This window comes from Syngnathus leptorhynchus, chromosome 8, assembly GCF_054491065.1.
Source record: "Syngnathus leptorhynchus isolate UIUO chromosome 8, UIUO_Slep, whole genome shotgun sequence".
Lineage (NCBI taxonomy): Eukaryota > Metazoa > Chordata > Actinopteri > Syngnathiformes > Syngnathidae > Syngnathus > Syngnathus leptorhynchus.
In genome coordinates, this window is record NC_141202.1 from 108408 (window position 1) to 242132 (window position 133725).

Genomic DNA, 133725 nt, shown 5'->3' on the forward strand with positions numbered 1-133725 from the left:
CTGATGAATGAAAGCCAGAGAGCGCCGTACACGCAAAGACGATCCATCCGGCTCAAGTCCGACGGCAGCTCATTGCTCATGCAAGTTACTTGACGCTTGTTCGAGGACCTTTCCAACCAGAGACGGACACAGGTTAGACTTAGCAGAATATGCGCGAGAAGCGCGCTCTACATTTTGCTTCCGAGTTCCCCGAGAGCAGTCGACGGTCCGATATCTGGGAGGAAACTTAGCGTTGCAACAGTGGGCTGATGATAAAGAAAGAAATGACTGCTTAGCGAGACACTTCATTTTAGATCACGGGAGTGAATAAAACCTCAATTGCTCCATTGGTTTGTGTTGAACAAACCGTTAAAGAGCCAGAAGGTGCCGAGTAAGACGAGGAGCTCAATCCATTTTATTTCACTAAATTGTGGACAGAAAACAAATCAATTCTCCAGATAGCAGCAGCAGCACCACCACTCTGACTCTTTTTTTGCTGCGTGCCCTCTTCTTCCCGTTGTCTTATCTAGTTGTGGCCTTGAAGAGCCTCCGCCATGAACAGCTTCCCGAGGTTCTGAGAGGTGAATTCCTTCACGTTCTGGCAGTAGTTGTTAATTTGCCCTGTTGGAGAGAAGCCCAAAATATCCTAGCTGCCCACACCAATAAAAGAAAGGGAAAACAAAAAACAGCAAAGGAGGCAAACAGCCAATCATTGCCGCGCACCCAAACAGGCCAATGGCAAATGTTTGGAAATCAATGTTTTTGCCATCAGAAACACGGTTGTCGCAATGTCACCAAAGCCCAAAATACGAGTGCCGCAGTTGTACCAAAGGCCCGGGAGAATCCGACTTTTGCATTTGGCATCAGCCACGTCTACATGGCCATAGCAAATGCTGCCATTTCAATTCATCACGTGAACCGTGCTTGGTCTGGTCCCTCGCCTTGGAGCCAGCCGTTTGCCAACTTAGCTCCAAGGATGATTGGAAGGCGCACACTAGGTACATTTTCGACTTGAATGGATAGCGTGGGTGGCTCCTGATTTGACTTTGACATTGGAAAGCATGCTCACATTCATGACGTACGTGCTAGCTTTACAAGCGACATTCAGATAACCACGGCATTGGAAATTTGAATCGCTCGCTCTATTCAATTTGAAGACTGGGAAAAGAAGCCAGAGCCAAAATGACATTTTCATTATTTGTCCAGCCCTATTCGCAAGGTCGGAGAAAAATCACTGAAATCAAATCTTCCATTTTGGAGCGTCGATACCCACAAAACGCCAAGTATAAGCAGAGGTATTGGGCTGTACCTGCAATAAGTAGCGTCTCCATGCGAGGAGGCGCCTGGGGGGGCTTGAACATTTTGCTAATGTCCTCCTCCGGCAAGGCTGCTTCTCCTCTGCTCTCGCGCTGGGTGTTCTCCTGCTGTCGCCTTTGGAGGTACTAGACACAAAGACGGACGCTATTAAAGGACGGGTAAACGTTACGTGACAGCGATGGAAGTGACGAGACGTGGGGAGAGGGCGAGAGAGAAACACCGGATGGAGAGCAAATTTCTACGCATTAGCTGGCAAGTTTCCGCAGCTCGTTTGCTGAGCGACGACAGACTGATAACATCTGCGTGACGTGTCTTTGTGGGTGTGAGGTTGAGGGCCTGTGTTGATGAGAATTTTGGTGGGGGGATGATGATGACGATGATGAATCCTACTGGATGGAGTGTGGGCGATTGGCCCGGGGACGCTCGGCTAGATGCGCATTGTTGCTTTTTTTTGGCAGGCAGAGCTCGTGCGAACAGAGACGGACGGGCTCAGAGTTCTGCGACTATGGCAAACGTCGTCGATGCGTTAAAGCTTCAGACATTTTCTCGATTACAATCGAGAGCAATGTTTAATAAGGTTTCTAGGACCGCGGCCAATGATGCTGCTATGGTTCTGACAAATGGTATTATTCTTATTGCGCTATTGCCTTCATTGGATTGAAAGTGCGCTATCCTTCTCTTCTGGCTCGTGCATTTGTTTTTGAACCCACCAAATGCTTTCTCATTACCTGGTGCTTCTGCTGCTGCTGTTTGCTCAGATTGCGGCTGTAGGTGTTATACTTGACTATGTCTTGGTTCATGTCATCCACCCTGTCCATCAAGAGCTGAAGGCTTTTCTCCAAATGGTTGCTGCAACAAAGGTTCATCACATGTATGACTTGACGCATTCATCAAAGGCACGACGGAACATCTTTCCACAAGCGACCCTAACCCTTCCCCACCCTTCCTTCCTTCCCTGTTGTTTGAAGGAAACCTTGAAAAGTAGTAACCTTTCCAACCTCAAATACCATTTGGGAATTCAAATACTTGGGCTCTTATGATAAACGCTTGTGGGTCACAAACTGCATTTGTAACCGTTCCGTCTGCCAGCGCTGGAAATAAGGGACGGACCGACGGACGGACGGACGGACGGCATTGAAGGTCAGAGGACTCAGCTAAACAACAAAGCCCAACTCCCCTAGGTACTGTAAAGCAGAGTGAGGCGAGCGCTATTAGCCGCTTCGTCGTCAAGACTGACACCTTCGAGAGGACGCGCTGACATTTGATATATTGTTGCCATTATCAAAATATCGATCATGCCTTCTTGCAATTCAAAAGATAATGGACAGAGAAAAAGTGTTGCAATCAGGTCAAAGGAGGGAGGAATGAATGCATGCAAGCTGGAATGCTGATAATAGCCCATGGCTGTGGCAATCTTTGGAATATTAGTGCATTATTACAACGCCACTTGATAAAGCGTAGTTACAGGATCAAAATAATCTCAAGTTGTACAATGAATCAGAGAAAGTTTCACCTTCCATTCGTACTCTGATCAAGCCATTGAAATCGAATGAATGATCGCGAACCAAAGCTCCCTCGGGTGCCCGCTGAGCAATAATTGTTTATGCTCCACGCCGTTAACTTCAAAATAAAGCTGACCTTCCCAAACCCAATTCTTCATGATTGTACGTACACTAAATGAACATGAAAATGAGTTTTTATTTACACTAGGTGGAAAACAACGTCCCAACTCGATTGGAATTGAGTTAGGATGGCATTTGATGCTAATAACTCCCAATGTGCTACATTGACACTTTTGGTCATCACTGTGCGAGCTTTTTCTTTTTATGAGCGAGCAGCGGAGCGGCAGTTCACAGCCCTTTGGTGACTCGCAGCAGCTTATTTCCTTGCATCAATTACAACCGACTAACACCCCGGACGGCGCACGGAAATCCATTGGGAGAACAATGGCGTTTATCCTGACCGACCTGCTGGATAGATTGAGAAGTTCGTGTTTGTCGGCGACTGTGGACTTGTCCTCCAGCTCCCACATCAGCACGTTGATCAGGTGAGAGTTTTTGATGACAATGGGCACCTCCTCGAACATGTGATCAAAGCCAATGTTAGCCTTCTTCAATCTAAAGGGGGGGAAAGACAGAAAAGGTGGAGAAAAATGTAGCAATCGTTCTGGGGCTTTACGTTCAGGTCAAATATGCCCATGTGCTCCAGTAGCATTTGCTTTCATGCTGCATCACAACACAAAAGAAGACTGGCTCGCTCGTTCGCTCGCTCGCTCGCATGCACAATGCGCCATTCTGCGAGCCGCCTCGATTCCCAAGTCAACAAATTGAGCGGGTCAGCCAAACTCTGCCCTAAGGTATGTCAGAACTATTTTGGGGGCTGCCGTTTCTCTCTCGGAAACAAATGGCGGCCCTCTGTTTATGAAATGGAAAAAAACTAAAATCTAATCAGACATTAGGTCACGAGCCTATCCCAATTGACATTGGACACCCGAAAGCGGTGGCGGTCGGCGCCAGCTCAATTAAACCACACATTTGCAAGTGAAAGTAAAGTCATGGACACAATCGCTTATTTTGTGTCCTTTTGATACATTTCCATAGCATTTGCAAATGGCCATTTGCGGTGCTCGGATTTACCTTCTGCACAGTTAATGACATCTGAGCCACGGAAAGACAGAATGTGACCGTTGCATTTTTCAAACTGAATATATTTTTGACGTATATTGCTCGGGCTCTGCAACTTCCGACTCCCTCCCGGTCTCGAAAGGAACGACATTCAAGTCGCACGGAGTGATCCCGCTCTTGGCTCACTTTTGCAAATTGACCTCGTGATTGCGTCGGTTGAAATCACAAAACGCACAGCAAAGTTGGAGAATTCAAAGTCGGAAGTGAACAAGGGTCCATTTCGTTTCAAGTGGGGAGGACAGGCAACTCTTAACCTTTCACGCATATTGGCACAATTATCCGTTACGGCTGACCTTTTCAGACGTATCGCAATAGAGCAATATAAATAGACGTAAAAGAGGAACGCCGCATTTCACTTCACAATTGCTCACAGATATTGGACTTTGTCACACTTAACGTCACAAGATTTCCGAGACTCATTTGATGCGAGTCGCTCCAGTCCTACCGAGACTCACTCGACGCTTCAGATTCGAAACTCAAGTCCGTGCCGCGCTCGGTGTACTCGGAGGGCACGTCCGAGGGACGGCTCCATCGTACTCAAACACACGATTGCTATTCTCGGAATCAAAGAGACCACGTGCAAACAAATCACCACCGGCATAAATAACTTGAGGCAGGGCAATTTCATCAATTTGACACAAACCCTTCAGGTGTGAAATCTTTCTCTTTGCAGATCTCCATGAGTTTGGGAGTGAGCCTGTAGGCCTTCAGAGACAGCGAGCCTTGGGCCGTCTTTATAGGGTCTGAAACGGGGAAAGCCAGAGACGTTAAAAACTCATCAGATACAATACTTCAAACTTTACGTACGGACCATAGATGAGCACGACCGACTCCTCGATGGCATGCTGGTAGCTGAACTGGGAGTCGAGCAAGGCTCGGCTGACAAAGGAGCCGTAGTAGGTGGACTGGTACCAGCCGACGTGCAGATGGTCGATGTTGACGTGACGCAGAGAACGCATCATCTCCATCTGGTACTGGACTGCGAGAAGAAACACAAGAGTGAGGATTTCTTCCCCACCAAACCAGTGAGGGCGGGCGGGCATTTGCCCACGATCGGTGGGTGTCTCGCTGGAAGGGAACGGACGGGCCGGACGGGGAGAAGCCCGCTCGGAAGTGTCCTTCCTGCCGGGAAGCACGCTATACGGCCACAACCTTTCACCTAGTATGTCCAATTCAATCTGCTGAAAATCTATTTGCGGTATAAGCTACCAAGTTGTTTTTACAAGATGACAACACATTTTCTTAGCGTTTGGCCACCGGGAGCGACGTCTCCATCTGGGGCTGTGAAGGAAGGGGGACAAAAAGAAACATTGGACAAAGTGAAACGGCTCCACTCGCTTATCAAGTGATTGGTGGTCCCGTTTAATGTCTGTTATAGAAACGTCCGCCACTGACATTCCCTCCGCTCGTTCATTCTCGGTGCTGATAAATGCAGCTATCCCGGCGGAGAAGAGAAAAGACACGTACAGATAGGCGCACGTTTCGGCTGGAGGGGACAGATAGGGTGGCCTTGGGAGGGAGGGAGGGAGGGAGACAGGGAGGGAGGGAGACAGGAAGGAAGAAAGGAAGAAAGAAAGAAAGAAAGAAAGAAAGAAAGAAAGAAAGAAAGAAAGAAAGAAAGAAAGAAAGAAAGAAAGAAAGAAAGAAAGAAAGAAAGAAAGAAAGAAAGAAAGAAAGAAAGAAAGAAAGAAAGAAAGAAAGAAAGAAAGGAAGAAAGAAAGAAAGGAAGGAAGGAAGGACATTATTGGGCAGCTGTGGCCTCCTCCCTCCACCTTCTTTGAACCACAGCAGAGGTGGAAAGGGGCAACGCACTAACAAGAGAGAGCTCAAGGACACAAATAATGAGCATAGCTAAATATTGCAATAAGGACATTCCTCTGCCAACATGGGCATCATTGCTTTCATTTAACTACAGACGTTTGCCATTTATGGTGAAAGTCTACAGCACTGCATTTAAAACCTTTTGCTTTCTTTACCAATACATTCTTCAAGACACTGGACATCCATCCATCCGTCCGTCCGTCCGTCCGTCCGTCCGTCCGTCCATCCATCCATCCATCCATCCATCCATCCATCCATCCATCCATCCATCCATCCATCTCAATGAATCCAATTTGAATGATAATCAGCACCACCTCAAAACGCTTTGTTAGTCACAGATCAACTGAAAGCTTAAGTCTTACTCCCCAGCGGAGCGAGCGAGCACGTATGTGCATAATTAAGTTGGCTCGGTCGCTGTTTGAGCAAGCGACGAAGCCGACAGATAGTCCCTACTCTAATAGTGGATGACGCGAGAGGTGAAGCGCTTGAGAGCTCGCATGCTGCTGCAGGCCACAACATTTCAGAGATGTCTCCAAAAGTCAAGCTCCACCTAAGTGTGTGTCACAACACGTTCATTGTCACTATTGCACGGCCCACAAATGACACACGCGCTTTGAGGAAAACATAGGCTAGATCTCTTGTGCGCATGTCTGATGTTTGTAACAAGCCCCCCCTCCCCCCCCATCAAAACGGCTCCAGAGCGGAGAGGAGAATCATGCAAGTTAGCCATCACTATTGAGCCACCTTTACTGTTGGCCGCAATGCAATGTGAGATTCGACTTCAAGTAAGCCAAAAAAGACAGCAACAACTCCATAACGGCAGCAAAGTATCAATTTTGTAGGAAATAACATCAGCCGTGGCAAACGATGAGAAGAAGAAAAAAAAAACACACGGCCTTCAGCAAAGCAGAACCAATATTAACAAGCGTCTCACAAACAGCTCTTGACTTTAGCTGTCAATCTTTTTCCATGTCTTCTCTTCTTGTGCTTGCTAACTTTCTCCTTTTATTGGCTCTTTTTTCATTTTGTCTTGCACTTTCTCTTCTTGTGTTCTACCCCCCAGCCCCTCCTCACGATGAGACAATGGAGCAGATGGCTAAAAGTGATGGAAAGGAAGACTGCACCTGGAGGATCCCATCCACACGTGATTTATATCTGATTCCAAATGTTCACAAGGTACCATCAGCGCACTCATCTAATTGGCTTCACTCGGGGAGACCAAGGAAAAATCCATTACCCATTTGGGACAGGTATTGAAGGGCAACCTCCGAGAAGGACCTCATCACAGCGTCTTGGCCGGCCGGCCGGCCGTCTCCGGTGTGTTTACAGCAAGGAGTTGAGGGGTTAGGGCATTTTGAATTCTCTGACTTCAATTCACCTAGGTCTGCTCCAAACGACCTTGCAGAGGCTGATCGGCTTCTTTATGCATTCATTTGCATTTTGACAAAAGTCGTTGTCCTGCTCCAACGTGACGTGAAAGCGGACTACGGTGGCCGTCCGATGACGTACGTAGCCCTACTTTCCTGCCAGCAAAGGTGAGGAAGGCGAGCGCAGCCTACTCTTTTCCGAGGCCTTTTTCTCCAACAAGCAGTAGCAGGACCTCCCCTGCTCCTATTTGTCACAGCAATCCGCAGCATCCGCACAAGCCGCTCACTCCTCTGGCACGCCGCGGTGATATTTGTCGACTATGCATTGTGAGCTCACAAATCGCCACGGTGAATGACCAAAACATACAGATTGACACGGCGAGCTATCAGAAGTATGCCCTCTGTGTCGACGGCTGTCGGACATGATTTGCAAGGTCACGCGAGGGGAAAGTGGAATCTCAGCTAGAAGTGTATCAAAAGCCACTCACAGAGCAATCGGGATGGAGACTTCTTGTTTCCACTGAATTAGCTGGGACAAAAAGTGCTCCTTTTTGTCGTGCAAATGACAAGTGAACGTCAAAGAGGATATCATTACATCGCTCAACACAAAGATGAACGGCGTGTCGACTCATCTCACTTTTCAGGGGCACGCCCAGTGATTAAAGGGGGCATAAGGATTTAACGAGCGGCAAATGGCTGACTTACTAGGAGTGCGGCAAAATATTGCACCGTTTGGTCCGCTCTGCGCGGGACAATAATGGACCGCGTACATGTGGATTAAAGCAAAAAAAAAAATAATAATAATAATAAAGTTTCCCCCAGCCCAAATCATATCCCCCAGTTGATTTAAGGAGCGCTAGCTACAAAAGAGCGGCTGGATCAATCAAACGCATTTACCTTCATCAAAGTCAGCATCATCCTCAGTGTGCTGCGGGAAGGGGAAACAGTTGGTGATCTCCAGCCGATCATCAACCACCAGGCCGAGCAGGACGCCCTGAACCACCTCGCTGCTCTGGCCCTCTTCGTAGTGCTTGATGATCTTCAGCACCACCTGCAGCAGCCAAACGAGACACAGATAGCTAGCTAGATTGAGAGACAGATAGATAGACAGAGCGGCTTTTTTGACACACATCTTGAGGACATGCCATGCGACTCGTTTCCTACTTCCAAATCTTATTTGTAACCCGAGCTCTGGCTCGGCCATTTGACTCGGAGCTTGTTAATACGACAGGTTACAATGAAAAGCAGATTTTCAAAACAGACAGCAATGGCAGGGCAGCTTGCGACTTGTGTGGCAGGCACCCAGACCGCTGACAGACAAACGCACTTGTACCGTTAAGACGGCAAGCGTCTGACGGAGCCCTCCAGCTACACCTCTGACAGGCAGATCCTATGATGCAAGGCTTACGCCGCATCACTGCACGCTACCTGAAAGCGACACGTTTGCTGACACTCCAATTGAGCTTACACCTTTTCATTTAAGCGCACAAAGTTTGGGCTAATGAGATTGGAAAATAAGTCAAGAAAATTTCATGAGCGCGCCATTGAATACACATTGAGGTGAAATGTTGAGATATGAAATTAAGGTCCCAAGACTCCAGGGCAAGTTTAATTAGCAAGATAAAAGGAAGGCAGCAGCTGGCAAGTTCAGCTCCTGCGTTGACGCACGCACGCACGCGCACACACACACACACACACACACACACACAAACACACACACACACGCGCTAAACTGCTTTGTGTCCATGGCGGTGTGTGTGTACCCGTGGAGTGAAGCAGTGGACTAAGGCACACAAGTACATGGAAGTGAAGCTACTTTGTCCTCTGCTGTTTAAATAGGGTTACTACAAAGTCATCTTATCCATCCATCCATCCTATGTACACTGCTTATGCTCCCAAGGCTCAGGGACCCCCAGTTGTCTTCAGGCAGTAGGTGGGGTACCCAATTGGGCTCACAGATGTAGAAATGAACTTGCCACTAAAATTCTCCTCCCTCCTTATGATCTAATGCATTTTTATGACTCCATTTAATGACAGCCCATTGTTTGCTTCTTTCACACTGGCTGTCATTAAATAAAGAGGAAATAGATCTTGCCCTCTGCTGAAATAAAAAATGGATACGCCAAATAGATTTTATTTGACGACAACACAATAACACAACATGCATAATGGATTTGCCTTAGCAGAACAATCGCAACTTAATTGCTCCTGTTCTGTTTGCGGGGTCGCTAATCCCATACATAGATTTCAAGAAAACTAGGGATGGGACGAGATGTCTGAGAATGACGGGAGATTATAGCTATATTTTATCATTCTAATACATTTGATATATTATTGATACCTTATTTTATAAATATAAATGCTCGAAACGAACACGCGTCTCTTCCGGTTTCCATTTGTAATTATTTGAGTGACGTGCTGACATGAGATGACAGCGTCTCTGCCACAAGACTGTTGGCTGCTGAAACGGTTTTTATGGCTCCATGTTAGCTTAAGACCTTAAACGGGATGGCACTCGAGTCCTAATTGATATCTTTTTTCGCGTGTTAAGCAAACGCTAAACAGGTAGTTGAGAAAGGCACTAGTGGTTGACAAAAACAAATCAGGTCTATCTATTCAAGTGAATAATGCGTCGTGTAAAGAAATGATTGATCGATGACGACGTTTACTTTTGACGCTCACAATCAAGAAGGCGCCACTCATTTGAATCTTAACGCCACGATGATGCTTGCGCGTAGGCAACTGCTAAACATCTGGTAAAGGTGCTACCTTTTTCGAACAACATTTACAATCAAGTAGTGAAACGAAAGCGTTCTGTGACACATACCAAACCATCGATCTGGATCTGCTTCACAGGGGAGTCCAAAGTGCCACCAGTTGACGCCATTACGACGGTCAAATAGTCCACAGCTCCTGCTTGGAAACTACCAACAAGCCGCTACACGCGGAAAAGGGGAACACTTTTTAGGACGGACATTTTTGATGTGGCGTGAGTTTCCTGTTCGGGCAGAAACACACGCCACAAGGTTTAGTTCCGAACACACGGACACGTAATCCCAAGAATTCTGGGAATATACACGCTTCAAATCATGTGTCAACTATGTCATCATCATTCTAAAATGACACGTGTTCCTCCCATTTACACCTTTTATGTCATTTCCTTCAATTTATTTGAATTGCATTCACATTATTATGTTCTGGAAAACCAAAATGTGTCCATTTCATTCAAATAGTCAATGTTCTGAATGCATTTAACGTCAAATAGATGTTCAAAGAAAGAGCTCAGTTTAAAATTAGGGTTACGAATAATATGCAGCAATGGTGTACGTAAAACATTTTTATTTCCAATCTTTACAGATGTATCACTAGACATTACCCAAAGACTAAAAAGGTGGGGACACTGCACGTATCTGTAACAAGTACATTTTCTAGTTACATAATGCAAAAAGGTGTACAAGCATAAATGTGAAACACACAAAAAAAGCCAAATGAAGTTTAACTGACAAACTGTCAGTTTTATAATTAAAGTATGATATATCTGGCCCCCAGGGAGAATATTTGACAGATTCACTTGTATTATGTGAGAAAGAAAAAAAAAAAACACAAGGAGGTGGAGTTACACTTTGGAGAAATAAAACGGTACCTTCCCATAATATGTACATAGCCGCTGCAGCGTTTCACATGGAACACATGAGTTCTCATGATAGAAACGGAATATTTACAGGGCTAGAGGGGTACTGTTTCAATGTAGAAAAGTTCACTTAAAAGCAAACCAATCAAAGCATACAAATTGCTGATGGAAATGTGGTTTTTCTTTTAGATATAAATATAACTGTTAACATTCTTTTGTTTGAACTAAGTGAATACAGTAAAATCATTTTCAAACATCCAAAAACCTTCCCAACTAACCAACCAACCAACCCCACCTTTCCTCTTGGTTGGGGGGTGTATGACAAAAAAAAAACATTAAAAAAAAAAAAAGAAAAGAAAGCTGCGCATTTAAAAAAAAAAAAAAGAAAAAAAAAAAGATGTCTGTGGCAATCAGTGTTTTTTCCTCTGTCAATGTTTAAATAAGGTGGAATCGTGGTCCAGCGGTGGCGACGATGTCACTGTAAGGCTCCGTCTGGGTGACTTCGATAGCTTGCTGCTTCTTGAGGACCAGGAAACTGTAGAACTTAGCGGCTGCCTGCTTCTTGTTGTTGTTCCGGCATAAGTCAAGCAGGCTGACCGAGTCTGCTCCAGTTTTTGCCATGACGCGCTGCACGGGCAAGCACAAGTTAACAAAGTCATCGACACGAGCGCCCCCCCCCGCCCCCCCAATTCCATTTGGCGACGACTGGGGGATCTAGATCCATGTTAAAACAAATCACGCCAATCCACTGCTGTTTTTTCACCAATATTGCATGTCTTTTTCAGCTTAGCATAGCACTTAGCCATGTGACCATGTCAGGGAACTTGCAGTAGTGTACATTTGTTCACAAAAATATTTTGAAGGAGTCACTGGCTAGCTTCTGGGAATATTAGAAAGGCACAAGACTGACATCAGTCAGACACATGGGCTTTAGGTAAATAAAGATAGTTGCAAAATAGGTATTTACACTTACGCCGATCGGATTATCAATGGAGCTAAACCTCCCCTTGTTGGGAATCGATTTAACTGGTTAAAAGGCTACAAAAATGATTGGAACCAGCCAAGAATGATTTGGTACCTGAAGCCCGTGTAGCATCTGTTGAGTTCTCTTGTTCCATCGCTTCTCTTCCTGGTCCTGGTCTCCAGCCTGACCTTCTTCGTCCTAATCAAGACAACACAAAATAATCAATGGAATTGGATTTGATTGAGCTCTGTGTGAAAGTTATCTGAGATGGACTGATGCCGGTTGGAACCACGAAGGGTATACAACGAACCTCTTCTTCGTCGCTCTCGTCCTTCTTGTCTTTGCTCTTCTCTCCGATGAGGTCCAGCTCAGGAACGAGCTGCGTGAGGTTGACGGTGGTCTCCTCCGGGGGGAGGTCAACCTGCGGCACGTCCAGCCTCTGAGACAAGGCCGAGCGGTCGGCCAGCTGTTGCGGCTGCTGGTGCTGCTGTTCTAAGGCGGCCATCTGAAAGGGTCAAGAAGCCACGCTCAGTCCAAATCCCTCACACTGTGTCCTAAAATATTTTTTTTTCTTTTCTTTCCCTTCTCCCCAAAACTCACAGGCCCGACGGCACTCTCCTTTTCGAGGGTCTTGCGTTTGACGCCACGAGGAGTGGAGGGAGGCGGCATGACCGTCTCATCCAGGGTTGTCCTGCTGCCTTCCATTGCAGAGGCAGCCAACAAACTGGGCTCTTCCATGATAGTCTGATCTATACGGCGAACAGCTGTATTGGCTAACTACTCATTTAGAATTGTGGATCGGCCCCCAAAAGGGCTCTTACCGATGACATCTCTGTGCTGACCCATGACGTCCTCCCTGGGCACCTCTGGGTTCTCCAGCTCTTTGAGGAATTCATCCAAACTGTCTGCTTCGCCACCCTTTCTTCTTTTCCTGAGCTCATCTGGCACCAGAGGTGTCAGACAGCGTGTGAACATCTAAATGCAGAGAGAATATTAGCAAAGCAAAGGGGTTATTTCAACAACAACAAAAACACAGACAGCATTAGTTAGATAGCGTGACCAAAACAGTTTTGATCAATTATGCACAAACACATTTTTCTCCGTATTTTCAAGATGCGTACGAGGCTGTGAAAGGAGAGGGAGGGAGGGAGGGAGGGAGGGAGGCGAGGGAAGGAAGGAAGCGAGGGAGGGAGGCGAGGGAAGGAAGGAAGCGAGGGAGGGAGGAAAGGAAGCGAGGGAGGGAGGAAAGGAAGCGAGGGACGGAAGGAAGCGAGGGAGGGAAGGAAGGAAGGGACAACACCGTTGACTTTCTCATTCTGTTCCTTCAATGTCACTACATGGGCAGCAGCAGATCAATGAAAGATGGAACTTGAAAAATGTCCATTCATGCGCTTTTACTCGTGGCAAATGACAATTTGGCTCGCTCTCACAAACACACGCTCACCCAAAGGCCATTTTGGGAAAGTGTACAACGCTGCACATTTTCACTTGAATGGGCAACATTCCTTCCTTACCTTCAGCAGCCTGGCATTCCAGAGAGGCTGAGCAGGAAGAGAGAAGAGCTTCTCTACTCCCCCAGTCTCCTTCCACATCATCAGCTTTTTAGTGGGAGGGGCAAGGTCCAGCGTGGTCACAATATCCGAGTAGTCCGAGAGTTGGGCTCTGATGGTTTTACTGTCCAATTCCTTCACGCTGTCTACAATCAGCTTCCTCTTACGCTTGGCCTTGGTCTCTTTCACTGAAAAGGAGTCGAGACAAAAATTCAAAAAAACACTTTGTATCGTCTGCAGCATTGCTATGTTGTCGAACAAAACCATTTTCAATTCAGATCAGAAAGCCGGTACAACATAAATATTTGACTGACCAGTGATGTCGATGGGCTCCAGTGCAAACGCTTCTTCCTCATTATGAACAAGAGTGGTCTGTTCCGTCTGGTCAGCCATGGCCGGCAGCGGCTCCGCCGGCCCCGAGTCCGGGCTGTCTGGACCCGCTAGACGATGTCAAAGGCGAATTCGGATGAGGCCCGGCCATGGTACACAGCTACTCGGAATTCCATTGTCATTTTTGACACAGTCTTTATCTCGACGGCGAGTACTTACGCGATTGGAGGTTGTCGAAATCATCCTCATCATCTCCGTGATCTGGAGGCATCATGACACTCCCGGTGATGGCCGGAGGGTCGTCAAAAATGCCGCCGCCATCTTCAGAGCTAAGGAGCTTATCCACTGAAAGAGAGATGTCAGAATCACCACTTCCACATCAAAATGAACAGGCTAGCTTGCCTTTGAAGAGCTCACCTAACATTCCTCCGTCACTGTTGCCCAAGGAGGCGTCTCCAAAGTCATCATACTCCATGTGGTTGGATTTATCGGGCAGATTAGCCGGACCGGGCTCGGGCTCTAACAAGAGGTTGGAGGCCGTAGCACCGTGCATGATATCCTCCTCGAACGTGCTGGCGTCGCGCATCATCTCCCGGTCGTCCATGCCAAAGTCAGCTGAGGAGAATAGCAGGTCATGTGTAAATAAGGTTCTTCTGTTCTAACAAAACTACATTCCACGAAAATACAAAGGTGGAGTCCATATTTTGGGGGGGTTGGAAGAGTACTGCATCACTGCATCACTGCATCACTGCATCACTGTTATGGCCTACCAAAGTCATTGTCTTGCAAAAGGCTGAGATTGCCAACATCCTCTCTCATGGTAATCTCCTCAACTCTGCTCTGGTTCAGAGTGAACTGCTGGGCCACGTCAATGTCACTGGGTACAGGACAACAAACAGTGAACGGAGCGGAGACAAGCGTTCTCAGAATAGCAGCATTCTTATCTCTACTTGCTTTTTGGAGATCGTGACGAAAATAAGTGCAAAGAGAAGACACGGACTTACTCCAGGTCAGGAAGTGGCTGGTCAAAGTCATGAAACTCTTCAGGTAAAGTGATGGCATTGTATGCTGCCTCTCTGTTTTCCTCAGGCAAATCCACCACACCTGCACACAAATAAAAGCAACAACGCTGAAAGTCAGCACACTGCTAAAGGAAAGGATTACCGGGCGGGGCAAGTGGATGCAACCGTACCTGGCCTGAAAGCCATTTTGATTTTGATAAAAGCTTCATTGCAATCAGCCAGCAGGTACTTGGCCTTTCTGTGGTAGATCCTCACCACCCCGAGAAGTAAGTGACCTGACGTGCGCAACGCCATCTTCACCTATGAGCACAATACCAAAGAATGCAATATTCCAGAGAGAGCAGACTGAAGTGGATTAGGTTGCCATGGTTACCTTGGGTGAGATGATGCTCTCCACACTGCTCTCCAGGTTGCATTCAAACACATGAGCCTTGGTCAGCTTCTTGTCCCAGTGGGCCGCCAGCCAAATCTTGGCCAGCGGCCCACGTTTGCTGAGGACAAAGTGGGCGTAGAACATCGCCTCGGTTCCACTGCCTCACACACTGACAATGGCGTAGGCTCACCTGTTGAGTACACCGTATTTCGTTCAACACAATAGTGCCGCTATTATTGGGACCTGCTCTGAGTTAATCATTCAAAAAACAAAACAATATCTACAAAAGGGCTATTTAAAACGTGTTCAACACGTGCCGTTGTGTGCAAAATGTGGACGTAATACTTTGAATGATAAGTCCAGGAGAGACTGTTGTGAGTTCCGACATCCCAGATGGCAAACGGTAGATTGGGCAGAAATGTACTCTTTGAAAATAATGAACATCAGGCATGCAATTGGTGCTGACGAGTGACCTGACGGTAGATGGATTCAGAGAGCAGTCAAGCAGTCGAAAATGTAGACAATCGCGCCAGCAAATACGGCGCCATGATCGAAATTGCACGCCAAATAGCATGAATTACGCATTGGTCTGTGTGTGTGTGTGTGTGTGTGTGCTAGACGTTTTCAGCGTGGCTGTTCGTTCGGACGTCTTCTTCCCGAGTCGATAGTGCATTTATTTCAAAACAACACGTTACCATCCTTACATTGTCATACTCCATCCAGCACAAGTGATGTTCTAGCTAACGGCTAACGACTCCTCCTCGTAGCACGAAGGCCTGAATTAGTACTACCGTGTTTGCGTACGAAAAAAAAATAAAAAAAAAAATGGCACAAAACAATACGCATCCAAGTGCAAAACTACTTACCGGCGGTACACCGATAGATTGTGGAGTTCCACAGATGATGTTACTTCTCCCAGCGAATTTCTCCCCGTCGTACTCATTAAAACCGAAAAGATGGCGCCAGTCGCCTTCCTCCCGCTCACCGCTGCCCTTTTAAAATCCACAGGATGTTTACAGTCAAAAATGGCGGAGGAGGAGTTTCCTGAGGGGGAGGCTAGGCGCAGTGAGCACTTGGGCCCGACAGGGGGCGACTCTGGAACGCCAACCAAATCAGATGAAAATGAAAGATTAAAACCAAATACTCGTTCATAACGAAAGTAGTTCTCTTAAAATAATCATTTTCATCTGTTTATTTATTGGATTGTATAGGGTTTCCATTTGTAGTCAATAGGCACTTTAATGCGAGTCAATCAAACAATCACCAATGATGAGGAAAATACAAGTCAAAGCAGCTTGACACCCGTTTTGGATCACATTTTTTTATTTAGACTTGCAAATGAAAAGGCTAGTGTTGAGGCACTGAGCATAATATGATCCCAAATGTTGGTTGTCATTGCTCTGCTCACCCACCCGGCCACTGTATGTGAAACGGTGGGTGCAGGCAGCACTGTATCGTTATTAACAATCATCATTATAAAAAGAAAAACTGTAAAAACGCATCCAAAATAGTGTTATCCTCTTCATTCTTAAACGTTCTTGAACGTGTGCATAGTACACTGTATACTGAGGGGAACAGTTTCAGAACGCTGCAGTAGTATGTTACCATTTGGAGCAAAAAGAGAAAGCGTCCAATTCCAAGACACTGGCTATTCCATTTCCGCTTTGTCAATTTGAGGTCTTCGGTGCCTTCGAATAGAGATGGCGCTCCATACTCTGCTACCGCCCAAACACGAGAGAGGAAAAAAAACAAAAGATGCCATACAGAGAAGACGAGGCGTGGGCCGTGTTCCGCTGCATCTTTCCGTGTCACCCCTCTCTCTCATCCGTATCTGCTTCTCCGCTGAGCCAACAGAAGAACCGGGCGGGCGGGCGGGCGGACGGACGGACGGACGGACACCCCTTTCTCAGAGAGCAGGGGGCTCTGGAGGGTTATAGTCTCTCGATGTCCCTGTACTTCTTCCTCAGTATGGACACCTGGTCTTTAAAGAGGACCGGGTCGAGTCTCATCTGAGAATGAACCAGTGGCATGGTGCCAAACCAGTGGGCAAACTTGTTCATACAAGTCTGACGCTGAGCAAAATGGTCCGGGTCGGCCCAGCGGGAAGCCCGGGAACTCTGACGAGGTTGACAAAGACAGTCACGTGTTATTGGGATCCTTCAGAACAGAATTGGCTGGGCGAGGCTGTACAAATATCAGAATTGAATTGTGAATGAGCCCTCGTTTGAATTTGCGGAATAGCCATGGAAAATTTTCCAAAATGGCTGTCTGTCCATAAATTTGGGACGGACACTTTGTTTGGCGTGAACCTGTAACGTAATTTCCATCTCTTTGTGTGAAGAAATTGACAATAAAGCAGACTTTGACTTGGAATTGCATTTGCTCAGTGATGTGATGAAATTGCAGCCAATTCAATTCCACTGCCTGCAGTTCAAATTCAAATTCATCCATTGAATTGAATTCTGAAATTTGCATAGCCCTGCCTGTTTGAGCGTGGGTCACCTGAGCCATCATGGTTTCTTTGTATTGTTTCTTCTGCGTCACTTTGATGGGGGGCAGCTTGGAGACAGAGGACACCAGGAAATTCATCAGAATATCCTCACAGTTTGACATCTGGTCCACCGTGCTCTTCAGACTAGCCGGAAGGTATGTGGTGTACAGGTAGTGGTAGTATCTGAGGACCGTACGTACGGGTTGAGGAGAATCCAACTAAAAGTGCGGTGGGAGCGGCGACGAGGTACTTGTGATAGACGGCGGCTCCGGTCAGCACCACGGAGTAGTCGTTGGTCCATTTGGAGGTGTAGCCCCAACGCTCCTTGTCGCTATCCCAGAAGTGGCTGCGAGCCGGGTACCCGACGATACGATCGGGGAAACTTCGCCACACTGTGAAGGCGAATTCCATCTTGACAGACAGGATGGAGGGAGCCGAGAAGAAAACTTGTCGACGGCAGACACATTTGTATCAAAAATCCTTCGACGCTTTGTAGTTGCCGCCTGACCTCTGCGGTGGAAAGCACAGCATCCTCGTCCAGACCGAGCACTGCGTCCGTGGGGATGATGTCATAGGGAAGGAAGCGGCTGCTGATAACCTGCTCAAATGAGTGGGGGGGATTTTTTGAATGGCTCCTTTCTCCACAAAAAAAAAAACATGACGAGTACATGTACAACATGAAAGGCAGGTAGAACTCAAATCGAAACACAAGAGGTTCAATGGAGTCAGAATGTGAAACGATGCAGAGGTCAGGTCAAGGAGTTTTGGATGGTGGACAGGCTGGCGGAGGTGTGAAGCAGCCAGACGATGTATGGATGCTCGTAAAAAGGAATGTGACAAGAATATCATTTGGATATAGCCCTTCAAGAATGTAAAGTGACAATGGTGTTAAGAAGGTTGGCGACTTTTTCAACTTCAATCGGATACTTTTACCTTGTTTTCCCTCTCAATGACAATGACAGGAAGTGAGGTGACAGGCCAGCGGTGCTTGGCGGGAAGAGATTTGCCACAATTCCACACAACTATCACCTGCACAAAGTAATGATTGGTTCAGTCAAATCAAGTCTGCTAAATCCCTTCCCCTGCTCGGCCGAGACGAAAAGCGCAATTGAAGTACGAAGACGCTAATTCCCACACAACTCCAGATAGCTTCATTTCAAGAAGAAGAAAATAGCATCAAAATCCAACCGGAGCCTGGTCATTTTTTTTAAAAAAAACAAATTGTTTGCCTCCGCTTCCCAAACAATTGGAGTTTGGAAGTCGAGATACCACACCACTGTGTACAGGGGGAAGGAAGCGCTTATGGCGACGGTTGATGTTTCTTTCAGAAAGCCCCATTCAAATTGAGGGCATACAAACATAGCGAATGATATTGCCATCACTCACCTGCGCACAGTACTGCGATTTGGCCACAGCTGTGAGCAGCTTCATGACCGGCTGGGACTGCGACACCAGCGGGCTCACTACGTGAATGACAGCTGTAAACTTGGGGGACGTCACCATACCTGAAAAACACAAGACAGCCCATTCCAAGCACAGCAGAAGAAGAGTGCACGGACCTATCTTGGTCGCGATAAATGCGAGAATCGATCAAACAAATCATCGGACCAAATTGAACAGACTCAAACGTTCCCCCCCAAACAAATGATCAAAGTAACTCTGCAGGAGCTGGAGGGAATAGATTCAACTAGATTTAGAAGTGGATTTTGCACAAGGAGTACAGCATTTCCATCAACAGCTGTCAAAGTCAAGCTATGTGATAGTGCGCATAGTACTTACCGAGCTTCGCGTAGTAGAAAGGGAAGTCTCCGAGGTAGCTGGAGTACTGGGGCAAGGCGGAAAGACCACCGGGCAGACTGTTCCACATGAGCTTACTTCGGGACTTGTGCTGAAGCACCCGGTCTTGGATGATCTGCACAAGAAGAATTTTATCGTGAAACCGCGGGACAGGATACAAAGAAATGATTTGTGCGCTCATAGCTTTTAAGGGCGCTTTTAGGCTTTCCTCTTATTTAGTAAGTCACACAAGATCTATTAATAGCAAAACCTTGAAATAAAACTCCCAAGGATCCAATCCGGTGCGTCATGAAAACGACACGTTACACATCGAACCTGTCCGTTCGTTCGAGCATCCAAAAGCACACACGTTTGATGACTAGATGCGCCCTCGTATGTCTTCTAGTAAGCTGAATGAGTGGCATACCTCCAATGTGGTCAAAACTATTTTGTCCACAGAGTTGAAGTAGGCTTCCCAAAAGAATTGGGTATACTGCCTCAGGGAGAGAATCTTCTCCTGGTGAATGGAGCGAACCGTTGAGGGAACCTGCCATACAAGCAACGAGAAATGGGCTCCCAAACCAGGAAGAACGAAAGATTCGCCAGACGGATGGCTGCCACGGCTGTCACCCGTTCCGGCAAACAAGGGTTTGGGTGGGTGTGAGAGTGAGAGTGAGAGTGAGTGAGAGTGAGAGAGTGAGAGAGTGAGAGAGTGAGTGAGTGAGTGAGTGAGTGAGTGAGTGAGTGAGTGAGTGAGTGAGTGAGTGAGTGAGTGAGTGAGTGAGTGAGTGAGTGAGTGAGTGAGTGAGCATTTTCATTCTAGTTGAAGATGTTCCCTCCTAAATAAGTACAGGTACAGTGAGTCTGACCTGAAGAAGTAGCCTTTCATCACCAATCACAGCGGCCGTCTTCCAGTCAATGATCTCGGAGAAAGGCAATTCCCAGCCGTTACTTAGCGTCACTGGGACACAGGCTGCCTAGGAATGGAAAGAAACAAGAGCAAATGGAATTGAAGAAATTGGGTTTGGCAATGAGTCGCTCCACTGCACGCGGCCCATACACAAATTGCAATTGGTGACATTGTGCTGCCTCCCTCCAGGAAATGACATTTGTGAGCATTGGCTCTATTGAATTCAGGGTCTCGTTGTTTGACAGACGAGTTTGGATGTCTGTCAGAAGAAAAAGGCTGAAATAGCAACGTGTGGCTGACCTGCAACGCCTCTAAGAAGCGAAAAGAACCCAGCCGACGTCCTCGTGGAACAAGACAGAAAGTGGAGTTGTAGAGCATCTCTCTGTAGTCGTACCTGCAATATCAAGGTTGAATCTGGGGTCAATATATATAAATTTAAAAAAGATAGTCACGTCACCGCACACCAAAGACATACAACTCAACTTTTGTTAAATACTAAAGACAAGGAAAGATTCAACGATTCAAACTCGCACTCACTTGTCATACTCTGCGTTGTCTTTGTCACAGCGGGCATCTTTATGCTTGTGCCAATCCTTCCCATGCTTGCAAGTGGTGAGAAGGATCACGTCCTCTGCGTTATGCACGTGATACAAGGCGTTCCTGGTGTCAGAGCCTATTCCGGTTAAATATCGCTTTCCCTTGAACACCAGCAAGTACTTCCTGAATGGGGGGATGGCGTTGTATTTGAGGTATCCTCGTTCCCCTCCTGTCCTGGGGTGGTCTTTTGAGAAAAGGGGGATGGATATATCGAATTTGGGCCGAAAGTTCTCTGTGCCGATGCTGGCCTTTGCCAACATGGCCAGGCCAATGTCGAAGCCCAGGTCCTCTGTGTAGTCGGGCCAGGTGCCAGAGTACAAGTTGAAGATGATGTGGTTTTTACCGTGGTTCCATTGAGGAAGACTCTGGACTTTTGTTTTCAGGTTGTGCACGTATTGCGCTGACAGCTGGTCCCTGTCCAGCGTGTCCAAACCTAGGACAAACACACACGCCTGGCTCGGGTCTGGCGTAAAAAACCTGGAGCCTTCGATCGATGACAAAATGTTCTGGTAGCTCTCGGACATTTTCTCGCCCTTCTGCTGGGGATGGATGTAAACTTTGAAGCCATTTCTCTCGCAAAGAGAGAAGTCAAAACAGGACTCCATTCTGCATGGCTTCTCAGAGAAAAGCTCAGGGACCGAGTCTCTTTTTGGGCGAGGAAATATGAGCTCATTCGCATCGTCCTTGGGCTCTTGTTCTCCGGCGCTGTAGGCTTCAACGACCCCCGCGGAGCGACGCCAACGTGCTCCGGGCAAAAAAGGACCCGCATCACGCCGGCTCAGACTTCGTCTGGAAAGTGGGACTTGAATACCCCCGAAACAAAACAGCAGAAGAAGACAGGCGCCGGTCAAGACCAAAATTAAGTAACGTTTTTTGGCCTGCATGTGTTCTACAATGTGAGCCAAGATGTTCGGGGATAGATCAATCCAAAGAGTCCCGGACGCTTTACCAACGCTTGGGGTAGAGTTCTGCCGCCATCGGGTCGCAAGTTTGCCACTTTCTGCTTCAGATGCCTTTCACGAGTCCGGGAACTGATCCAAAGCATGTGGGCGATTCCTAATACTCAACAACGTATGGAGCGTTACCTTCGGTTTTCAGCCAGTATCCATTTCGAGCCACCAAGCCTTTACCACTTCAACTCCCAAAACGCAATCGAACTCCCAAAACCTACGCGAAAACCAATGGTCGCTCGGTCGTGCATGCAGTTCTTGGAAAGCGAAACTATTTGCTACTTTCCAAGCTAACGTTGGAGCCCCCAAAGTTGAGCATTTCAAAGGTAAGATTGAAGACAATTGCTAAGGCACATATGTCTCGTTTGGAATTTGCAAACGCCACATGTCACGGTCAAACGACTCTGGCTGGCTGGCCGGCCGCGAGTAAAGAGCTCAGAACATTCCCGGCCGGCCGGGGTTAGCCTGCTAGCTTTGTAAACATCGAAGGAGCTCTTCGTCCGTTTGAAAGTGAAGGCAGACTCTCTGACAGCCAAAAAAAACATGCCAACTTCTCCTCGGCTGCCCTCGTTGGCACCAAAAATACATTTATCTCCCACGTCCTCGGCAGATTTAAATCAGCGTCTCATATTCATGAAACAAAAGTTGTACACTAACACAAGCAGAGGCAAAGGACCGCCGCTGAACTTGAGGATGTGACGTTGCTCTGCCCTATAAGGTGCGTTACCTTTCTGCAGGAGCGCGTCTGAAACGGGTGAGGTTTCGGTCGGAGCGGAGCGGAGCGGAGCAGAGCAGAGCGGAGCGGAGCGCTCCACAAAACATCAGAAAAGTCACTCGGACCGTTCTTGCCATTCGTTGGTTCGTTTGATTGAAGCAATAAATGACTGTTACAAATGATCATGCAAATGGTTTTCACTGAGCAAGAGCAAGTGATGTATCGCAACACTAAATATCGGGAAACAGTGGATCTCTGTCGCCACCTGACGAATCATGGTGGAATTTCTCAAGTAAGTGCAATTTCAACACTGCCGGCTCTGCCTTTATTATTAAAGAGTGATGAAAACAACAACAACTTTGGTAGATGTATGACTGACTTTCTAGGAATGGATTTTTAACGCGGCAATGTTTGTCATTGCTAAATGCAGCACGTGACCGCTCGCTTGTGCTTCTTTAATTTCCGCATCGGCGCGTTACTTGCTATGAATCAAACGCACCCAACGCGGTAGGATCACATGTTTGGTCATGAGGAAGTAAACAGTGAATGGGATAAAAAAAAAAAATATATATATTTTTTTAAATCCACGGGGACAATTGATCCAAAACTACGACGGTTTCCAACGGTGTATTCGTATAAAGAAAGGTACGTAATGTAAGCCATGTGATTATACTTGTATGCGCTGCATAGCATCAAAGCTAAGTTGACATTTTTTGATGGACGGAGACATAAACTAGCCTACGTCTAACATTGACATGATATCACTTTTTGTTTCTTCATTCCCTATCTGTTTCCGTCGTTGAATGAACCTAGTATACGTGGAGAGGTACACACTAATTCACGACTACGAATGGAAGCAGGAAAGTGTGTAGACGCGGATAATAAGTTGACAAGAGTGCATTCTTGCTGTTAATAGGATGCGTTGTTTGTGTAAATACTGTGTTCAATCATTGCCTGTACCCTGTTGTACAGGTGTGGCTCCTCTTGTCTGATGGACTTCTTGGCTGAGAACAACCTGTGTGGCCAGGCCATCCTCAGGATAGTTTCCAGGGGAAATGCTATCATTGCTGAGCTTCTACGCCTCTCTGACTTCATCCCTGCAGTTTTCAGACTCAAGGACAAGAGCGATCAGCAGAAATATGGCGACATTATCTGTGACTTCAGCTACTTTAAGGTCTCTCTTTCTCTCTGTCTCTGTCTCTCTCTCTGTATAGGTTGTAAGTTAAGTACATACAGCATGTTACTCCTCGCGACGTTTATGTTGTTCTCACTATCCACCGGTGGTTCTCTAGGGCCCCGAGTATTACGAGGGAAAGTTGGAGGCCAAACCTGACCTTCAGGACCTGGATGAAGAGTTTCGAGAAAACAACATTGAGATTCTTTCCAGATTCTATCTGGCTTTTGAGAGCGTCCACAAATACATCGTGGATCTCAATAGGTACGACGTGTTCTGTTCACATTGACTTGTGCTCATGACTGAATGTAGTAGGATTAGAAATGGACTTTGATGCCACATCTTCTCTCCAGATACTTGGATGACCTACACGAGGGGGTTTATATCCAGCAAACACTTGAGACTGTGCTTCTAAATGAGGATGGAAAGCAACTACTGGTAAGTGACATCATGTCAAATGATGGAAAGACAACTGTTGAGTTTTCTTTTCGGGGCTGCAGTCGTCGAATCGTTTGCTACCTTACTGAAAATGCTTTTCTTTCCCGCTCGTAGTGCGAGGCACTCTACCTGTACGGTGTAACGTTGCTCGTTATCGACCATAAAATCGAAGGGGACGTTCGCGAAAGGATGCTGGTCTCCTACTACAGATACAGGTAGTACGCACTCGCGTGCAAATCCGTACAATGACGATTCTTCGACGGACTCGGGTTACAGAGCGACGTCAGACCTTACCGACGGCGGAATATCCAATTCTCCGATGTGCTCGACGCCGCTTCTTTCAATACGTAGCCGCGTTCGACACCCGGCCAGCGGCTTCGGTGGATTAGGATTCTCCGCTTTGTTTTGCTGGTGCGTTGAGCGTGCGCATTATTGGTTCAGCGCGGCGAGGTCTTCGGCTGACTCCAACATGGACGACATCTGCAAGCTCCTGCGCAGCACCGGCTTCTCCAGCCAGCCTGGAGCCCGACGGCCCGCCAACTATCCAGAGAGCTACTTTCACAGGGTTCCCATCAGTGCCACATTCATCAGCATGGTCATTGGAAGACTGCGCTCTGACGACATCTACAACCAAGTAAGCCATCATCGGATCCCTTCGGATTGGACTCCATTGGATGGTGAAGTCAAAGAAAGCGTTGTTCCCGCTTTCAAGGTGTCTGCCTACCCTCTACCTGAACATCGTAGTACGGCGCTGGCTAATCAGGCCGCCATGCTGTACGTCTGCCTTTACTTCAGCCCGTCCATACTGCAAAGCCAGCAAGCCAAGATGAGAGAGATCGTGGACAAGTACTTCCCCGACAACTGGGTATGTGTGGCTGGCTGGTGAAGCCGGAGCCCTTTTTTCTTTGGATTGTATTGCTTTACCATTTGGAATCATTTTCATGTGGTCTGAGCACAGGTGATCAGTATCTACATGGGGATCACGGTCAACCTGGTGGAGGCTTGGGACCCGTACAAAGCTGCTAAAACGGCTCTCAACTACACGCTGGATACTGCCAACATCAAAGAGCAGGTCCGATCCAATTGCGCTGACAAGTAGAATCGGAGCTTAGGCCAGCTGTGAGAAACCGGAATCTCCTGTGTCCGGATAGGCCGGCCGTTACGGCGCTAGCATGGAGACCCTTCGGCCTCAGGTGCAACAGCTGCTGAAGGAAGGCTTCCTCAGAGACGAGATCATTCTGGATAACATTCCCAAATTGCTTAACTGCCTGAGGGACTGCAACGTCGCCATTCGCTGGCTGATGCTGCATTCCGCCGAGTCGGGTGAGACCAATCCCGCCAAATGCCTTGTCCGTTTCAAAGTCCACGGCTTCGAGATGAAAAGTACAATCGCGAACAGCTGACCTGACTGTGTCACAGCGTATGACCCAAACAATAAGAAACTACGGCAGATCAAAGAGCAAGTGCTGGCTGACTCCAAATACAATTCCAAGAGCCTCTTTCAGCTCCTCCTCGATGCGGCCCAGCTGGAGTTTACCCTCAAGGAGGTGAGCATCTCCACTATCATCTCTTTCTGCGCATCTGACTCGTCAACTCCGCATCTCGTGCAGATGTTCAAGCGGATGCTGTCAGAGAAACAGATCAAATGGGAGAGCTACAAGAAGGAGGGCTCCGAGAGAATGACTGAACTGGCCGAAGTCTTCTCTGGCGTTAAACCGCTCACGAGGGTGGAAAAGAACGGTCAGGCAAAGGCGTACACCTTGTTACACAACTTCCCGTAGTTGACAGACTACTACCTGGCAATGAATCGTTAGTTGGACCTTTGTGTTGTGTCGTGTCACCGTGGCAGAAAACCTCCAAGCTTGGTTCCGAGAAATCTCGAAACAGATCCGATCGTTGAACTACGAGGACTCGACAGCTGCCGGTAGGAAGACGGTCCAACTCATACAGGCTCTTGTCGAGGTGAGGAAGATCAGAAGCTTCAGTGGTTTTGCGATCCAGGCAGGCTTCTATTCTAAATGGCGTACCTTTGACCTGGTTCCCAGGTTCAGGAGTTCCACCAGTTAGAGTCCAACCTGCAGGTGTGTCAGTTTCTGGCAGACACCAGAAAGTTCCTGCACCAAATGATTCGCACCATCAATATCAAGGAAGAGGTCCTCATCACGATGCAGATCGTGGGAGACTTGTCGTACGCTTGGCAGATCATCGACAGGTACGTACGTAGGCGCCTCCTGCCCTAGGCTGCCTTTGCATTCTTCCAATGCAGATCTGAGTCATCCATCAGCAGGTGCTGCGCTGTGCTGCGCCGCGTGTGTGTTGTTAAGGTTTTGCTTTGGCACACAAAGCGCATCTGATGACTTTGTTTTTCTCTTCCTTCCCCTGCCCCGTCCCGCAGCTTCACAAGCATCATGCAGGAGAGCATCCGAGTCAGTTCCTCCATGGTCACGAAACTTCGAGCGACCTTTCTGAAGGTGAAGCCGTCCGTCTCCCTCCCAATGTTGACATCTTCCAAGCAATTTGCGTGTGTTTGTTTGTGAGAGCAGCTGGCTTCCGCTTTGGATCTTCCATTGCTGCGGATCAACCAAGTCAACAGCGCTGACCTGCTGAGTGTTTCCCAGTTCTACTCTGGAGAATTGGTCGCCTACGTCAGAAAGGTGAGTAAAACGTGCTTACACGCACACCCGCCATCAACCGGTGAGCTCGGAACTAGGATCGGCCGCGTTGTATGACAAAGCGTCATGACAAGGTCATTTTTGTCTTTTATTGGGTGGTGGTTTGTTCAATAACGTAATGGACGTAATGGCCGGACGTTCACCTTCAGGTATTGACGTTTGTAGGTACTGCAGATCATCCCAGAGAGCATGTTCACCTCTCTGGCCAAGATCATTAAGCTTCAGATCCACGACATCATGGAGGTGCCCACGCGACTGGACAAGGACAAATTGAAGGACTACTCCCAGCTGGGCGCGCGCTATGAAGTATACAAGCTGATGACTTTGTTGCTCTCACATGCGCATACGTACTGATGATTCAAAAGGAATGGCATCACTCTTCGAACATTTTGCCATTACGCTTTCTGCGTCCGTCCCTTCAGGTGGCTAAACTCACCCACGACATCTCCATTTTCACCGAGGGGATCTTGATGATGAAGACCACGTTAGTTGGAATTATCAAGGTTGCTCCTTCTTACCCGGTTGTCATCCAATCAAATTGAACTACACAGACTTCAACTCGCGTGTGGTGTCATGTTTTAGGTGGATCCTAAGCAGCTTCTGGAAGATGGCATCAGGAAGGAGCTGGTGAAGAGGGTGGCTTATGCGCTGCACAAAGGCTTGATTTTCAATCCCAGGGCTAAGGTTAATAAGCATCACATTGGGTTTGAGAAGCACACTTCCAGAATGTAACTACGAATACGCTTTGTGCACGGCATTATCCATCGTCGCAGCCGAGCGAGTTGATGCCCAAGTTAAAAGACATGGCAGCCACCATGGACGGATTCTACAGGTCCTTTGAGTACATCCAGGACTACGTCAGCATATACGGTCTGAAAATCTGGCAGGAAGAAGTGTCTCGAATCATCAATTACAACGTAGAGCAAGAGTGCAACAGTTTCCTCAGGGCTAAGGTTGGATTCAGCCACGGCAGCGACGCGACGCGACGCAGCCTTCCATATTTATTCACTCCCTCCATTGATCTCCATCAGATCCAGGACTGGCAGAGTGTGTACCAGTCCACTCATATCCCCATCCCCAAGTTTCCATCCGTGGACGAGTCCGCCACCTTCATTGGACGTCTCTGTCGAGAGATTCTCCGCATCACAGATCCCAGGTGCGGATTAGGCATCGGGCATACCCGTCATGATTTTAGTCGTTGATCTCTGCTGGCGGTTTTTCCACACACAGGCTAACCTGCTACATTGAGCAAATGAACACCTGGTACGACCTGAAGAGCCACCAGGAAGTGACTAACAACAGGCTCTTCTCGGGGATCCAGAGCTCCTTGGGTACATTTGGCCTCAATGGCCTGGACCGCTTGCTGTGCTTCATGATTGTCAAGGAGCTGCAGGTGACCCGTCGGCTTCCTAGACCGTAGAAACGTTGCGTTCGTCCCGGTCAACTCGGACCTCCAAATCTTCTTTTAGAATTTCCTGACAATGATCCAGAAGACCATTTTGAAGGATAAAGCTGCGGTAGAGGTCTTGAAAGCCGTGCTGATTGCTGTCAATCCGGTTCAGGGCGTCGTGGGTAGGTCATCGATCTGTCGGATATTCCCCTCAAATACGGGAGACGTTTTCTTTACTGATAGGTAACGCCAGCAAAGTCTATGCCGGCGCTGTCGCCAAAATCCCCAAAATCTGGGGGCCGTATTTGGAGGTCATCATGAAGGTAGGACGTGATGGATCATTTTGATACGAGGCTTTTTGAAACGCAAAGCTAATTTGGAACGTTTGCCGTAGGTTGGTCAAATGCAAATTCTTCGGCAGCAAATTGCCAATGAGTTGAACTACTCCTGCAAGTTTGACTCCAAACACCTGGCGGCTGCCCTCCAAAACATGAACAAGTCAGTCCGCTACTCCTTTTTCTCCTGCCCGCCCGCCCGCCCGCCGCTGCATGGAACAAAATCTCATCTTCAATGTCGCACGGAACATTTCCGTACCGACGTTCCGCTAAGAGAAGGTTCCAATCGACTGTGAAAAGGTCATGACGAGCGTGGTGGTTTTGTGTTTTTGGATCCTTGCAGGTCGCTGCTAGCAGACATTGAAGCCCACTACCAGGACCCGTCGCTGCCGTACCCGAAAGAGGACAACACTCTCTTGTACGAGATCACAGCGTATTTAGAGGCTGCCGGTATTCACAACCCACTTAATAAGGTTGGTGGAGATGAATGGTATGAATGATTTTGATCATCACGCACTTGACCTCAAATCAACTTTTCATCAGATCTACATCACCACAAAGCGCCTCCCTTTCTTTCCCATCCTCAACTTCCTGTTTGTGATAGCACAGCTGCCTAAACTTCAGTACAGCAGAAACCAAGGTGGGTTGACAAAATTCAAGTCCCTCGAGTGGCGTGGAGGTCAATTACACGAAGGCAAAAATGCATGCCTCTTTTCTTTTCCCCTTGTATTTCCAACAGGAATGACGTGCAGGAAATCCACCGACCCAGTGGACTGGCCTCCTTTAGTCCTGGGCCTTCTCACGCTCTTGAAGCAGTTTCACTCCAGATACACAGACCAGTTCTTGGCTCTCATTGGGCAGTTCATCCGCTCTATCATGGAACAATGTACAAGGTAACCAGACAGGCTCAGTTACTTGAATGAATACATAGTTCTTTCAATCATCTTGTTTTTGTTTTGAATACAAACTCAGCCAATGTCTCATCTTTGTTCATGTTTTCCCCAACTAAAGTCAGAAGATCCCTGACATGCCCTCTGATGTGGTGGGAGCGCTCATGTTCCTGGAAGACTATGTCAAATATACTAAATTGTCGCGCAAGGTGGGTTCTTCTCAATCTTGAAACCTTTGTCGTCAAGTTGCTGTAACTGTATCCCTACTTTTGTTTGTCTGTTTAAGGTGGCTGAAGCCCATGTCCCCAGTTTCATTTTTGATGAATTCCGAACTATACTGTGAAGATCCAGCCCAAAATACTTTTATTGCCTTTTGTATGCACTTCATTTTTTATCGTATTTTGTCTTGAAGCACATGTAAGATTGTATTTTGTACATACATAGATAAAATTGCTTTGGAGTTCCTAACATTACAGCTTAACATTTTCTGACGTCACATGTAGTAAATTGGAGTGTAAAGAGGCAAGAGTGTGGGGAAAAAAAAATGTTCCAAGAGTTTGTATACAAAGTTGGCTCATCTGAAAGTTTGAAATTAAACATCCATCCATCCATCCATTTTCAGAACTGCTTTTCCTCACAAGAGTCGCGGGTGACTTCGGGCAGTCGGCACTTTTCTAAAAAAACAAAAAAAAACTTTTTAATGACAAAAATCGACCTTAAAGTCTGTTATTTTTGAATGTTTAACCAGTTTCCATGTTTATCTTCTGAAGCTACAAATTGAATGTACATCTCGCAATCATTGGTTGTTGTTTTTTTTCGCAAACATGTTACTTTGAAAATACAAAACGGAACCCGGAAGTACAACATCCTGCCCTGACCGAACGCTTTGCCGCCCGCCATCCAGGGTTGATCCAGGAACTGGGACAAGGATGAAGTTATTTCACTTGTTCATACTTTGGAAACGAATCCTAATTGCACTACCGGCTTGACGTGTTCAGGTAGTGTCAGCGAGCTAGCTCCACGAACGCGCCGCTAGCATTTTGTGTCTGATCGGAGCGTCGCTCGCTAGCATCATGTATCAGAGTCTGAGCGCCGTGCACAGCACTGTGTCCAGTCTGAAGGAGTGTCAGGCCGACCTCGCCACGGGAATGGACATAGTCACCTCCGTGGCCTTAGACTTGATAGAGGACCAGGGTGAGAACCAGGGTCTTCTCTCCTTTCAAGTAGCTTCTCTAATGTCATGAGTCGTTCAATATTCTATTGCTTCCGTAAGCAGTTAAAAAAAAAATATATATATATACTGGTATGTATTGAAAGCCACTTCCGTCCTTGTTTCGACCGTCCTTCATCAAAAAAAAAAAAGAAAAAAATAAGGCCGTTCGTCCTGGACGTATAGACGGAGGTTTCCGGAATGGCAGTCTTGTTTTTTTTCTCTCCACACACTTCGAGCCCCTAACAATGAAACATGTATGCGCCAACCGGCCTGCTAAAGGTAACCAAGCATCCAAAAACAAGTGTTTGAAATCATTGAATGATTATGTCTGTCCACTTCGTGTGTCTTGTGCGCAGATGGACGGGGAAACGTCGGCGAGATGGAGGATCTAATCGTGTGTCCTGTGCGCAGATGGACGGGGAAACGTCGGCGAGATGGAGGATCTAATCGTGTGTCCTGTGCGCAGATGGACGGGGAAACTCCGGCGTCGGCGAGATGGAGGATCTCATGTTGGAATGTGCCAAGCTGGACCGAGAAATCGACTGCTTTGTTGACACCGTGCAACGAGTCGCAGCGGAGGTGTTAATGCTCGTTGGGTTGATTTGAACGAGCGACAAAGTTTGGAAAATCAACTTTTGCCCCATTCGAACCGGACTCTCGAGGTGGACTAAATGTATTCTTTCTGCAGGTGACTGCCCAGCGACAAGATGCCTTGTCTAACATCTCGTCCAGAGTGAAGGAGAACTTCACGGAAACAATTTCCCGCCTATCTGACGCAGACCTGCAGACTCACCAGAAAATAATTGCCTTTAAGGAAAGCATGGCGAGCTCGAGCTCTCACACCCGAGGTACGCAAATGCTTGCTAAGAATCAAGTAATCAATGTCTATGTTGAAATTGTTTTTCAATGAATTGAATCATCTGATGGTTTACAAAAGGGTCGGTGTGATTATCGTCATTTAAAAAAAAAAGAACGTTATTTCTACGTACGAGTCAAGTGAACTTGACGTGTTGTCTGTCATCTCATACGTTCGAGAGCGTCTAGTGCGACGATCTGAAATCAGTGATCCCGCTTTGCGCTCATTTGCCCATCGTGAGACAGTATGAGACATTGTCACGTAGCGGGTGAGGTGGAACTTCATTCTTTGGCTGATAAAGTTGCCTTTCTCCTGTTTCTCCTGCTTTTTAGTCAGCCAAGAGTCGAGGAACACGGAGGAGCTGGACGAGGACCTGGCTATAACGCAGACCCAAGTCAACTTCACCTGCCCTCTCACCCAGGTACCCTACCCTACCCTACCCGACGAGACGACGACCGTCTTCAACGAACTGAGAAGAAAAAAATCAAATCAAAAATGTTCAAACCGCGGCCGGCCGGCCGGCCGGGCGTGCCCATGTTAAACGTGCTGTTTGGGCATCTCATCCAGGAGGACATGATCAACCCTGTGAAGAATAAGAAGTGTAACCATCACTATGAGGAGAAACCTATCAAAATCCTCATTGGAACGAGACGGAATCAAAAGAAAACGTGCCGGTGAGATGATCGATTTGATGATGTCACTGCTGTTGTGTTGAAATGGAAGCGTGATGTCATGAGCACTCCACGTAGTCACTCGCACGTATGCTCCGGTATCATTCATTTTGGTATCTGCCCTTCAGTTGTCCTGTGGTGGGTTGTGGAAACAAAGACGTCAAAGAGTCAGACTTGGTTCCTGACCACACGCTGAAGAGACAGATCATAAACCAGAAGAGGAAGAACATCAGCAAATAAAACCAAAAACAAAAAAGGCCACACTTTAATTGGCAGCATTGACCACATAGCATAGCGATTTAGGTTTGTTGTTGTTTTTTTTCTTCTTTGACAAGTTGCTCGTATATTTGACATTGTTCTGACCAGAAATGTTTGTGTTTGGGATCATTTGTTTTGTTCAAGTGACTTTTTATTCCTGCAATAGCTTTTATTTCTGTTCTTGAATTGTAATAAAAGTGAACACTTTTTGCATTCAGAAGAGATTGTTGTTGTTCTTTGATGGCCAAAGTAGCCACTAGAGGGAGACATCTACGTGATGATAGATCCAAGACGGCACGGGACGGCACGGCACGTTTCTCCGGATGAACCTCACTCTCTGCTTCTGATGGGAACTTCTCAAACAGTGGATTGTGCCTTCTGCTAACTTTTGTAGGTTAGCGATCACGGAAATGAGGCTAATAGGACACACGGAACAGAGTGATGATGCTTCGTTGGACTCGTTCGGGCACTGCACTGGCCCAAATTGGGAAGGAATTTCTCATCTTCTTACTGGAGTGGATGTGGCCTGGTAGTAAATGTATTCTCGGGCTTGCATACTCAAATATGCATTTCAAACGCCCAGCCAGAAGCTCGTATGTGCAAACGAGGTGAAACCTTGGCCGGGTCCAAACCAAAGCAAAGCCGTGTTGAGAAACAAGGTGAAGCTAATCTTTTAATAACGTTGCATTCGGCATTTCTAAGGGTCTTAAGTCGGTTGCCCGGCCAACTTAAGTTGACATGCTGTGAATGGAGCTGATGTACCTCAATTGAATGTACATTCAAGGAACCAACCATGTTCTTTGTGGGGCGCACACGAGCTGAGCCACCTGTTGGCGAGCTTTTAGATAAGACTCAACAAAGTTGCTCGCTTTTCGCAATCTTCAAAGAATCACATTTGAGTGTCTTGATATCAGAGGAGAGCACACAATATTGAAGATGAGATGCCTTGCACGTACTCGAGCGAGACTATTTTGCCAAAAGTCAAACCTGACCGCGGTTTTCACTTGGGCTTTTCAAGACCAACTCCGAGTGCATAATGTCACGACCCGCCCCGCCCCTCCCCAGAAAGTGCTCTGTGCCTTTAAATGACGAGAACCTCCCTCCCTCCCCCTTCCGTCCTTCCCTCCAGGCCAGTAGTCGCTAAACGCTGCCAGAGTTTGCTCTAATTGTGAGCGTCCCGCGACGCACTGAACAATCGTACCGTGCCGTGCCGTGCCGTGGAGTGGAGTGGAGTCAGTCCCCAACTGCAGTTCGAAAGGCCGTTCGAAGCTGCTGGACAGGTGAGTGAGTGAGTGAGTGAGTGAGTGCGACCGGATGAGATTAAAGTGGCTCGAGTGACGTGCGTGGCAAGTGTCTCCTGGAAAGGTTTCAAAGTGAGCCAACAGGTGGCTCAGGTCGCACCTGTTGGAAGCTTTGTTTATCGAGACACCACGCAGTCCGGTGTGTGTGTGTGTGTGAGAGAGAGAGAGACTAGCCGGGCTTAACTTTGCGTGCTCCTGTCCACGCAGGCAGGTGCAGTGAAACGGGATTTCCAAGGCAGGCGGGCGGGCGGGTGACCGACCGCCCCGGATCGGACCGGACCGGACATGGATTATTGGTGCTACTTTGGATCGCGTTGAAGAGCAGGTGGATCCATCCCGTTTGCACGCCCCGTCCAGCCAGCCATCCATCCAGCCATCCAGGGAGCCATCCATCCCATCCATCCATCCATCCAGCCAGCCAGCCAGCCACTCTCCTTTCACCTATATGGGGAACCAGATGGAGAAACTGACTCATTTAAATTACGTCGGGGTGCCCACATCGGACCCGAATGGTTTCGAGCCCGACGTGGACGACGGACCGCGCATCGGCGTCTCTTACATTTTCTCCAACGACGGCGGCGGGGACGACGACGACGACGACGGTTCGGAGCCGTTCCCGCCGGAGGAGCGCCCGGCCGAGGACCAAAAGAAGGCTTTCCAACCCGAAGACGAGCCGGAGTGTTCGCTTTACTTCCGAGACGAGTGCATTTTCCAGAGGAACGCCGGAACGGCGACCCACTCCGCCGAGAGTCTGCTCAACAAGTGCAGCCCCGGAGACGTGCTGGAGTTCGTGGCCACGGGACAGTACCCGCACTGGGCCGTCTACGTGGGCGACTTCCAGGTGGTTCACTTGCACCGAGCCGAGATCAAGAACGGCTTCCTCGCCGACGTGAGTCGGGGCAAGAGAGGCCGCGTGGTCAACGGCCTTTACCGCTACCGTGCGCTCCAGCCGCAGGTGATTGTGCGCAACGCCGTGGACCACGTGGGCTCCAAGGACCGAGAACTGTACTGGAGGAACTCGGAGTGCTTTGCGGCCTGGTGTCGCTTCGGGCGGAGAGAGTTTAAAATCGGAGGGGAGATCAGGATCGGAAAACAGCCTTATCGCTTCCAAATGCACTTTTCCGACAAGAAGAGCCACGTCCTGGAGTTCCAGTGCCTGGAAGACGTGATTATGGAGCGGAGGAGGAATGAGCAAATTGGCAAGAATGCTGTGATGCAAGAACTGGCCACTCACCTGAACACAGCAGCAGCAGCAGAAGAAGCGAAAGACTTTCAAGAGGAGCCTTTAGGCGACTGAAGCCAGGGCTTTCCTCGCCATTTCTAGTGGTTGCACGCACGCACGCACGCACGCACGCACACACGCACACACACACACACACACACACACACACACACACACACACACACACACACACACACACACACACACACACACACACACACACGCAACAGGCAGAGTCACAATTGTTTGCCTTCACCTCCTCGGACAGAAAGGTACACAAGAAGATTCCATTCGACTTTTGTAAGCCACAGAAGCACCAGCATCAATAGCACGTCCTCTCTTTGTAGCTTCATGACGGATCACTCAAAAAGCCAGCAGCGTCAATATCATATACACACACACACACACACAGTCTATTTTTCTCTCTTTGTCGCTTCATGATGGATCACTCCAACGTAAAACGTATCCTATTTGATCAAGTTGTGCCATCCATGTCTTTATTGTTTGTAACTTTTCAATACAAACTAGTGTTTCTGTCCAGTCATGGCTTGGACTGCTTTTTGGCGACGAGTATGTCAACGCCGTTTGCAGCCATTACTTAGCGCTTTTACTTTTCTTTCAAATCATGTTTGCATGGAGAAAGCTGGAAATAAAGATATAGATTTGATCAACACTGTTTGCAGCCATCACTCGGCCCTTTTACTTTTGTTTCAAATCATGTTTGTATGAAGAAAGCTGGAAATAAATAAATAAAGATATATATTTGATCAACATACGCATGTGCCTCTTGTAATACGCCAAGGATATTTGTTTCATTTTGATATTTGGTGAGGCTTCATTTCTTTGGGAGCTGCCACAAGGATTTCCTTTTCGTTCCCTCCGCTAAAACATTCATGCGGGTTTTATTTGACAATATTTTTCAAAGTGAGTCATCACATCTTGAGTAGAAATGGTATGTGGCTTGAATTGCAGTGTGGATGGATCCTTAAGAAGTTTCCAAAGGAGTCTCTTGTCTTGTTTGAACTTTCTGTCCTCCTTGTCCCGTGTTTCCCCAAACAGTCAGCGGTCATCCTCGCCTGGCCTAGAAGAGCGGAGCTGCTGACTCTTCAATTCTCCGCGGCCCGCCACTGTGAGCAAATGGAAATGGTGTGCGAGATGCATATTTATGATCATCAGTTCTTTTGTAACGCCAACTGCGCGAGTAGCGCCTCGGGTGAAGCGCGCGCAATATTCAAACAAGAATATGAAGTAACCTTTTGACGTGGCTGGCGCTTCACACGATGGCAATGGCATTATGCTGCCCAAACAAACGAGAGTGGCGTCATTTGTGTCGTTCCCAATTTGTCCTTCCATTTTTGAAAAGACGCTTTCAGGCTTAACGGAGCTGGCCGGCCAGCCACCTGAAACAGGCCGGAGAAGTGCTCTCCAAATTTGAAACTAGCAACATCCCTCACTTCATTTTGTGTCACTTTCTACTCGTATCGTTTGCTACATTTAGGAAGAAAATTAATCAAGCCGCGTGACTCGTGAGAGGGATGTGAAGCAGGCCTTCCTTCCTTCCTTCCTTCCTTTAATTGTTCCACCAGGGGAAGCTTTTAGTTTGACACGTTCTCGTCAGGCTTTTGGCCACTAAGTCTCGTTGGCTTCCTGTGGACGATTGGAACAAAGCCCACCTCCTCCGGGCAAAAGTGTCCATTTTGGAGTGGCCACCCCGCCCGAGGTGGTCTTTATCTACCAAACCATTTTGCCATGCGTAAACATGTCCCAATACATACGTATCTGACAGGATAGCAAGCAGGAAGTTTGAAAGGCGCCACTGAAGAGAAGAAGAGTGCTCATTATACCTTCTGGACCATTTGACAATTTAACACTAATAGCTTCGCCATTACCTGGATGAAATTGGAACTTCAGGCATTTGATTGAATTGATTGATGCCAGCTGATTGCTTTTCAACCTTGAGAAAATTGGACAGATGTATACTGTAAATCATACCAAATCGGATAAGTGTGTGAAGTAGAAGTCACGGAAGAGGGATTCCAAAGTGAACGCTCCGTTTGCCCGCAGGAACACAGAGAAAACCGAGCGGGACAGAAAATACCACACGAAAACAACAAGAAGTTCTCCATCAGAGGAGATATGCATTGCTGATGAAATCCTTTTGGTGTTTCCAGATTCAAATCAAGCTCATTCCAATTGATGTCGTGTCTTAACCTTGCCATCCTCCCAGCTCCTCTTTTCCTCTCCTTTCCAAAATTTCAAAAGCAGAGCTATCGATTGAAACGTGAACGTTGTCCAGACGGTGGGTGACTTGTGAAAATGAAAAAAAAAAAAGGCTCTGCTTGTCACCGAGAAAAGGTTTGAAGGCAGCCGCAAATGGCATTCTTTATGTGCACGCACATTTGCATGGCACCCGCTCTCTTCTACAGGTGATCGACTTCCTGTGGACAGCGGTGCGGCAGAGGAATGCCTTGCGCACATTGAGCCGCAGAACAGCCAGCCGGAAGAAAAGCACAAAATGTCATCCATCGTTTTAAAGAAGTGGGCAGCCGAGCCGAGCCGAGCCGAGCCGAGCTATTCTATTTACCTAAATTCAACTAGGAGTTCATCAAAGAGCAGCGAGCTCCCGCGGGCGGCAATTGCAAAGATAACGACGCCATTAGAGCGGAGGAGGGGGAGGAGGATGGGAACTGCGTGTTCCTAAACCTTATCTCAATGTGCCTTCCTGTCCACGTTGTCCCACTTGCTTGCCTTGGAGGCGCCACTTTTTGAACGCTGCGTGGGGGTGCTTTTCAAAGAACAAAGCATGCCCATGTGCAGCCAGCTTCAAGTGCTTGGTCGCGGCAGCTTATCTTTGCCTTCAATAAAGAAAAGAAAAGAAAAGAAAAGGCTGAGTGGGTGGCACGGATGCTGACCTTGTGCCGTTGCACGCTGCATGTCAGACACTTTGTGCCTCTCCTTAAGATGCTATTGATGATGTCGTCGACTTGAAAAAGCTTTTCTCTCCGTTCCCTGCCGCTCGCTTTCTCGGCCCATTCGGTGTCACCTTCTCGACTCCAGAGAGGAAGGGCTGGATACTTTGCATTCCCAGAGCCAGATAAGCGCTGCACAGCTCCAGATCACTTTGCGTATCTTTCCTTATCATCGAACAGGATGTACGTACGTGTTAAGGGGCCAAATGGTGGAGGACTTTGAGGAACTAAAGTCATCTCGCTTCCAGGCGCCATCTGTTGAAAATTCTCTTTCTTCTTTCTGCCACTTTCATATGGTGACTATTTTGCAGCTGTTTTGAAAGACATTTTTCTCGGCCCGGTATATAGATCCGGGGCCCGCCGGTGTCCCCGAAATCTTAACGGCGCTCCGTTTGCAGTGTGTGCTTTGCTCAGAAGCCCACCAAGCAGAATGAAGCAGAGTTCTTACTTCTGTAACGTGACAATGAGCTCGCAGCTTTACTTAAATACCATGGCCGCAGTTTAGTCCTTCATCCAGTCCGTAACAAAAGGGAATGATGAAATGTTTCTAGGCCAAGAAGAAAAAAAAAAAAAAAAAAGGCGACATTGACACATCTTCGTGTGAAGCGTCAGTGAGGCTGTTCCGGGAAAAAGAGCGGCTGACGGGACACCGAGCCGACCTTGATCCCGACACGGCTTCATCGATGTGACGCGGATTACTCGTGCGCGCTCTTGTCTTGTGCCTCCCCGTTATTCTCTGTGGCGTCGGGCCTGCCAGTCACCGTCGCCGGGCCGGGCCGGGCCAGGGCCGGGCCGGGGCGCTCGCTACGCTGCTCCCCCTTGGAGTGTCATCCCATTCTCCTGCTTTGCTGTCATGGAGATAGAGAAGTCAGGAAGGATTTTCCAACAGTCACTCACCCCGAGCCCATTTTCCAGGAGACTTGAAGTTTGTACATCGTATCACGTGAGTCACACTTGAAATATTGGAAGCAATTTCCACATCAAAAAGTGTCCGTATGCCTTCGCACTAACATTTGGGAAAGTGCATAGAAACACTGTGGGGGGGGAAAGCACACGGCGTCTCACTCATGGAGAGAAAACACATTGAAAGCAGACGCTTCCAACAAAACAGCAGCAGCGGGACAAATATCATTTACAAAGAGGAAAATGATGCTGAGTTCTACTTTTTTCCTCAGTATTTCTTGTCTTTTTTTCAGACAATGCGGTTCTCTCTGCGGTTTTCTGACCTGTACTAGTTTCAATGTCAATCTGCTTGATTTTCCAATCATCACTTCCAGGTGGCGTGCACCTTTTTCCACCTGCTCCGATCAGCCCCGGCCCCGCCCGGCCGGCCCGGCCTTGAAAGTCGAGAGAGCTAGCAAGCAGTCATATAGTGAGCGCTCGGGTCAACGCTCTTCACTTGATCTGCTTTTCGCGGTTTGACTGGAGGCGAGCGCAATCCAAAATCTCCAGCGCTCTCCGACGTTCCCGAAGCATGCTGTCAAGTCACCGAGACTGTAACGTGTGATTATGGCAAACGCGTCGCTCTGTGTCTCTTTGGTAGGTTTCCTCGGGCAAGTGGGATGAGCCGTTCTCAGACGAGACGCCGAAACGAAAGGTACGAGACGACAAGTGTTTGGCCGGCTTATGTTCTGGGCCAGCTTTGCTCCGTGATGCGTGTCCAATCCATTCTCAAGACTGACCGACGTGTGCTGTTTTGTCTTCACGACCTGGCTCTTTTCATGCCCTTTGTGTATTTTCCTCTTCTCTCCCTGCTCAGGCAGGCCTGACACTTTAAACACACCTGCTTCAGCTTCAGCCTGTGCCGCAAGCGGAATACCAATGAATTGACATCGGCGCGCACCCACAGCGCTAGCAAAATGTCCACATTCACCACGCACCTTTGTGTTTTTCAGACAAGACATCCTGTAGTCACAGAGAGAAGGAGGCCAAGAAACGGAAAATGACGCCGCTCTGTGCGACAAAAAGCGCTGTTTTTTGTTTTCGCCCATCCGAAATAACACTACGTGCACGTGCTGCTGACGCCAAAAGAATTTTAAGCGGCTAACTATAAGCCCTTGAAGACCTCTCGTGTGTTTGAATACGTGCGCACGTTCACACTGGTGCACACTGGTGCACACTGGTGCACACTTCCTTTCCTTTCCGTGCTCAGTTGTTGTCCAATCTCTTGGCTTGCCTCTTGTCCTCATCACTTGTTGACTCACGCTCCATCAATGTTGGCTCCCTCCCTCCCTCCAGGGGCGATCACGTGATTGTCTTTGTCTGCACCTGCCATCCCCATCATTTGTCATTGTTCACCAATGGTGCCGTGTTTTCTTCCTTTTTCCAAATGTGTCTGTCGCTCGGCCGCACACTCCCTCCAGGCCAACTTGTTGTCTGGGCCCCGCTCTGGTTACGGACCTTAATTCCATTTCAATCGTGTGGAGCGTACACAGCTAGTACTTGATCTACTTTCCGTTGCGAGCTTCTGACCGAGCTGAATTTGTCTGACCTTTTCCTGACATCTAGTGGATAAGAAGAAAACTGAAAAGCAAGCTCTCGGCAGAATGAAAGAAGAAAGAAACCCAGCTTGGTCTAGTCTGCCTTGAACGGCCCCGTCAACATCTTCCCGGGACGCCGGATGGCGGGATTGACGGCTCCGCTCAAATGTGACACTTCATCGTCACGCTGAGGAACAATACAGATTGACAAGGTCCGGAGAGAGTGTCGGAGCCACTTGGGCCTTGTGCGAGCATTGAACAGGGATGACGGAGTGACAACCCCCCTGCATTTCACATTCCCCCGAGTGCAGCGGGCAAACTTAGCGAGCAATGCCAAAGTCATGTTTCCTTCATGAGCGTCGAGCCGGACAGCTCTGGAATCGGAACAGGACATTTCAACTCCTGAAGAAGGACAGTGATAAATGAAAGAAATAAAGAGCGTTGCTTATGGTGTCTCAACACTAGATGGTACTGTCTTACAACTTGCCCGGCAATCTTGCACCACCTCGCCATGCAATGCAAACCTTCAGTTCGTCTTGAGCAACATTTCTTTCCATTTGTATCGTTGAAGTACTCCGTGCTTCATTTTCCACACAACCGCTACGGATGACTCAAATTGGGAAATGTGTGGCTTTACGTGAAAATGAAATCATTTCAAGCTCCTCTGGTGAGATAACATAACAGCCCAATATGAAGGTCGAAATCAACACAAGAGTTATGAAAGTGGCTACCTCTTGTGAATTCCAGACCATTACGCCAACACGACCCAGTTTCTTGCCAACGGAAATGTTCCGAGGGGCCGACGACGCGAGCGGTCGCAGCCGGGCGGGACTGCTCGTTGCTTTTCATTCCTCCGGGTTTGTGTTTCAGCGACACGAGACGTCAATAAAGTCGGCGTCCTGGATGATCGTATGCTGAAAAGCAAGCGCGCAGCGATGGCGCCGTCTGCTCTCCCTCAGGTCACATGGGAGTTTTCCACCATGTTGCCAAACAGGCCCTATATTTAGTACAGGAATGTACACAGAGGCCGGCTGGCCTGCGTGGCTGCCTGTCTGCCTGCCTGCGTGGCTGCCTGTCTGCCTGCCTGCCTGCGTGGCTGCCTGCGTGGCTGCCTGCCTGCGTGGCTGCCTGCGTGGCTGCCTGCGTGGCTGCCTGCCTGCGTGGCTGCCTGCGTGGCTGCCTGCCTGCGTGGCTGCCTGCGTGGCTACGCCGCTCCACAACAAAGTGTATGTCACGGGCGGACGCTACATCAACCGCCGGGATGTGATGGAGGATTGGGACAATTTGGAGTGCTACCACCCAAAGACGGAGGCTTGGTATCAACTCTTTGACCACGGCTCTCTCACGCTGGCGAGCGACTCATAGCTGAGAGAGCCATTGACAACGCAATGGCATTTTTCCAAAATGCGATGACAATTTGTTTTGGAGTAGCTCCATTTTCTCGTTCATAGATGCAAACGTGATGTACAATGCAGGTTGCTTACTTTGGCTAGCGACTAGTGCGTTGAAAGTCATTGGGTGAGGTGAGGTGAGGCAGTTGAAGCCTGCCTGCACATGAACTTCAGGGGACAGTGGCTGGGCTGGGCTGGGCTGGGATGGCTGACTGGCTGGCTGTGTGTTGGGGTCATGAGTGTTGGAAAAGTATAGGTGAGCCAGTGTTATTTTGAGGCACAAACAAGAGGGCAACAGTGACACCACGTGAGTGAGTGACTGAGTCAGTCAGTCATGTGAGCTGGCAGTGTGTACGTGTGCGTGCGTGCGTGCGTGCGAGTGGGCCAGCAATTGAGGTTTCGCAAAATGTGAACCCCGGGAGCAGCAGCGACAGGTGTTGTGCATGATCAGGATGGAGCAGCTGTCTCATCTGCTCACAACATCACATCAAAAACAGAGAGATGAAATGAGATGAGATCCACCCGTCACGGTTTGCAAACAGCTAAGAACATTCACAAACCTCCAGCAACATTAGGTGTGTGTGTGTGTGTGTGTTGCACGTGGTTGTTTGTGTCAGTGAAGTCGTGCCCTGCGACTAGTTGCGGGTGTCGTCTGAGTGCACGTAAACAAGAAAGCACTCATATAGTTGCCCTGGAAAAGCCGAGCTGATCTTCTTCCGAGAAGACACTGTTGCACACAGTGTGCGGCTGCTGCTGCTGCTGCTGCTGCTGTTTTGACAGATTGAATTATGAAGACACTGGAAAGGTCAGAGGTTGCGGACTGAAGATAATGAGGGCTGGGCTGTCTCAGTGCTGTAAACATCTTGACTTCTCCATCACAATCCAAGTGTTAACAAGCTTTCGGCCGCATTGGTCGCACTGGGACGGCAGCCCCTAACTTTTCAGAAGATAAACAAGCCCACATAATTAATACACAATGTAACTCAATAGTCGCGATACTTGATCTATTTATATTAGCACGAGGGACTACGCTGCCTTGTTACATTTCGGAACGTTTTGTTCTCATATTTAGAGGCAGCCATAAAAAAAAAAGAAAGACACCGCTCTGCTCTGCTCTGTCGGAACCACATGACCGAAGCACGCTAGCCCGGCCGCCAGCAACACCTCCAAACACCTGGCCCAAGGGGTGTACTTTCAAATCAAACGTTGAATGGGATTCTAAAGTAGGAGATAGCAGACAGTTCCTTGTTCATGCCCTCTTTGTTCACGTGACGTCATTCATCCTGTCTCAAAGCACAGCAGGCAGGCAGAAAAACATTCGTTCCACCGAGGCGACTTAGATTTAGGATCACGCGCACGTCGTGTCATCAAGGCGTTGGTGCGAGCGTGTTTCTCTTCTTCAGCGACGTTTCGCAACGCTCGGGTAGATAAACAAATCCACGTGCTCCAGGCCAGCCATCCAGGAAGGCAGGCAGGCAGGCTGGCAGGCAGGCGGGCAGGCGGGCGGGCAGGCAGGGAAGTTTCCGAGGTGGGCGGGGCCACCATGCTTCCGCCCAGCCGGGGACGGGACATTATAAGAAGCTGCGCAATGACACCACTGCTTGAACGAACGAACGACAAGGCGTGGAAGACCAAGTGGGCAACGATATACGGGCATCTATCTCTCTGTTTGTTTTGGCAAAGAAGCGAAGGATGCCTTTCCTCGGACAGGACTGGAGGTCGCCGGGACAATGTTGGGTTAAAACCGACGAGCGATGGAAAAAGACAACGGTGGACAACAAAAACAACAACAACAACAACATCTGCCTTGAGAGGTTTGTCATCCATCTGCGTCACCAAGCTGTCATTAGGTTGGCAAAAAGAAAAACCTCGCCACATGTCTTGTGTTTGTTTCCACGCCTGCCTCCCCTTTCTTTGTTTTCCTTCTTCTGCTAATGAAGAACTCGACAAGTGAGCAGATGAACGCCGACTTGACTTGTGTCACCAACAATTGCACAGTGCAATCCTCAGTTCGGAACAGGGGCCAAAAGTCTTGTGTTTTCTATGGCGTTCACAAGCCCCTGAGGCACATCTTTTACTCACTAAAGTCAGGCACAACAACAAAAAAAGGATGACACCGATTGACTGATTGATGATTTTGCCTCGATTGGAAGACCATGTGATGGTTCTGCTCGTGGCTGGAGGACAAAAGCAGTGTTTGTCAATATTGAATCATTTCCTGCACCGTCTCACTCGCTATCGTGTTGTTTGCGTAGCTTCCGCAAAGCCGAGCAGGAGTGTTTCAACGAGGAGAACTTGCTGCTTTCTCTGGGCTACGACGTGGCTGCCAAGAAGAGGAAGAAAGACCTGATGAACAACAACACCAAGGCCCCATGTGAGTCACTCAGCAGCCAGCAGCATATCTTGTGTGTTTGTTTTTCTCCAGTCTGGCTTGATTAAAGATGTCATTCAAAACGGAAAGCCAGATGGCTTCCGGTTGGCCCTTCCTTCCGTGTCACCGAGCTCAGGCGGCCCATTATTTCAGGCCATTTGTGCAAACCTTGTGTTTGCTTACAGATTTCCACAGGGAAAAGTGGATCTATGTTCACAAAGGAAGCACCAAGGAGGTAATGCACAAACACATTTGCTCATTGCTTACGTCAACTTGTCATCAAGTAAGATCTTGTCGGTGAAATGATTCCAGCGCCACGGATATTGTACCCTGGGGGAAGCCTTCAACCGCTTGGATTTTTGCAGCGCCATCAAGGACACCAGGAGGTTCAACTATGTCGTCAGAGTGAGTCCTCCCACCCTTCTTTCTGATGCCTTTGGATGTGTGTGTGTCGCTTATCAATGCTCTTCAGCAGACAGTGCTGATGATTTTAACCGAGCCACTGCGTGTTTGCGCAGATGAGTCCTAATGGGGCACGATAATGGCGGGGGGGGGTGAAATATCTCCTCAATGCAGCCTGTCAAAAACTCGCTCAGCAACAATACTTGTCAATGTCATTCGGTATTAGCAAATATATTGTCATGATTTAACAACTTCATATCAATAGCCAATTTACGACAAGAACCGTTCGAAAACTTCAAACCCTTATTGTAAAAGTGCAGCCAACCTAAAACGTCCTCCTCCCCCCACTGATGTGAAACATTTCCACATGTGAAGCCACGTGAGCGGCACGAGGGAGGGAGGGAGGGAGGACTTAAGTGTGCAGTGAAGCTCTGACGCATGGTGCTGCTTGGGACTCTCCTCCAGAGCCAGCCAGCCAGCCAGCCAACTGTATCACTTGCAATCATGAAATGGTGCTTTCCGCTGATGTGTTTTTGGTGCAAACGCTGCGAGTCCAGTGCCGTAAGCCGCTACAACAATACGTCTGTCCGACACCATCGAGTGCACTTTTGTGAGCGGCCGGCGGGTGCTAAAAGTAGATACGGGAAGGCACGAAGAACGTGACTTTGGTTCGATTGTGTCGTTCGGATCACGAAATAGCTAAGCGCTTTCTTCCTCCGCACCTTCTGTTTTGTCGTGCCCGAGGTCAAACGTCTTCTTCCGTGATGTCACGGCATTTGTTCCGTGGGTGCGTGCCTGCTTGTCTGCTGCCAGCTAATAATCATTAGCTGATGACGATTAGCTGGTGACAGCAGCCTAAATCGTTCACTTGACAGGATCAGCAGACGAGTGAATAAAGATTGTTTTGCAAAGCTTACTGCTGAGACAAATGCTTGCCGCTAGCTTCTTGACTTTCTGCACGGGTGGATTGGACCCATGCAGACGTGTGTGTGTGTGTGTGTGTGTGTGTGTGTGTGTGTGTGTGTGTGTGTGTGTGTGTGTGTGTGTGTAAAAGCGCAGAGACACACCAAGTACCAAATGGGCACAAGTTCATCTCTTTTTGTCCCTCTCTTGAAGCTGCTGGAGCTTATCGCCAAGTCCCAGCTCCCGTCACTTAGTGGTGTGGCTCAGAAGAATTACATGAATATTCTGGAGAGAGTGGTACACAAAGGTGAGTGAGCCAGCCTTCTTCTACTCGTCATCAAAGTCCCGGTTTGTCGTCAGCAAACGGTCTTATCCTTCCCGGCCTCGGCCGCAGTGCTGGACGAGCAGCAGAACGTGCGTCCCATCAAGGAGCTGCTCCAAACGCTGTACCTGTCGCTTTGCGCTCTGGTTCAGGACATGGGCAAGTCTGTGCTGGTCGGCAACATCAACATGTGGGTGCAGCGCATGGACAACATCCTGCAGTGGCAGAAGCAGCTAAACAACATCCAGATCAATCGGGTGAGTGCTGCTGAGAAGGTTGACCCCCCCCCCATTTATTGATGTGGTATTTGTTTTCCGGCAGGCAAAATCAACGGGCATGACGCTAACGCAGCTGCCGGCCAGCCTGCAGCTGAATATCATGCAGCGTCTGTCGGACGGCAGGGACTTGGTGTGCCTCGGCCAAGTGTGTCCGCAACTCGGGAGCCTCGCTGAGGATCGCGTGCTCTGGAAGAGACTCTGCCAGTACCACTTCACAGAAAGACAGGCACGTGAATAGAGGGCTTTGAATTCACCGCCAAAAGGGCAAGGACAAAACTCCCAAACTCTCAAAGTGTTTTCTCCAAATTCCCCCGCATAAATTCTTCCCCACATAAACAATGTTGTCAATGTCACTGGGCGACAGACACACAGAGCGTGAGCTCCGCTAATGCATTTGATAAGACAGACACCGAGCTACTGAAATGGCTTCCGCTACTTGGGGTTGGAGGTGTAAGTCAGGTCTTAGTAAGTGTTCCCTCCCTGGCTCTCTTAGATCCGAAAGCGTCTGATGGTGTCAGACAAAGGTCACCTGGAGTGGAAGAAGATGTACTTCAAGCTGAGCCGCTGCTACCCCCGCAGAGAGCAGTACGCCGATACCCTGCGCTTCTGCTCGCACTGTCACATCCTTTTCTGGAAGGTAGTAACGCGCATTTATCTTTCACGCACGTCCGTATTTCAAGCCTTTGCCACCCCACCCCATGCAGGACACCAATCATCCGTGCACTGCCAACAACCCAGAAAGCTGCACGCTGGCCCTGTCCCCTCAAGACTTCATCGACCTTTTCAAATTCTGATCCCCCCAAATACGAAGCGTGTACATACTGTACATAAACACGTGGGATTTCTTCCGCCAGATGACGTCACTCCATGACAGTGGGACAAATACGCCGTTGAGATTTCCCTCTGTTGACTTTTTCGAGGTAAGATGCTGTCTCCAATGTGGAATCAGTGGGGCAATGCTTCGGATTTCTGGCTGTAAAGCCAACCGCAATTGAAAGCACAGAAGGAATTGTTGGCTTTGCCATGCCACTTGTGCTCCAAGAAATCCAACGTAAGCGACCGGGTGGGTGTCGGTGCAGCGCGGTCTTTTGTTTTTCTTCACTTTTTCACTTTTATAAAGATTTGATACATTTTTGAAATGTCTTGTTCATTTTCTGCCAATTATTTATGTCTGAGATTTGTGCAACTTGCTGTGGCTTTTTGCAAAAAGCGCTGGCGAGAATGATCAACACAATCATGGCTATCGAATGGTAGGTCAACAACCATGCTGGCTGGCTGGCTGGCTGACTGGCTGGCTGGCTGTTACAGTTGGCTCAGCTTGGTTTTTTTTCTTCAATGGGATTTGAAAGAACTTTTGTCCAGATATTGTCATTGAGCTACATGCTTTGCAATACATTGTACTCTGCTGTGTAAATAAATGTTTACCTTTCAGAGGCAATTGCCAGCCAACTTGTGTGTTTGGGTTACTTCCGTTTCTAGCCGATGGGCAAGGGTGAGGAGTAGAGCGCGCTCTTCTGGATGAATTGAGAACTACAGGAGTGCAGCATTTTGACCATGTGCGAGAGAGAGCGTTTGACACATCCGCCCGCCCGCCCGCATCAAGCGCAGATGTCGACAAATACGTCGTGAAATAAATACCGCGAGTGCCTTTTGTAGTCTTTTATTGTGTTGCGTGCACAGTCAGTCCTCTATTGGAGCAGAGGTTGCTCAACTCCAGCATATTTGTAAATGTACATACAGTACTCACTCCACTGGTAAGCCAAGTCCACAAAGATGCATTTGCCCAAAGCACGGGCTCAAGATATCCTGCAAATGTCAAGTGGTAACAAACGAGTCATATTGAATGACATTTTTGGGGGGGGGGGAATCAAAGGAGAAAAAAAAGGTTGGTCAGGTTTACCAGAGGTAGTAAATGTCAAAGAGTAATATTGTCCCTTTCAGAGTTCTGAATAATCCACTCAATTGCATCCCAACCCTAGAGAGGCACACAGCGGAAAGCAAAATCAAAGGACGGACGGACGGAGGGACGGAGGGACGGAGGGACGGATCAACACCGCACACGGCTGTAAAGCGACGAGGGAATGGCATGCAATGGTGCGTTACCTTCCTGGCATTAGCAGACATCCTCCTGGCCATCATACCCTCCAGGTAGCTACTCAAGCTCACTCCCTTCACTGTAATGATGGCCTCCTGCGTCAGAATGGTGCTGTGGAGCACACCAAAGGTTGAAGCAGTTCTTTTTTTTTTTTAAGGCCTACATGGAAAGAAATGGACTTACACCTCAGGGTTGTCTGGGTGAGGTGTGTAGAGGAGCCTCTCATCCACTGAGATCAGATTGGTAAGCGTAATCTGCGGGACAAGGCAACGCTGGCTGTCATTCGGAGGAATCGCTATTTGCCTCCAGGGTAGTCAAGTCAAGTCAAGTCAAGTGGCGGCGTCAACCGCTTTCAAATCTACTTGCAATTTGCTGATATGACAAGTGACCGCCAATGATAAGAGAGGGTGTATACTGCAGGTTGGGAAAGATTGAGGCAATGCTTCCGCAAAAGGCTTGGAATCATTTCAAGTCCCAGTGATCATCGTTGTCCTCTGCATTGATGTGATTTTCATCCATCATTTCTTACATTTGTCGAGCACAGCTCCATCTTCTTCTCCTCGGGGTCCACGATAGAGTGCTCTTTGACGTACGTTTGCAAGCGGTTGGTTCCCAGTATCTAGTAAAAAAAAAAAAAAAAAAAGTCACACGTCTGAGCGGGCGGCCCCGAGAGAGCACCCACCGCTCGTACGATGGCCGGCAGGCCCCACTCTGTGCTGAGGAGTCGGTGGCTGTGCAGGCGTCCTTCCGCGTCCAGGCGGCGCTCCAGCACGTCCACGCCCACCACGTGCGGATTCATGGGGTTGGGGTACTTCCTCATGGCGGCCTTGATCACCGTCTCCCACGGGTAACTACAAAACAGTACCACGTGTAAACCACTTTTTAGGTCAGACAATGAAACGACTCGTTCTTGTCAAATGAGTCGCTTGTATTTTAGTATTTGGGTTACATGACAGGGGCAGAATACGAGAAGCATGTTGGAGTGCACTTGCTCAGAGAACTCTCCTCCGTCCCTTGCTCCCTCCCTCCACCTATCTGTCTGTCTGTCCGCCCGCCCTCAACCGATTGGCTAGGGCTTACTCTGGAGAAGTGGGCTTCATCCTGAACTTCATGGCAGCCAATCAAAGGGCACATGCCACAGTTGAAGGCCCGCCCGTGAGACTTGACTGTAAAGTGTACTCAAACAGCACACACAAGTCCCAAGTGTTGTATTTTATCATCCGTCTTATCAACTCTCTCTCGCAGAGCTCATGTGAGGCCTTAGTCACAAGTCCGTCTCTGTTTTGAGCAATTCTTCGTTCATTGGAAAGAAAGACTGGGTGTACCTGAAAGCATGCTCTGTGCTCCAAATCTTCATGTTTTTGCGTCGCCTCTTGGCCTGCCTGAATTTGCCGTCCGTTTTGCGTGTGGTCAGTAAGTCAGCTGGGCCCTGGGACCAGCCGCATCAGTTCCGTCCGTCCGTCCGTCCAGATGCTCGTTTGCCTCCGAGCATCAAAGGTGAAGAAAGAACACTTGCAAACGGATCATCGTGTTTCCGAGAGATGGGCAAGAGGCAGGCGGCCAAGGTGTTCCAAACAAAATGGAAAACGAGGAGCAAAACCTGCCCGGCGTTCTCGCCATCAAACGTAAAGTTAGCCTGAACTCGATGCTCTAGTCACGCCAGGATTTTCAAAACAAAACGCTCTTCCTGCCCCTATGGCTACATTTGAGAAAGAGAGCGATTTGATCGCGATGGAGCAGCAAAAGGGAGATTGAAATGACGTATCTAACTGCGCTCAAGCGTTTCTGCACCTTTTCCGGTTTTTCAAGACAAACGTTATAGTCTTGCGCTCCGGCCTGAAACTTTATTTTGATGGCACACCTGCTGTGTTTTTTTCTTGCACCTCGGGGTGCTTGACGACGTCACGGGGGCACTTGTGCTGACTGCATGCGGCAGGCAGGCAGCCACGCACCCTTTTGTGCTCATGCTAAGACAAGAGCAGAGCAGAGCCGAGCCCAGCCGAGCCCAGCCCAGCCGAGCCGAGCAGAGCCCAGCCGAGCCCAGCCGAGCCCAGCCGAGCAGAGCCGAGCAGAGCCGAGCAGAGCCGAGCAGAGCCGAGCAGAGCAGAGCAGAGCAGAGCAGAGCAGAGCAGAGCAGAGCAGAGCAGAGCAGAGCAGAGCAGAGCAGAGCAGAGCAGAGCAGAGCATCCTTCCACCACCATCCTGACGCATCCAGCCTCGACACGCAGGAACCGGAAAACAGGTGAGAGCTTCCAAAATAAAAACAGTAGGCTTCTCAATGCGTTTGCCTTTCAGTAGTCCACTTTATTTTGGACATGAACGCAGCGCAGCACACTTCAATAGCGTCCCTTTGTAACCTGACAGAACTGCGGCTGCCGCTCGCTGCCGCAAAGGCTCGGGAGATTTTTCTTCGTTACCGCCCGGCCGGCCGGCCCAGGGAGCCGAGAGAGAGCCACATTCATGCCTTCGCCATCGAGGTCGCCGTGGATGCCGAGCAATTGATGCGCACACCCAAAATAGATAGAAATAAGAAAGAAAAAAAACGCACAACGGCCGATTGGTAGGAGGGAGGCAACACTTATGCGCGCGCTTCTTGACCTTGCATTGAATGTCATCATAGAAGGATAAAAACATCACGCAAAGGTAATAGGCATCCTAACCGGCGGAGAGTGCGGGATAGAATTACTTTTTTTTTTTTTTGAATTGGAAATCATTCGTGTTGTCCCCAACCGTCGTAACGACACTTCATTTGATTTTGAAGCCGGAAATAGCTTAACGGATGCTGTGAAGAGAAGCCTCCATCCTTGCTAGGTGAGGGCCCGACGGAATGAGAGAGAGAGAGAGAGAGAGAGAGAGAGAGAGAGAGAGAGAGAGAGAGAGAGAGAGTGCATGCTGCAGAATGCAACTGCGCCCAAGCAAATGAGCTCAGCGCTCACCTCTTAGAAATGCAACGTGCTTGATCATTTTTGCTCATTTTGGGGTGTAACCTTTGAATCAATAAGAAGCCCATGATGGACGGACAGACGCACGGATGAATGCTGCAGCAGGCTTGGACAAATGGGCTGTTGGTGATTGGGGATGGGTGTCACCTCCGTTTTCTTTTTTTTGGTAATCTATCAAGGCAAGGGCTGGCTGACTGACTATCGTTCTTCTCATCCTCCTCGCGTCTGCTGCCCGTGGTCAAAAAAATGTGCTGACACGTGCCGCTATCCCAGCACATGCTGCCTGCGTGGCTGCCTGCCTGCGTGGCTGGCTGCCTGCGTGGCTGGCTGCCTGCGTGGCTGCCTGCCTGCGTGGCTGCCTGCGTGGCTGGCTGCCTGCGTGGCTGCCTGCCTGCGTGGCTGCCTGCGTGGCTGCCTGCGTGGCTGCCGGCTGCCGGCTGCCTGGCCGCCAGCCTTTGAGCTCGGGCTGAAGGCTATGGGCTTTGGAACATTTCTTTTCTTTCCCTAAGAATCATTTGAAATCTACACTTGTTTCAATTACGCATAGACGGTGTTTGTGAACAACAGGCCTGGTTTATATTTTGAATGGCTTCATACAGCTGCAGAACACACAGTTGGCAATATTTAACAAATGATGTCCAGACTACTTATGGATCCTTTTGCGAACGTTTACGAATATGTGGCTTACGCGTCTCCTATTGGTTCCAGGTATTGAAGCATTTTGCGCTGCCGTCTGATCTACCACTGCCAGCGCTGTAGCGATCAAAAGGAGAAGAGGTTTTCCTCCAACGGTCGTACTCCCAAAAGTCAGACTCATAAAAATCATTTGCCACTATTATTTGTCATTATTTGCCACCAGTTGCGCCACACGTGTCATTCTGGAATCTGTTTTCTTCATTTCAGATCAGCAGACATGGAGATTGTCACGCATCTAATAAACGAGACGGTAGAATTCTACAAATGGACCTTAACGATTGCAGGTAATCCAAACTAAGAACCTCGGCAGGCAGGCAGGCAGGCGGCCTCAAGCGGCGGTTCATGCAATCTTGTCCTACAGACAAGCGCGTGGAGAAATGGCCCCTGATGGACAACCCGCTGCCCACTCTAGCCATCAGTGCATCCTACCTGCTCTTTCTCTGGCTGGGGCCCAAGTACATGAAGAACAGGGAGCCCTTCCAGCTTCGCAAAACACTCATCGTCTACAACTTCAGTATGGTCTTCCTCAACTTCTTCATCTTCAAAGAGGTGAAGGAAGGAAGGAAGGAAAGATTTGGCATGAAAGGCTGCCCTGCCATCTTGACGATAGACTGCTTTCAATGAGCGCGTCGTGTCTTTCGTGGGACTCAAATGAGATGTCATTTTGCTCCCGCTAGCTGTTTATGGCAGCCAGGGCAGCCGGCTACAGCTACATCTGTCAACGGGTGGACTACTCCCATGACCCCAATGAAGTCAGGGTGAGTGCAATGTGCACCTTTTCAGATGTCAAGCAGAAGAAGCCAAAGCTGTGTGCTGGATGGAGCTAAGGTCTCTTGAAAGGTTCTAATCAGGCTTTTGGCTGTCCCCCGCTCAGGTGGCAGGGGCCTTGTGGTGGTATTTCGTCTCCAAAGGGGTCGAGTACCTGGACACGGTCTTTTTCATCCTGAGGAAAAAGTTCCGGCAGGTCACCTTTCTGCACGTCTACCACCACTGCACCATGTTCACGCTCTGGTGGATCGGCATCAAATGGGTGGCCGGAGGACAGTGTGAGTGGCGCCGGCCGGGGGCACTGGCGGGCCGGCCGGCTGGCCGGCCGGGGGCACTGGCGGCCCGGCCATTCTTAAGCTGGACCTGAGCCTTTGGCAATCAAAACAATCCAATCGGCCACGCCGCCGTAGCACATGGCGAGGATTTGTGTTTACAAAATGAGGAATATCCGTACTTAAAGACCGGACTAATGGCTTGTTGCCTTTTCAGCATTTTTCGGCGCACACATGAACGCGGCAATCCATGTGTTGATGTACCTCTACTATGGGCTGGCTTCCTGTGGTCCGAAGATTCAAAAGTACCTGTGGTGGAAAAAGTACCTGACCATCGTCCAGATGGTAACAACACATCAGATCATTTTTTTGTGTGTGACCCAAATGGCCTACATTTCTCAGTGTTTGATTTTTTCATTCTTAGCAAAGGCCCGTGATGGCTTGAGGTTTGATTTTTCACCAAGGGGTTGTTGTGCTCGCCTCTCAGATTCAGTTCCACGTCACCATCGGCCACACGGCTTTGTCGCTCTACGTCAATTGCGACTTCCCCCACTGGATGCACTACTCCCTCATCTGCTACGCCATCACCTTCATCGTCCTCTTCGGCAACTTCTACTACCAGACCTACCGCCGCCAGCAGCCCAGGCGCGCCGACGCCTCCTCCAAGGCAGGCAGGGCCGTCTCAAACGGGGCCCTCAACGGACTCAGCAATGGTGCGGCGGCGGCGGCGGCGAGCAAAGATGACAAGCCGCAGGAAAACACCAGCAGGAGAAAGAGGAAAGGTAGAGCAAAAAGAGATTAGAGGAGGCTGAGGCTTATAAGCTCCATCTGAAGAAGACCTTCTTTGATGGATGAGCTCAATGTATTCATATCGAGGTGATGAAACTAGCTGGCGGTGAGCAAATGTTGTTTAGCCAGGAACAGAAGCAAAGGTCAAATGGGCCAAAACACACTCGCGTCAGATCCAAGTGTTTCTGCCACATCGGTGGGATGGGGAAGCGGTTGTTTTTTTTTTATTTTTTCTTGAACCGTAATTGTTTTCCCCCTCACATGTATAAAGCAACCGTCACGCTAACGTGGCACAGCTCTTCATATCGTCCATCATTTGAAAAGATGTCTTCATCAAATCAAAGGACAGACAGCATGTCAAGACCAAGTGGTGCGTTTTGGATCTTTTTCATTCTTTTGAGCTTGGATGTGATTCTTCCCTCACTTGGGGGGGGGGGGGGGTCATGCACCGCAGAGCTCAACGTGATATCAAAGTGTATAATATGATACTATTTCTATGTCCCTACTTGTGTGTAATGTGATGACGTGGACCCGATTCTATTTCTGGCATTCTTTGATCGCTCGTCTGGTAGACCGGTCCAAAACGTCGGTCCCGTTCTTGTTTCAAGAATCAATATCTTCCTTTGTTTTGATCAAATACTTTGATACTCTTAGTTCATGCTGGCTCGAATGTAAACAACCATAAAGCGAAAAGAAATCGTTCATTTCTAGTATAAAAAGCAGGATGGGTCAACTTCTATACTGATGGATCACTCACCAAGAATGACCGCTCTGCCCCGATGGTTGATTTATTTTCCAATGTTGGTGTTATTTTCTCTGTCGTTTTGAATTGTCATGTACAAAGACATACCGATATTCTTTTTTATGATTATATCATTGAGAATGTTTGTGTTGTATATATGACACTGCGACTTTTTGTACTTTGCGCCCTGCTTGTTTGTTGGCACCTTGCTTTTGTGTTGTTGTTCTGTTTTTTTCAAGTACAATATTGAATTAAACAGAAAGCCGATACACGTATCTAAAAGACAACCTTGGATTCCGATTGCATTGCGTACTACTTGATTGAGATAGCAAACATTTTTTTGGATACTCTAATCAAAACAAGAGGTTCAGCTTTCAAAAGGATGCAGGTCACCCCACGGAATTGTTACTCCGCCTACTTTGCCATCATTTAACAAAGGTTTCTATGGTAACCAGTAAGCCCAGATGTCAGATGCGGGGCCCCCGCCCCCTCCTCAATTCCCCTTGGACATGCTGAGGTGTGTCTGCTTTTGTGAAATGGATTGGTCAACATGTACCTTTTACACAATGGGATCATTTTGATGCATCATTTCCAACTCCGTGCTGTATAAGCTTGAACGCCGGCGGTCCGTGTCTACATTTAGAGCGGCCCGGAGGAGCATCGGGTCATAGAATCAATACTATGTATCACCAACGAGAACGCGCACATGAGCGAGCGAGCGAGCGAGCGAGCGCGCGCCTTCCCCCCTTCCGAGTTCACGCGCACACAGGTGTCCGTTTGCAAGATAATGAGCGACACATGCAGACGCTTGCACCAAAAATGCTACGTTTCTCGTGCAGGCAGGCAGGCAGGCAGGCAGGCAGGCAGCCACGCACGCAGTCACGCAGCCACGCTGGCAGGCAGCCAGGCAGGCAGGCAGCCACGCAGGCAGGCAGCTAGGCAGGCCACCAATGAGAGCGGGCCGCCCAACCAGCGATGATGTAATGTCATGAATATGCAAATTGCCGGCTGGCGGTTGGGAGGCTCTGGAGTCGGCCAGCCGGCCGCCGGCAAACCATCCCATCTGCCTGCCAGCCTGCCTTCATCAGCATCCGCCTAAAAGGTAAGAAGAGAACATGAGTCGTCGAGCATTTTTGACATGTTTAGACCTTCTGGCTTCCGACGTTGACTTACTGTCGGCTCATTGGAAACCCCAAACTACTAGAAAGAAGCGAGCTACTTTTGTTTGTTCGGAGCACAATTTCATCAAGTGCGACTTGCAAATCCAATTGGAGAATAGACGAATGTTTGGAGCGGAACAGATGATGCTTGGGCAAATGAAGGAAAGTACAAGCGGCTCTGATTTCCAAGTACCTGCGTAACAGTGAGTCATCGTCGTGCATGTTGGAAAAGAGACCGTGGCTGCCGGGAAACACCGATTCGTAAAAAGCACCTCGTCTGAGTCAGGACGAAAGACGTCGTTGCCATCCCTTTGACTTGATTTGGAAGTCAGGATGAAAGAAAGACCTAGTTGCCATCCGTTTGACTTGATTTGTTCTCTAACACAAAGAGCCTTTGACTTTGCCTGTTCTGGGTGTGTTCGAGAACACACCCAAAACGGAGCTAACCTATGCGATCGGTGTGGTGTTCTGTTACAGCTGCACGCTTAGGGGGGCTATGGATGAGCTCAGCCTCTGACACCACCATGCAGCAGCAGCAGCAGCAGCAGCCGCCGCCGCCATCGTCGTCCGCCGACATGCCCAGGCAGACGGCGGACAATAGCAGCAGCCGGAAGCAGCCGCGCTCCTCCTCGCCCGCCGGCCCCAAAGCGACCACGGCAAAAGGGAGCAACCCCTCCAAGCATCTGGCTTCAAAGCAAGCCGTGGTGGGCGCAGGGGGGGGAGGGCGAAGCAGCCGAGGTCATTCTCCCGTCTCATCGGGCAGGGAGCGGCAGCAAGCCACCGGGGGCGCGGCCGCCGCTGAAAGCCCCACCATGAGCCAGGCCGCCCAAACATCCGACGACTGCCCCCCGAACCCCCGAGTGGTGTCGGACCAGCCCTGCGCCAGCAAATCCCCCAAATTGAGAAATAAAAGCCAGAAAGGAGGGGACGCCTCTGCAACCACCAAGAAAAGCTCCAAAAGCACAGTCGGCTGCGGAGCGGGCTTCTGGAAGGAGGGCTGCTTGCAGTCCGAGCTCATTCAGTTTCACTTGAATAAAAGCTTAGGGAAGAAAGGAACAAAGATGCAGGCCAAAGCGGCCTTGTCCCCTGAGCCTCAGCAGCCCCCGCAAGTGGCCCCCCAGCAGGACCAGACGCTGCTAGAGGAGGTGGAACGGCTTGAGGATGAAAATGATGATCTTAAGGTAAATTCTCAGCCCATTTTACAACTCGTGCATGCAGTGTCACTGCCCCGCCCCGCCCCGCCTGCGTGTTGTGTTCCATTTGCTGCATTGTAGCCGGGCCATGGGCCGGGCCATGGGCCGGGGCCGGGCTGGGCCATGCCCCGCCCGGGTTTGCTGCGTCAGAAGGCCTAATGCACCCTCTTTACTATTGTATGTCTGTGATATTGCATTGCAAGTGTCGGGGATGGAGAAAAAAACAAAAAACAAAATCCAAACGACACAAAACATATACTACATCCTATCATAAATGCTTTGAAGGGACAGCGTGTTTTGATTTTTCGTGATTCAAAGATTTTCTATCACTTTCAATAATATGGAAGAATGAATATTCTATCGCATCAATGAACTTTTCAAAGGTCCAGTCATGTCCTCCTACCTCCATGCCTCGCCAACACCTTTCAGATAGCAAATGCGCAACAAAGGTGGCAAAGTGTTTGTGATATTTTACTGGCACCCTTACTGAAGACATTGGAGTGAGTAGACTTGCTGCAGTGCTCCAAGCGCTTTGATTGTAGGTCACTGCATCCTGTCAACCGCTAGATGGCGCCAGACACGTTACCAAGGAGTTTGCCGTTTCCACCCCAAATATGCCACGTCCAGTCTTCGTTTGCTGGACATTTGAAATCGAGTTTTGAAAGCCTACTCAATCCTATGGTTTCTTTCCAAGACCGAAATTGAGGAGATGCGAGCAGAGATGGACGAGATGCGGGACACTTTCTACGAGGAAGACGCCTGCCAGCTGCACGACATGCGCAGGGAGTTGGAGAGAGCCAACAAGAATTGCCGAATACTCCAGTATCGCCTGAAGAAGGCCGAGAGAAAAAGGATCCGCTTCACAGAGAGCGGCCAAGTGGATGGAGAGATGCTCCGAAGTCTGGAGCAAGACCTCAAGGTGAGGTGACCTTCGCTGGACTCAAGCTGGCATTTGCATGCTCTTCCTCCACTCGACAGGTGGCAAAGGACGTGTCTGTGCGCTTGCACCACGAGCTGGAGAACGTGGAGGAGAAGAGGACGAGGACGGAAGAAGAGAACGAGAAGCTAAGGCAGCGACTGATCGAGGTGGAAGTCACAAAACAAGCTCTTCACAATGAGCTGGAGAAAGCTAAAGAGGTGAGGATCCCAGCCAAAACAAAATGGATGGGACGTATTATATTACCTAAGACGTGCGTCCTCCGAGCGATAGAAATGAAGTGGCAGATGATGACGATGCTGATAGAACTTTATTCGTCCCGCGGCGGGCAAATGTACAAGAGTGCAAGAATAGAGACGAGTGGCACATTTCAAAGAGGTTAAATGACAAACAAAGACAGAGTGCCACTAGTAGCGGTAGAGACAAAAGACAATTTGATCAGGCGTGTCGCGATGACGATCCACGGTGACGTCGGCGCTCTCTCCCTTCAGCTGTCCCTGAAAAGAAAAGGAAGCAAGGATCCGCACAAAGAGAGGAAGGCTCAGCGGACCCCGACCGAGGTGAGTCACCTTTGACCTCGGATCAACCTCTCAAAGTCAACCGCGTCCCTCGCCGCTAATCGCAGGAAGAAAATGAGGATCTGAAGTGCCAAGTGGCCTTCATCAAAGAGGAGGCGCTCCTGATGAGGAAAAAGATGGCAAAGATAGACAAGGAGAAGGATCGGCTGGAGCAGGAGCTGCACAAGTATCGCTCCTTCTACGGGGACGTGGACAGCCCGCTGCCCAAAGGCGAAGCCGGCGGCCCGCCCAGCACGCGCGAATCCGAGCTCAAGCTCCGCTTGCGCCTGGTGGAGGAGGAAGCCAACATCCTGGGGAGGAAGATTGTCGAGTTGGAGGTGGAAAACAGGGGGCTCAAGGCCGAGTTGGACGACATGAGGGAAGACAGGTAGGAAGGATGTGCTCAAGCACCAAATTGCCATGAACGCTCCTTTGCTTTGCTGGCTAGTTTGGCGGCCGCCGCCGGAGCGGAAGGCGACGGCCGCGGAGGCCAGCGGTGCAGAGAGCAGAGCGAGGCGCTGTCCGAGCTCAGGCAGCAGCTGAGACTGGTGGAGGACGAGGCAGAACTCCTGCGCAGGAATTTAGCAGACGTGGAGGAGGAAAACAAAAAGGTCCGCCAGCGCCACACCACACCACACCACACCACAGTGGGCTTTTCGCACGCCGCCACAATGGCCGCCCTTCTCTTTTGCTTTCAGATTACAAAGGAGCTGAACAAGCTCAAGTACAAAGCTGGATCCCACGAAGCTGGCGCCAGACACGGGGGAGGAGGTCTGTTTTGCCTTTCTCGGACAAAGCCAAACGGCAACCTGTGAGTCTCATTTGCACCGTCGGCCTGTTTCCACATCTCAGGAGGAAGCGAGCCGGCTAAAATGGACGCCCTCCAGGAGGAACTCAAGGCAGCCCGGCTGCAGATCAATGAATTGAGCGGCAAAGTCATGCAGCTCCAGTATGAGAACCGAGTGCTGCTATCTAACATGCAGCGCTATGACCTGGCTTCGCACCTGGGCGTACGAAGCAGCCCACGGGACAGTGATGTTGAGAGCGACGGGGGGCGGGACGATGACGCCCCCTCGGGCTCGGCCTTGGGTCCGGGCCCGAGCTCGGCCTCTGCCTCTGCCTCGGCCTCTGGCTCTGGCTCCGGCTCCGGCTCCGGCTCCGGCTCTGGCTCCTCACCTCGCCTCCTGCCACCTCACCGTAAACGGGAGGGCCCCGTTGGAGGCGAGAGTGACTCGGACGAGGTGAGGAACATCCGCTGCCTCACCCCAACGCGCTCCCTCTACTCACCTGTGGAGAGCCGTTTTTTATCCAGAAGCCCGAAGGAACGCCAGCAAATGATAGACATCCGAACGGAAGCCGAAAGGCTGGGCCGAACCGTGGACCGGCTCATTGCCGACACCGGCGCCATCATTGCTGAGGCTCGGGTGTACGTCACCGACGGCGAGCTCTTTGCTAGCTTGGACGACCGAGACGAAGGCGCTAGGTACGTACGTGAGCCAGACTACAGCTCTACGTGCGGCCTTCCGCTGAGAAACGCTGGCTTTGCAGGATCCGAGAGCACGAACTGCTTTATCGGATCAACGCGCAGATGAAAGGCTTCAGGAAGGAGCTGCAGGGCTTCGTTGACCGCTTGGATGTTCCTAGACAAGATGACAAAGAACCGGAGGAACCTCTCTCCGTAAGCTGTGCAACTTTCAGAATCATTGCAGTGAAAAAAATGGTCGCTGGCTTTTGTGCTAACCCTTGTTCTCCTTTCCCCCCTTTTTGTTTTGGTTGCACTCGTGAAGATGTTTCAGCCCATTATTCTGCTGATCCTCATTCTTGTTCTCTTTTCCTCACTCTCTTATGCCACCATTTTTAAACTCGTATTTCTTTTGACTCTTTTCTTTGTTCTGTAGGCCTCACAACTGAATGTCGTATGTACGTCTTTATGTTTGTTTTAGTTTGCGTTTCATGTAGCGCTTCATTCGATTTCTGTTGCGCTGAACACAAGGTCGCTCAAGGTCGAGGACATGATCCATTTGCAAGCACAGCTCCATCCGTCCGTCCGTCCATCTATCCATCCATCCGTCCGTCCGTCCATCTGTCCGTCCGTCCGTCCGTCACTCGGGATGACTTCTTTGTGGGACCAAACACCATGGGGACCGACCGGGTGAGTATGCAAAAGTGCAAAATGATTGAAATGCAGATGTTTTGTGGGTGGTGTCGGTCTGGGTCGGCTTTTTGCAATAACACGAGCTCATGACGGTAACAATTCTCTCATTTTCTTCACGGAAAAAAGCGCCGATATCACATCGTGGACGGAGGCTCTCCTGAGGACACAGATGAACTGCCACGAAAAGTTGTGCACAGTATTTACTGGGCTCTAACGGGCATCAACAATGACAGCTATAGTATAGTATGCACTTGCTACTTGATTTCAAATCAGAACTCAGACGCGCAGCAGCGGCTTAACACATTGGTCACGGCGGCCGAGAAAGAGAGAGAGAGAGAGCACGGATCCAGCTGTGTTCCGTCCCTGTGCAGTTGTTTTCAACTAAGCTTGGCCAGCCATTCTTTGAACTCCTCTCTGCCTGAAACGTAGACGAGATTTCTGGCTCATTTACAACGGACAGAGGAATGAAAGAAATAGCTGTTTGCTGAAAAAGCTTGGTTGCTGCTTGAAGCTTGCATTTGTGGCGCGTCGCCTTTTGACAACTTACTCTTGCAAACTTGCGTAACCATCAATAGGGCACGTACGTTGCCGTGGAGATAGCCTCAGGTCAGGTCAGGTCAGGTCAGGTCGAATGGCGCTTTGAAGACGACATGGGCTCCAGGTCTCCTTCAGACTCGATCCCGTCCTGTCTGGCGTTTGGAAAGTCAAGTCATGGTTACAGGGGGTAAAAATACTCCCGCTGGAGTGGGCTCGATGATATGTATTTTTGGCGCCTTCTCTTAGCGGAGAGCTAGCTGGAGCGCTTACCGCCTGCAAGAGTGAATCTTGTGTTTGTCGAGACTCCAAGAGGACCGTGACGTCCTGCGCGAGGACCGCTCGCTGGAGGAAGCGCTGCCTGGCCCTCTGAGCCTTTCTTTATATTATATTATAGGGGGGGGGAAAAGTTGATGTTTTTTGGCACCATCACGTACTTTGGATTGGCTTCTTTGTTTTTGGATTTGAGAAGGGGCAGCGGCATGTGGAATGCGCTTCGAAACGCTTCAGGGCCGCACAGCGTCCCGTCTCAAGGATGGGAGTTTGTACCGTGCGGCAGAATGGAGAGGAGCCAGAGGGGCAAAGAGCGCAACCCACTCAGGAGGATTTCCTCTCCGCCCGCCTACGAGAGCCGCTGCGACCCTGCCTCGCCGAAACTAGAATTCCTCAAAGAACAAATGGCGTCCGGCCCCGAAGCCCAAGTGAGGCCACGTACGCGGCCGAAAGAACAAATGGCGTCCGAAGGCCGAGCCGACATCCAGCGGCCGAAAGAACAAATGTCGTCCCGGCCCCAAACGCGGCGGCTGAAAAAGAAAATTGAGGAACTGAAAAAGCGCCACGTTCGGGATAAAGCCCAGTGGATGCGGGAGAAGGAGTCGCTGCTCAGAGAAGTGGCTGACATACAAGTAACGAGGCGACCGACCGACACCGATGTGTGATAAAACCCTCGTCATCTATTTTACAGTCGGTCCGAAGGGGGGAGGATAAGTTTGCGTAGTTTACCAAATGAATCGAGTGTACACTACACCGCCTCAAACCGCGCCCGCCGTGCTAAATTTGTGAAGCAAAAGACCTAGCTCCAATTTGTTTGTGCGCAGACAGGGGAGAACCGGAGAATTTTGCTGGACCTAAAGACCCTGTTGGAAGAAGTGCAGGTGGAGCTGAAGCGAGAGGAAGAGAAGAGGAGCCATTTGCAGCTGCAGTACACTCGAGACAGATGCGCCTGGGAACTGGAGAGGGCCGAGCTCAAGTGCCGCCTCGCGCAGGTAGCTAACCTAGCCGTCCGTGGTGAAGAAACGACCACGTCGCTCCTCAAATGCTGAAGGTCGCCGTCGTCCGCATGTGTTCTGAGAAAACCAAGAAGCTAAACCTTGACTATTCTCTTTCCGCACTCTTGCCTGTGTGCAAACGTGCAAAATGCAGCGCAGCAGCAGAGGGAGGAGCATGTGCTTGTCCGATCTATGCCGAGCTCACGTGATCTATCCTATCTGTTTGTCTGCATGATGAAAACAAATGGGGAAGGAAATTCATTTGGGTCAGGGAGCTGCTCTTTTCATTGCACAATTGAGGCCTGTGCACCCCTCCCTCCCGAAGCAAAATTCAGGCCAGATATTTCCGGGCACATTTTACCTTGTGCTGTTCATTTATGAAGACTGCTGGCAGCTAGGCGACATCTCTCTGTGTCTTAGCGGCCGACCCCCGGCCCCCGCCCCCCGGCCCCCGACCCCCGACCCCTCCTCCTCTACCTAGTCTCTTCACCAACCCCGGGAATGTGACACGAGTGTCCCCTATTTATAGTGGGTGACCGTAGCGACACGCTTACTGTTCGCATGTATTCTCTGCCACCCACACAGGCATGATGGTACAGTGGTAACTTGGTTTTCTTTCAACTCCCGAAATGTAGCTGTACCACGTTTGTGTTTCCTTGCACAGCTCTTTGTTCACCTGCGATTGAAGGTAACTTTACAAAGTCCCAGAGAAAAAGGACCACTTGTCTACCATTTGCCGGCAGGCAGGCAGGCCACAGGCAGAAATAGCAGCGTGACTACCGAGGCTCGTAAGACTTTTGTCACTGACACACACTGACACACCGATTCTCCCTCTCTCGCTCTCTCTCCCCTGCTTAGCATTTTTCTGGATCTATTCTAGCCTTAGCACAAGATTCTTTGGAGATTGACCACAGAATGTACTGCAGCAGAGTCACATTTCTTCACTCAATTTCATTTGAGCCTCAATTTTGAGGCTAGTTTTCATGCTATCCCATTTTGCACATCAAACTTGGAATATACTGTCAAATTTCCGTGAAGTCTCTTGTAGCTATCAAATCAATTATGTTGAATCAAAAAGACTTTTTCTTCAATCAAAACCTTACCCTTGAACTTTACTGTTAAGTGAGTGGTACATCCTTTAATGAGCACAATACATTTTGCTAAGGAAAAGCTCAACGATCACATTTTGCAGATGAGCAACAGTACCAAGTTCAACTTGTCACTGTGATCATGTGAGCTGCATCCTGTGTTGCTGGAGGGCGCCACGGCACGGCACGGCACGGCACGGCAGGGCACGGCACGGCACGGGGTCCCACACTGCATTATTTTCCCCACTTCCATAACCTTCCTTCTTTCCTTCCTTCCTGCCGCTGCTTCATTCTCATCATTCCTTTTATTTTTGTCATCTCCCATCTGGCTCTCATCCCTCTTTCCCTCTCTTTCCTTTGTGTGTTTGCTTCTCTTCAGCTGGAATCCAAAGGCAGCGCGAGCTGTGAAAAGCGCAGCCAGACGCCGAGGCTCCGTCGGGACGAAGAGCGTCGACTTCCGGCGGACACGGAGCTGCGCCTGGAGCGCGACCAGAAGAATTGCTTGAAGGAAAAAGCCCAATTACTGGAGAGATTTGACACGGAGAGGTGTGAACGGGAGAGCCAACTGAAAGATATGCAACGCAAAATAGAAGAGGTACTGTGGTTCAATACGTGCTGCAAATGACTATCGAGTGAAATCATGAATGATCAGTGCAGCTGCAAAATGGGAGGAAGGAAGGAAGGAAAGAAAGAAATTCAGTTCTGCTCAGTCAGTCTTTTTGCAAGCGCTACTTGCATTTCACTTGAAATTGTAACATCAAGCTACGACTGACCTTTTTGCCCTCACGACCTGACATTGCAAGGTCAACTAATTTTTGGGGGGATTCTTATGGCGCAAGCCAAAGCAACAACATTGGCTATTTTGGATGATTCTTCTTCTGATTTTTTTCTCTTGTAGTTGCACTGCGAGGTGAGGGCCAAGCGAGAGGGGCCTCGCGGCCGTCGGAATGAGGAAGAAACGCCGAGTGGGCTAAGCGTGCGCTCGCTCAGCTCTGGCTCCAGCGTTCTCAGTGACTTGTCCCAGACACAGAGCAGCGGCAGTCAGCTCCTCGAGCCCTTAGCCGCCGCCTTCCGCATCGGAAGTGAGACTGGGCCGGCGTCAGACCGACTCCGTCCGGGAGATCCGTCAACTGGCGATGTGTGGAGGTGGAAAGAGGCTGTGAACACTCAATCCGATGGAAATGGACAGGCAACCGAGGCGCCGAATGAAGAAGATCGATGCATCGGAGAAAGTCGTGCCAGTGAGAAGAAGCAAAGCACGACCGCTCTCAACGCTGTGAGTGCTCACCGCTTACTTTTCTCCCATCGACGTCAAATGATCAAAAGTATCGAGCTGAAAGATGCGCACATCTCCATCCGTCTCGTCCAGGCTCTGAAGGAGATCGCTCGTGTCAGTGAGGAACTTTGTAGCTACCGGGATGAGATCAAAAAGAAGAGTGAGGAGAAAAGGTAGGTAGGAAAGTTTTAGCGCTGAACATTCAGACATGAGTAAATCATGCATAGCATTTGAATCAGAATCAAATGTACAAATGATACATCCTCGCTGACTTGCTTTCAGATTCAGTGAGCGGCGCCTCTCGCCGGAGAAGGACGCCGATAAAAGTGCGCTCCAGTCAACATGTCATCTCAGCCAAATCTACAATCAACTTCAAGAGTTGGAGAAGGAGAACTGGATCACCCTGTCACCCCGCCACGACGTACGGAAAAGCCCCGTAGCCCCCCCGCTTCCACCTCGCAGCTTCTCCCCCTCTCAAACACACGCGGAACTCCACATCCCCGAGTCCCCCCCCGCGACGACAAAGCGCCACGGACCGCGTCTTCTCGGCCTAGACCCGACGTACGGCAGTCCCTCCGTTGTTAGAAAGTTCCAAGCCATGTTGCGAGAAAATGAAGGAAAGGTTTTTCCAGACGGCGCGGCGGTCGCACGGTGCTCCGTTCCGAATTGCCACGGCGGCCACAACCGCTGGTCTTGCGATCCGTTGGCCGCCACCAACTCCTCAGTCCGCAAGAGTCGCTCCGAAGCCGACGTATCGACTCGGGCCCGCTCGGCCTCCGACCCCGCTGTGCTTCCAGTTGTCAAGGAATTATCTGGAGATTGGCTCGTCTCCTCACTGGATATCTCACCGACCGGTCCCGATTTGCTGAGCTCCGGGAGAAACGTCGTGTTGGAAAAAAAAACGGCAGAGTTCAACAGAACTTTGTTTCAAGCCGAGGTGGGCCGACACCTTCCGCAAGCCGACGGTCGCCGACCGGAACCCGAACCGGACCGGTGTTTACTTCCCTTGCGTTGCCCCGAAGATATTGAAGATGCATTAACCGCTCCCGCTTCACATCTTCCCGTTCCAAACACAGAGGTCAAAGGGAACCCAAATAGTTGCGAAGCGGCCACAATGACAAATTGCCCATCTCGCAGCGTCAACGGAAGGAAAGAGTCAAATGCTGGCGACGCGTTAAGCCCTCGCAGCCTCTCTGAGCTCCAGAAAAAGGTCCAAAGAGCGAGCGGAGCGGCCGCGGACGAGCCTGCGACTGGCTTTTGGGGTCCCGGTGCAATAAAGAGGGAGCCTCCTCCGGGAGCCAACTCGGGGCCGCTCGACACCTCACTCCAGGAGCCTGCGACTGGCTTTTGGGGTCCCGGTGCAATAAAGAGGGAGCCTCCTCCGGGAGCCAACTCGGGGCCGCTCGACACCTCACTCCAGGAGCCTGCGACTGGCTTTTGGGGTCCCGGTGCAATAAAGAGGGAGCCTCCTCCGGGAGCCAACTCGGGGCCGCTCGACACCTCACTCCAGGAGCCTTGGACCCGGAGCCAAAGGACACTTGGCAAAATGGCCGGCGTTTCTCCGACGGAGCGCTGTGGACCTGTCAAGCTGAAAGAGCGTCCCTGGAAGCCCCTCACTCTGGCCGCGTACCCGCAACGCCCCGAGGGTTCGCGCTCCAACTACGGAGCGTTAGAAAGAATTCTCAAGCACGATGAGACGGATGGGAAGGGAGCAAAGGTGCCAGAGCAGCGTCCTTATCCGCCGCCAGCTCCTCCTCTGCGACTCGTTGGGCAAAGTGACGTACGGCGGCCGCTGCAGGTTTGGAAGGCATGCCTTTGTACACTTTCCCATTGCCTTCATCAACATTGGCTGCTTTGTCCAAAATGACTTTGTTGGCATTTCCCTGAAATAGGCAGCTTTTTGTTGGTTTGTTCTATCCCCATCACTTTTTCTTGTCCCTCCCCAGGTCCAAGAAGATAACAGATGGAAAAACATGACACAATGTAAAGTATTTAAAGAGTTCCATTGAATAGCGTTATCATCTTGGATGTCAATTCATGTGTCTGGCCACAGGATGGAGCGGAGGCCCACAGCTCCCCCACCCGGAAGGTCTTCTCCGAGCCAACCGCCGTGCGCCTTCCCGGTGGGCCGGCCGCTCACTTCCTCGTCTCCCAGCGCTCTTTGACTGCCATCCTCAAATGTCAATCTTCTTTTGATCTTCACCTCTGAGATGAACTCCAAAGCTGAGCTTTTCTATTCAGCACGCGCCGCCGTTGGACTCGGTAACTCTGATCCCCTCTGTCACACATTTGAGTCTGCTTCCAAATGAATCCACAAATGAGCCAAGATAATGAGAATGAGAAGACGGCAGCTTGAGTTGTGCTGTCACATGTCCACCACGCTCAGGTCTCTATTGAAGCTATTTGCTATCTTCATCCTCCGAACTGAAGGTGATGCAATCTCATCATCAAAGAGATCCGACGGTCATGTCGAAGTCAGACAAAGTGTACATCGTGATCATAAACTTTCCGGTCGGTCACCTTTCCGCTTTGACTGTAATGGCTGTTGTTATGTTCGCTAGCTACCTTACCAGCATTTTCGTTTGTGATTTCCTTTTTATAACTTTGCACCAAAGGCTGCTTTTTATTTTTTTTATTTTTGATGTTTCTCATGGCATTATTACAATCATCTCACTGTCCTGTATTGTTGCTGACGTTACCTGGATTGCACTTCCTGACGCGTGGATAGCCAGCCATACTTACTGAACAAGGACAAGGCCTTTTTTTTTTGCCTATTTCTACTCGTCAGGACTTGTAACGTGTCAGAATTGGACCCCATCACTCTTAAAGCGACGCCTTTGTTGTCTTCAAGTAAGAGGAATGTTCAACGCATATTAGGAGTGGAACAAAGGGAATAAAGGAAGGAACCCGTGCACATGGTGGGTACATCCGAGATGGACTGAAATAACAAGGTGCCACAATGCTATGGTGCCAGAAAGCCTAGTGACGTCATATGGAGCTAAATATTGTCATAGCTTCGTGACGAAGGGACCTCCCTTCTCTGTGTTGTTTGCAACCATTACTTTTCTCTCAAAGCGGGCTCATCCAGCAACATTAACGTCGAGAAACTTCCAAGGGAACCCGCGACCTGACGATAAGCGGAAGAAGATGGATGGACGGATGGACGGATGGACGGATGGACGGACGGACGGACGGACGGACGGACGGACGGATGGATGGATGGACTTCCAAGGGACACACACGCACCCACCCCCCAGTCTCATAAAAACCATGATCGCTCACCTCCATTTTCGGAAGGTAAAAAAATGATCTTTTGAACAAATGTTCCTTTTCTCTTGGGACGAACCTTTTTTTTTTCTTTTGTCTCATTGCAATCTTCTATTTTCGCTTTAGAAATAAAAAAATAAAAATCATACCGTTATTATTTATTGACTTCCTCTTTTCAGACAACCAAGGAGAAAATCAAGCTGTATTTCAAAGTTGATATGAGAAAATAAGCAGTTACGAAGTCCCGGGATAACGTTCTTGACAAACGGTTCGAAATATGGAAATTCGAATCAATTGTGGATAGATAGCGTCCTCCGCCGGGTAATTTACAGGAGGTCCACCCCTCCCAACCCCGTTCGCTAGGTGGCGCTAATGCGCCGGAATGTTGGTTTCAAAACGCCATTCAAAGAAGACAAGGAGCAAACTTCCGGCTTTTGGACTTTCAAGGTTGCTTTTCCACGTTTACGCTGCACAAGTGAGAAGAAGAAAAAAAGCGGAAGTGTTTTGTGAGGTTCGCAGCAAAGAACCTGTTTTACCCAGGTGCTGTGTGTAGAATTCAGCTTTATGGTTGCACGCGACAGTGCATTGTCGTGAAACGAATCTAAATCCGCCACATCCTTTTCTCTTCCAAGAAGTGGTTTTGCTGCCCAATCTCCTGCTTTTGTTTCCATGCTAAAGGATGATGGTTATCCGTGCAGTGAGGAGCCTTCATTTCCCGAGACAGAGCCATGTGTGTGGCAGATGGGCCAGGTATCCATCCGTCCATCCATCCATCCATCCATCCATCCATCCTAGTTTTCACTGCAGTCAGTCAAATTTGGAAGACTTGTCACTTTGTCTGTCTGTCTGTCTGTCTGTCCTCTATTCTCGAGGGTGTGGCAGAGACAGATGAATGACAGCGTTTACACCAAGATGGACTTTGACCAGGAGGAAACAAAGGCCAAGCTGCTGGGCTTCCCTGGAGGTTCTGTGGATCTTTGCAAACAGGAGTCTGGCATTGCCATCCTCACAATCAACAACCCGAGCCACATGAATGCCTTCAGCGGTAAGAATTGTCAAGAAGCACCTACCTGGACAATGCAATGCTCTTTCACGTATGCTTTGTGTTTCTGTTCTGAAAGGTTTGTTTGTAGTCATATCAAAGATGGAAACGGTTGAGTAAAGAAGCGCTGCTCTTCTATCCCAGGTACTATGATGGTGCAGCTGGAGGACCGAGTCAGCCAACTGGAGCAGTGGGCCGATGGAAAAGGCCTCATCGTCCAGGGTGCTGCGGGAACTTTCTGTTCCGGATCAGACCTTAATGCTGTCAAAGCATTATCCCAAGGCCAAGTATGACCACAGCTGAACATTTTGGGCAGCTCCTAAGCAAAGCCGACCGACCACATTTCACTCCAACGCTCACAAGTGATGTGGCTTTTGTGTTGTAGGATGGCATGAAGATGTGTATGTTTATGCAGAATGTTCTAACAAGACTTCTCAGGTAAGGGGCTTTTTTTTATTTTTTTATTATAAAATGCTTGTTGCACTGGTTTGATATCATCAAAGCACAACAAACAGTACAGCCAGCGTGTGTGTGTGTGTGTGTGTGTGTGTGTGTGTGTGTGTGTGTGTGTGTGTGTGTGTGTGTGTGTGTGTGTGTGTGTGTGTGACGTACCCAGCGCAGGCTGCCGCTGATCTCTCTTGCTCTTGTGGAGGGGAGAGCTCTGGGCGGAGGTGCAGAACTTACTACTGCCTGTGATTTCAGGTGCACACATCATTGCTCGCCCCAATGAGCTTCACTTTGCAGGATACTGCTCGTTCAAGTCGGATCCATCTTTTTTAGATTGATGGCACCTGGCAGCGTGATCCAGTTTGTCCACAAACACATGGGTTTGGTCCCAGGCTGGGGCGGAGCCGCTCGACTCGTCCGTCTCGTCGGAACCCAAACGTCCCTCAAGTTGCTGTGCGGTGCCACAAAAGTGGATCCTCAATTTGGCGTCCAGATCGGGCTGGCGGACGGAGTGCTTGAAGAGACTCGGGTTGAGGCAGGTGTGGGGGCTGTCCATCGGCAGGCTGAAAAGTGGCTCAGTGGCTACACCGCGGGGCCTCCCGCAGTCGTCCGGGCTATTAAAAAAGTAGCCTCGTCAGGGAGAGAGCTCCATCTAGCGGACGCTCTGAGGACCGAGAAGGAGGTCTTTGCCTCTGTTTGGGGAGGACCGGCCAACCTGAGGGCACTGGCCAAAAAGTCCAAACACAAGTGAGCCAGCGCATGATATTCACTCATCCCTTTCCCCTCTCCCTAGAAAAAGACAAGACCACGTTGCAACGATGAAATGAGCATTTATTAATTTAAAAACATAAAAAATGCCAAGCCCAAACTGTTACAAAAAGATGCATTCAGAACGGAGATGTATGCATGGAGAATTAAAGTTGAAACTTTGTCATTTGGAATGGCATTGTCATCTTGCTGCCTAGCTCAGCCTAGCACGTTGCACAAAGCCAACTTTACGAGAGCCTTTTGCCTCGTGAAACAAAATCTCTCTCTCTTCAAACATGCACCGGTTTGGTTTCATTTTAGCACCACGCCACAATTTGCGGATGACTTTTTGCAGCATTTGACAGATGGAATGCTGATATCAAAAGTCCAAATTAATTCAGTAGCTTCTACCAGCTACTTGTAAGCCTGAAGATGAGTTCACATCTAAAAAGTGCACAGAGAATTTGCTAAATCTGAAGCAAACTAATTTGGGAGTGAGTGAATGAGTGAGTGAGTGAGTGAGTGAGGAGCCACATGTTTCATACGCGTGCGTTTCCACCCATCAGGCAGCCGGCCCGTCGCTGCTCGAAAACACGCCAGCAAATAATGAGCGAGAGCCCAAAGGAGAGAATAAATTAACAGAAGAGTAATTGGACGATGCAAAAAGCTCACACCTCAGTTACTGTACACTGACCATCGGGCATTCGGGACCTTCCGCCCGTCGATGACAAAAGGGGCGAAACTGAGTCTGCGCCGGGGAGGAGGGCCCCGTCCTCCGGATTCAGTCTTTGCCGCCGCCTCTGTGGCCGATCCTCCCACGGCTCCACGTGCTCGCCGTTACCTCCTCCCTCGCCTCGGCGGTGATCATCTTCCCCGTCGTCGCTCCAGTCTAAGGAGGGCGATTCGTCCACAGAGGTGTGAGAGGATCCGGAGGGTAAAGCCTCGTCCTCTTCGTCTTCTTCCCCGGATTGCTCGTGTAATGGAGTGGGCCTGTGGCTGATTTGCAGTTGTGAGAGGGCGTCCTCCAGAGAGGCGCCGCTAGTGGCGCCGCTAGTGGCGCCGCTAGTGGCGCCGCTAGTGCTGCCGCTAGTGCTTCCGCTAGTGCTTCCGCTGGTGCCAGGTTGAGCGCCCAAGGAAGCAGGGGGTCTGGCAGGAGGCGGAGGGGCAGGCGTAGTAGAAGGGCCGCCAGCCGCCAAGGTGTCGGCTCCGTCGGCAGAGTTTTCCCTCCCCGCCGCCGCCGCCGTCAGAGCCTCGGTGTCCAAACGCAGTCCCGCCACACCCTTCTTGGGAATATCCAAAACATCCCGCTTCATCTTGCGCCTGCGTCCGTGCTCATTGCGCCTGTACTGCACCATGTTCTCCAAGTCGGCGACATACAAAAAGCCGGCGATGAGCATCTCGGCCGTTTTCTTGCCCTTGGAGAAAGCGTCTTCCAGCTCGCGGCTGGTTCGCACGTCATACTGCCACCAACCGTTGCGGCCCTCATAATACCAGGCGTGATCGCTGACTTCGCCGCCCCGACCGCCCGCAGAGGCTTTTAACTCCTCCGGGGAGAGAAGCGTGGGCCTTTCCAGGAAGTCATCTGGCACTTCCTGTCTGCAGAGAGCGCAGCGCTTGCTCTGCCAGGATGCTCCCTTCACGCAGAGGAAACAGAAGATGTGATGGCACGGGAGTTGCACTGGGTGGACGCAGCTCTGCAGGCAGATGGCGCACTCTGGTACAGAGAGGGCAGGCGACGTGTCGCTGGAGCCGGGACACGACGATTCGGCGCTGCTTCCGCTACCGCCGCCGTTGCTGCCGCCGCCGCCGCCGTTGCCTTTCTTACTTGGGGGAAGTGGGCTCACAGAGTGGTCTATTTCCCCAGTACTAGCCATCCTTAGCACGTACTGGGTGGGGGTTGGGACAAGGAAGAGAGGGTGAAAAAAGGTTACAGTAGGCGTATCAAAAATATCATGGACATAAAACTAGCAGTCCAAAAAAAACAATGGGTCCCAATGACTACAACAACATCGTAGCATCCTTCACCAAACATCAAAAGAGAGGTTTGAATATGCGTACTCACATCAAGTTCCCTTAATGTTCATGTGCGGATGGACTTTCCAAATGACACCTATAAAGAAGTCAACCAAAAGATGGTATCATATTGTTAAAGTCAATAAAGTGTCAACGTTTACAAGCCACTCAAGAAGGACTTTATGCTTGATATTACAACGCATTTCGACAGCTGTTAGGGAGTGTTCTGAACAAAGGGTCACTCTGTTCATTGTCTGCCTTGCATGGAGCCAACTGAGTCGGCTAATCGATGCTGGTGGCCTCTTAGCACTGAAGGAAGGAAAAAATAAAGCAGCCACTGAAAAAAGCAGCTTACGTTACCAACTGCAGGACAACAAAGGGCTAGCAACAGTAATATTGACATGAAGCTCACTGTGTTGTTGAATGACGTTTGAGAAACGACACAAAGAGAATAATGTCTTTTCACGGACGAGTATCAGTGGCTATATATATATCTTTAAAAAAAACAACAACGCGAACAGGTTGCTAGTAACTCTGTGAACGCCACTGCTAGTTGCTACAGCTAGCTCAGCTGAGGGCAGTAATTTGACTCCAGCAAATAGACGGGGTTCATGTGATGGCTGGCGCTAGCTTATTTTAGCAGCTCGACCGACCGATATTAACAACAAGGAGCACCTTTCCTCTCGGGTCTCAGTACATACCGTACTGATATATGTCGTTGTCCGATTCTTCTGCGGCTCCGCCAATTGCAAAGGTCAATGCAACAAATGCTCCTGTTTTCTGGGTTTGTTTTTCACCGTATAAAAAGAAAGCTGTCGGTGAGGCGTTCAGGCTCCCTGGAAATTCTCCCCTTCAAATGACGTCATATCCGAGTGGTTGACGTCGCACGCAACAAGACGCCTTCCAACACGTTTATTGGTGAGGAGGTTAGGGAAGGATACCTTCTTGTTGTGTATTACATGGAAAACGACGCTATGGTTGTTCAATGGAAAATACGTCGAATCAAAGGGAGCAAATGCTACGCGTGACGTGTAGACTTTTACAAACGTCATTATAAGCTGCGCATTGACCTAAGAAAAAAAAAAAAAAAAAGGTGTGAAGCCTGAGGCGGAGAATCTCCTTTCCGCAATGCGTTGCTAGTTTCGGGTTGAGTTGGGCTTCATTTGAGAAGTTCAGCATCGCACGGACGCACGCACGCACGCACGCGCGGAGCGAGCGAGCGAGCCAGCCAGCCAGCGCTTACGCAAGCTTAGTGACGTAGGATAACGCGAGAGTTGTCGGAGCGGAGTCGGGTTCCCTCGCTTCCTGTTTCGCGAGCAGCTAGTAGAGGACGTTGGTGTCACAGACGCGAGCGAGGCGATATTTGGCTTCTCTCTTTTGCTCCCAGCTCAGCAAAGCCGCCGAAATCCGAGCGAAATGTTTTCTCGCGTGGTCACAGCTACGAGCAGCCTCGCCGCCGCCAGGAGCTTGTCCAGCTCGGCGCAGAATCACGCCAAAGTGGCGGTGCTGGGGGCGTCCGGCGGCATAGGCCAACCGCTGTCTTTGCTGCTCAAGAACAGCCCCTTGGTGAGTCAGCTGTCCCTCTACGATATCGCTCACACCCCCGGCGTGGCCGCAGACCTGAGCCACATCGAGACCAGAGCCCAGGTCAAAGGCTACATGGGTCCCGAGCAGCTCGGTGCCGCACTCCAAGGTTGCGAAGTGGTGGTCATTCCCGCCGGTGTGCCCAGGAAGCCCGGCATGACTCGCGATGACCTCTTCAACACCAACGCCACCATCGTGGCCACTTTGGTGGACGCCTGCGCTCGCAACTGCCCCGGCGCCATGATTTGCATTATTGCCAACCCCGTCAACTCCACCATTCCCATTACGGCGGAGGTCATGAAGAAGCACGGCGTGTTCAACCCCAACCGAGTGTTTGGCGTCACCACCTTGGACATCGTCAGAGCCAATACCTTTGTGGCCGAGCTCAAAGGTCTCGACCCGGCCCGCGTCAACGTGCCCGTCGTCGGGGGCCACGCCGGCAAGACCATTATTCCCCTGGTCTCGCAGTGCACGCCCAAAGTGGAGTTCCCCGCCGAGCAGTTGTCCGCCCTGACCGCCAGGATCCAGGACGCCGGCACGGAGGTGGTGAAGGCCAAGGCCGGAGCCGGCTCCGCTACCCTCTCCATGGCGTACGCCGGCGCCCGCTTCACCTTTTCCGTCTTGGATGCCATGAATGGGAAGGAGGGGGTGGTGGAATGCGCCTTTGTCAGGTCCGAGGAGACGGAGTGCAAGTACTTCTCCACGCCGCTCCTCCTGGGCAAGAACGGCATCGAGAAGAACCTCGGGCTGGGCAAGCTGTCCGCCTTTGAGGAGAAGCTGGTGGGCGACGCCGTCGATGAGCTGAAGGGCTCCATCAAGAAGGGCGAGGAATTTGTGGCCAAGATGAAATGACGGGGAAGCGACGCTCAGGTCGTCGCCGCAACTTTGCCGCTGTGGTTGACGTGAAAGGAAGGCTCTTCTCGGGCAAAAATCCTTTAGCCAAAGGATGCTCTCAAATGTTCCTGTGCGGACGACATTTCTGCACTGCTCTCTCTCATGTCCTATTTTGCAAATTTCACAAGCTGTACAATTGAGGAAATCGTTTTCATGCTCGTAAATGTAAAACACCGGTGAGGTGATGCCCATCAATAAACAATCGGTACCATGTACTTCGTGCTTATGGGTTGTTGTTTTTTTTAGAACATAATTACATTGGCGCAGTCGAAAGCGATTGGTGACATTCTCAGGACTTTGTGCAAGTCGACCTATTATTACATTCTCAACCAATGTCCTGAAGTCATTCACGTCATCTTTTGAATTGATCGTCCTTGCCGTTCCCCAAAAATGGACATCAAAGTATGCGAGAACAGACGAGCTTATTATGAAACTCACGATAGTTTTATTCGACATACAGGTTCTTTTGATGAGCAGCTCGAGTTTGATTTCGACAGAAAAACCTTGCCGTGAATTTGATTGATTTTCTTCCACGTATCCAATTTGTTTTGCGTCCACGGCCGCTTGCGCGCTTGTTGAGCGTTTGGCTTTCTTGAACTTGGAAAAAGAAGGTTCCGCTACGTGAATTTCTACGGTGACCCTCTTTTGTTTTTTTGTCTTCTTCAGGAAATAAAGGAGATAGATAGATAGATAGATAGATAGATAGATAGATAGATAGATAGATAGATAGATCGATAGATAGATCGATAGATAGATCGATAGATCGATAGATCGATAGATCGATAGATAGATCGATAGATAGATCGATCGATCTAAAAACGAGGAACAAAAGACAAGGTGTTCTACATAATGTCTACATTCAAAATCCAAGCGCGGGGCCCCGTTAAATAAGCATTTCTGACGGCGTTTTCTTTCTTCTCCAGTACCAGCAGCAGAGTCTTTCAAATGAGACAGTGGTGGAAGAGTAGCTAGCTCCGTAGAAATAGAACATTGGAAAATCCCGCTTGTGCATCAACAGTTTATTCAAATCGTACAGGTAGCAGCGACACCAGCACACACTTGACAGGGAGGAGAGGGTTCAGGGGCCCGCTAGCCTTAAACAGGTCCACAGAGCGAGCGAGCGAGCTAGCTACTGTACAAGGCCCTCCTCGGGCGAGAAAGGTTCCGGGTCGCGACCTCGCCGATGCCTATGCTCGGTTTTGTTCCTGTCGTCTCGACGCTCCCCCGTGTCCCCGGCCCTCTCGCGCTCTCGTTTCTTCTCCCTTCTCACCTCCTTGTTCTTATTCCGATTCCTCCGTTGCGTTCGCTCATTTGACCTCCGTCCTATAGTGGGAAAAGACATTTGATTCATGAGCTCAGAAAAGCACATCCGGTCAATACGACAAAGGTCAGAATGGACGCTAATGCTCTTTGCTTTGGCTCCAGCTAAGACTATTACGAGTGTAAGAGGCTTGCATGCCGGTGCTCTCCCCTTCACGTTAGGTACACGTCTGCGCAAGCCAGATGAACGAGGATAAAAGCTAGCTCATTCTTTTTAAAGACAACGTTGCTCACTCGCAGTGTATTTCAAGCTCTAAAACTTGAGGGCTGTCCAACTCGTTTTTTGGGCCTGCCGCATTGTAGTCATGGCTTCTTTCGGAGGGCCGTTAGGACTGTCAACCCAAATAAATGGATGAGCACCTCATGTTGTATACAGTAGAAGCTACAAAACAGACTGACAACGAACTCAGTGGTTTTCAAATCAGACGAATAAAAACGGGTCAAAACAAAAAAAGATGTGAAGAAGACAGTTTGCAATTCTAGTAATGGCCCGAATTGGATGCACAATTTGTCTTCGCGGCCCGCCCACATACAATGATGTGGCGGGCCGTATCTGACCCCCGGGCCTTGAGTTTGTCACCTGTGCTCTAAAAGGTCGTTCAAAACCTTTGCGTTTGGTTACCATGCGTAAGGCAACGAGAAGGGCAACCTTCGAAACGTCACTTCCTTCGATCCTTCTCAATGACGACCAGTAGGGGTCAGTGTTTAACAGCGATTCCACATGAGGCCGTTACTACCCTAACCCTCGGTGTGGTGATGATCGCGCCATTGTCCAAAATAGAAAGCCTTTCACTAAAGCCCTCCCAGTATCCCGGCCGTCTTGCAACATCTCGTAAACAAAAGCGAGAGTTTTGGTATGCTGAAGATTTATCTCTGCTTGAGCTACAGTATACAGCAATAATGATAACAACAAGATCTCGGGGAGCTTGGAGACAGGACCCGCGAGTGAATGCAGAGGCCCTTTCCTCTTGTTGTGCTACTTACTACTTGTGCGAGTGAGTGACTGAGGGAGTGCAAGTGCAAGTGCTAGTGCTAGTGCAAGTGCTAGTGCTAGTGCTTCTGCTACTGCTACTGCTAGTGCAAGTGCTAGTGCTAGCGCTAGTGCTAGTGCAAGTGCTAGTGCTAGTGCAAGTGCAAGTGCTAGTGCTAGTGCTAGTGCAAGTGCAAGTGCTAGTGCTAGTGCAAGTGCTAGTGCAAGTGCTAGTGCAAGTGCGCAGCACCACCTGCACGTTGGGCCGCTTGCTTGGCTGCCCGCCTTGCATGGGGGAATTGTGAAACTGCTGAAGTCGGCAGTGGGCACAGACAGACGCAGGGGGGAGAGGGAAAAAGAGATAAAGGGAAAGAGAGAATGAGATTTCTCTGACCAAAGCTCCTGGCTCCCACCCCACCTCTTGCTGGAGCAGGAAAGTCCAACTTCTTCACCCTCCTTTTAGCAGCCATCACACACTTGAATTAAGCACACGGTCAATGTCTTTTAAGACATTCAACCCAAGTACGTATTTTGGGTTATCCATATGTAACATCGCAATCCAAATGCCTTTGTGAGAAAAACAAAACAAAACAAGAAGCAAACCCTGACCGCAGTATTGTACATATTTCAGTATTGCACTCCAAACTCCAGACGTAGCTAAACCAACCTAGCCCTTGCTCTAAGCCTTGCCCTAAGCCTAGCCCTAAACCTAGCCCTAAGCCTAGCCCTAGCCCTAGCCCTAGGCCTAGCCCTAGCCCTAGCCCTAGGCCTAGGCCTAGCCCTTGCCCTTGCCCTAGCCCTAGCCCTAGCCCTTGCCCTTGCCCTAAATTGTTGAAAATGGCTTGTTCTCTTTGACAATGCAATGTTGACCAAACGTGCTCTTTGTTTTTTGGTCTCGTGAAATGCGCAGATTTTTGAGGCTCCCTCCGATGTTGCCTTAAACTCTAACAATAAAGATACGTTGAGGCACATGATTTTTGATCATCTTCTGCAAGTGTATGGAAGGGGCTTAACCGGTGCACTGACTCATTGAGGGTCTGCCCCCGGCACTCTATAAACACAGGAAGTCCCCTTTGCTCTCATTGTTTTTCCTCTCCTGACACCACAACTATTTACAACAATTTGGCCCGATTAGTCATAGCGTAGAGCCCGAGGAGAGGAGAAAGCTAATCCGTGGCGGGTTGAGATGATTAGTGGAGTGTTTATCAAAAGCAACATGCATTTAGTTTGTCGGCTCTGTTTTTGATGGCTTTTTCTAAACTGTGTTTTGACAAGTGTGCAACGAGCGAGCAACGAGACACCTCTCCGGGGTTCTGTCAACACGCGGCGCATTCCCCAACGCCGGGCGGCCCAGTCCCACAAATGACTTTATTCTAGCCCTTTGAATTGAAGAGTTGAACCATTTTCAGAAATGCATGGTTTTGACCTGCATTTATTCAAGTATTTTGGTCTACTCTTCTTTTCGAAATAAAAAGCACCCTCAAGCGCTGAAGTGTATTCGTCATATCCAAAAATGTCTGCTGTGTCACTCAAGTTTCCTAGCCAATGACTTGAATGTCCAGGAAAGAGTCACGCTTTAATATAGCACAGGGATACTTGTATGTGTGTACTGGCACATAGGTGCGGTATATTCTCAGAGGGACACGGGGGGGGGGGGGATTAAAGGCTATGTGCTGGCCAACAAATGGAATGCGGCCTGCCGTAAGAGCTGCCACAATGTCACACTAAAAGGATGCGTGTGAGCGTCCGCGCCGCTTTCTATGCACTGTATAGCCTTCTGTCGTGGACGTGTTGATGCATATTCAAATAGTATGGCTCATACTTTTGGAAGTTATCGCATTTATCTCACGGTAGCTACACAAAGGTCTTTGTACGATTGAGTTCACCTTATTTAGATGCTTGCAGGGCGTGCGGAAGTGGGAATTCAAGTGGGCAGGGCAGGCAGGCACGAGATGAACAGCAGGTCGATCGATGCAAGGACAAATTAGTTGAGAGACACGCCGGCGCCGTGTGCAAACATGACGGCAACGGAGCCGAGCTCCTCCCTTTTTCCTCATCTGCGTCGTCATCATTTAGGCAATTCAAAAGCATATTTGCTTCTTTCACGTTAAACTGGAGCTTCTCAAGCACGTCATATTCATGAGAAATAAGAAGTTGTGTGGTGAAGGTGTGTGTGTCGGGGGGGGAGAGGAGGAGGATGTATCAGTGTCAGTGGGCTGCTCTCCCATTGAATTGCTAATAACCTCATCGTTTTGTCTATCATAGCATGCTCTTGTTTTGTCTCACCATGAAAGGTCAAAAAAGCATGAAGAGCATCATGTTCACATGTTATTCAATATTGCTGCTATATGCTCAAAACGGTGCAATTAAGAGAGAGAGAGAGAGAGAGAGAGAGAGAAACACAAAGAGTGTGTGTGCGTGTGTGTGTGTGTGTGTTGGCAGCTGTGGGGATAAACCAATAGTGATCCGCTGGTCGCCGCGTGCCTCCCTCGGGGAGGATGTTGATGTTGGGCTGGCTGTTCCTGCTCCAGAGTCAACTGCCTTTCTGCTGCATCGCACACACACGCACGCACGCACGCACACACACGTGTTTGTTCTGCAAATGTGAGGCCCCAGGGGGCTGGATCGGAGCTTGTCTGTGATGTGTCATTTAACACTACAGAGTCCGGCCGGCCGGCCGGGCGGGCGTCCGTCCGTCCGGCCGGCCGGCTACACCTACAAGCAGGCAGGCAGGCAGGCAGGCAGGCAGGCAGGCAGCTGTAGCCACCAAGCACCTCGGCAAGCACACGCATGCTTGTCACACAAAACAAGGCATACAGAGGCAAGAGGCTGGGTTACTTTTCTCTGGCTAGCGGTCGCAGTGTTTTCAAATCCTGTGCTGCAAATATCCCCATTGCGACATCATGCTCTCTCCAACCCAACTGTCCTCCCCCGCTCCCTCCCTCCCTCTCAGCACAAAGACAATCCTCTGAGTAAACAGCCATAGTCCTGAGCGGAAGGACTCGCTGCCATTGTAAAAGCAGAGAGGTCTGGACTTCACAATCTTGTCCACGCTCCAAAATGCCAACTCGGTTGGTCTGTTTTCCAACGAGGCAACTCCAGATTGAGGTTCAGACGCATCAATGAATCGGAAGGCCTTGCTGTTAACCACAAGGCAAGGGCGCTCTTCCTCACAATTGCACTCACCCGGACACGTTCTCCTGATGACAACGCAGTCTCTGATCTCCGAGATCTCCGGACACGGTCTGCCGAAAGGCGACGGGTAGCGCAGGACCTGGCGAGCGCGCGTCTCCTGTCCCCGCTTGAAGCCGCAGGTTCTCCCCGAGCGAGAGCAGGGACTCCACTCGCTCCACGCCGACACTTGGCAGTGCACTAAAGGCAAAATGACAATAAAGGGCTTCTCGGAAAAGTAGGGAGCCTCGACGTCCGCTCGGCTCGGCTCGGCTGGGCTCGGCTGGGCCGGGCTGGGATCACGGACCTCGCGGCGCACACTCGGTGACTTTGTCGTCGGCTTGGTAGTCCTCCGGACACACACGGTGGCACCTTCCGTTGAGCTGGTACAGGCCCGGCCGGCACCTGGTGCACGTCTCGCCGTCGTTTGCGCATAACTCGCACTCGGCGGGGCACTCTGCAACTATCCGAGAAGAAGGAGACATTTTCCACAGCGTTGGTGGGATGAAATGCCAGCCACATTTGTCCTACTCACTGGGAACGCACTCCCTCTTTGTATCGCTGCGGAGCATGTCGTCGGGGCAGCTCTCTCGGCAATCGCCCCGGTGAAGGTAGAAGCCTATCCGGCAGCGCATGCAGAATTTCTTGTTGAAGCAGGACTCGCACTCGGGACTGCACTCTTGACAGACATACAGGCAGACAGACAGAGGGACAGAGGGACAGACGGACAGACAGACAGACAGACAGACGCACGCACGCACGCACCCACACCGCTCCGGGTTAGGAGTCATGAGAGGACAGAATCTGTATACTTGAAGTCTTCCACGTGACCAATGATTTTGCCACTAGCATTCAGTCAATTTCTTACTTGTGCACGTATTTCTTTCTCGTGAGCGAGTGCCGTAAAAGCCCGGAGGACAGGAAGTCATGCACACCCCGATCTGCTTCATCCCAATCCTCTCCAAATGCATAAAGAAGCGCGGCTTGCAGGACAGGCAGCCATTGTAGTCAGAGCAGGTGAGACAGCCACCCTGCTGGCAACCTGAACTCACTCCAGGGATCTCTGTTGACGACATTTCACAACCGTGAGACAGAAAGCTTGATTGATACATTTGCAAAATCAACCTCACAAAGACACACCGTCTTCAGTGGCCCTTTCACCTGGCCTCTGAGATGAAGCAGGAACGAACGCACGCACGCACGCACGGACGGACGGAAGGAAGGAAGCCGCTATCTTTGGCAGGCTTCCTCCACGTTAGTGTGTGGAACGGAAGAGTTTGGTGGGCGCTTGCTTACGCCCTCGCGTCCATCCTTTATTTGACTTTCTGGAGCGGGACGAACGAACGGACCGTTCCGTCCCTGGGACGCAATGCTTACGGCTTGCTGTTTTACGATTTCCTGTATCCACCGCTTCCCCAAATGTGTGACTGACAATGATGATCTATTCACGGGGAAGCCCACAGTTGATGGGCTCTGATGCAATGGAAGTGTGGAGTGAGTGCTACTTGACATTCTTGCACTCTTGTACATTTGCCCGCTGTGGGAGAAATCATCATCGCGTTCAACGGCTATGACATCAATATTAAAGGAGAAAACCCCATGATCAGCTTTCTTTGCTGGAAAAAAACCCCAACCCATCACTGTTCTCTAATTCAGTATGACTGGCTATGTGTCAGACATTTCAGTAGAAAATAGAGCTTTTCAAGCAGCAAGGCAGGAACAGGTACGTCTCCTTGGGCATCATCCATCGATGAGAGATGAAGTCATGAGCAGGCTTCAGATTCACGGCGTAGTGCGAAGACACTTTCCGCTTACAATCGCTCAACTCGAATGACACTCAGGAGCCAGCCAGCAAAACCAATGCAACCTTCTCAGAACTCAAGCCTTTCTTCCCAAAAAGCCCCCATGGGAGCTCCATCGTCAAGAAGAGGTGGCAGGGATACAAACATCACTCCAAATGTCCATTATTGCGCTGGAGAGCAGAGCAGAGCAGAGCCTTTGGTGCCACATTGATACATGGAATATTCCACTTATCAGCTTGTCTTGGTCTCATGACACATCTGGAGACCCTGGCTAATAAAGTGGGTGACTTGAAAAAATAGACTGGAATTGTTCTTTTATAGTCTGATAGAGGAGACATTGTTGGACCCCTGGGAGATGGCGCATTCCATCTTCTCATGCTGCTATTCTTTTCATAGGCGGACTACTTTCATGAAGAGGCCAGCAACTTTCTGTTTTGAGCAGCTATGAAAAGTAACTTGTATTTTCAACACATTGACTGTGTGGAGATAGAAAATGAGGATGGAAGCATCACATCACAGCATTTCTTACAACTTGGAGCATTTGATGTCAGGGGCATCTCACTGGGCTCGAGGCTGGGCTGGGCTGGGCTGGGCTGGGCCGGGGCGGCCTGGCCTGGCCTGGCCTGGCCCAGTGTGGCCACTAGAGAGCGACTGCAACCATCTCACTTGTGCTGCCTGCACCACACGCAGCGCAGCAAACCAGACCATTAAAAGGCGGCCAATTAAGACACCCTCTTGAGGCATTACAGTTAGACGACCAGAAAGAAAGAAAGAAAGAAAGAAAGAAAGAAAGAAAGAAACCGTGCTAAGATATACGGCTTGACTCCAATGTGTGTGTTCCTTTTGTTGCAAACCGTTCATAGCTGTTTGAGTACTTTAAATGCAGCATAAAAATAACACGTATGGCTTGGGATAGTTGTATGCAAGAATCATCATAATACTCATTTGGATTTGTATTGAAACCAGTTTCAGATGTCGGTGCTACTCACGTTTATGTTGCCAGTGCCTGGAGGTGCTGTACTGCTGGCATCCAGTGTAATCCACGCAGTGCAAGATGATCACGACAAAGGAGATCACTTTTAATTGCATAGTCGCCCAGATATCAGAGCGCTCAAAGCCAATGTCAATGTTCACCCAAAAATACCAGGTGCTCAAAGAATCCCGAGTGGGTGGATGAGCCCTCTTAGACACAACGACAGTGCGGCGATATTTGGCGATTAAAGTGCGCAGTGGCCCAATCATGCCTGGGCCGCTTGGACTCTAACATCCTGCACAGGAGTTTCATAGGTGCAAAGACAAAAAGTCAGACATCACATCAACAGCGTTCTCCCCAAACAAAAAGCACCAATGTCATCTGGCCAAAATAACGAGGGGGACAAAAAAAGACTTAACAAGCCTTTCAGGTATTATATCCACAATTGGCTTCTTCTTGCACCTCTTCTGCGTCCCGGTGAAGGCACGCCGCGCGTCCTAGCGCGTCCTGGCGCGTCCTGGTGCGTCCTGGCGCGTCCTGGTGCGTCCCGGCGCGTCCTGGTGCGTCCTGCTATACTGCTGCTTCCGTCACGAAATTCAGCAAGACCAACCACTTGTATGAACGCAATACTAAAGCTCAAAGTCGCACGTCCTCTCAGTGGCACACGCATCTCAAAAGTACATCTCCGCCGCACGTTCAGCGCATTTTTGCCATTCGAGCAGCACTCATTCACTCCCCTCCTGCCGCGTCTCTCTCTCTCTCTCTCTCTCTCTCTCTCTCTCTCTCTCTCTCTCTCTCTCTCTCTCTCTCTCTCTCTCTCTCTCTCTCTCTCTCTCTCTCTCTCTCTCGCTCTCTCTCTCGCCCTCTCTCTCGCTCTCTCCCCACACGATCTCTAAAGTTTATTTAGAGGGCAAGCCCCCATGTCAGAAAAGAGAAAGAGAGTGAGTGAGAAAGGGGGGCGGGGGAGAGAGAGAGAGAGAGTTGCAGGTTCTGTAGGCCTCTTGCCTCCCTCCCACCGTGCATCGGTGCCTCAATGCTTGAAGCGTTGCTGTTATTAGAGAGTGAAAGTGAAAAAAAATAAAAACTCCTCACGACACTTAGTGACTACATACATTTGCTCAAGCTGTAAAAGCCAAGTCTAACAAAATAGTTTTTGGTCATCCATCTGGTCAGTGCGCCCTGAATAGTGATGATGAACAACAATTTCTCTGACAATGTTGAATGTGAAAATGTCCCACGCCACACCCATTTGACAACCATATACCCCAGGCCCTTAAAAGAACTTCCATTCTTATTTAGTGTGGCTAATTTCATGAAAGTAAGCCAGACAGCAAAATCATGACTGAATTTGAACACTGATACAATTTCTTTGGTGTAAAGACGGGAGGGAGGAATGGATGGATGGATGGATTGGAGCTATTCTGCAAATGCTTTGTGAGATGAAAGACATGGCCTCTAGAGGGAGTCACCTCCATGAAAGCGAGCGCGCGCGCGCGCACGCACGAACACAGAGTGCACGCACACAGTGAGTGCAGGCAGCCAGGCAGCCAGGCAGCCAGGCACTCAGGCAGGCAGGCAGTGAGTGCAGGCAGTGAGTGCAGGCAGTGAGTGCAGGCAGGCAGGCAGGCAGGCAGGCAGGCAGGCAGGCAGGCAGGCAGGCAGGCAGGCAGGCAGGCAGGCAGGCAGGCAGGCAGGCAGGCAGGCAGCCAGGCAGCCAGGCAGCCAGGCAGGCAGGCTGGCGCGCAGGTTGGCGCGAGTGAGCATCACTTCAGTGCGTTGTGGACACACTCGCACTTGACCTCCCTCCCCTTGCAGAGTTACTACTCTGTTTGTGTTGTTGAACTGTAGAAGCAGGAAAAGGAAAAAAAAATAATCAGCATTCTTTCCCCTTGAATAATGACAGCGAGCACCTATAAATACATCATCGCTCATTACTGCCACCAGAGCTTCAGTCAACAATCACATTGAGATATGCTTAAATGCAGAGACGTTGACATTCCTGCTTGTTTGATGAAATCCAATCAGAGCAGAGCAGAGCAGAGGCCCGCCATCCAGCCAGCCATCCAGCCATCCATCTCCATTTGTCTATAGCGGCTGGACGTGGATGTGGATGCAGAAAAGTAGCCGTGTCTGTGGCTTCTGGTTTTCCATCATCAGCTCTTTTTCCTTATGGCACCGCTTCCATGTTTGCCAGAAACAGTCCACTTAAGCATAGCCCAGACAGATTCATTGTTTTGAACCCTTTCACCTCCTGGCGGCCTGCTTCTCCAAATCCACATTGTGGATGGATGGATAGATGGATGGATGGATGGATGGATGGATGGATGGATGGATGGATGGATGGATGGATGGATGGATGGATGAGAGAGAGAGAGAGAGAGAGAGTGGTACAACAAGTTGGATTTTTCATTTAAAGTCATACAGTGAGACTCGCTCTGCTAGAAATGGAATGAAATGGTGACATTGAAGGTTATTGTGTCGCAATGAAATCAAGGACAAAAAAAAGGCCCAACCAACCCCAATGCAGCAAAGCCAATAACCTCACCTCAGCTCTTCTACAAATGATGTTGTTGAAGAAGAAGAAGAAGAATGCTTCTCTTTGTGTGGATGTGGCTGGCACTTGGGTGCAGAAGGTTAAGGTCGCTTGGTCAGTCCATGTCCAGTTTGGTGAGAGAATCACTCCACACCTGGAAATGAAGTTGGCCAGGTGTTTGAGGGAGGCCCCCCTGCACAAGGGTGGATGGATGGATGGATGGATGGATGGATGCTCTCCTCTCCTATCTCCCAATTGAGTACTTTTGGGTAACACACATGATCATTGTCACATGATCAAACATTATGATTGGACTTCAAAGTAAAGGAACCCTTAAGTGACAAATAAAGATCATGCACTTATTAATCAAACATGACATTTGTTGGGATTCAGGTTGTGTTCAAATGTTGAGAGAGTGTTACTGCTCTGCTCTGCTCTGCTCTGCCTTTCTTTCATTTTGATGAAGTTGTGATTTGCCCCCTCCCAGATGCCATTCAAAAGTCAGTTTTTGTTGTTGAAACAATTCCACCCTAACCCCCCTAGATTTGGAATGTGCATTCAAACGTCTGTTCCTTCAGTGATCGCTTAGGGTAAAGTACAACGGGAAAGTCATCTTCGAGGACGTCTGGATCAAATGTTGAAAGCTTCTTCAAGGGCAAGTCTGGGGCAGATTGGATGGATTGAAATCCATCTGAAACTAATTACACTGGCCGTTGCTGGACTCAGGCTAAATGTCCATTTGATTCCATATCACAAATCCACGTATGTCGACCTTCTCAAGGATCCCATGCTCTTAATCCTCGGCTACATCGCAATGAAGCTCCCGCAGCTCAACTATGACTCATAGCATTCACAGATGACACGGCCTGCCCTGATCCAACTGTGCCGTTGCCAGTTTACGAGTTAGCCCGGGCTCGGCGCGCACCGCCAGAGGTAACGTGCACCTCACTGGGCTTGGCCTCACAAGAAGGTCTTTGTGATGCTGCAAATATCCCTCTGGCAATCCTGCACTGCATTCCCCCAGCGTGAAGCAAACTTTGAGGCCAATAAACAGGTCAGCAGAGGGTGCATGAAAATAGACACGCACATAAAGAAAGGATCTGGAAGTTCCTCTACAATCATGTTCAAATGTTATGATTAATATAGACCAGGACAAGACAGACAGGTGGGGGGGGGGGGTCAAACAATGAGTGAGTATGAGAAGATGGGATTGGCATGAGAGATGGGATTATTTCACAGTGAGAGGGATGGAGATGGCGGCCGACGACAGATGAGCGAGAGACGTCAGCTGTACGTACAAGGCAAAAAGAAGACTTGTCAATTGTTTGTCTACGTTTGGCCTAAAACGGCACGAGCGAGCTGCTGCTTTCATGACATCCGTAAAACGGAAAATCTGCCGTGAGTACACGGGAGGAACAAGGATTCGTTTCCTTCAAATGTCAACGTTCTGCATTTGTTCTCGCAACGGAATGAGGCTTGTTTTGGTCTGACTGACACCCCGACAAACTCAACGGTATTGTCTACGTTCCCCGGCGCGCTTGGAAGTGGCACCAGACATCTGCTCGGAGCCTTGAAGTCCTTTCATTGCCAGCCATCCAAAAATGGACCAGAGGTGATGAACGGATATAAAGAATGATGATTTTTGCTGCTCTCCAAAGCAGCCCAAAACATCTGGCAAACGCTGGGTGCACTTTGCACGTCACCCACCGTTCAAATGAACCGGCAGTACACGGAGTAACTGGTCTGACATCTGGCTGCCATCTCAAGAGCCATTAAGTGGACCGTTCATCGCCTATTTAGCGTACAAGCGGCGTTTTGCCATCTGAGAACGAAAGAAGCGTTCAAATTCACCCGAGCCGCAGATCGGCGATAGGAAGAATCTCCTCTCCCCACAAAGGAACCCAGTGTTGATTATTCCGACGCTCATTTCATGTTTGAAAAACAGTCATATAAAAAATAAATCAATGTCGGGCGGCTGGCTGCTTTTATAATCAAAGCCAAAGCTTGAACGTTGAGCGCGGACAAGTCCGCTGCGCTGGCCTAAAAGGGAAAAGAAAAAGGAAAAGAAAAGACTTGTAGCTCGAGCTCCTATTTCTAATTGATTTGTATTGACAGAGAAAGTCAATACAATAGAAAGAAAGAAAAACAAACAGCGAGTGAATCCATGAAGTATTTGTGAGAGAGAGAGAGACGTCATCTTGATTCATTCTGGATGCCATCCCCGAGTAAACAGTGGCCCTCAGAGTTTTGAGCGCACACGTGTTTCACGTATGTCGAGCACATGGGGCCAGTAAAAGATGAAGCATCCCTCAATGGACCAAAAGAAAAAGGCAACACTGGCTGTTTCCAAGCGCCGCCATATAAACGCAGCTAATTGAGCATGTGACGACAATGTTCCATGACAAGACAAAAACAACAACAACAACAAAAAAAGCACGGAGCATCTTTCCTCAAGTGACAGCCAAACCTTCTTGGCTGGCTGGCTGGCTGGCTGGCTCACTCCTGGTCCACCGGCCCGCCCGGAAGCTTGAAATGCCAGGCCGCTCAAATGCTATCTGTGTTGGAGTAAATGAACTTTTTTTTCTTTTCTTTTGACTCCGTGCAATCTCCGTTATGAAACAGCCGGTCATCAGGAATGTTTCAACTATTTGAAACGTGCGTCATAAAAGGCTGCTTTATGGCATTGCTCTGCCAAGCTGTTTACATTATTTCAAATCAGTCATTTGGGATTCTGCGAGTCTTGAGCAATCTTAAGGCATAGGGAGTGAAGCCCAAGAGAAAAGCGATAAAGTCAAGAGGAATGCAAAAAGAAGACAAACCATTGCATTTGAGAGCATTGATAGCATTGCCATTTTAGTCAGCCGTAGGAAGTGTGGCTCCCTCCTGGCGTATGTACCTTGGATGTTTGACTTTGCACTGGGAGTTCAAAAGTGGAGATGTTTGCCTATCACCATCTCGTTTTCTCCGTCAAGCTGTTTTAACTTTGGAACCGCTCATTTTCATCACTGAGCTTTGCGAGAAGAAAGAGTGTGGTAAACAAGGCTATCTAACCTGTGGGATGATTTGATTGGAGATATTTTTTCATCCCATACATACCTGGCTTCCTGCCTTGGGCCCAGCCCCCGCTGCCCCCGCTGCCCCCGCTGCCCCCGCTGCCCCCGCTGCCCCCGCTGCCACTGCTGCCACTGCTTCCCCTGCTGCCACTGCTGCCGCTGCTGCCACTGGACCCCGCCTGCCCGCCCACCTGCCCGCCCGCCCGCCCGATTCCTCCTCTGCCACTGCCCGGCCTGAACTCTCCTCCCTCCCCCATTTCCCAATAAACGTAGCTTTGTGTGGCATTTAGTAGTCCTGCCTGGTATCTGACAGCGTTTTGAGTGCCAACTTCCGATGACTGATCTGTGTTGCCCCAATCATCGTTTACCTTTCCTTGTTTAGTCAATCAAGATGCTCTGACTCTCAGCTCATTCACCTTTCCTAATCCTCCCACTCTCCCCTCTTCTTTTTCTCAGAGTCACGGCTCATTGGAAGACAAACATCCTGACCCTAAACACACACACACACACACACGCACCAGCGGCGGCACCCCCCAAGAGGCACGTCTTCAAAAACAATCCTCCATTCCATTCCATTCCATTCCATTCCATTGCATCCCTCCCTCCCTCTCAGCTAAGCTTGTAACCGTATCCTACCTGCAGCGTATCCTTTACATGCATTCATCAACGTCAGCCATTTGGACAAGGTCTTAGAGGGCAAGAAAAAACAAGACAACATTAAATTAGATGGAGACGTGCGCCTGGTGGTGAGCGGGCACGCTCGGAATGGGGAGCCAACGCTTGCCCGGCGTCACAGTTTTGGGATGGGACCGTCCGTCCGTCCGGGTCACTCGGGATCTTCAACAACATCATTTCATCACTGATCAAATTTATCCAACGAATGATTTCTTTGAGTTGATATTGTAGGTGAACCGCCGTCCACTTCATTGAGTCAGAAAAGTCAACTGAAGGATGTTACGGAGTGAAATGCTGAGTGGGGGGGGGGATTAGTTTGGCTTCCCCTCCTCGTGTGAGTGGACTGCGACGGCTTGAAGTCATTGCGCTTTCATCCGGTAGCGTGCCGGGCGGGGTGTCCGAGTCACTCGCTCAATGAAGTCAGTCGGCGCATAGAATGTTTCGGGTCACGGCAGGGGGGAAAAGTGATGAGCATTATTTTGCAAATATGCTCCCGTCGGCTGCGCTTTGCACGGCTCCTTGTGCACCGGAGGACTCCCCTAGGAACGACGTCTGGAAGACGGCACAGCACGACACGGCACGTACCACGCATGCCTCTTGAGCCTGTTTGTTTCCGTTGGCTCTCGAAAGAACTGTACTGCTTGCTGTCACATGAAAGCAAGCAAGCGGAACGTGAGTCTGCAGAGATTTACCGACTTGAGACTTGCTGTTCCCGTGCCCAACTGTTGAAGTGGCCTGGCTGCCTGGTGGCCTGGTGGCCTGGCTGCCTGGCTGGCTGGCTGCCTGGCTGCCTGGCTGGCTGGCTGGCTGCCTGGCTGGCTGGCTGGCTGGCTGCCTGGCTGGCTGGCTGGCTGGCTGGCTGGCTGCCTGCCTGCCTGCCTGCCTGCTGCCTGCCTGCCTGCCTGCCTGCCTGCCTGCCTGCCTGCCTGCCTGCCTGCCTGCCTGCCTGGCCGGCCGGCCGCCCGCCCGCCCGCCCGCCTGCCCGATGCCTGCCCGATGCCTGCCTGACTGACTGCCCGATCTCCCTCTGAGATCTTTGTCTCCAGCAGATGTGTGTTTGCACAGCAACACGTGAGAGGTGGCAAGAAAGTTCCACTTGTTGCGGCTCCGATTTCAGATAATCCCGTGCATTCTGGTGATTTCTTCAAGCTGTTACTGTTGACAGGCCTTTTAAGAGAAGTGACTAAGGCTGATTTGTCATCTTCCAGAAGAAATGATACCAATGCTCACAGGCTCTTGAATTCCCCTAAAGTCTTTTCTTTTGACGTGGCTCATTTTCAAATGTTGTGAATTGCGTAGAATGAAGATGGTGTGACGTCCTACATTTTGCAAGTAGGGTTTATGGATGGTAGTCACCGTTTGTTGAGATAGTCACTCTCAGCTCAGGATGTAGTTTACTGCATCTTGTTTTATCAGACGTCGGTCGGTTGTTGGGTTGGTTGATTGGCACTGTCCAGGGTGCTGAAAAGTAATGAACTCGTAATCCAAGAATACACAAAGCAAACGGGTGAGGCATCTTCATTGTTTCTGGAGTACGCCATCCCTCTTTCATACAATTGGCCGCATTGTTCAGGAAGAGTCGTCTCTTATCAGCCAGTTCTGGTCCAGTTTCAAAGAAATGTACACTATATGCAGTCACCGTGAACACTTGCTGCACGGGGCATCTGGAAGATCAGTGTAGGCGGGTGCCTGTAGGTGGGTGGGTGCTAGGTCATATGGATCGGATCAACAGGTTCCAAAGTCAAGAGTTGCACTGTTGTATCATATTTCTTAACACGCAGAGGTGTTGGGGAATGAAGAGTTGACATTTTGGCCACGCCAAAGAGGAAGCGTAAAAGCGTAACCTTTCGACGATCGGCTCGCCATTCCATGCGTTCTTTTCTTCTTTGCGTGACTTTGATACTTCAAGTAGTTCTAAAAGCGTTTCTTGCGTAAAAAGCTGGAGTTTTCAACAGCCATCGTGAAGATGAATACGTTTAGCAATACGGGAAGCAACTTTTGTCCTTCTTCAAAACCAGAGAGCACCTTGCATCCTGTCCAATTTTCGGCATTGTGAAGGAAGGAGTGAAAAGCCATATGCAAAGTCAGAATCAGAGCGCACGACACGACACGACACGACACGGCACGGCACGGCACGGCACGGCACGGCACGACACAACACAACACAACACACAAGAAGGGATGGCAGCACACGGGCTGAATGCTGTTGCCACTGTTGCCAGCGCACAGCAGACGGCCGCTCCAGGCCTCGTTGCGCTTTGCGTTGAGTCACATCATTCAATGTTTGAAATAGCATCAACAGATGTGTCAATGCGCCAATAGAAGCCCTGATAAAGCTGGCACGGCAGAGACAAGAAGCTGCACCCGGCTTGCATTCAAGCAAATCTGTTTTTCACATTTGATGTCATGAGATATTTTGTGCGGTTGGGTACACTGTGTTTTGCCGCTTTTATTTGATCTTGAAAGCTTAACCCCATGGCAGCAAATTCTCGCCTCATACAGAAGGAAAGTGTCACGTGCCCAGCCCAGTCTGTGTCTGTTGTCGTGGTTTCTGTCAGTTTGCTCGCCCCTCCCCACCTGTGCCCATGATTGGTTTGATTCCTCTCACCTGCCGCTCGTTACCTGTCGTGTCTATAAGTCCCGTCATTGTCGTCTTTTTGGTACCCGATTGGCGTCGTCAGGCTTGGTGTCATTTACGAGTCTCTTTGGGTTAGTCGGTCACGTTATCGTTTGGTCAAGTCACGTCAGTTTAGTTTGGCGAGTCTGTCGTCTTCCAATAAACGCCCTGCTCCGTGAGTCTGCTCAATTCCGTGACAGGTAATTGAATGACTTTTATTGTAGCGCTTCAATACAAAGCTCTTTTTAGATCCAAATTCTCTCACCGCAAATCAGTCATCTTCACTGCTTGTCCTCTTGTATTTGCTCCAACATATGTCTACGAGTGTGAAAAACGAGAGAGAGAGAGAGAGAGGGAAAAGAAAAAAAAAAATCCCCAACCGTTTATCACATTTCCTTCCCTAAGAATTTCTCCCAAGAACTTAACCGGCAGCGTGTCAAAAATGTCAACACTTGGCCGGTTCACTATCAGACTGATCTGAAAAGTGATGCCGGCTGGAAATGTCGTCTATCATTTCTGAATGAAATATGCATCTTATTTGTATTTGCTCAGCAGGAGACAGCACAACGGACTGACTGCTAAATCTTCTCGCCGTCTGTACTTCATCTCAAAGTCCTGCTGGCAGCAGCATCGATCGGCTGCGGTTGGAGAGCGAGCCCTATCCAAACTTTCAACAGGAGTGTTTAGTTTCAAGGGTTTGTCGTATGCGGCACACTTGTCTCTTCTGTACGACCGATCGATCGATCGCGAGCCCGTCGCCGAGGTGACGACCGCGTCGGACTCGTGACGAATGGCTGCGGAGCCGCATTTGCACGTTTGGGTTCCAAACTGTTCCCGCATGAGGGAAAGAAGTGTGTCGACAGTCACTTCAACAGATTTGGATGGTCATCCATATGTACGACTCGCAACGGTCTAAATTGGAGCCAAACTTTGACGGCCACAAGAAAAGCATCCAGAAAATGCACTAACCATTCATTAGATAGTTGGCTGTCATAATATATGGCACTATGTCATTGTACAAAAATCCTCGTCTGTGATTTTTGATGTTTATTTGTCTTTTGATTTTTGTTTTTGTTAGTCATTAGCTCCTCATGCTATTGGTTTTCATATTTTTTGTACTTTGCGTGACCATACGGGAGGGAGGGAGGGAGGGCGGGCGTCATTAGCAACTTTTGTTTGAACCTTCTGGTAATAAAGCCTTTGAATGACTGCATCCATGCTTTTCTGTCTACTTTTGGCTCTATCCGGTCGCAAATCATTCCAAAGTGTCTGGTTCCAGAACATATTCCACAGTGGGATGAAATCATACAGGGGTTTTCCCCTGATTCATAATTACATTTGTAGTCTTCCTACTGCCTCTCATCTATTGTTTCTATCACGTAATGTGTCTTTGACATGCTCTGTCTGCTCTTTTCACGTGACACAAGAATGCCTCATATGGATGGATGGATGGATGGATGGATGAGCCAATAGTCAACGATGATCACCGTACGGTCGCTCGTGTTTTGCTAAATAGGACAGATGAGCTTAAAGGAGGTGGAGTCAAGTCAAACGTTTTCTTCAGTCTTACGTTCCAAGCGTCCAAATGAACTGGAGCGAACCGACCTGTCATGGCACCATTTGTTAGCAAAGAGCGGCGAGGAGACCAGAACGCTGAGCTGAGGAAAGTTCAGCAGATGAGCATTATCAATCTGAGGGATAAACACAAAGTCAAGTTGAAATCCACTCCATCTATCAGTGAGCTGATAAGAGATGGCAGGGAGGGAGGGAGGGAGGTGATCATCAGCTCCTCTCAAATTAACTCCCTATTCAAGCAAACAAATCAGGATGGGAATTTGGATCGTCCGGCTTTGATAATGAGGCAAGGCGCGCTGTGCAAACGTTTTGCAAAAAATCATTTGAAAAATATTGGTCATGCACGCCAGTCATTATTAGGAGACAAATACAGGCGATGGCAACTTCACAGCCAGATTTGCTGCAAGATTTGTGTGGAGAAGACATCAAGTGCTATTTTCTTTTGCGCTCCCAGAGCTGTCCAAAAAAAAAAAAAAAAAGGGATCATTTCCTAAGCGTCTAAATCCAAAGTAATGAGCAATTTGTGTTTCCAGGAGCAGAATGAATCGTTTGCCAAGTGCGCTCTTCCGGATGCTCCCTAATTCGGAGCTGGACAGAGAGAGGAAGTTGGCATCTGGATTCAATGAGCTGTCCGGGAAAGTGTTTCTCTCTCTCTCTCTCTCTCCAAATTCACTCTTCAGCCCTTCTCTTTTTTTGTCTGCCGCTTTTCCTTTCAGTCCATTGTCTACATAATAGGGACAAGATGGTTTGAATCAAACACCGAGCCAGTCTTTCTCGGCTTGAAAAAGACTTCATGAAGAACACCGTCTTAAGTCATTAGTGTTAACGTGACGCTGGCTGGCCGGCCTGAAAGTTATCTGAAAGGAAAAGCTCAAAGGGGGGGTCGACTCAAATGGACTGACCTGTTTGTAACTTCCAAACCACACATACACGAGGACCCAGGAAAGAAAATACACAATACGTTTTGCGGCCGGCCGGCCGCCGCTGTGAGGACAACTCGTTGCCGGCCGGGGACACTAAGTTTGCCTTCGTGTTTGGCTGGAGAGATCCATTTGACGTAACAAAGGCTTTTCTGTTCCGAGGCTCCACGTCGAAATGCATCCGCAAGTTGGGAAATAAATCCGCCGCGGTTAGTCAATGAACAAGAAAAGAGAAATCATCTGAAATGCCTCATTGGACTTTGTCAATTTGTTTTTCTCTTTGCTTCCATTTATCCAGCGCGTGGTGTTTGTGATGACGGCTGGAGAAAGGGATGTGAAGCATTTTGTCTTCTATGATTCTGATGTTCTCTCCTTCATTCTTTCAATCCTGTGCTGTCCTGTCCTGTCCTGTCCTGTCACCAGCACCATCTAGAGGATGTTTTTCCACCTCCTCTTGACTGCTCCTTCATCTTACCTGCGTCTGTGTGTCTGTCTGTGCAAGCCCCGGCAGCCTCGTTAAGACCTCATCTGTCTGTCTGTCTGTCAGTGTCTGGTAATTGGAGCTGTCGGGGAGGGGGGGGGGCATCCAACCAGGTGGGCGGGCGGGCATGCGACGTGTGTGTGTTTGTGCCGTTGCCTTTGCGCTGGACAGGAATGCAGGAATCAGTGGTTGGTTCCCACGACACTGCCACCCATGAGAAAGACACGAGCACTTTGAGACAATTCACAGGTGCAGTAAAACCATTTCTAAATCAAAGTGCAACATATTGGAAGACATATCAATTTATTTATCGGCAGTTGTTCAGTGTAAGTGACTTTGAAGCGAGAGACGGGGGGAGGGAGGCGGGCGGCTGGGAGGGCGCATGGGTCAAATTTGCCGCTCCGTCATTGTCAAGCGTCATTATTTCCTGTTCTTCGTTGGGCCTGATCTTATGTCTTCTCTCTTCTTTCCCAAGCACAAAATGGACTTCCAAACCTGATTGAATCTTTGGCAATAGATGTGGGATTAGCACAATGGTCAAATGTTGAAGCCAAACTTTGACCAACGTGTTAAAGCCTGCCTGATACAGATTGCCATTGTTAGCCCCGGGGGGGGGAAGCTTTTTTATTTTTATTTTTTATTTTGTTACTGTTGCTTCTCATTCCTATCCATCTTTTTGTCCGAGATCCTCCTAAAGGTTGTTGACAAAAAGGTCTGGTTACTTTGCAGTAAGCCGTTCTGTGATTTACCATCAAGCGTATTGTTTTTTCATTTGAAAGACGACTCCATATGCTTGAGTTATGCAGACTGTTTCATTCAAACAACATTTGCCCATACCCGACCACAATCTCTTATTTTTTCATTTTACTCTCTCTCTCTCTCTCTCTCTCTCTCGCCCTCTGGTTGGGATCTCCGCTAATTTATTGTGACTCATGCGACGCGGTTGCGGCGGCTTGCTAGATATGTGAGTGTTTATCTCATATGGACGCCACAAATGGGAGTGTTAAAAAAATGCAATCAGATGATAATAATTGATACCAGCAAATGTCAGCAGGGATCAACATCAGTTCAGTTTTTTGCAGCGAATCCAAATGTCAAAGAATAATGGCCTATTGCTGCTCAAAATATCTTTGGACTTTACGACAGCTACGTAACGTTCTGATTGAAGCGCTACGGCTCGTGGTTGGAGGAAGCTGCGACTTTCGTTGACCCGGAAGGCTTATTCCCATTTGCTCTCATCTGAGGTGCTTTTATTTTGGAGTTGCGGACTTCCCTTTTCTGTAAGCGTTTAGCCTCCCGACTAAGTTTCCAGCCTTCGGACTGCGGATCTGTTTATCTGACTTTGCACTTCTGCTTGTTTGGAGCCTTTTTTGTGGAAAATGCCAGCCGGTGAAAAGGACCACCTTGTGCGTGCTGTGCTGTGCCTGTGCTGTGCTGTGCTGTGCTGTGCTATGCCTGTGCTGTGCCTGTGCTGTGCTGTGCTGTGCTGTGCCTGTGCTGTGCCTGTGCTGTGCTGTGCCTGTGCCTGTGCCTGTGCCTGTGCCTGTGCCGTGCTGTGCCTGTGCTTGTGCCGTGCTGGAACAGTCCACGCACATTCTGGCTGCGTCACGTGTGATTTGATGGATAGATAAATCAAGGAGTCCACAGTAAATAAAGTGGAGATGGAATAATAAACAGTTGGCAGCGCTGAGACAGATGGAGGAGAAGGCCATCTCCTTTGAATTCACATTGAACAAACTGTTGTGTGTCAGCACCACGTACATGCCAGTTGATAGCCGGAGCTACTGTAATGCAAATGGGATGACGCGCGTGCTCACAATCGTCCGTGGCTTCATCAACATGTGCAAAAATCCCATTCCACCACAGGTCAAAAACCCACCTTCTTGGCTAACTGAGAGCGAGCAGCCATCTTTACCTGATCACGAGCCCGAGGTGTGTTGTGTGACCAAAGTCTGTGTCAAAAGAAAAGTCCATGGCCCAAAGGCCAGCTTCAAAATGAAGCTTCATTCATGCATTTGTATGTGTCTGATGTGTGTACTTGTATCGATGGATAATTGCCATCACTTCCTGCCTGGCCGGTATGCGGGAAAGCTGTGAGATTCATTCATTAGACAAGCTCATGCGCTACATCGTTGCTGTCAACAGCTGCTGAGCAGGCCGTTGGAGCACCCAAATAACATCATTATCGCAAGTATTCTTCAACAATGTGAACACACACACACACTTTCAGTCGTCTCCCCTGGACAAGTTCTTGCCCTGGTCCCAACACCCGCACCACAGGCCCACCACCTTTCTTCACACTAGCGAGGTGGCCTTTGACCTTCGGGGACGTGTCAGGGAGAAGTCAGGGGGAGCGCCTGTCAGTCGACGCTGGCTCGGGGGGGGGGGGGGAGAGAGAGCCGGGTAATGAGTGAGAAGCGTGCGTCCACCTCTGTTTACGTGGGGAGGGCTTTTTTTCTTCTCATTGTTTGGTGTTTACAGTACGCCATGTAAAGCGCTGCAGATGTATGCCTTTGGAGGCCAGGCCAGGCCAGGCCAGGCGAGATACAGCTCATTTAGGGCTGAAAGTGTGTGACCCTCTCGTTAATCACCGCTGTCAAGTCGGTTGCTCTCAGCTCATAAATCAGAAGCTGAAGGCGCGCACGCACGCACGCACGACACATTGCCGTCGCTTGCTTGCCACTGCCATGCAATATTCCTTCCCGGTGTTTGGATGCTGGAGGGAGAGCCCTCGTTTGAGGATCACATCCAAAAAGTGGATGGCGGTTGTGTTGTCAGCCAAATGCCATGTCGGTCGCCACGCGCGTCAACAACTCCAACAATCCACTTCCGAGATGGTCGTCTCAAAGGCTACGTGCGTCAATATTGGGCTCCAGTTTGGCTTTGTCAGACAATAACGTCGGAACAACGGAAAGTGGCTGTTTGCCAATTGAATTGCAATTCGTCGAATTGCTTTTCGTCCAGCTGGGGATGTTACTGAGGTCCGGGGGTCATAGCCGATCAGGTTGTTAACTTGCTCGTTTCCCCAGAGAGAGCATGGGAGAAAGTTAGCAGATCGGATTCTGCCCTTCGAAACATCAACAATACAATCCCCTTTTTCTTTGGAAGAAGTTCAAATGTTGCCTTTGAAACTGACAAGAGCATCATCATCAATTATTCTCACCGTTGCAAGGCTTCCAAAATCTTTTTCTCAGCCAATTCAAGTGTCCCCAATGTTTGTTTTATTTCCAAGGAGTCATAAAAAAGGGAAATGCAAAGCACTCAGCCATAACAGTCGAGCGAGCATCCATCCCCCTGAAATCCAAGCTGGCCGTTAAACTAACGGCTGCAGCCGGCTGGCGGTATCGCTCGGCTTCACGGATCATTCAATTCATCGGAACATTGTCGTTGATAAACTTCTTGACGCCGACGCTGTCAAAACAGACGGAACGATATTTGCCGCTTGTGTTGAATGCAGCCCCGATGTTTTGGTGTCCACTTCAGCGCTGGATACTTTCTCGTCGTGAGAAAGGGCAGGTTAACTGCAGCTTTTTACAGTCAAAACCATTTACTGTGTTTATTCATGGTTAGCAGGCCAGACACACGCACACGCACACACACACAGTGACTTCAGGTGCTAGGAGATGGTTTACTCCCACTCTCTCATTCCGTGTGTGTGTTTGTTTGAACAGGAGGAGGCAGGGAGGGTGGTCATGGGCTTTTGGGGGGGGGGGAGGCGGCGATCCCATCCTCAATTACTGGGGAAGAGCTTTTTTACGAGCCTCTCTGGCTGTGCAATGCGAGTGTGAACTAATGAATTTGGAAAAGTCTTTACTGACTCATTTACAACAGACTCCCCATGTTGGCTGGAGCTGATACGTTGATACGCGTTTGGCCCCTCCATCATTTTCCCCTGTCTTATGGAGCATGGCAACTTTCTCAAGTGTGACATCTACTATGTAGTTTGTGCGTGCCAAACGCAAATCTAACCTTTTTTTCTTTTGTTGGCAATCAGGCGCAGTGACAACGAGGCATTTAAAGACGGCCGACGCGGCTCCTGTGGTTCCCTTTCAAATTGCCTTGCAAGAGACACAGCAGCAGCAGCAGCAGCAAGGGACTGTCACGGTACACCGCAACTTTGACGTGCTCTGTGCTGGTCTCAAGTCTACTCTACTTTCAGCCAACAAGAAAAAAAAAAATGTCTTTGGTTGGCCAGAGCCCCCAGCATTGCACGGCGCAGTCTGCCAAAGTATCAAAAATGGTCAACTAAACTTGCCCTGGCATGAAAATGATGATGCGCCAGCCAGTTTTCGGGCCAAGCTCACAGCACGCAAACTAGAGCCCTGAAAGGGAAAAAAAGCCTTGTAAAATGCTGATGTTTCTTTTTTGGCCTCATGGTGATGTAGGATCGCGACTCGTTGTTCTCGTGTATTTAGCCCTCGAAATTGATCATAGATAAGAAATAGCTCAATAGCATAGGCACTTTCCAAAAACAATCCATTTGAATGAGTTTGTAGTGGTAACTTTCTCATTGGAAAGATAGAACATCCCATTCAAGGCACTTAAGATGATGTTTCACACACTGCATCCATAAAAAGGCATTAGGAGTAATATTGGGCTAACATGCTGGGCTGGTTGGTCTCCAAGGGTGGGCAGTGTCAGGTGGGCAGCACTAAGTGGATTCAATGACTGCAGCGCAGGTTTACAAGCCTAGTCCACCGCTCCAGACATCCTCCCAAAACATACACAGGGTGCTTGTCAAACAGACCTCATGCTGGATATGTGCTGCCGGGCCCACAGAGCCGGCCGCAAAACAGCAAGACATCCTTAACGCCTATCTGATGAGGCTGGCTGGCTGCCTGCGTGGCTGCCTGCGTGGCTGCCTGCCTGCCTGCCTGGCTGCCTGGCTGCCTGCCTGCCTGCCTGGCTGCCTGGCTGCCTGGCTGCCTGGCTGCCTGCCTGCCTGCCTGCCTTGCCTGCCCGGGGACACCCACACATGTTGGAAACCTCGCACTTTCTACCCTGCAGCTATTTCAAATGGGTCGGTTTGACGCTCGGAAATATAGTAGGTATTGGTTGAGACTAGAGACTAGCCTCTGGGAGCAGAACAAAAAATGATCTCGGTGAACCCTTGTACATACTTGTAATAAAATGCTGCGCATCAGGATGATACTAAATTCCTGTACACTTTCTATGTCATCAGGATGAAAAATGGTGTGTTGTGTGTACCACGGGGGAGAGTCTTACTGCAAATTCATTCCTGGCTCACTTTAGAGCGAACACCGTGCAAGGAAAGAAAAAAATCAGCAGGTTTGAGTTGAGCTTTTCTCAGGCATCAACATTGCACTCCATCTGTGCACCATTGACTTCAATGAGGTGAAAGGAGTCATCCTCGGTCACATTGGGCAACGTCAACAGGATGACGGGAAAGTGACACACGCACACGCGCGCACACACGGAAGTTGTGAATGTGCCTTCGTGACCACACTTTTGGCCCAGGCAGTTTGCAGGTCTTGGCAAGGCTTTGGTGTTTTCATGCACAAACTGGCCATGTTATGAAATCCAATCTCCTGTTTCTAAACACCTTTGATCATAATTGAGATGCTTTTCAGACTACCGAACCACAAGCGCTGTGCTCCGAGGTGAAGGTGCTCTTGCCTTTGTGTCCATTTTTGAACAATACATTTTCTGGACCAAGTCATGAAAATCTGCCTGTAGTTGAAGCCCATTCATTGAACTACATCGATGGGGCATTCTATAGATTTGATATGAATCACCCAATAGATTGGTCATCGATTTCTTTCCGCCCATCGGCCTCCAAAAAAATCCATCACGGTGTGGCCCTCATTGGATGAGCACATTCGCTGACAATCACCTTAGAATGTGCATGCATGCATGCTTTCAGCCTTGTCTTTGGGGTGATCATCTAGTTCTCTATCGGCTTGAACTTTTTCAGCGTGTCGCAATGGTAATACTATGTGCCGTGCTATGTTGAAATGCAAAGTTATGAAGATCAACAAAGATTTCTATCAATGGCTTAGCCAAGAGTCCGTCCAATATGAAAGTGCAAGAATTTCCATCTTTCATGGCCATTTAAGGTGTTCCTTGGGCAAAAGTTTCCTTTGTTTTTGTGTGGTTTCTCAGTGTCTTGGAAATATCACCGGTACAGTGCCAAATTCATATTTTGGCTAAATCCAGGCAGGATCTGCAATCGGGTCGAAAATAGCCTTAGATATCGGGGATGCTTGAGAAAAAAAACAAAAGGACATTTCTTCTTCTGCTTTTTCTTCTTGATGCCAACAAAGTTGAGAGGGACGCACAGTACGTCTTTTCATATTATATGTGAATGAATGGATTTTGAAAATGTGAATGGATATCAGCCTTGCTCACTGTATTCAATGTGTTTGAATGGGAAGGACTAATGACGGGTAGGTCTAGCAATGGCTGTCAATGAGCCCACGGGCACTAACATTTGACCAGCCAGCCAGCCAGGCAGCCACGTAGGCAGGCAGCCACGTAGGCAGGCAGCCAGCCAGCCAGCCACGCAGTCAGGCAGCCACGCAGGCAGCCAGCCGGCCATACACTGGCCGGCCCACCCGGAGGCACATCTACCGCTCCTCCAGCATGGCGGTGATGGGTTTGGGTCCTCTGGTGCCCGTGTGTACTTGCTCTGAGCCAGAATATGTGGACAATTGAGAAAAAAGATATGATTTTGCCATAAGTTTCAAGCTATCAACAATCAGCAGGAAAAGGTTCTCTTTTTTTTGCATTTTTCGAACCAAACGCTAGTTTGACTTGGAATTCCCCCCAAATGTGGAGGGCATAGGAATGGCAGCCAGCGGAGGCCGCAGCTGGCAAAAAAGCTTTGAAAGTCCAAGCCGTCCGTCCGTCCGTCCGTCTGTGACCATACAAGGCGCTGGCTGATGACAAGGCGGAGATGGCGTTTGCTGATCAGCACCTTGATTTCAAGGTGCACAGCTGGGGGAGAGAGAGAGAAATAGGCAGAGCCATTGTAAGGTGACTGCAATTTGGATGCAGCCAAATGCAATTCCTATATGCGTGTGTGTCTTTTGAAATCCACAAATGCGCCAGCAGCGTCCGTCTGTCTTTGTGTCCTGCCTGCTCCACTTTCTCTTGCTCTTTCCCCCTAAAAAGAGTTTTCTAAACAAGCGGTTCTCTCAACATCAACATCTAATAAAGCTCAAAGATAAACACGTCCCGACCTGTGTCTGCGGCAGAGTTGATTTCATCCCTGACAGCAGCACTGGCCAACTCCTGTCTGTCTGTCTGTCTGTCTGTCTGTCTGTCTGTCCGTCTGCCTGAAAACAACATCAGAGCTACACGGGCGAATCGCTTTTCCTCTAGCGCCTCAGGAAGAGGACGAGGTCTGTTGTTATCAATGATCACCACTGCGTGGCCCGCCGACTACACTATCTAGTGAGGCCCAAAATCAAGAATCCCAAAGAAAAAAGGAGGCAATGAAAGCAATATAACTGTCACCGTCTCGACTTCAATGTCCTTGATGTCGGAATAGTGAGGAATTTCTTTTTTTCTTGGTTGGAATGGATTTTAGCACAGTGCATAAAGTGCAGGTGTTCCATGTCTTCCCAAGCAGTTTAAAAGCCTTCAGTTGAAGTAAAAGTTCATCATTGGAAGCAAAACATGAGGTGGTGCGCTTCATAACGTCTGACAGTTAACTACCGCAGACATCTGGCTCCTTCTTCATTGAAAGACACACACACACACACACAAATCAGTCTATGGCATATGACATTATTGGGGCTTTGTGAATGAATGCATGTCGGAGGCTATTTTGGCAACCTTGACTCCAAAATGAAGGACTGTTCAACACTTGAAGCCTGTACTGTACTTTATAGTTGTGGCGCTGCCGCTGATCAATCTGCCACTAAGTTGTGGAAACGCAAATCCACGGAGAGCCTTGGCGATGTCCGGGGTCGAGCCAAGTATGTCACGGCGGTGGCATTCTCACTCCCTTCCCGTCCTTTCCACTTTCTCATCGGCCCTCTCAGCGTGAAACACATAGTTGTTGCGGAGCCACGCGGTGCCGCCGGACCAACCGCCTTTTGTTGTCAAAGCCCCACGTCCAATTTTAATCATCCGGCTCCTTCCACTATCTGCGTAATTAAATCTGCACTCGGCATCGTGGGACGAGCCAAACAAATGGAGAGCCCAGCGTGTAGAGATTAGAAGCAGACCTTCCGTGCGGCTTTATTGTGCGCGGGGGAAGAAAAAAACGCAGCCAGAAAATGTGCGGCCGACGACCCACGGGCCCAAAGCAGGTGGGGTGGGGGTGTAGAATGCGGAGCATGAGCCAACAGATGAGAGAGCATAAAGACAACACGTGATCAGTCCGATGATAAAATAATGCGACGTGCCCACTTTATATCCAGCTGTGTAAACATGCAGATGTGTTCAATGAAGCACAAGTGGATGAGGGCAGGCCGGGCAGCCGGGCAGCCGGGCAGCCGGGCAGCCGGGCAGCCGGGCAGCCGGGCAGCCGGGCAGCCGGGCAGCCAGCCGGGCAGCCAGGCCAGCCGGCTTTGGGCATCTTCAAGGCAAACAAATAAAGCCGCACGCTAACCTCCTAACCTGCTCTTATGTTACGCTGAGCGAACACATGCACGCAGACTGCGGCAACAACTACTAGCAGCTACACGCGCAGCGTGTTGTGCACGTGTAACTAGATCAGGCGTGACAGCGATTTCTGAATAAGATGCGTTGAACAATGAAGGGATTTGCATTTGTGACCGATACCTAATCATCTTATTCTTCATTGTCAAAAAGAATCCTGTCTAAAAATAGAGCAATCCCTGTCAGAATGGCCTTTTTGTGCCACATTTGGCTGATCCCAAAGTTCTCGCCCGCCCCTTCCAACTAAGTCGCTTCACTAACAAATAGCCAAATGCAACTTTAGAAAAAGATGGAAATGCAGTCAGATAGAGAGAAAGCATTTTGGTGCTGAGAAACGCCATCATGCGGGCGGGCGGGAGTGGAGCCGGCTGGCCGCTCAAATGCACAGACAAATGAATATCGTGGCAGCCTCTGATAGAAATTCCTAGATGCACTGCAAACCATCTCTTCAATCACGAGATATTCCGAGAGCATCTGCCCGCCGCGCCTGTGTAAACAATAGAAGCCCAAATATGCAAGCGCGGCCCTCGCTCGCTCGCTCGCTCGCCCGCCCGCCCGCCCGCTCGCTCGCTCTGTGGCAAACGTGCACTGCATTACGCTCTGTTATGATTACATGTTGTCAAAATCAGGCTACCACAGTGCCTCACATCTTCCATTCATTTGCTTTTGAAAGAAATATCTAAATCTTGACTTGAAGAAGAGACCATGTGAGTGCCTTGCATCAGCTTTGGATTGATATGTTGACTTCCTTCCATTGGGTCATATTCATTCAAAATGATCCTTTGAGCTCACAGTAATTGCGCCAGCCAATGTGGAACGCTCCCTTCAGAGAGTAAGTCGTCAACAAAGTAAGGCTAAAGGATCGGGTTTTAGCGCCAAGCTCGCTCGGGGTTCATCCAGTAGACCGCGTTGTGACTGACTGACTGACTGACTGACTGACTGACTGACTGACTGGCCAAAGGCATATGCGCTGGAGTTGTTGTTTTGCTGAATTTCTTTGGTGAGCAGCCGCGGTGCCGACCGAGTCTGGTTAGTTTCACCCGGCTTCTCAGGCTTGTGCCAATTCATTTCATCTATTTTTCAGTGAGTTCCCTCACGCAGATGAATGGTAATGCTCTCAAGCACACTGATGAATTCCATTGACCAGCGGCTCATGATTTAGTGCCACCTCCCCTGCAGTCTCTCGGAGCACTTACAAGACGCATCAAATACGTGCTGTGTGGAGAGAGAGAGAGAGAGAGAGAGAGAGAGAGAGAGAGAGAGAGAGAGAGAGAGAGAGAGAGAGAGAGAGATTTGTGCCTTTCAAGGGGAGCTGTCACTCTAGTCTAGGCTCAACGATACTGCCCTCTACTGGTCAAGTCGACTAGACTCCAGGTAACAGAAGCCGAGAGAGACAGTTTTGGGGCAGAAGAAATGACATCATCAATAGCATCCCCATATACAATTGCATCTCATTAGAGTGGAAAGATGGAGAGCACCGGACACGAGGAGGCCCACACCTCTGCGCACCTCGTCCCAGAGGGCTTTCTCCAAAGTTCTCTGGACAGACACCTGCGCACACAGAAAATCAGCCAGCCTGCATGTGCCAGATGTCAAATTGAGCTTCAAAAAAGATGTGGAGATTGACTTGCACTTGCACACTTTCCACATTTCAACACTTTGCCAGTGAAAATGTCTGAAGCGCGTCCAAGGACTGCTAATGATTTGGACGGAAAGGAAGGCAAAAAAACAAACAGCTTTTCTGATGTGCCATTTGGGTGCAATTTCAAGCTATTCATAGTTCCTTTTTGTAATTTGGGATATTTCACCAGCAGCTGCTCCAAAGCCCAGCTCAATGAGCGAGAACAATCTGCTTGAAGAAAGTAAAGCTCATTCCTTTGGCGCTTGTACACGGTGAAGAGCGATGGCTACGATGGAGCTGACTTGAAGCCATTTGGCATTTTGGGATACCGAGCCCAATGGGAGGAAGCAAGTGTTGCATTCTTCTCGGGGTTGGTTGGAGGTGAGAAATGCTTTCCAAACGGTCGCTAGACCTTCGTCAGCCCGTACTTTTCTTGTCTCGATGGAATTTTGAGGAAAACGATGCTTTGAATGGCTCCGAGCAGTCCGATTGCCAACTGTGCGCTTCTTTCTAGCCAAGGCGTGCTGATGACATTGAATTGAAAAAATGCCAGAAGGTTGAAGTTCTTGTGAGGGTCAGATTCCTCAGCGCCCCACAATCAATTCAAAAGTATATTTCTTTAGGGGCCGCAGAGCTTCTTCTGGTGATTATGCTTGGAGAAATTCTTTGCTGGCAGCAATTGGACGCCACGCCAGCCAGCCAGCCAGCCAGCCAGCCAGCCAGCCAGCCAGCCAGCCAGCCAGCCAGCCAGCCAGCCAGCCAGCCAGCCAGCCAGCCAGCCAGCCAGCCAGCCAGCCAGCCAGCCAGCCAGCCAGCCAGCCAGCCAGCCAGCCAGCCAGTGAGCCAGCCAGTGAGCCAGCCAGCCAGCCAGCCAGCCAGCCAGCCAGCCAGCCAGCCAGCCAGCCAGCCAGCCAGCCAGCCAGCCAGCCAGCCAGTGAGCCATCCATCCATCCATCCATCCATCCATCCATCCATCCATCCATCCATCCATCCATCCATCCATCCATCCATCCATCCATCCATCCATCCATCCATCCATCCATCCATCCATCCATATCCTTGCGGTTAGTTGCAGTTGGGAACATTTCACCACTCAATGGTTGCAATTTGATTTGACAATCAACGTGACGACGATTCTCGCCCTGAACTCGGTGAACAATGTTGACTGACTGAATGATGCCACGCTGGCTGCGTCCCCAGCCCTGACCGGAGAACGGCCGTACATACGTACGTCTATGTTTATCCCTCCCTATATTTCTTTCCGCTGATTCACCAGCCACACATGTTCTCACATCGATCGGATGGATGAAAGCTTCTGGAAATGGCGTTTGGGAGCAACTTGCTTGGCGGCAGCCGCTCTCACTCTTTCATATGTACGCTGGTAATGGAAGTGAACAAAAAGCTCGGGTGGGAAAATGAACATTTACAGACTGGCTCCAAAAGAACTTGATTTTTGGCCCTGTTGGCCCATGTTCCTTCACGTTGTTAGCCATTGACTGCATTTTAAAAGCATTGAGTCCATAACTGCTCTTTCAGATAGTTGTCCAGTCATTTACGGCTGGGCCTTAACACATTTTTCCACTTTCTGCTCTGCCACAGCCTCTGAAAGGCGATCAAAGACTATTCATAGACCATTAAGCAGGAAAGGTGGCCATCATGCCCCCTTTGCCAGTTTGAAGACCCTTCCTAAAATTTGCCTTCAGGCTGAATAAACGGACGGACACAACCTTTTGGAGTGTGAACGTGCAGCATTTTGCTGTGCTGAAGTTCCAGGATTGCAAGATTCATTTGGAAAAAGTTATTATTTATTTATCTGCCCGTCGGTGGAAAGAAAAACAAAAACAGAAAGCACCACGGATACGTACACAAAAATGGAGCCATTTTTTTTTTTTATCCCTCAATTTGAGCTTTGTTTTTTTTGTCTTCTGTGTGGCGAATAAACACACATTCATACTCCACGCCTTGAACGTTTCCGCAAGTGTCGTGGGATTTTGTGCCATCAAGTTGACAGTTTGGGAGCTCTGCTTTCTTTTTATCCTCCCCAAAGTAGTTTTGCGATGGGAGGGAGGGAGGGAGGGAGGGAGCAGATACGTTTCATGAAGAGAAACAAAGTGAAAGCAAAAGTGGAGAAAAAAATAAGCAAGCATTTGCGGTGGCACGAAAAGCAGTACCATGTTGCGCACCATCCAAACTAAACTAAGCATCGCAAAAAGAAATGGCAGGCAACTGTTCTTTTTTCCTCAAGTGAACCGTGGCTGAACAAGAATAAATCTCCCTTAACTACACGTCTGGAACAACACAGCTGCAATAGCAAAAGGCAGCCGCTCCATTCCTGGTGTGTCCAGCTCCGTTCCAGGTCCAGGCCCAGGCCCAGGCCCAGGCCCAGGCCCAGGCCCAGGCCCAGGCCCAGGCCCAGGCCCAGGCCCAGGCCCAGGCCCAGGCCCAGGCACGGGTGTCAAGAGAGCTGACCCTCACACACAGCAAATAAAAGTGATTTAGCACCGCTTGCACCACACTTTATAAAAGTGTCCCGGCCAGAGTTATGACAGCAGCTAACGCATCCGTAGACACGCATTCATTCGCACGCACGCACGCACGCACGCAAAGAGTCCTGATACAAAGATCCATTGATAAATGAAGCGGCTCATTTGATTGCCTGCTAAGATATTTTCACATGACAATGTGTCCTTTTAAGGCAAAGAAAGGGATGCTCATGAAATGCTCGTTCAACAGCCGACTATGATTTTGACTTTTCTCTCATCTGTTGTACAACAAGTAGGTGACTAAAATGATCATGGATCCAGGATTGGAGTCAAAACTGGGCCTTTTCATGATGATGATCCATTTGTTCAAAAGTGAGCTTAATAATCTCCGTGCGGAACAACCGAGTGTTAAGGATCGTCCGAAATGAATGCCGGAGCTCTCTGAAGGCGACGTTGTTACGGCCGGAACGCGGTGTTCCGGAAATTCCGTCGAAAAAAATCACGGTGACCGGCAAAGACAAACATTGCGTCAGCGGTCATTCTCTGGGAAGTTGAGCCGTAAGCTCCAAAACGTTTCCGAGCACATTTCATGGCGGATGGCTTCGTTAACTTGGTCAACCAAAGCAGAGCAGCTAGCTTTAAAGCTAAACACATACAAATTGCTCAGTCCGCCGAGGTGGTGTAGCAATATTCCTTCTGAAAAAAAACAACAACATTTCAATAGAATTTGAAGCAAAGATAGATTGGCTATCAACTGTTGAATTTGGCTTGATCAATTTCATTCAACAACTTGTTGTTCTTTAAGATGGCTATTTCCGTACATCTCCTGTCAGCCTCCAGGTTACGATGGAGCAATAAAGGCAGCGGCGGCGGCAGCAGCAGCGGCGGCAGCAGCAGCAGCAGCAGCAGCAGCAGCAGCGTTTGCTGCCGGCGTGGCCCGTAAAAGGCTGCAATGGGCCGGCGCACATCCGCTTCCCAAGCTCTCTTCACGTGTTAGCAGTTGAGCGTAGCCAGAGCGTTATACGACATTTTAGCCGGCAATGGCGAGATCAAGCAAATGTGCTGTGTGTTATCTTGACATGCAACGGCGATAGCAAAGTCAAGCCAGCCATCCAGCCAGCCATCCATCCAGGCAGCCATCCATCCATCCATCCAGCCAGCCAGCCAGCCAGCCAGCCAGCCAGCCAGCCAGCCAGCCAGCCAGCCAGCCATCCATCCATCCATCCAGGCAGCCAGCCAGCCAGCCAGCCAGCCAGCCAGCCAGCCCCTGGTTGCCTGCTACCAGCCAGACTGAAAAAATGCCAATCTGGAATCAACTTTACAAGAAATCCTTCTTGTGTTGCATCAAAAAAAAAGAAAGACAGAGGAAACAAATTGGTATTTATGCAGGATATCAAAATGGCATCTTATATGCATGTTCCCTCCTCCCGAAATGGCTGCTTTGTACACGGCAGATACTTTAGCAGTGACTTCATGATGACTGTGGAGCTGGAGGAAATACAAAACAGACTTTGGAATGGAAACCGTTTCTGGCACAACTTCACCCACTTCCAAAGAGGATGGCCTCGGAATGCGAGATTGACAAAGACTTTAGCATAAAGAATCAAAATGACCAGTCATTACGTATACTAGCTCCAAAAGCAAATATGCATCAAGTGGAGTTTGAAATTCGAGATCACCATTATAGCGGACAGACATGGCTTAGCAGGTCTTTTGCTCAATATTGCAAACCTTTTTTTCTGCCTGTGTGCGTGGATTTGTTGGACAAAAATAGGATTCCCTCTCTCCTCAGGTGCGGCGGCTACATCTTCTGTTTCACTTGGTGCTTTGTCACCAAAGCATTGGTGGAAGCCACCAGTGAACAGGAGCTGTCAGCGACTCTTTGCTTCCACGACGGGATGAGTTGGCCCGCTTAAAGCGCGCCGGGGCGAGCACTCGACAAAAACACACACGCACGCACGCGCCGGAATGGATGACACCCACTGACGGCAGTACTTTGATCCCATCAGCGGTCAATGGATAAATGAGCCGGCCCACCTGGCCACTGGCGAGAAACAGCCCTTTCGCTCCCTCCAGTGGGCAAAGCCATTCGACCTGCACAAAGTGACCATTCGTGAGCGAGATGATCCATAAATGCATTGAATAGTGACCGATGAGGTTAAGGATGAATGGCCAGCACCAGGAAGTCATCCATGAAGGTGATATTTGAGAGCACAAAAGCATTTTTTTTTTCTTTCTCCCCCTTCCATGTCTCCTTTGGTGGTAGTTGTCTAATGACTGATGATGAGTGTAAAATATGTCCTTCACCTTTACATGACCCCCCCCACCCATCCATCCATCCATCCACCATTGTGCGTGGGTGAGTGGATGCCAATGTGTATGACAGAGATGGCCACAATTTGGACTACTTAGTCTGTCCTATCATCAAAGCTCAGAGGTGAGAGCACCATTGTGGATACTGACTTCTCACATTTCCCTTTCAACTGGAGAGGGACGGGAGGGAGGGAGGGAGGGAGGAGGCAGATCAAAGCCAAAACACACACACACATTTCCTACCCTTACAAAGTCAGGTGGAGACCATCGTGGATCTTCTCAATGAAGCAATACCAAGTTGGTCAGGATTGCAATCGGACTTCCCGTGAATCCACTCGACCTTTTGTGCTCGACTTCTCAGAATGTCTCGAAACGACTTGTTCCCTCTGACCTTCCCCTGACATCCAGCGTCCATCTCCGGCGATACATCTGCACGTCATAAACGTCCGAGGAATATCGCATGGACATCTCCTTCCTGACTCAAATGTGAATGCAGAATGAAGGCTTAGCTATTCCTGCTTAGCTTTGGCCATTACTCATCTGTGGGCATCCTGTGGAGATCTCAGTAATGACCTGCCAAGTCATCTTTGAGCGATTTCCCTCTTCTGGACTTGCATGAAGCAAAGCTGTCAAAGCTTGTTAGCAAGACACTAGGGGTTGGCCAGGTGCTTCATGGTAGAAGCCAGAGCAGGCTTTCAGGCGCTCCAGAGGTGCTAGGCTAGGCCAGCCTCACCCAACCTCAGGCGGGCTGTGGAGCTTTCTCCAATGCAACTGGATCCTTAAATCGCCCTTTGTTTCATTGCCTTTGCATTTGAGAGCCTTTCCAACTTCATGAATGTTTGCGGTCAATTCCAATTTCTCCTTGATGCGCTGTGATAGAGCAAAGTACCAGTGGTAATGTTTTCCAGTTGTAGAAAGTTGCTCATGTCAGCTTCAGGCCGGGCCTGGCCGGGCCGGGCGTGCTACTCTGATACTTGGTCTGACCGATCCGGCGTCTACTTTGAGCCGCTTCCGAGCAAGAGAAAGCAAACGATGGTATTTTGATCGCTGAACTGCAGTCTTGAGAAAAGCCGGCAGAATACGCCGAGCTTTGGAAGGCGTTCTCGACATGGGCTGGACACCTTTATTGTTTCAGTTATTGGGTCATCAAGTTAGCAGCTGCTACCGTTTCATTGAAGCGCTTTTAATTCAGCAATAGCTTCAAGCGGAAAACTACATGCAGATGGGAGTCGTCTTGACTCTGCTGTGCTTGCTTTTGTGGGCTTCCCCCCACATTCCCAAAACACCCATGTTAGCTTTATTGAATGCGTTGCTGCTCTTGAAGTGGTTGGCCATCAGTCCAGAGTGGACTTTATGTGACGGGGTAGGCTTCCTTCTGTCCCCGAGGTATTCATGACATTTGACTAAAGCGGCCATATTTCTTTGCGGGAAGGGATATGAAGTGCAGAGGCTTTGGCTGAAGTCAAGAGCATACGTGCACGCATACATACCATACATTCAGTTTACATTGCGCACATGTGGCCAGTATATTTGAGTCTAATAGGCAGAACCTCGACCTGTGCACATTCAGTGCCCTCTGCAAAGACAACAAATGAAGGTGTGGGTGGATTGCAATAAATTACAAGGAGCCACCCATCTTTCATTTCTGGAACCTTCCCAAAATGATTGACGGCAGATGACACTTTTTTGCATCGGTCAGCGCCGTCGGTGTCTGTGCCGCACCATCTGGCTCTTTCTCAAGCAAAAGCATTGCAACAGAGCAAGATAGGCGAGGCAGCTGCACGCTGGATCCACGCTGGCTGCGCGCTGGCTGGCTGCGCACTGGCTGGCTGGCTGGATGGATGGCTGGCTGACTGGGTAGCTGGCTGGATGGCTGGCTCACTGGCTGGCTGGCTGGCTGATAGCTGGCCGCACACATTTCCCTTTCGTAGAAGCGTTTTGATTTGCTTGAACTTGTGCGGCCTCTTCCGGAATTTTTCAGGGTCCTGGAGGGATCGTAGATTTGGGCTTCTCGGCAGAGCGACTGACGGAAGACCTATTTGACGCATGGTGCCACGCAAATCATTTGCGGCTTAGTCACAGCTACGCCGTACCACTGAGCCTTTAGGGATTAAAAGACGAGGCAGCATGTTGGCAAGAAACACAAACGCGCCGGGGCTTCCTGCGGAGAAGACAGGTGCGCCATAGGAGCCACTTGAACCCCGGAGCGATACATACGGGAGGAGAAAACATACACGGCGCGTCTACCCCGATACACAAACCCTCACGGATGACACCTTCCTGTCAGCTAAACAGCCGCGAGAGTGCGCTAGACGCGCCGTCAATTTTTCTCATTTGTGGTTTAAATGCGGCCAAACTACAGACGGCGGTGGCTTCCCGTTCCGTTGCCACCATTTGGTCATCGCGGTTTCAAGCCGGTGGATGGAAAATGGACGGGCTTATTGAAAGAAAAGCACGGCCGCTGGACGTAGTAGCTTCCTGCCATAACGTGCACGCTGACATAAGAGTCCCAATTGGCCATTGAGGGAAAGCACTGACGGACGAGATGAAAGAAGGAAAGAACGAAAAGGAAGTTGACCGACAGGACGTTCAGTAACCCTAAGCCTTCTCTTCTCTTCCGGGCTAACAACCTTCTTTGCGAGAGAGGATGTTGCTTGCTCTGCTGTGCTGTGCTGTGCAGTGGCTCAAGTGCAGCTCTATGGCCTCTCAACTGTTTGTTTACAAGCTGCACAGCACTGATTACAAATGCTCTGATGTCGCCTGGACCACGGACAGACAGCACGCATATACAAGCCGCCAAGTCGCTTGAACTCTCCAAATGGCTTGAAGGCTTCCTTTTGCTCCACTCTGACATCTAGCGCCACTTGCATTCACGTCCCCGTCGTTTCCCTTCCACGGAATCAAGAGTCGCTTCTCGGCCTACCTTGATCAAAAGCAAAGCAGAGCAGAGCTGATCAAAGCCTACCTCAACGGAACGAGCGTTGGTCGGCCATCATCTTGACGCCGGTGCGGGTTCAGATTTCCTCTGCGGCTGGCTCCGATCTTCGGCAACCCCCAAACCTTTGCCCTCCTCGCATGTGGAATTTACAAACAAACGCCGTGAACAACAATCCAAAATGAAGAAAGTTTTTGACCTAAGCAAGTGACTATCTAGTCGCTTGCTGGCTGGCCTGAGGCAGACAGATAAACACGGTGCCTTGCCAAAGAAAAACACACTTCTCTTGGGGAAGATGCCAAGAATACTTGCAGCTACTGTGGGGAAAAGAACTCCAGTGTCACCTGTGGTGCCGGCACTCAGGCAGGCAGCCAGGCAGGCAGCCAGGCAGGCAGGCAGGCAGACAGACAGACCGACAGACAGACCACTGCATGTGTCCTATTCATTTAACAACAGGTTTATTTGTGTGGCGCACTGCTAAAACACCTCTCTGTGTCACGTTCATATCCGATATGTCTGGAATGGTGTCAATAAGAAGTACAGGTCAACTGAATGGCTCGGCTGATGTTTGTTTTCAATTGGATCCCGCCCGCCAACAGTCAATGTCAGCCTTACTGTGTTTGAACAATGAAATTCGATTTGTTCTCTTTGTTAAGCCTCTTGTTGAGTCCACTGAAGTACTTCTCTCGGAAGGCGTTGTGTCCCTGGTAGGCGCTGAAGCAAGAGTCCGACACATGAGCCAGGCTCTCCAGCTCCTTTGGAAAGACACACAGAGCTAGATAGATAGAGATACACGTACGTACGTACGTCCGTCCGTACGTCCGTACGTAGGCTGCCTGAAGCCAGGAACAAAACAAAACACCTTTGATATCGTACCTCCGGTTCTCGGACTTTCTCCATGGTGATTAGGCGACGAGACGTGTGGCTTGAAAGGATCTGTTCACAGTTGCTAATGAGACGCAGACACGGATGGAGGGGGACCATCTCCTCACAATATCTGCAAACATAGTCGTTGGTCTCCATGAGTCATCAAAAGAAGGATTAAGGTCATTTCCGTTCATCAAATAATCCTTCCCATTCAAATTCAATCAACAGCTTCTGGTTTAGGCCAACTTTCACCCTGGCAAGGCGTGCGTGTGCACACGTGTGTGCGTGTGCGTGTGCGTGTGCGAGAGCAGCCGCAACGTAGACAGACGCAAACCATTGTTCTGATCAGCCAGTCGGGGGTGGGCTCGGCTCGGCTCGGGAGTTGAACGGAAACCCGATCGCTGCCGTCCGTGTCCAGCGGCCGGCAGATTAGGCCCAAGAGACGGACGGACAGACGGAGCGCGTTTGGAGCGCGTTTGGGCTTCCACACTGTGGCCTGCCTGCGCTGCCGCCTGCGGTTGACATACAATGCTGCTTTTTGGTCAAAAGATGCCCCCTCGTGGTAGGTAGGTAATTGCACGAGCTCACAGTGAATAGTAGTAAATGACGGGGAAAGTTGAGCGCTCCGCTGAGTGAAATGCAAGAGTTCCTTGGGGAGAATGCATTTCACACGTCATTGCTCGCGGCGGGCCCGGCCTGACATTGCCGCTGCGTGACTGCGGCCGTTAACAACGGTTCAACGCTCGCTCTACAAAATAGTTCATGGATTGAGTCTTAATAATCATGTTTACTCACTCCGGCCTATAAACAGGCAGCCAGTAGACCAGCCTCCCTCCCGCGACCAGGCGACGTGCGGAGAAGTTGAGCATGTCAGCTAATATTTGACTCATGTGGTAGGACTGGGAAACAGGCACGTGCGACTCAGCGTAGCTAGAAAGAAGACAATATTAGGCCTGTATCATTTCCTCCACCTTTCGCTGCTACACTACTCAATAGACTTACACGCCATCCACAGCTTTTGCACTTTCCTTCTGGGAGCCTGTTCGCCTTGTGGACTCGCGTATGCCGTACGGAGCTGACCGCACCGCACCCCCAAAAGTGAAAATGATTGACATACTTGAAAAGGTCGAATGCGGCGCAACCTACGGTCTGTGACGATGGCATCGAAGAGGGCCTTTTCCCTCCACACGGGCTTGGAGGCATCAGACACCATCACATCCACATACAATTTCTCGCTTCCGTATTGTCGTAGGTTGGCTCGGATGTTCTCGTCCGGTCCTCGCCACTTCTGGTCTTTGCGACTCGACCTTCCTGGGGCAAAAAGAAAACCAAAAACCAAACATCAAATCACGCTGGGCGATGCAGTCGCATGAGATCCTAAACTCCCTCGGCTACATTTCCACGTGGAGAAAATAATCAAAGCGCCATCACCTTTGCCGTGGATAGTGTTGTAATCGATATCGGATCCACACACATAGGCTCCAAAATGGGAACAAGCAACCAAAAGGCTTCCTTGAACAAAGCAGAAGAGCGGAATTTCATGTTTGCGTGAGAGAAATACAGTAGCTAGCTCACAAACTCACCGGTGCCGACAAATGGGTCAAAGACCAGATCGTGCTCTTTGACCTTGGCGTGGTTGGCCATGATGAAGGAGAGACCTGCATCCATGCTGGTGTTCCCAATGAAGTGTCGCTTTTTCACACTGTGAGAACGAATCAATTCACGCTGACCATCCGCAATCTGTGGGACGGGAGCTCGGTCAGGAATACGTGCCAGGGATGAACGTTATTTGGGCTCCAGATTCTCACCCAACGGCCAAAGTAAATGGAATATGGATGCTGAGGGATGTTGTTTGGGTCAGTGCCGTAATCTTCCAGCAAGCAGAAGACATGCTGAGGGTTCTTTAGACTAACCAGACCCTCAAATGGAAGGTAATCCATTGCCTGCAGAGAGAAGACGCAAGACGTGGACTTTGATCGGTGTCATAAAACGGCAAAGCCAAAATAAAACGTGAGGGGCGGCGGATAAAAATGATCTTTAACGCCACTGCGCCTAATTCTAAGCGACTGTCTATTATTTTTTTTTGTTGTATCTCCTAGCGGGTGAACGGCTGCACAAGTTGATTGAAATGCAAACGTTTTGATTTCTTATTCACACTCACGTCGATTCGTTTCGCTCGCTCGGTGAAATCCAGGGTTTTGTTGAAGGTGTAAACGTTTATCCTGTATGTCGAGTCTTTACGCAAGAATGGCAACTGCAAAGGGCGAGCGCAAAAGGAACGTTTTAGTAAACGAGTTGATTCAACACACAGCAAAACTAAGTGTCACGAACCATCTGTTCTACTGGGTAGTTCAGTAAGGATGTTCTGAGCTCATTGTGATTTCTTCCATGGCCCCACAGCTCAAACGCAGACCTCCGCGTATGCACAAGACATTAGAAACATTGTAAGCAGTGGGAGCACACAGCAATGCAAGAATAAAAAGTCCTACTTGGCACAAACAGATCGAGCCATGACGCAGCAGACGTCCTCTTCGGTCAAATCCTCCAGACACCAGAAAGGACACTTGGAAATAATGTGCACTTCAAATGGAATCATTCGCACTGTCACCCATCCTTATTCGAAAATCGGTTGTTACGGATACCTTTTCCTGAAAGTCTTTCCAAGGACTGAAACGTTTTCCTCTGAGAGCCAGTAGAGCCTCGATTTCCTGGAGACGACAAGAAGTCACGCATCTATCTTTTTACACGCCTTTTAGTAGTACTGTATTATTGCATCAGTAGTGATAGACGAATGACGCTCAAGTAAATTGCGAGGAAGAACAAAAAAAACATACATTGTTGTCTCACTTAGAAACACATTGCGAACTGCGAAGTCTGCCCTTAAATCCTGCTTCATGGGGATAACCTGGGTTATTGTTGTGAAGGCTGTACTGTCCGTAACAGTCGGCAAAAGTTGACCCACTTCAATAACAACAACAACAACAACAACGACGACAACAACAACGACGACAACGACAACGAGGGCTTCGCACCGATTGCAGAAGACGGCAAACACACGACAGACAGACTGATCTCGTCTGTAGCTCCGCTAAAAGAAAACATATTGCATTCTTATCAAAACAGCAGGACGGAGTTCGTGTCAGTTTATACCAATTTACCGGTAACCTGAAGTCCAAGTTGTCTTGAGCAAGATGAAATAAATATTGAAGGCATGCACGTCGACCGGGGGCTGCCATGTTTGTTGTGACTCAAAATACGCCCGACTAGAAACAAAGCTGGGGAGAGGAGAGGACCCACTTAGTGGTAGAACCAAGGTTTTTTTTTTTTTTTTTCTTCACTGTGCCTGCCACGCGTGAAGAGCATATTTGTGGTGTATTGTATTCAAACGAGTGTATCGGGATTTCATTTTATGGAGTCAGTAAAAACAATAACAGCGACGAGTTTGTTCCAATTTGTAATCCGCTTGACCTCATCAGGGCAGGCAGCCAGGCACAGGCAGGCAGGCTCTTTCTCGTCTGTCCCGCCTTCTCTCCGCTGTGATTGGCTAGTTGGCTCATATCAAAGAAGTCATTGGTTGAAAGGAACGCCTATCGCCCGGGTTTTGCTTTGGCTGGCCTAGTAATCCTGTCGTACACTTCCTTGTTGACTGATGTTAATACTCTGGCTCCAGAGAAGAGGACATTTACAGTCTGAGATGTCAGTTTCATGGCGGCTACCATTCTTCACACGTTTAGTATTGCAAGGGGTCTGTCAACTGGTTCATTGTTCAAATCATGAGGAAGAGTGAGTGCAAAGGCTCTCTTTGAATAAAATTGCCTTTAATCGTCCTTTCTTTTCCAATAAAGCCGTCATGGACGGAAAGCATTCTCCCGGTCACCTTACGGACGACAGAGCCGCCGAGCGCGCGGCCTCCTCTGTCAAAGGCCTGAAGGACAATTGGCAGAAGTGGTGCGATGGACACCGGGAACAGCAGAAGCGCAACCCCTTCAGTCATGACACCAGGCCCGTGGCAGTGGTCTCCCACAGGGCTCACGATGACTACGGCAGACCCCCGCGAGGCTCGCTGACGGCACAACGTGGGGAGGACGCCCGCACACACATCAGCAGAGAGCTTCGGGAGTTGTGTGAGGTGATAAGAGACATTGGGGTGCAGGGCCACAACCGTGGCGTCTCAGTGGAATTTGGAAAGCTCTTTGAGCATTATGTGACCATCTCCAACAAACTGGTAGGGATTCTTCTGAGAGGCCGCAAGCAGAAGCTGCTGGACTTTGAGGGGGAGATGCTGTGGCAAGGGAAGGATGACCACGTTGTGATTACTTTGTTGCAATGACCAAAACCAGGGTCAAGGAGCGTGCTTTGCTTTGGACGCTTGCTTTCATCGCTCGGCTGAAATGAATGGTGTGAGATCATGATACCAAACTGTCATTTTGGTAACGGTCGATGGCAAACGGAAGCATACCGACATCGGCGCAATACGTATACAGAAGAAACAAATGACGTTTGATAAAGCGCAGTCTGTTTGGTGATTGTAGGAGCCGATTGTAAAATAATGACCAGTAAAATACACTTTTAATACAGTGTTTATTCATAATATACCAATGCCTCTTCAAGTGCATCCATTTGACAATTCCTCGCATTTTCATTCCATCAACATGCAGTGTTCAACATAAACGGGTAGGCTACACCGCTGAAGTTGAAATTTCTTTTGGGAATTAGTCTTTGCGATGGCATGCTACAAACACGGTCCATTCTCATGCTATATAAATGAGGTTTTCCAATGCAAGTGCAAGAGTCATTTTCTAATTTCAGGACTCCACCGCAGATAAAAGAAACAAAACAACAACAATATTTTGAAAAGAGTTTAGTGTTCTCTGGAAAATTGTTCAGTTTACTCATTTATGGTGGGCAATGGATGAGCACAGCACTAAATTACAGACAGAAAATGTAATAAGTAAGTTTCCCACGTGAAGACATTTTGACAATTTGCTTGTAAGCGTTACTATCGCATACTTAACCTGAAGTGACTTCCTTGTTTCCACACAAAAGGCAAGGGCCTTCTAAATAGTTGATGCCCCAGCTCTTGTTTCCAAAATACCCAGCATGTCAAACAGCTGAGGTAGTCGTGGTCATTTGTTTGATCCTCTACGTCATGCTCAAGTGATGATGGAAGTTTCTTTTCTTTTTTGGAATCACTTCATCTTAGCATCAGTTGTCTCCATTTAAACACAGAGTAGGCACATCACATGGACACAAAGTGGGTGGGACGGTACGTTTTTCAGCCGCTTTCTTCTTTAGAGTTGAGAAGCTCGATCAGTTGCTCGACCTGAAAACCATTCCGATATTTGCAAAGGTGCGACTTTATCATTCCGAATGGAACGGAAGGGAAATTTGGCGCTGAAACAAGCACACATCCTTGATTGCTTACCGTAATGAACCAGTAAGAATTGAGTCTGTAGAACAAGCGCGACATGAAGCTCATCTGGCTGGCGGGTGCTAGAACGTGAAGGTGGAGATGTGCCACTGAACAGAACGGGGGCCAATGGAAGCCCAATCTACAGGCAAAGAGACATTTCCTTTGAGAACCGCAAAGCAACGACCGACCATTCATTCTACAATGTACTGAATTGTATTGGATGCATTCATGTTGCTTACCGGACGTCACTAAGATCAGTCACGTTGTTTTTCCGCAAGATTTCCTTCCCAATCGCCACCATCTGTTTTACTGTCAACAAACACAAGGATTTAGTCATCAGGTCATTCCGACTTCTTTTGGAACATAGATGTGGCTTTACCCAGGGCCACGTGTTCTTTGCGGAGTGATTTGCAGTTTCCGACATGCTTGGTCGGGACAACCAGGTAATGGTGCGGGGCTCCGGGCTTGATGTCTCTGAAACACGAGATGTCCTCGTCCTGAAGTTTGGAAAAGGTTGCAGCAGAAACAATTGACTGGATGGAAACAAGACGGCCAGAATGCCGGCCTTCTTCTCGGAAATGAAAGATAAAGGGGGAATAGGAATGACTGCGAGTAGGCGAGGCGAGGCGAGGCGAGGCTAAGGTAGGGTAGGCAAGGGTGGTGACTCGACCAGATCGACATGTTTAGCTAGCGAATATATATATATATATGAAAAGAGTCTCACACAATGGAGAAGTTCCGTGCCCATTTCATGATGAACAATCTTGCAAAAAATACATTTTTTGTCATATCCTTCAATCTTGGAAACGTCCTGCACAGGTTGGGTCAAGTCAACGTTGCCCCCCTCCATCTTTAAGCGTCAAATAAGACCAAAAGAGAAGATCCCAGAAATCGGCCGACTGCTAAACTCAGGGGAAGCATATCGATAGTCGAAATCGGATCGGATTTCAATGCACCACCGCCAGAGGGTGCCAAACTACAAGTCTTTTGAAGGAAGGAAGGAAGCAAGGAAGCAAGGAAGCAAGAAAGCAAGAAAGCAAGAAAGAAAGAAAGAAAGAAAGCAAGAAAGAAAGCAAGAAAGCAAGAAAGCAAGCAAGAAAGAAAGAAAGCAAGAAAGCAAGAAAGCAAGAAAGAAAGAAAGCAAGAAAGCAAGAAAGAAAGAATGAAAGCCTTGTTCATTTAAGCCGGAAGAAAGTGTGTTCTCTTCTATGTAAGAGAATCCAAATACGTGGGACGGGTGGGATGGCGCCAGCGTGACTGACTGCAGTTGTTTGTATCTAGATGTGCCGTGCCAGCGCTTGCTTCAGGGTATAGCTAGTCTGCACAGTGATGGCCACATTTATGGCCATCAGTGGGAAATGACATCCAGGAGTTGGGTGGGGGCAGCCAAACGTCGCAATCCTACCTGTCCTTACGAGGCCTCAAAGACCTTGACCCTGTTCATGGCAAAATACGGATGTTCAAAAGCGAGGGGGAGTGCCAGCCGCCAATGCGGTCCAGACCTCCGGAATGAAAAGCTCGGAGACACAGTACGTCTTGATGTGATTTGTATCTTTAATAACAATCCTGCAATGTATTTAGTGTCAGCGTGTGATACAAAAATGCCTCGTTGATTGAGTGTCAGCAGTAAAGACATCGCTTTGACAGTAGTTCCAAATGAAACACCCACCGGCAGCGCCGGCACCGCCAGGCACTTCAAAAAAGAACGTGAACAAAAGTAAGTACAAGACGTTGCCTCCTGACGCGAGATCATCCATCCACACACCTTTTGACCCAATGAAAAGTCAAACGTGACAGTTGAGATGGCACGCATCCCAGATATCATAGGAAGAAAATGGACAACTTGTTTTATTTGTTCTGACCTTCATATTCAAATGACGCTCAGTGTGTCGTAAAAACAAACCACTTTGTCACATGGTCAAAGCGATTGTACCGTTTCCTTTGAACGGGTGTCTGGGTTCATGTACAGTAAACACAGTCTTAAGTTACACGCAAACATGCCTGTTCATCATAAAGTACAGTATGGCTCATTTCATCCCAAAGGCGCTTTGATTCCACAAAGTTTCTTACCCGACACGGACCGACGGGACGGGACGGGGCGGGGCGGGGCGGGGTGGGGTGTTCTCGACCAAGGAAGGGAAGGCTTAAGGCTGGCTTGGCTTGGCTTGGCTTGGCTTGTCTTGTCTTGGCTTGGCTTGGCTTGGCTTGGCTTGGCTTGGCTTAGCTTAGCTTAGTTTAGCTTAACTTAGTTTAGCTTAGCTTAGCTTAGCTTAGCTTAGCTTAGCTTAGCTTAGCTTAGCTTAGCTTGGCTTGGCTTGGCTTGGTTTGGTTTAGCTTGGCTTAGCTTAGCTTAGCTTAGCTTAGCTTAGCTTAGCTTAGTTTAGTTTAGTTTACGTAGGCTTCTGACGGACGGCAGGCAGTAGTTTAAGGCAACAGTGCTCCCAATCTTTTCATCATCACAGTAACCAGCCTGACCCACCTTGCACGCTTGGCTAACGGCACCCGCAAACAAACGTCGGCCGGTGAAAGCGTACGTGCGTGCATGCGTGCGTGCGCGCTCATCTTTCAAATTGCTTTGGGCTATTTTTCAAAGGTTCAGTTCCGTACTGTCCAGACCTCCAGGTCTTGGATGATGAAGTCCGTCTGCGCGGAGAGCGGAGCGTTGTGGAATGTGGGACAGGAAAAACTGGAGCCTCGGTACAGATCCGCGTCTATCCAGAGCCCAAATTCTCCCCTATACGTCCAAGGAAATAAAGGTCATCTGCTTAAGCCTTGTCAAAAAGATTTCCAACATCTGGTTTCTTTTGATCGCTCACGCCAACGTACCCTCCACCTCCGAGATGAAGAGACTCCATGTTGCCACTTACAAAGTAGGAGTTCTCGCCGCTCCACTTATAAGCCTGAAGGAAGGGCAAAACGATGGTCGGCAATTCGTCGGTCTAAAATGAACCAAAGACTTTGTACCTGGAAGTCAGGGTTGAAGGTGAATAGAAAGGTTTCTCCAGTTCCATAGCAGTATTTGCTTACTCGAAAGGGATCGGACGAAAAGGCTCCAAAAACCTGAAGATCGGATATCAGGTTGGGACGTGTAGACGCTAGAGGCTGCCCGCGCCCCAACAATCAAAGCGAGCCAGCGAGCCAGCGACCGACCTTTTTCTGCATATCTTTGACAACCAGCAGCACGGGACTGTCCAAGCCTGCCATGTTTCTGTAGAGCGTCTTGAGGCTGCTCCCGTGGACAGGGGTGCTGTAGACCAGTTGCCACCCGTAGCCTTGAGTCCGATCCGGCATGTGCGACGCCAGCTGTGAGCGAACCATTAGCCAGCAGTCAAAAAGAACGGGAGCCCATACTCTTTGAGCGACGCTTACACTTAGCAGGTGTCTGTCATCCAGAAGCTCGCTATAATCGCTCAGGACGGGTAGAACGTTAGCGACTTTGCCCTGGTACTCGGGTTCTTCTGTTTCAGAGTCCCAACTGCACAGACTCAAACGGCGCTTTGTGTCTTTTCCCGTGATAATCTGCAAAAGGCACAAATGGAGTAGCACCGGTTCAAATATACAACACAGCAGTCATTGGAACACACGAAGACTTGTGCTCCTAATCCCAAAAACAAGCAATGATAGTCTTGTACTTGAACATAGGGCTGGTCGCCGGCAAAGTAAAAGACCTTGACGCCACCGTCTGCCAACGGCTCCATAGCTCCTGATTTCTTTGTCTTTGCTAAGCTCATCACGCGTGTGCTACTGACTGCCATGGTGAGGAAAAAGCATGTGCCCTCCCTCATTTGTTTCGCACTTGTCTAGCTAGCCACCACAGTTTCTTTTTCCTGTAAACCGGAAAGGGGGGTGTGCTCTTTGTCTATGATGCTCGCTAAGTAGTCAGCGAAAGGATGTCCTAATAAAGAGAGGCTGGGTGGGGGAGAGGGAGGAAGCTGCCACTACGGCAGTGCCCACCTATGCAAAAAGTCTTATTGAATCCTAATAATAATCATAAGAATATCTGTTGTAAGACTTACCCCCCAATTTGTTGCTGCAGGATTGCTGAGCTGTTGACTTGATGGCCCCTTCTTTCCCACATGACACTTGTTCTGAAAGTGGGGCTTCTTCTTATTGCTGTTGTTGGTGCACATATCTGGTGACCATTGTACAAAGAAGGTGTAGAGGTGGTCAACCCTACACACACACACGCATCAAAGGACTTATTAGCATAAAAACAACAAGTACTCAATTGTACCTAATGTTGTGACCGGTCAATAGAGTTAGCCATGTGCATCTTAAAATGCACATTTCTTTTTTTGGTCCAATTGCAAGACAGTATTTATTAGCTCTGGCATCTTTTTGTAATGACGGCAGTTACGATGACTCGGAACCGCTAGGTATCGCCTCAACCTGTTGAGTGAAAACTGCCACGGTATCTGTTCAGGCACGCACGGTTCAGAAAGAAGACCAAAAAAAAAAGACAGAGCGTGCCCCTTCAACGTCTCGAGTATTAGTCATTGCAAACTAGGCGTGCAGAGTAAAAATCAAGAGCTCCTTGCGTGATGCTCCTCGATTGGCCAAAATAGCTCCCTCTTGTGCCAGCATCCCATGCAGCTAAGTATTGAGAATCCCGTCTCCTCTTCACTTACTCTCCAACACTGTAGGCAACTCCCATGGTTGAGTGGAAAAATGGAGAAGGTGGTGGTGGTGGTGGTGGTGGAGAGGAGAAGGCAAGAGATGGTGGTGCTTGGAGGCTCAATGCTGTAACAGCATGTCCACGCTGAGCCTGCGTGGGCGCTCCCCTTTTATAGCCTTGCGCTGCAGAGTGAAGCCCCTTTGGCCATATAGCCGCCCCTTTCCCTCCCACTTGGGCCCCTTTTGCACAAGGATTTCACAATCTAACATGTTAGTCATTAACTCAACACGCATCCCGGTTGGCCGGCCGGTCCTTAGTGTGGAGTTCACTCAGTTAATGTGGTGTCAAGGCTGTGCCTCTGCCCTGCTCGGCTCGGCTCTGCTCTGCATAGATAGTGGCATTGCAAATTCAATAAAGAACAAGCCCTGATAGTTTCTTTCCACTATACGTATGTTCTACATTGCGCCAGAGCCGAACGGACACGGACCTGTGCATGTTGGTCAGTCCGTCCCTGGGGGAACCTACGTCGAGGCAACCCGACACCTCTCCCGGCCGGAAACACTCCCACTTTGAAACATTTTTGGGTTCCGAGTGGGTCTCTCTGGAAATTTCCACTCTCCTGAGATGAGCTCACGATCGCTTTCGTGCCTCACCATCAAATGAAAGTACGGGTAACCACTGTTGCGGAAGAAATGGAAGGACAGAAGCTCCCCAAAAACACATTTCAGGACAGATTGTGTCATCCCCACCATACTGCTGTTAAAAAGAGTGAACACATCTGTTTCTCGTTGGTGGTTTTTTCACATGTAGGCTCCCACTTCTTTCTGTCCTCCTTTTAGGGGGAACAAGAACGAAAAAAAAAAATGAGAAGACGGCCAGAGTGGGATGTGGCTGCTGTGATCTGCAGTTAGGCAGAGCTCAGAGTGCCGCCCCCCCCGGCCAAAGGCTTTTTTTATTTTTCTTCGTAAAATCTTATATAAGGTTCGGTCGGGATTTGGGGGGATGGGAAGTCAGCAAAAAAAAGGGGATGGGACCATAAGAGATACGTGTATTTGTTCACCTTCTATCGACTGCTAAAGTCAATACTACTGTACAAAAGTTCAAGCAATCCTCTCTCCCCACACAAACCATGGCAAAATGAAATTGTTCAATGAATAGTGCAAGGAGATACAAAACACTAAGGTTGAAAAAGATGGCTGGCTGGCTGGCTGGCTGGCTGGCTGGCTGGCTGGCTGGATGGATGGATAGATGGATGGATGGATGGATGGATGGATGGATGGATGGATGGATGGATGGATGGATGGATGGATGGATGGGAGCTACTCTTTCTCCGTAGCTACCATCACCTAATTAACCCTGCATTTCGAGTTGACCTGCAACTGACCACACAAATGAAACAAAGAAAATCCTTAGGATGATGGTTCTCCGATTCTGCACGTCTGATCACTCAAGAAAAGTACCCCTCCAGACCTGCAGGAGGCAGAGGGAAAAAAAGAGCCACATCAAAGTTCCTGTCAGATGCCAGGAACGGACGGACGGACGGACAGACGGGTGGCCATATTGCCTACAGAGCGGCAGAAAAGCAAAGAAGGGAAGGAGAGCGAGAAAGCAAAGCCAAAGAGACTCCTGGCCGGTCACACGCAAGCGGTAGGAAGGTTGCTTTTGCTTTGCTTCATGCTCAGCTTGTCTGAAATGTCAGCTGTGTTTGTCTCAATCAATTTGGACTCTTCATATTTTCCTCCGATTGTGTATGTATGCAATGACTGAACTTACTCAACCTAACTTCAAAGAATGCAATGAAGAAAAGAAAAGAGCAAGGACCAAGGTCGGCCAAACAACTGCTTTAAAAGAGGACAGACAACTTGGTCTTCTGCAGGTCACTTTTGCAATTGGCTGCGAGGCTTGCAAGGCCATCTCCAAATCATCCCTAACCCACATGCATGCACGCAGTCCCACCGACACAAACAAAACCTCCCACAACAAGAATAGGAGTACGCGTACGCCTCTCTGGCCGCAAGAAACATTGGCGAATGTAGTCAGGCAGGCAGGCAGGCAGGCAGGCAGACACCCTGTGGTGAAAGGACGCCATTGATTTGGACATTGCAGCCACACTGCTTGCTACGCAGTCAAACTACTGGCTGCCGCGACGTATAGCGGCCACGATCCGATGGGACAACTTCACAAAGGCGTTCTTTCAAGACAGCCTCGACTTGACAGCCAAGTGCAAGCAATCGGCGAGGAAGGGACTTTTGAATGCTTTGAAAAGAATATGCTCAACATTCATGCACGTTTGGAAAAGAAGTCCAAATAGTATTGCGCAGATGCTTCTCCAATGGCGCTCGCACATGCGTTGCTCATTCCTTCTGTGGCACTGCACTCATCATTGGGCTCCTCCCTTCTCCCATGCACTTCATTTTGGCTGTTTGATGTCTCATCAGGACAGGCAGAAACACTTTTGCACGTGTCCGTTTAAAGGTTAGTTAAATGAGCACAGTACAAGCGTATTGATTTTCACCCAATTCTCCCAAAGTGTATTCTTGCACATACACGGACGGAGGAGAATGAAGAGAGATAATTGTTAGCATGTGTGCTGAAGTGGGCCAGGAAGGCTGGCTGGCTGACTGACTGACTGGCTGTTTGTCCTACTTGGCACGCTCTGAGATTATGCAAGAGGAATTCAGGGAGTCAAAAACAGGATGGGACTGCATTGTGGCGCTGAAATAAAAGTGCCGATACCCAACTTGAATGGATGTTATGTCACGACAATGTGATGAAACCTTTGCAAAAAGATCAATTTCAAGTGGCTAGTAGTCTCGCCTCCTTTCTAGCAGAGACGATGAAAGAGCTACGCAAGATATTGCTTATCATCGCCGGACCAAAAAGGATCGACTACTTCTCGAGAGTAGTCCCCGACCGTCCCGTTTGCAATTCATCTTTCTTTTAACGTTCAAGCTCGTCGACAATAACTAAAGATGATATCTTATTTTTGTTTGATTTCCATCGGATGCCACCTTTTAGCTGTTCTATAATATTTGAGATCCTATCCGCGGTTGTCACATTACCCTGTCCATATTCTTAAAATGTCAACTATATTCATCCAAATGAAGTTTGTGTGTGCTTCAGTCAGGAGACTGTGACCCATTTGTGTCTTTCTTGTGGTTCCAAGCTCACGTAGGCTGACGCAATTTGGGATCGTTCTACTCTCGTAAATGTTGAGGATGTGTAAAAGTGCCAAACATTTACAGAAGTGTGGATTGCTGATGTGCCAAATGCCAGGCTACAGCCTCCCTCCCTCCCTCCCTCCCTCCCTCCCTCCCTCCCTCGTGTTGCGTCTTTAGCCTTGGCTCGTCACGACCTCAGACTCAGAAGACCTGCGTCGCTTTATTTCAAAGAAAAAACAACCAAGAAGATCAAACTGTCTGAAAGAAATCCCATCAGTGTGAAAGTCACTGCAAATGGAAGTCTAAATACAGAAAATGAATATATATATACAAGAGGAAAAAAAAGGGCAGACAATAATAATAATGTTTTAGAGGTAGAAGAAAAGTCATTCTTCCAAATAGTATCATTTCGATCATTTGCTTACTTGGATCTTTCCCCCCCCCAGCAATTCCAACTCTTGTGGAACTTTTATTGTGTTGTTAGTGTTTCAAATTTGTACCACAATAAAGCGGACAAAGTAGGTCGAGTTTTGTCCTTTGGTTTATATTCATAGCAAAGAAATATGTAACCCCCACCTGGAAATCCAGAAAGCTACAGTGAACCTTTTTTTTTTTCTGCTGCTGCTTTGACGTTTATGTAACTGGCGGAAATGGGGTGTCAGAGTTCCCCTCCCTCCCTCCCTCCTTCCCCCCTTCCCCCCCTCCTTCCCTCCCTCCTTCCCTCCTTCCCTCCCTCGCAAGAGAGAGATGAGCCTGTGTGAAAACGGGCTTCCAATCTCCTCGTTCCTCCACAAGATGATAAGTGAACAAAATGATTCTAAAAAATAATTTGGAAGCGTCAAATGTCTTCATATTCCCATTTTCAATTGAAAAACTCTGCTCAGCATTCATGCAAACAAAGAAACAAACCTTCCGGGGATTCCACACTATATCATATCAAGTCAAGCCACTACCTTTAGAAGTTAAAAGCATTGTGATATTCGTCCATTTCAAATCAGATGGAAAATATCCCAAAATGATAGGCTTCTTTGTTCTGGAGGAATTCCTCCTCCTTAGACTGACACCCAGTGATCAAAAGGAAGAAGTACACATTCGCTGAGGCCGACAGAATTGGAACACGGTCCAATGTGTTTATGTGTCCTTGATTTATTATTTGTATTTTTTTTTTATACTATCTACCACAATTTCCCTCTTGACACCTTCATTGTCACCCCTTTGCAATACGTCCAGTACTCTAGTGGTAGTGGCTAGGCCCATCCGCTGGGGGGCACTAGTTAGACACAGAGACGGACAAGAGGAAGGGAGGGAAGGAAGGAAGGCAGGAAGGCAGGAAGGCAGGAAGGCAGGAAGGAAGGAAGGAAGGAAGGAAGGAAGGAAGGAAGGAAGGAAGGAAGGAAGGAAGGAAGGAAGGAAGGAAGGAAGGAAGGAAGGAAGGAAGGAAGGAAGGAAGGAAGGAAGGAAGGAAGGAAGGAAGGAAGAGCTTTTAGCAGCACTGGCCATGAGAAATGATTCCTTCTCATATTTAACACCAGATTGAAATAACCGGATGACCCAAAAATCCATCTGGAAGAAAGAAAGGGCACGTAAGCGGAGGGAGGGAGGGAGGGAGGGAGGGAGCCGTTTGTTCTTCTAACCTGCTTGCGTTCTTTCCTTGACACCCAACAAGCATTCTTGAGTCCATCAATTGTTGTAGGCCTACACTCAGACATTTTGCAAAGTTCTTCAAAGTGTGAGTTGAGCCAGTGTTGATCAGAAGCCTTTCCAGGAATAATAACACCAACTAAGACTATTGTGGATCCATGGGAGTGATTCTTTTTTGCTCTATGGCTATGAAAAGACGGACTTGTTTCTCGACAGTAGATGACAAAGCTTTTCTTGAGGGTCTCTCCCTCCCTCCTTCATTGTCTTCTTGGCCTTGTAAACTCCTCTTCCCCTCCCTCCTTTACCCGCGCTGTGTGATTAGATTCACACAGTCATTGTCACTGACGCACACTGCTCCATTTCTTCAAACCCTGTAAATAAGCTCAACTCTGCATGAACCCCATCCCCTCAAAACACACGTAGACTAATAAATGTGCGCTAGGCCAGATGCTACACTGTAATTGGCCAATGTGGCTTCCTGCTCTGGTGAAGAAGATATTTGAATCCACTCCCTTAAAGACGCACACGCACGCACGCTAAGGCTTGCCTCTAAAACATCTGCTGCATCCATCCCATGGCACATGGACATGCACACATCCGCATATAGATAGGCGGCGGCGGCACACGGTACAAGCAAAGCTACAATCATCACGCAGGGAGCCCCTCCCGGTTTAACCGCCAGGCCTGCCACCAATTTCAAAAGCACGCACACGCACACGCTCTGAGATCGCATCTGCAGCGCTTCCCTTGGAAGCTCCTCTTGGAGACTACTGGTTGACTTTGCATCACCACGTACAACGCACAAGTATTGATTTTGACAACAAGTTTACATGCAGACGCTGTTTCAATAGTTTCATTTGTGGCCAAATAATACAATAAAATACTCCTTTGTGGATTTAATATCCATCCTTCCTATGAATTTGAGGCAAATGATGTGCATGTTTTTAGGACAGACAGCCCAATTCCCAGTACAAGTGACAATCGAGTCTTTTTTTCAATCTTACGACTAGTAAGCCTGTCCACTGTCAGTAGACCTGACCACAAAGCTATCTTGGTAGAAATGAGAATTTAAGAACGGTTGAGCAAAAAAATAAATCAATTGGATTCATCCTCCATTTTTACCATCCAATAGTTTGACATGGTTTTGACAAGAGAATAATAACAACAACGTATTGTATCAACAGACTTTGTATCGCTCCAATGAAATGGCGAGTCCAATGAAGAAGCGCCGCTGATTTGACTGTAGATGAGCATTTACAGTCGACCAACCTGACTAGTTAACAGGGATTGGGGGGCTGCAGATTGATTGGGGTGAGGCCCGGCGTTGACGAGAGAGAGAGCGAGAGAGAAAGTCAGACCTATCAAACACAAGCCCCCTGCTGAGTGGGGAATGGAAAAGCTGCTGGCTGGCACCAACATGAATATTTCAGCAGATAGCAAAAACTCTCTGTACCCTAGCCTCCCTCCCTCCCTCCCTCCCTCCCTCCCTCCCTCCCTCGCTCTCTGTGTCACCTTGTCTATCTCCCACTCTCCTCCCTTATCAAGCCCGGCCCAGCCCAGCTTCTCTGCTTCCTTCGCTCTCTTGTGGAGTGAGTGCACGGTGATAATGAACGCTGTGATAGCAATGGACCACGGTCGGTCGGGTTGGATGGATGGATGGATGGATGGATGGATGGATGGATGGATGGATGGATGGATGGAGTGGCAACGGAGAGAAGGAGAGCCACTCGCGTGAGCCCAAATCTGGGAAGGCCTACTCCAAAATGAATGGAAACGTGCGGAAGGGAGCAGAGTTGTGACTAGACAACCGCAGTAGTTACTCCACCATGAAACCGAAAGAAAAGAACAAATATTAGCAAGATGTCTGCTATTTCTAGCACCATTCTCAATTGTGAATTTGCGTGCGTGCTGTCACTGCAAAAGTCCGATTGGCATTTACATGCAGCAAAGGTGAGCTATTGCCAGTGGGAGCTGTGTGATGTCAACTTGTTTTGTTTTGCTTTGCTTTGCTTTGCTTGATTGCAAAAATGATAAAAATAAAGCACTCGCGTATGTGTGTCTACAACGCAAACACGCATGTAGCTGTTTTTTTTTTTCCCTTCTGTTTTTAACAAGTCACTGGAGATGGCGTGAATCACCTAAATGCAATTCCTGCTTCCTTCATCTTTGAATCTAGCGCACATTTGGAGTGCAAGGCAGCCAAAATAAACAATACTCCTGGGTTGCCACGTGTGCCATTTTCCAACGATCTAAGTGTTTTCTGAAAGATTCCACTCTTCAACTTGTGGGAACATAAAGGTTGAAGAAAAAAAACCAAGTGGTTAAAACAAGAAGCAATCAAGTTTTGCGTCATTTCTTTCTTTTTCACTTGTGTTTGGGTGTCTGGGGCTGACGCTGCCAAAATAAACAGGCAAATAGCCTGCAACCTAGATAAGCTGTACACAAGCAGCCTCATTAATTCTATTTGTTTATTTTCTTCATCAGTGTGTGTGTGTGCGTGTGTGCAGCGGGCTGGCACATTTCTACTGTATGTTTGAATTGTGTCCTCCTCGTAAAATACAAGTGAGTTCAATCTAGGAACCTAGTTCCAAATGATTCCATTTGTTGTCAGACTTGCTGCAAGGCCTTGCTTTTTGTTGACTCTCCCTCTTCTCTTCTCTCGTGCTGTCCTCTTTTCTTTTTGTGAGTCAGCATTGACAGTGGCTGGCTGGCTGGCAGGCTGGCTGGCTGGCTGGCTGGCTGGTTGGCTGGCTGGCTGGCTGTCTCCGTGTCCTCTGGTTCATATTGTTTCAGCAATGCCGTGTCCATTTTTGAATCTTGTGTGATAGCTATCTCAGCAGAGGACATTGGAGAGATAGAAAGAGAAAAGAAAGAGAAAGGAGCACGCCTGCTATCTTTTTGTCTGCCTGGCTGCCTAATCAACAGCACTCATTAGTCAGCCATTCAAAGTGCTCTTCATGGAAAGGCCACTTTTTTGCTGTCTGTCTGTCTGTCTGTCTGTCTGTCTGTGAATGTTCACTTGTGCATCACCCTCTTTTGGCGTCCTGTCTCCCAGTACAAAGAAATGAAATATGCATGCGTTGCATTTGTTTCATGTTGTGCCCCTGCAGATGCCGTTTCACTTTTCGCGGCAGTCTACGCGTGCATACCGACTCGTGCATACCGACTCGGGCATACCGACTCGGGCATACCGACTCGGGCATACCGACTCGGGCATACCGACTCGGGCATACCGACTCGGGCATACCGACTCGGGCATACCGACTCGGGCACGCAACGTCGGCTCCAATTGCATATTGATCCGGTTTCAAAAAAGATGTCGATCGATCGATCGATTGACTGACTGCCAGAGAGTCATGGCTCTCTCACTGGCAAGATCTTCTACGATTGTGCACAATGTCTTTAGAATATATGAGTCATTCTTTTGATATCCGTTGAGTCCAAATCAGTTTGGGCCTTACTCTTGTATTTTTTTTAGCCCTGAGTCAAGGCATGTTTTCCTACTCTGTGATTAGGCCAAGCAGGTGCACCTGTGGGCAGCTTCCACCAGCTAGAACTTGAGCAACCGCATGGGCCGCATGGGCGGCATGGGCGGTGCAAGGCAGAACGTTGCTTTAAAAGCCTCAATTTCACTCCCGGGGAAATTCGTTCATTATGGCTCCATGCATTCCAAAAAAAACAACAAATACAAGACGCATTGACCAAAATGTGCTATATTTTCAAAATGCCTGCCAATTGTGTATTGTTGTGACTTTGGAGTACATCGTTGTATGATAATGACACAACCCGGCAGCATGCGGCTGGCACACACACGCCAGCCAGCCAGCCAGCTCCGTGTTTGGAGGCCGACGGCGGCCGTCGTCCCACCACTGAAAGCGCTTTGTTTGTGACAGTGAGGCACGCAGACGGCATATGGTGCGAGACAAGATCCGTGGGCCGGCCCATGTGCGAGGGCAAAACCAAAAAGTTATCCCCCCATCTCTGTACTGTTGTTTTGCTCCCCCCCCATGTTGGCATATGTTCTGTTTGGTTGGCGGTGTTCCACATGCCAATCTGATGCCCCGGGCACTGCTGTGGCTCCGTGCCACCTGTGCCACTGCTCACACTAGATCATCAAAAGATATTCCAGCTATTTACGCTGAAATCACCTTTGTTTTGGAATGATTGGCTCTTACTGGACAGCATGGCACAAATCCTCAACAATGTTCTTTTTTGACATCCTCTACAAAGATGTTGAATCTCCTCCCGTATATCCGTCGCTCCTAATGAGGGACACGGCTTCCGAATGTCCCGCTCTCCCGTTCGACGGAATAGGTTCGTGTCGAACTTAACGGGACTCGATTGGAACGAGAGCGTGGTTGTTTCAGTATGTGCGCGCGCTTGAGACACTTTGTTGGTTTGTAGCATCATTTATTTGTATTTTCCCAAATGACCTGTGCCTCGTCTCAATAATAGTCGGGGAAAGTGATATGCGTGTGAGATTGTTGGGAGGGCGGCCTTTCCCTCTGATATCATCCAAAGTAAGGCCGCCTTTGAAAGTACCTAAGTCAGCGGGATGAAAAAGATTCAAAGATGTTGCATACAAACTGGCCAGCTAAGCAGGAAAGGGAAGAAAAAAACCCTCTGTTAAAAGAGCACATTGACAGCGTAACCCTTTTGCTCAATGGCTGTGCTGTTGACCAAACTCTGGCGGGTCATCAGACAGCAGCCATTCGTTCGTTCGTTCGTTCGTTCGTTCGTTCATCCGTTCATTCATTCATTCATTCATTGCGTCTACACGTACGTTCATTCCACGGCTCTTCATTCATCTGTTGAGCCGAGGATGAAAAGTGCCATCATCTGCTCAACCTGAAGCTTCCGAGTGTTCCAATCCCCAAATTCTCAGACCGCAGCTGACCAAACGCGCACATTTGGACGGGTCGGTTAGTTCGGAGCGCACCTGACCCCTCTCCGACACAAAAGCTTACCCACTGAGGTGCTCACCAAGGATAGGATAGGATAGGATAGGATGCATGGATGGATGGTTCTCCAGCACAATGTGGCAAGTCACAATCAGTATCACACCTGACCCACACGCACTCAGGTGCCCCGCTCAAAGTCTCAGTTGGCCAAAGGAATCTGTGGAGACTTTGTTGCATCAGCTGTTATTTGGGGAGGCCAAATGTTTGATGGGTAGGAGCCAGAATAAGAATTCAGACAGCCGGCCGGCCGGCCGGCCAGCCGACTCCACAAGATTGACCCAGCAGACGCCATACCTACCGTTTTGTAAGCCGGCGTTGCTGAACGAGATTGCAGAGGAAAATGGCTGCTTCAACCTCAATGTGACTTCCCAGCCTGATTTTCCTTCAGCCATCATCACAAGCACCAGCCCAGCCCAGCCCAGCCTTCTTGTGTTTGAGCTTCTCAGCAGGGGGCTTCCACATATGCAAGGACGGTAAGCGGCGGCCTTTGCGTGCGTTGCGTGTGTTTGTGTGTT

At 49.2% G+C, this 133725-nt stretch overlaps 18 protein-coding genes across 34 annotated transcripts; 10 read left to right on the forward strand and 8 right to left on the reverse strand.

Moving 5' to 3' along the window:
• Nucleotides 1-371: 371 nt before the first annotated feature.
• On the reverse strand, nt 372-10166 carry LOC147051485 (eukaryotic translation initiation factor 3 subunit H). Its single transcript, XM_085918498.1, has 8 exons — nt 9996-10166; nt 8066-8219; nt 4792-4959; nt 4624-4723; nt 3264-3413; nt 2025-2145; nt 1289-1421; nt 372-600 (listed from the first exon to the last, which is right to left on the reverse strand). Exons 1-8 carry the CDS (start codon nt 10053-10055, stop codon nt 506-508), a joined length of 981 nt encoding a protein of 326 aa, XP_085774624.1. The 5' UTR covers nt 10056-10166; the 3' UTR covers nt 372-505.
• A 324-nt stretch (nt 10167-10490) lies between these two features.
• LOC147051486 (double-strand-break repair protein rad21 homolog A-like) lies at nt 10491-16057 on the reverse strand. Its single transcript, XM_085918497.1, has 14 exons — nt 15905-16057; nt 15039-15228; nt 14836-14965; nt 14648-14747; nt 14414-14520; nt 14061-14258; nt 13863-13988; nt 13628-13753; nt 13278-13501; nt 12585-12738; nt 12364-12512; nt 12074-12268; nt 11878-11961; nt 10491-11426 (listed from the first exon to the last, which is right to left on the reverse strand). The coding sequence occupies exons 2-14, from the start codon at nt 15180-15182 to the stop codon at nt 11235-11237; spliced, it is 1929 nt and encodes a 642-aa protein (XP_085774623.1). The 5' UTR covers nt 15183-15228; nt 15905-16057; the 3' UTR covers nt 10491-11234.
• Nucleotides 16058-16233: 176 nt separating this feature from the next.
• On the reverse strand, nt 16234-22497 carry LOC147051487 (exostosin-1b-like). The gene is made up of 11 exons (XM_085917473.1): nt 20753-22497; nt 20516-20609; nt 20175-20282; nt 19733-19852; nt 19309-19441; nt 18916-19034; nt 18463-18558; nt 18038-18127; nt 17780-17940; nt 17541-17712; nt 16234-17155 (listed from the first exon to the last, which is right to left on the reverse strand). The coding sequence occupies exons 1-11, from the start codon at nt 21694-21696 to the stop codon at nt 16970-16972; spliced, it is 2223 nt and encodes a 740-aa protein (XP_085773599.1). The 5' UTR covers nt 21697-22497; the 3' UTR covers nt 16234-16969.
• A 15-nt stretch (nt 22498-22512) lies between these two features.
• washc5 (WASH complex subunit 5) lies at nt 22513-30062 on the forward strand. 2 transcript variants are annotated; one of them, XM_085917472.1, is made up of 29 exons: nt 22513-22769; nt 23450-23651; nt 23770-23915; nt 24005-24089; nt 24204-24304; nt 24531-24723; nt 24802-24954; nt 25048-25161; nt 25241-25412; nt 25509-25636; nt 25700-25829; nt 25939-26051; nt 26135-26301; nt 26485-26560; nt 26633-26743; nt 26927-27067; nt 27184-27264; nt 27344-27445; nt 27535-27714; nt 27793-27917; nt 27992-28154; nt 28231-28333; nt 28395-28474; nt 28546-28649; nt 28830-28959; nt 29030-29126; nt 29226-29379; nt 29498-29585; nt 29663-30062. In XM_085917472.1, exons 1-29 carry the CDS (start codon nt 22753-22755, stop codon nt 29717-29719), a joined length of 3513 nt encoding a protein of 1170 aa, XP_085773598.1. In that variant the 5' UTR covers nt 22513-22752; the 3' UTR covers nt 29720-30062. The 2 variants fall into 2 exon arrangements, with proteins under 2 accessions (XP_085773598.1, XP_085773597.1); XM_085917471.1 differs by lacking the exon at nt 22513-22769 and adding an exon at nt 22978-23122.
• A 163-nt stretch (nt 30063-30225) lies between these two features.
• nsmce2 (NSE2 SUMO ligase component of SMC5/6 complex) lies at nt 30226-32594 on the forward strand. The gene is made up of 6 exons (XM_085917476.1): nt 30226-30570; nt 31056-31168; nt 31278-31437; nt 31778-31866; nt 32013-32119; nt 32245-32594. The coding sequence occupies exons 1-6, from the start codon at nt 30450-30452 to the stop codon at nt 32354-32356; spliced, it is 702 nt and encodes a 233-aa protein (XP_085773602.1). The 5' UTR covers nt 30226-30449; the 3' UTR covers nt 32357-32594.
• A 383-nt stretch (nt 32595-32977) lies between these two features.
• On the forward strand, nt 32978-35564 carry LOC147051490 (protein LRATD2-like). Its single transcript, XM_085917474.1, has 2 exons — nt 32978-33654; nt 33883-35564. The coding sequence occupies exon 2, from the start codon at nt 34121-34123 to the stop codon at nt 34970-34972; it is 852 nt and encodes a 283-aa protein (XP_085773600.1). The 5' UTR covers nt 32978-33654; nt 33883-34120; the 3' UTR covers nt 34973-35564.
• Nucleotides 35565-43261: 7697 nt separating this feature from the next.
• On the forward strand, nt 43262-47457 carry fbxo32 (F-box protein 32). The gene is made up of 9 exons (XM_085917562.1): nt 43262-43551; nt 43993-44111; nt 44294-44343; nt 44421-44513; nt 45627-45720; nt 45808-45992; nt 46057-46239; nt 46507-46650; nt 46718-47457. Exons 1-9 carry the CDS (start codon nt 43430-43432, stop codon nt 46805-46807), a joined length of 1080 nt encoding a protein of 359 aa, XP_085773688.1. The 5' UTR covers nt 43262-43429; the 3' UTR covers nt 46808-47457.
• Nucleotides 47458-47663: 206 nt separating this feature from the next.
• prelid3a (PRELI domain containing 3A) lies at nt 47664-49888 on the reverse strand. Of its 2 annotated transcripts, none has more exons than XM_085917563.1 (7): nt 49434-49888; nt 48791-48959; nt 48638-48727; nt 48292-48362; nt 48120-48219; nt 47914-47987; nt 47664-47819 (listed from the first exon to the last, which is right to left on the reverse strand). In XM_085917563.1, exons 1-7 carry the CDS (start codon nt 49463-49465, stop codon nt 47810-47812), a joined length of 546 nt encoding a protein of 181 aa, XP_085773689.1. In that variant the 5' UTR covers nt 49466-49888; the 3' UTR covers nt 47664-47809. The 2 variants fall into 2 exon arrangements, with proteins under 2 accessions (XP_085773689.1, XP_085773690.1); XM_085917564.1 differs by having other exon boundaries at nt 47914-47988; nt 48117-48219; nt 49434-49880.
• Nucleotides 49123-54594, forward strand: LOC147051493 (very long chain fatty acid elongase 4-like). 4 transcript variants are annotated; one of them, XM_085917557.1, is made up of 9 exons: nt 50227-50350; nt 50473-50919; nt 51759-51856; nt 51954-52030; nt 52108-52295; nt 52424-52504; nt 52621-52792; nt 53004-53131; nt 53274-54594. In XM_085917557.1, the coding sequence occupies exons 4-9, from the start codon at nt 51964-51966 to the stop codon at nt 53586-53588; spliced, it is 951 nt and encodes a 316-aa protein (XP_085773683.1). In that variant the 5' UTR covers nt 50227-50350; nt 50473-50919; nt 51759-51856; nt 51954-51963; the 3' UTR covers nt 53589-54594. The 4 variants fall into 4 exon arrangements, with proteins under 4 accessions (XP_085773682.1, XP_085773683.1, XP_085773685.1 ...); XM_085917559.1 differs by having other exon boundaries at nt 50473-50751; XM_085917558.1 differs by lacking the exon at nt 50473-50919 and having other exon boundaries at nt 50253-50350.
• A 1809-nt stretch (nt 54595-56403) lies between these two features.
• mtcl3 (MTCL family member 3) lies at nt 56404-60239 on the forward strand. Its single transcript, XM_085918106.1, is given in 11 exon segments — nt 56404-56658; nt 57365-57589; nt 57649-57807; nt 58099-58167; nt 58233-58563; nt 58633-58775; nt 58863-58935; nt 59017-59218; nt 59294-59647; nt 59713-59842; nt 59952-60239. Coding segments are annotated over 11 exon segments (1917 nt in total). The 5' UTR covers nt 56404-56538; the 3' UTR covers nt 60063-60239.
• Nucleotides 60240-61335: 1096 nt separating this feature from the next.
• Nucleotides 61336-66694, forward strand: mtcl3a (MTCL family member 3a). Its single transcript, XM_085918236.1, has 8 exons — nt 61336-61554; nt 61615-61758; nt 61951-62118; nt 63589-63804; nt 64108-64485; nt 64579-64658; nt 64768-66202; nt 66539-66694. The coding sequence occupies exons 1-8, from the start codon at nt 61336-61338 to the stop codon at nt 66692-66694; spliced, it is 2796 nt and encodes a 931-aa protein (XP_085774362.1).
• Nucleotides 66183-70109, forward strand: echdc1 (enoyl CoA hydratase domain containing 1). Of its 11 annotated transcripts, XM_085918108.1 has the most exons (10): nt 66202-66283; nt 66432-66468; nt 66539-67403; nt 67561-67782; nt 68431-68502; nt 68635-68797; nt 68939-69081; nt 69180-69232; nt 69416-69496; nt 69575-70109. In XM_085918108.1, the coding sequence occupies exons 3-10, from the start codon at nt 67401-67403 to the stop codon at nt 69990-69992; spliced, it is 1155 nt and encodes a 384-aa protein (XP_085774234.1). In that variant the 5' UTR covers nt 66202-66283; nt 66432-66468; nt 66539-67400; the 3' UTR covers nt 69993-70109. The 11 variants fall into 11 exon arrangements, 10 of the variants coding, with proteins under 10 accessions (XP_085774242.1, XP_085774234.1, XP_085774233.1 ...); XR_015066895.1 differs by having other exon boundaries at nt 66183-66283; nt 66539-67782; nt 69411-69496; nt 69575-69651; XM_085918107.1 differs by having other exon boundaries at nt 66539-67782.
• Nucleotides 70038-72946, reverse strand: rnf146 (ring finger protein 146). 2 transcript variants are annotated; one of them, XM_085918119.1, is made up of 3 exons: nt 72677-72946; nt 72051-72098; nt 70038-71874 (listed from the first exon to the last, which is right to left on the reverse strand). In XM_085918119.1, exon 3 carries the CDS (start codon nt 71860-71862, stop codon nt 70657-70659), a length of 1206 nt encoding a protein of 401 aa, XP_085774245.1. In that variant the 5' UTR covers nt 71863-71874; nt 72051-72098; nt 72677-72946; the 3' UTR covers nt 70038-70656. The 2 variants fall into 2 exon arrangements, with proteins under 2 accessions (XP_085774245.1, XP_085774244.1); XM_085918118.1 differs by having other exon boundaries at nt 70039-71874; nt 72703-72943.
• On the forward strand, nt 72828-74694 carry mdh2 (malate dehydrogenase 2, NAD (mitochondrial)). The gene has a single exon (XM_085918120.1). It carries the CDS (start codon nt 73418-73420, stop codon nt 74435-74437), a length of 1020 nt encoding a protein of 339 aa, XP_085774246.1. The 5' UTR covers nt 72828-73417; the 3' UTR covers nt 74438-74694.
• A 233-nt stretch (nt 74695-74927) lies between these two features.
• rspo3 (R-spondin 3) lies at nt 74928-83387 on the reverse strand. Its single transcript, XM_085918429.1, has 6 exons — nt 82732-83387; nt 80809-81003; nt 80476-80619; nt 80248-80403; nt 79956-80141; nt 74928-75802 (listed from the first exon to the last, which is right to left on the reverse strand). Exons 1-6 carry the CDS (start codon nt 82982-82984, stop codon nt 75609-75611), a joined length of 1128 nt encoding a protein of 375 aa, XP_085774555.1. The 5' UTR covers nt 82985-83387; the 3' UTR covers nt 74928-75608.
• A 29614-nt stretch (nt 83388-113001) lies between these two features.
• Nucleotides 113002-119691, reverse strand: trmt11 (tRNA methyltransferase 11). The gene is made up of 16 exons (XM_085918393.1): nt 119557-119691; nt 119212-119329; nt 119072-119141; nt 118845-118971; nt 116062-116127; nt 115909-115982; nt 115751-115832; nt 115581-115673; nt 115228-115362; nt 115003-115159; nt 114851-114931; nt 114566-114730; nt 114422-114494; nt 114215-114349; nt 113429-113549; nt 113002-113307 (listed from the first exon to the last, which is right to left on the reverse strand). The coding sequence occupies exons 1-16, from the start codon at nt 119680-119682 to the stop codon at nt 113164-113166; spliced, it is 1767 nt and encodes a 588-aa protein (XP_085774519.1). The 5' UTR covers nt 119683-119691; the 3' UTR covers nt 113002-113163.
• On the forward strand, nt 116983-118197 carry LOC147051501 (actin-binding Rho-activating protein). The gene is made up of 2 exons (XM_085918392.1): nt 116983-117115; nt 117265-118197. Exon 2 carries the CDS (start codon nt 117270-117272, stop codon nt 117747-117749), a length of 480 nt encoding a protein of 159 aa, XP_085774518.1. The 5' UTR covers nt 116983-117115; nt 117265-117269; the 3' UTR covers nt 117750-118197.
• A 677-nt stretch (nt 119692-120368) lies between the features above and the next one.
• Nucleotides 120369-123601, reverse strand: ncoa7a (nuclear receptor coactivator 7a). The gene is made up of 7 exons (XM_085918391.1): nt 123461-123601; nt 122849-123005; nt 122202-122351; nt 121983-122135; nt 121797-121892; nt 121659-121732; nt 120369-121566 (listed from the first exon to the last, which is right to left on the reverse strand). Exons 1-7 carry the CDS (start codon nt 123484-123486, stop codon nt 121428-121430), a joined length of 795 nt encoding a protein of 264 aa, XP_085774517.1. The 5' UTR covers nt 123487-123601; the 3' UTR covers nt 120369-121427.
• Between the last annotated feature and the right edge of the window lie 10124 nt (nt 123602-133725).

What these genes read in the sequence shown, in the direction of transcription:
- LOC147051485 (XM_085918498.1), bottom strand. Translation starts at nt 10,055, where the DNA reads ATGGCGTCAACTGGTGGCACTTTGGACTCCCCTGTGAAGCAGATCCAG. An exon ending in AGATCCAGATCGATGGTTTG is followed by an intron (nt 8,220 to 9,995) that starts GTATGTGTCACA and finishes TGGCTGCTGCAG; the next exon opens with GTGGTGCTGAAGATCATCAA. An exon ending in TGATGCTGACTTTGATGAAG is followed by an intron (nt 4,960 to 8,065) that starts GTAAATGCGTTT and finishes TTCTTCTCGCAG; the next exon opens with TCCAGTACCAGATGGAGATG.
- LOC147051486 (XM_085918497.1), bottom strand. Translation starts at nt 15,182, where the DNA reads ATGTTCTACGCCCACTTTGTCCTCAGCAAACGTGGGCCGCTGGCCAAG. An exon ending in CAGTGACGGAGGAATGTTAG is followed by an intron (nt 13,989 to 14,060) that starts GTGAGCTCTTCA and finishes TCTCTCTTTCAG; the next exon opens with TGGATAAGCTCCTTAGCTCT. An exon ending in AGGAGAGTGCCGTCGGGCCT is followed by an intron (nt 12,269 to 12,363) that starts GTGAGTTTTGGG and finishes TGACCCTTTCAG; the next exon opens with ATGGCCGCCTTAGAACAGCA.
- LOC147051487 (XM_085917473.1), bottom strand. Translation starts at nt 21,696, where the DNA reads ATGCAGGCCAAAAAACGTTACTTAATTTTGGTCTTGACCGGCGCCTGT. An exon ending in AATCGCAGTACTGTGCGCAG is followed by an intron (nt 18,559 to 18,915) that starts GTGAGTGATGGC and finishes TACTTTGTGCAG; the next exon opens with GTGATAGTTGTGTGGAATTG. An exon ending in TCATTGAGAGGGAAAACAAG is followed by an intron (nt 18,128 to 18,462) that starts GTAAAAGTATCC and finishes TCATTTGAGCAG; the next exon opens with GTTATCAGCAGCCGCTTCCT.
- washc5 (XM_085917471.1), top strand. Translation starts at nt 22,995, where the DNA reads ATGTTTGGTCATGAGGAAGTAAACAGTGAATGGGATAAAAAAAAAAAA. An exon ending in GTGACTTCAGCTACTTTAAG is followed by an intron (nt 23,652 to 23,769) that starts GTCTCTCTTTCT and finishes GTGGTTCTCTAG; the next exon opens with GGCCCCGAGTATTACGAGGG. An exon ending in CACGAGGGTGGAAAAGAACG is followed by an intron (nt 25,830 to 25,938) that starts GTCAGGCAAAGG and finishes TCACCGTGGCAG; the next exon opens with AAAACCTCCAAGCTTGGTTC.
- nsmce2 (XM_085917476.1), top strand. Translation starts at nt 30,450, where the DNA reads ATGTATCAGAGTCTGAGCGCCGTGCACAGCACTGTGTCCAGTCTGAAG. An exon ending in AGACTTGATAGAGGACCAGG is followed by an intron (nt 30,571 to 31,055) that starts GTGAGAACCAGG and finishes TCCTGTGCGCAG; the next exon opens with ATGGACGGGGAAACTCCGGC. An exon ending in AATCAAAAGAAAACGTGCCG is followed by an intron (nt 32,120 to 32,244) that starts GTGAGATGATCG and finishes TCTGCCCTTCAG; the next exon opens with TTGTCCTGTGGTGGGTTGTG.
- LOC147051490 (XM_085917474.1), top strand. Translation starts at nt 34,121, where the DNA reads ATGGGGAACCAGATGGAGAAACTGACTCATTTAAATTACGTCGGGGTG.
- fbxo32 (XM_085917562.1), top strand. Translation starts at nt 43,430, where the DNA reads ATGCCTTTCCTCGGACAGGACTGGAGGTCGCCGGGACAATGTTGGGTT. An exon ending in GGTTCAACTATGTCGTCAGA is followed by an intron (nt 44,514 to 45,626) that starts GTGAGTCCTCCC and finishes CCTCTCTTGAAG; the next exon opens with CTGCTGGAGCTTATCGCCAA. An exon ending in ACAACATCCAGATCAATCGG is followed by an intron (nt 45,993 to 46,056) that starts GTGAGTGCTGCT and finishes GTTTTCCGGCAG; the next exon opens with GCAAAATCAACGGGCATGAC.
- prelid3a (XM_085917563.1), bottom strand. Translation starts at nt 49,465, where the DNA reads ATGAAGATTTGGAGCACAGAGCATGCTTTCAG. An exon ending in AGCACAGAGCATGCTTTCAG is followed by an intron (nt 48,960 to 49,433) that starts GTACACCCAGTC and finishes ACTGTTTTGTAG; the next exon opens with TTACCCGTGGGAGACGGTGA. An exon ending in GGATGTCTGCTAATGCCAGG is followed by an intron (nt 47,988 to 48,119) that starts AAGGTAACGCAC and finishes TGCCTCTCTAGG; the next exon opens with GTTGGGATGCAATTGAGTGG.
- LOC147051493 (XM_085917556.1), top strand. Translation starts at nt 50,073, where the DNA reads ATGCTAAGACAAGAGCAGAGCAGAGCCGAGCCCAGCCGAGCCCAGCCC. An exon ending in ATGGACCTTAACGATTGCAG is followed by an intron (nt 52,031 to 52,107) that starts GTAATCCAAACT and finishes CTTGTCCTACAG; the next exon opens with ACAAGCGCGTGGAGAAATGG. An exon ending in ATGGGTGGCCGGAGGACAGT is followed by an intron (nt 52,793 to 53,003) that starts GTGAGTGGCGCC and finishes TTGCCTTTTCAG; the next exon opens with CATTTTTCGGCGCACACATG.
- mtcl3a (XM_085918236.1), top strand. Translation starts at nt 61,336, where the DNA reads ATGTGGAATGCGCTTCGAAACGCTTCAGGGCCGCACAGCGTCCCGTCT. An exon ending in TCAAGTGCCGCCTCGCGCAG is followed by an intron (nt 62,119 to 63,588) that starts GTAGCTAACCTA and finishes GCTTCTCTTCAG; the next exon opens with CTGGAATCCAAAGGCAGCGC. An exon ending in CGGATGGGAAGGGAGCAAAG is followed by an intron (nt 66,203 to 66,538) that starts GTGCCAGAGCAG and finishes GTCTGGCCACAG; the next exon opens with GATGGAGCGGAGGCCCACAG.
- echdc1 (XM_085918107.1), top strand. Translation starts at nt 67,450, where the DNA reads ATGGTGCCAGAAAGCCTAGTGACGTCATATGGAGCTAAATATTGTCAT. An exon ending in CCACATGAATGCCTTCAGCG is followed by an intron (nt 68,798 to 68,938) that starts GTAAGAATTGTC and finishes CTTCTATCCCAG; the next exon opens with GTACTATGATGGTGCAGCTG. An exon ending in AAGCATTATCCCAAGGCCAA is followed by an intron (nt 69,082 to 69,179) that starts GTATGACCACAG and finishes TTTGTGTTGTAG; the next exon opens with GATGGCATGAAGATGTGTAT.
- rnf146 (XM_085918119.1), bottom strand. Translation starts at nt 71,862, where the DNA reads ATGGCTAGTACTGGGGAAATAGACCACTCTGTGAGCCCACTTCCCCCA.
- mdh2 (XM_085918120.1), top strand. Translation starts at nt 73,418, where the DNA reads ATGTTTTCTCGCGTGGTCACAGCTACGAGCAGCCTCGCCGCCGCCAGG.
- rspo3 (XM_085918429.1), bottom strand. Translation starts at nt 82,984, where the DNA reads ATGATTGGGCCACTGCGCACTTTAATCGCCAAATATCGCCGCACTGTC. An exon ending in AGAAAGAAATACGTGCACAA is followed by an intron (nt 80,620 to 80,808) that starts GTAAGAAATTGA and finishes ATGTCTGTCAAG; the next exon opens with AGTGCAGTCCCGAGTGCGAG. An exon ending in AAAGAGGGAGTGCGTTCCCA is followed by an intron (nt 80,404 to 80,475) that starts GTGAGTAGGACA and finishes CTTCTCGGATAG; the next exon opens with TTGCAGAGTGCCCCGCCGAG.
- LOC147051501 (XM_085918392.1), top strand. Translation starts at nt 117,270, where the DNA reads ATGGACGGAAAGCATTCTCCCGGTCACCTTACGGACGACAGAGCCGCC.
- trmt11 (XM_085918393.1), bottom strand. Translation starts at nt 119,682, where the DNA reads ATGGAGGGGGGCAACGTTGACTTGACCCAACCTGTGCAGGACGTTTCC. An exon ending in CAACACTATCCACGGCAAAG is followed by an intron (nt 114,731 to 114,850) that starts GTGATGGCGCTT and finishes TTTTTGCCCCAG; the next exon opens with GAAGGTCGAGTCGCAAAGAC. An exon ending in AGAAAGTCCGAGAACCGGAG is followed by an intron (nt 113,308 to 113,428) that starts GTACGATATCAA and finishes GTCTTTCCAAAG; the next exon opens with GAGCTGGAGAGCCTGGCTCA.
- ncoa7a (XM_085918391.1), bottom strand. Translation starts at nt 123,486, where the DNA reads ATGGGAGTTGCCTACAGTGTTGGAGA. An exon ending in CTGCAGCAACAAATTGGGGG is followed by an intron (nt 122,352 to 122,848) that starts GTAAGTCTTACA and finishes TGCCTTTTGCAG; the next exon opens with ATTATCACGGGAAAAGACAC. An exon ending in ATGACAGACACCTGCTAAGT is followed by an intron (nt 122,136 to 122,201) that starts GTAAGCGTCGCT and finishes GTTCGCTCACAG; the next exon opens with CTGGCGTCGCACATGCCGGA.